The following is a 116,232-nucleotide window of genomic DNA, read 5'->3' as shown; positions in this document are numbered from 1 at the left end:
AGGTCACAATGCAGATACATTTCGTTCCCTCGATCTGGTTCAAATGAGCCCTCGTTATGGTTTATTTGTGCGCACGAGATCCAGTTTGTTCCCTCGATTTCCTCTTTACGTGCGCACAAATTGCCAAAACGTGCCCTCAAAATAGTGATATTGCGCTCTCGATATATAATACATGCGCTCTTCATGAGCTTATAAAGAGTCAGTGCACATATTGGTTATTATGTTTAAATGTGGCGCTGTCCTGGGTGTGTTGCAGCCACCTGATTGTGTTTACATGGCCTGAAGGTTAAGTGGCTAAATATGTTGCAATATTTGGGGGATATGCCTATTCAGTGTAAACAGACAATGGATATTAACATACCAAATCCTTACTAGGCATATCTGCAATACCTAAAAGGTTCCTTTTAAGTAGCATTTTTTCCTAAAATACACAGTTTAACGAAATCGAGGGAACGAATTGTATCTCGTGCGCATGAATGGACTAAAAGGTGCGCATGTTACAGTAAATCGTGGACTCGATATAACTTTTTTTCTCTCCCAATGGCCACTCCTGTGCTCCGTACAATGGGAATTATTCATATTGGATATAACGAGGAAGAACATTCATTTTCAGAAGTGAGATTTGGCCCAACCAGGATATGGGAAGAAAGAAAAAAGAAAAAGAACACTGTGCAAACTTGACAGTTATTTCATGTTTACACATTTAAACTAAAGTGTTGGAAATACACTGGTTAAACATCTAGGCTAAAACCTGGTTAAATAGGGTTGAAAAGTGAAAGTTTAGTAGACATCTACATCATATCTTAGCTGTTGGTTGGATGTCATCTAAACATATATATAGCCGTTGAAATGACGTGGAAACAATGTCCAAGCTGTAGACGTCTACTAAACTTTCACTTTTCAACCCTATCCAGACGGCTATGGACCATTTAGACGTGTTTTAAACGGCTAATCAACCTAAAATTGCTCAGTGGGATAGGTCCCATAGGCTTTCCTAATGATTTCCTAATCACAAGTCACAACTCTGGCTGAGAAAAATCCTAAATATAAACGTGACTGCTTTGATATGTGAGAGTCTGTGAAGAAAGGGAGAAAGTGAAGATGAACAATATAAAGGTAAAGCAAAAATCCACTTAGTTTTAATAGGGGGGTTATTCGGCACTTAACCGCCATGAAAACCAGAATATAAATGACTCATCAAGATCGGATGCAGCAGGGATGAGTTTGTAGTGTTTGGACTTCACCTCCCATTCATTTGAATGAGGCCATGAAAATAGCCTGAAACCTAACATAACACATAATAACATAATTTAAATGCAAATAGCAATGCAAATGCAAATAGCATTTTTATTGATGGAAGAGAACATAGAAGAGAAATACCATTTAGGAGAGATAGTTCCTGTTTAGGAGACCAGACCATTACCGCAGACTGTTATCTAAATATACATAAATGAAAAGTTGCAGGCTCTTCTCTGGATTTGCTGACACTTATGAGCCAGTGTCTCCGCGATATTGCCTTGATGAAAACAATAAAGCTAAAACATGTGTGCGTAATAACTGTCACGACAGTGGAGAGGTGTGTGCGGGGCTTCTCTATATTAAACCTTCACCAGGGGCCTCATTTATAAAACTGTGCGTGGATTCCACACTAAAAGGTTACGTGCGCACAAAAGAGGAAAAGTACGTATGTACAAAAATAATCAGATTTATAAAACCATGTGTACGCACATCTGCACGCAATTTCCCCTTCATAAATCACAATCCAACTTGAAATGTTGCGCACGTACACGAGCCTCATACTCCGCCCCTTAACTCCCACAATTAACCATAGATAGTCAATGAAACACCCTGAATGAATGCTGATGTGTATGTAAATGTACTTGTCATTCCATTCTCTGTGTGAGAAACTGGCAAAGCTGGGAGCCAGACGGAAAAGATACATGTCCCATGTGGCCTCAGTTCGGACGTCACCAACCAGAAAAAGTTTGAGAGGCAAAATGTCACAGCAGCAGTTAATGCTGCCAGCTCCGAGAGTGAGACCCTTTATAAAAATACAAATAAAAAAGAAATTGTCCGATATAAAGGTTGACCCCAAGAAGCGTATTGCTGCACAGCGACAGTTGTGTCAGCGCCACCGGCGGGGCGAGGAGACACCGGAGCTCTCTCCTCTTTAACGTTTCACCTCGATAACGGGGGAAATCATATTTACTCATCCCCAGCTGCATCTGATCTAAGTGAATAGTTTATATTCTGGTTTTCTGGTTTTCATAACCCCCATGTTAAAACAAAGTGGAATATTGCTTTAATCCCTGATGTGGAAAAGTCAGCTGTCAGCATTGTGTCTACAGGGACAACAGTAAAAAGATGAGGTGTTGGATGTTGTTGCCTTGATTGTTGGAGCACAAGTAGCATACAGCCTATTTTCACGGGGTATTTCTCCTCCTGTAGTGCGGGTGGCTGCTGGATGGCGTGGAGAAATATGTTCCCAGGGTCCTGTGTTCCCAGGGTCCCATGTTCCCAGGGTCCTATGTTCCCAGGGTCCTATGTTCCCCAGTTCTAGGGTTAGGGTTAGGTTAGGTTGGTTGTTTGTAGATGTTTACCCAGAGCCCTGACCACAACTGTTTCAAAGAACAGAAGGGGTTAGGGTTAGAGACCTTCAAAATCAAATAAAATGATAACCATTGGTTTTGTTGTGTTTATATAGCTGTTTTGAAGCCTTGTTCCAATAAAAAAAAACTGGATAATATTTATGAAATATTTTAACTTGAAACGGGTCAAATTTGACCCGAACACAATAAGTGGGTTAATATGTGTTAACAGAATATTGAATTGGGGAACAAAGGACCCTCCCACTGAGCAAAAGACGTGATTTCAACATCGCGTCTATGCTTTAGCTCTCATATAGCCCAGGATCATTACGGCTATGTATAGACCTATTTTAGACCAAGCAGTAAATACATTATTACAATGAATAAACATCTGTAAATACCAAAAATATGCACCAGAGAAGTCCTGTAGACTAGCCTACAAGATAATTATCTGAGCACAAGAAGTAATTTCAACATTGCGTCTATGCGTAGCTCTCATATAGTCCAGGATAATTTTGTCTATGTATAGACATCTAATAAACTTTCACTTTTCAACCCCATTTAAACTTAATTTAGCCTAGACGGCTATGGCCATTTAGACGTGTTTTAAACTTCTAATGAACGTGAAATTGCTCAGTGGGCTGGGAACATAAGACCTTGGGAACATAGGACCCTGGGAAATTAGGACCCTGGGAACTTAGGACCCTGGGAACATAGGACCCTGGGAATTTAGGACCCTGAGAATGCTACGTGGCTGTTCCACATCCTGGGTGAACCAGGCATAATGGGTGAGACCGATGCTGACGTAAAAAAACAGACAAAACACAAGCATGGCTGAGATGAACAACAAGGGGTGAGGGTTAGCATTTTCTCCTGCAAGATGTGATTTAACTTTTAATGCTTCACTATCCTTCCTTTTTGATTTTTTGTACTTTATTTTAGCGGCTAACTCCTATGCCTCCTATGTAAACGCCAGCACCCCGGCATTAATAACCAGTGCAGCCAAGCTTATTTTTCGACAAAGAGGTTGAAACAAAGATTATCTTGAAAGGAAGATACTCTCCCTATGTCTTCAATTGTTTATTAAAAAATGGGTGATTAGGAGCACCCCCTACCAACAGTAAGCGCCAACAAGCTGTAAAATGACTGGGCTACATGCCTAAAAATAATACTTTGTCCCTCTACAGCATTTGACCTTTTAATTTTTTCAAGATTCTTGAACGAGCTGAGTGCTAATATTCCCAAATTCCATTATTCACATGACCATTTGTTTCTCAATTTTATGTCTAGATTTTTTTAAACCTAGCTTCTGTAGTGATGTGGCTAAACAGGTTGGCCATGTCAGGTGAATCACTAACCGAGGATAAGAAAATAAAGAAAAAAATGATGGTATATATGAAATGAATTTGACAAATTCACATCTTCTGCAGACATATTCCTCATAGAAATAATAGACCGATAATGGCTTCAAATTGCAATGTTTTGTTTTTTTTCTTTCGTGAAACGCCCCATTGACCCCTAATCATCTTGCGCTTACTGTGCAGCACTCTCTCTGGTCATTCTGAGAGTGGTGAATCTTCTGTCCAGGGAAGATGATCTTTGGTTGAAACATTAGCAAGCATTGATGATAGCAACCACATAATGGAGCCTTGCTTCACCCCGTAGAAGATAATCAGCCTCAATGATACAGATCGGCTGTCATCAACAATAGAGTGAAGTGGTTAACATCAGGAAAGCCACTTGTTGAACCACTGTACCATGTGACTAGCCAACTCTATATGCTTTTGGAAAACCAGGCATGAGCTGTTTAACTACAAAGTGGTGTTGAACCTATGAGATGTACCTCAAAGATGTACCTGAAACAGCATGTTGTCACTGTTCAGTACAAATGTGAGAAATGAGAAATTTTGTCACCAAATGTACTTCCTGGATCCCCTTTACTGAATATTATACATTGATAGCATTTTTTCCTGTTGATATTATGAATTTGCATTTGCCCATCTCCCTGCAGTCAGTGAAATCTTTCTGTGCCATAACTGATAAAACATGCCACTAAACTATGATTAAAGAAACACATCTGTCAAACATACACATCTGTCTTTTTTACATGCCTTGCATACTTTAAGTCCAATGTACCGCTACACTTAAATATTTATGTTAATATATGTGCTTTTGAGTAGTGTCATAGATATGTGCATCACCTTTGTGATTGTGTGTGTGTGTGTGTGTTACAGAACTCTGTAAGCGTAGGCCTGCGTTCTTAAAAGGCATATCAAGTGGTGACAGGCTGCTGCCGGATCCAGGTGTAAATGTGGTAAATTATGAAACGAGGGCTGTTGTCAAGACCACCCTAATCGATTCAATTCCAAGACCATGTCCAATCAAGTTTGAGTCAAGACCAGGTCCAAAGGGGGTTGACACCAAGTCAAGATTGAGACCACAGCAAATCCAGGACCAAGACCAAAATAGGCAATAAACAGTGTACATGTTTCTCCAAATGTAAAAAATAATGATTGATTACTTCATATATATACACTTAATTGAATTAAGTATATGAATCTAATATTAGCATAATATTAGATACTGTAGATGGATCAGATACCATGAGCCTGGTTTGGGTAAGGATGGGGTCAAGTATAGGGCAGCTGGATACAGACTCTGGCTAGGCTGAGGGGCTAGGCAGGGGGACAGGAGGTTAGGAGGCAAGGTGGAGTCTGAAGAGATGGGTTTTCAGTCTGCCACAGAAACTAGGGAGTGACTCTGTAGTCGTGACTAGGGTGGCAAGATCATGTGACCACTGGGTGCAAGGTGAGAATATATAAACCGCTTGGCAGACCCAGTTGCCCATTATTTTGGCTAACATGGATCAAAGAGGAAATCTCAGTGGCTTTGAGAGAAGGCTGATTCTTCGGGCACCGTAGCAACTAATAATGTAATAACTTGTCAACGTGCAATAAAATGTCCATCTAAAATGGGACAAAAATGTAATAAAAACCTGTTTAAATTGCCAGAAAATATTATATCTTCAAACTATATTGTAATAATGGACAATTATTACATTATAAGGGATGTTATATTGACTAGTAATGCAATAACACATCAGTCTTTCAGTATTACTTGAAAATAGTTGGAAGAAATTAACTATCTGACCTGTTTTTTTCTTGCTTTGCTCTATGTGGTATTTGCCTGAGGGAAAAAAGAAGTTCAAAAGAAAAGAAAAACAAATCTGCCACAACTCAAATGTCTAAGCACAACACAGGCCTTCATCCTGTCTTTTTACAGAAGGGCTGTTTGATTTTGAGTGCCAAGACACCGCTTTATATAGAGTTTCATCACACTGATGAAAAAGTCACCCTGTTTGTCTAATTTTAGAATGTCTGCCAATGTGTCTCATGCATAAATCCAGGGTAAGAATGATTTGCTAAGATTTCTAAAAAGGCATGAAACCCTGTTGAAAATTCTTTAGAACTGACAAGTACAACTAAAGGGTGAACATGATGATTATTGATTAATGGATTTTGGGCGTGATACAGGGTACTCCACAATGACATTCTCAGCCAGTCTCAAATCCTGGATAGATGTGCTGAATAGATCATGTAATCCTCCCCAGCAACTCCTGGATGTAGATCTAACAAGGACTTCTACAAGGACCACATCAAAACCCTAAAACCCTCCTGAAGCAATGCAGCATTCACCCATCCACTCTGGAGGGCCAAATTGCTGACCGGTATAGCAAATATTCCATCTGAAACCAACCAGTCGCCCACCTCCAGGAATTACCACAGAAAGGAGAACCAGCACCAGGCCAGAAACCTCAGCAAGCTACAGGGCACCCCATCTCTGGTGAGGAGTACATCGATCTTCATAGGTAAAAAAAAAACAAAAAAAAACAAGTTACAGTAAGCTTAGCAAATGCAGCCTTTAGGGAACACTGTCAGGAACTGAAACATTTTAATTTCAGTAGGAAAGTAAGTACTTAAGTACTTGTCCTTACCTACAGTGGCAGCAGTGTCCAGTGGAATCCAATGGTAAACGGGGGCAATATGCCAGTCTTTGCACTGCACTCATAAAACTCTGAGTGTTGAGCAGTTTGAGACATCTCCGATTAAAAAGTGTTACTGTTTACAAATCCTGTTACTAACACAGGTGAGTTTGGAGCAAACTGGAATTTTACAGGTCCCATATCATGTAAAACAGGATTTCCCTTGCCTCTTTGATTATAGAGGAGTTGGATGTGCTAACGAAACATTGTGAAAGTATCAAAACGCATGGTCGGCAACTAAATCCACACAATCCATATTAGAAAACAGAGCCTCTAAACAAGCCATTTGGACTTCTGTAATTTTGTGGCATCACAAAGGTTCGCTCATTATCATTTTTGTTAGAAATAATAGGCCAAGAAAATGTTATTTTCAAAGCAGTTGTCATTGTTTATTACCAGGGAGTACCTCTCGCTGTCTGCAGCTGCTGGCTCTGTGGTGTCTCATGTTTCACTGTTGAAACAGTTAGCCAATCAGAAAAGAGGGGTTGTTAATATTAATGAGACTTAAAGACACAGCAACAGTAACAGCCTGTTCTTGGCAAGGCTCAGAGAGATGCTGGAAAATGAACATGTAAAAATAGATTGAGAGTGTTTTTGGTACATGACACCACACAAACAGCTTTGAATGGACCTCAATACATAAAATAAAACACTGGAAAGTGTAGAATATGGGACCTTTAAGTTTCACTTTCGTTTTCACCATGGGAGACTGACTGAGCTACTGGTCTGTGCATCTCCAAATAACAGACATGTCGTGATGCGCACATTAATGGTAAATATATAGTGCGTTTATCCAAACCACTTTACAATATGCCTACATTCACCCATTCATTCATACACCGATGGCGGCAAGCTACCAAGCAGGGTGCTGTCGCAACCATCGGAAGCAATTTGGGGTTCAGTATCTTGCCCAAGGACACTTCGACATGCGGACTGGAGGAGCTGGGGAGCGAACCACCAACCTTCTGATTAGTGGACGACCCGCTCTACCTCCTGAACCATAGCCGCACCACTTTAGGCACATAGAGAGCGATTTAGATCAATTTCTATATATTGACCAACTTTGATTGGATTTTGTGGCATTTTTAACTCTGCTGACGGTTAATTCTTATGAATTGGAAGGGTCCCTACATTCCGACTCATTCTTGTTGGGTTGGGGACGTGCTGCATTTTATGCAGCTGGAGAAAATCAAGCATACCCTACGAGGCTCCCTACCCAAGTTCGATCAAATTTGGCAGCCATATCAAACTGTCCAGGTCTCTTGTTCTTTGGTCACACTTCAAGCATTCCCCTGTCTTTTCACAAGAAGCGCATAATACTTGCGGCTTCGACAGCTGTAAAAAAAACACATCCTTAAAAGTTGGTTTGACTCTGCGATTGTTATGAATAATATTTGGCTGCCACTATTTCACGATATCTGTCTCCTTGAAAGGTCAACTGCAAAAATCAACAGTGCAAAAATAACAACAATTGATAATTGGTCACAGATTGTCCACACAAGATCTTATTCAGAACCCTCTTTAACTCTCAGTAACACTAAAATCATTCTAGAAATTGGTCAGTAATTCCAAAGGCTAGATTTAGGTTAGTCTTCGCACTTTAATTTTCTTCACGTTTTGGTCAGTATTCATAGACATATGTCCATATACTTTTGCTCTTGCACACATATGTACTTGTAGGTATGCACACATGTTGTTAGTATGTATATATGCATGTATGTATGTAGGTATGTATGTATACATATGTAAGTATACATTACGTATGTATACATTGCCAAATCCTGACCTACCACCCTTCCTCTTACTCAGGAAATATATTTCCTAATCCACACTGTTGCAAGATGTACTATTGTAAATACACCCAATACAAAATTGATCACAAAAAAATTTGGCAGCCAATGTCAGAATATAAAGATGCCATTCAAATTATCCTGCCACCACCCGACTGAGCTAATAACATTTTCTGTGTAAACCTCTATCTCTCCCCTCTTGATCTAATATTGACCTTGATCCCATCTACCTAATTGACCTTTGTATACTTACACCATAACCTCTTTTTAATCATAATTTACTTAATTTACTTTTTTTGTCTCTCTCCCCATTTCTTTTATTTCTTTATATATTGTCCTCCCTTTTATGTATTTATTTATTATTTGTTCGTCTGTATGTTGTTGTTTTTTGATCTCTTCTCTTTTTGTTGAAACTGTGAAGCCTGAAAAAGCCATAAATAAATCATAAAAAAAATAAATAAATAGCAGTCACTAGATCCAGTTCACTGAGTATTTTGTTTGTACCCGTTTTCCAGTTGCAGTCCTGGGAGTGTATTGGGGAGAGTATTGGGTATTTCCTCTTGTTTTTGTTGTTTCCTCCTCTGCTCCTATGACCACAGCTCACCAGGAGTAGAGACTTTTGGCCTAGCACCCTTGCTGTGCCAGTATTTGTGGTGAGTAGCGGTGGGGATGCCTCCAGGGCCTGTCCACATTGCGGCTGGGAGAGGGTGTCGGTCGGGTCTGTAGCGACCAGATGCCTCCGCGGCTGGGCCATTTGTGGTTGGGTCAAGCCAGGGGAGAGTGTCAGCCAGGTCTGTAGTATGGGTCGCACTCTCAGAGTCCTTTTTGCCACATGTTTTGACAGCAGGAATGCGGGCTGAAGACTCAAACAGTGTGTCAATGAGCTGCTCATCTTGGTTAATTTGTTAAAGTGTGGAAACCTTCTTTCTAGTTCAGCAATTTGCTGTGATAGCCGAAAGCAGCCAGCACAGTCAGAAAAGGAGGATGACTGTCTAACTTCGGCATTTTTCCCACAGTCACTAGAAACAAGACTAGGTCAAAACCTAGTATATGGCTGGACGTGTATGGGTGTGCCATAGTCAGTCAGTCAGTCAGACATTCGCGTTCATAGGGCTGGCCCCGCTGTTGCGGTCCAGCCAAAAATTTAAATAAAAAATAAATAAATAAAAGATAAAAAAAAAAAAGAAAAAGAACAGCAACAGAAAAGATACTTAAAAAATAGTTGGTTAGCAACTATTTTAGTTGATTAGCAGGAAAAACAGGACTGAAAATAGATAAAGCAGGCAGGGAGCAAAGCAGAGAGAGAGACGAGAAACAAGACATCCTTGATCCCAAGGATGTCTGACTTGCCTTCTTCATGTTTCCGTTACTGAGCTTGGCTTTCCATTTCCTGCATTCATAGCAGACTTGTTGCTGCCTCCATACAGCTTGCCGCCACCTTAAGATCCGGTAATGTCTGCAAAGTTCAGTGGAAACTCTATCGGCACTAGGATGAAGGAGACAATTATCATAATTTTTTATGATAAGCTTCATGATAGACTGCTGAGGATCAAGGACTATGGGGTGTATGGCTCCAGGTTCTTCAGTAGCCGTGTTTAACTGATCAGTATTCAACTTAGTGATGGACCAAGCCTCAACCAGCTTTGTCACTTCTTTGTCATAAATTAAAGGACTAATATGTAATATATTTACTGTACTAAATCATAAAATGACCATGATATGTCATCAGAGATTAAGGAAACATGCTAAGTTGAAATACTGGCTTCTCCAACAACAATGCTACAGCCAGCATGTTCTCCTTTGAAATTTCCGTTCCGGAGCGGAACATCTGTTTGTGTTTTGGCCTGTGTAGATATGAAACAAATTGGCATGCAAACACAGCGTACTGCAGCCATGGATCAAGTGAGATGGAGTCTCTAGATTCTACCCAACCTAAAAAGCCTCATCCTCTTTCGAAAAAGCTCCATGACCAGAGCCGTGGTAAAATACGGGTAAATATTGGAGATGCATTTGAAAGATGGAGACTGTGAACATATCTTATCCAACATTCACTATTCTGATGCTACGAGCTGCAGCTAATGGAAAATGCTACCGCTAACAAACTTGACTAAACACAAATCAAGTAACATAATCAGAGTATGGAGTTGTATTAAATGTGGCGATTACAGCCGATCAAGCTGGCAGAAGGCAGGACACATGAACCGGACACAGGACGTCGGAACCAGACACCAAATGCGGACTAAACAACGCGATTACAACCTGCACACACACTGGATATGAGGAACACCATGGTCTGCTGACAAATGTAAGTCACTATGATAGTTTCATTCTCTTCTGTACCCCCACTCTCTGTCGGCAGCTGGCTATGTACCGACAAAGTGAAGCTAATTTGCTAGGCTAGGTTACATACCGTAGCTTAGTAGCTGTACAGGAGCCTGACCGGAGTCTCCGGTCTACTGTGTTGCAGGGGGCCGGAGAACGGGAACTTCAAGCCAAATGATCTACGGGGCTCCTGGGTGTCGCGCTCCCCTCCCTCTATCTCTTAGCTCTTTTAGCCTCGTCTGTTATAGGCTTCTTGTTTTGTTTTGGTGCAGAAGTTCCAGCAGTCAGAGTCCTGTCTTCCATGTTACCACTATCTACCATACTGATTAGCTTCACGCTCTTCAATCTATGAAAATGGAAACTGCATCTGTTTTCTTTCTGTTTTCACCTGGCAACCCGCGTGAGCTTCAAGTCTGGGGAGGAGGGGGCGGGGGAGACAACTCTCTCCAATATTTTGAATTTGGACTGCAGTACCAATTTTAAGTGCTGGGTGTCACTGTTACATATAGGTCCTTTAAGGCTAGATCTGGATTACGCTGGAGTCTCCTTTCAGTTCTGCGCAACAGTGGCATTACTGCTTTCTTGGGGGCCTGGAGTTTGGGAATGGATTATTTTTTGGTGGTTTGGCTATCTAGAATAGCAATGGCTTGGTTGTCCTCTTTGGATTGGCTGACAATTTTTATGTCTCAGGAAGGAAGTACATCAGCTTGCAATAACTTCTCCACATGATAGAACAATTTGGCTTTTAAAGGAAGAGAGGAAATGAACAAGCACTGCAAGTCTGCAGGAGTGCATGGTGGACCTAGGCGTAGATGCTCAATAGCTGTGATCAGATGTGGATTATCTGAATCATTCTAAGAATGAGCGGCTGGACCTTGGAGAAGCTTGGAAGTGGTAAGCCTCGAAGATGACTGAAACGTCGTTGTCGTTGACCCAAGACGGAGCTACTCTTTCTCCCAGGGAAAGATTGCCCTCTCACAGACCTCTCCATCTCCATTGACAACACTACTGTCTTACCCTCTCAGAGTGCCAAGAACCTCGGGGTGATCCTGGACAACCAGCTGTCCTGCTCTGCCTACATTGCAGCGACAACCCGCTCCTGTCCCTCTACAACATCCACAAAATTTGACCGTTCCTTACGAGGGAAGCGGCACAACTCCTGGTCCAGGCACTTGTCATCTCCCACCTGGACTACTGCAACGTTCTTCTGGCTGGGCTACCTGCCTCTGCCATCAGACCTTTACAGCGCATTCAGAATGCTGCAGCCCGTCTGGTGTTCAACCAACCAAAATTCTCTCACGTCACTCCCTCTTCCGGTCGCTTCACTGGCTTCCCATCTCTGCACGCATCAAATTCAAGACACTGGTACTCACCTACAGGGCAGTACATCAGACTGCCCCTCCCTATCTGCAATCTATGGTCAGGTTCCAAACCTCACCTCGTTCCCTCCGCTCCTCCACCCTTGCAGGTCGCCTCACCTCCCCATTGCTACGTGGGTTCAGAAGTCACTCATCCCGGTTGCGACTCTTCTCATCCCTGGCTCCACAATGGTGGAACGAGCTCCCCCCTTCTGTCAGCATGGCCGAATCACTGCCCATCTTTCGGCGGAGACTAAAGACACCCTTCTTGAACTAACCCATCTTCTTACCCTTCTTAAACTTAAAAAAAAAATTCAACGAATGCTACTTATTTCTATTAAAAGTCTTAGCTGATGAAGACTGTGATGCACAGTTGGTTTCACTACTGTTGACAAAATGCACTATTGTACAAAAGCGTCTGCTATATGATGTAATGTAATGTAATATAATAAAGGGTTTGCACAGGATAACTCTGTTCTACAAGAGCCAGCTGATCAGCAGTAAATGTTCCCTTAATAGGGTATTTCTTGTGCGGGTACTGATAAGAGATATGTTTAAATTGACTACTTGCCCTTCAATGGTCACAATATCCTGCCGAATTGTACGCAGCTGAATATTCTCTGCAGCCCCCTGGAGCCCCAGGTACTGGGCAGCAGCTGGAAGGATCATAGTACAGTCTGAGCCATCACCTAGAATTGCGTTTCCATGGAATGTTCTTTGTAACTCACAATAACTTTGGCTACTTTCAGAACTACCTTGGAAGAGTTGACTGGGATGGCATAGAAAACCTGGAACCTGGGGAATCTGTTTTCTTCCAATTTATGTCATGCAAAACTTGCAAGTGTTTACCTTGGCATTGAGGACAAGGTTTGTTGAGTTTACATTGGGAGGCCCAATGAGATTGCCCATATCTCCAGCAGTGATTTTTATCCTGTATCCACTTTACAATTTGTGAAGAATCAAGAGCTCTGAACTCATTAGAGTAAGGCAATGTGTGGTCCTTATAGCAGTAAGCAGCTTAGATTGTTGCTTTTCTCCTCATAAGGGGGGTTAGATGAATGTGTAACAGAATCCACTCCATGAAGTATGGTAGCTATATGCTATGAGACCACTTCGTGAGTTGTAAAACAAGGTCTTGTGTTAGGTGGTTGTGCAGATGGATGTAGTTTTTTTTTTTTTTAAAGATTTTATTTTTGGCATTTTATGCTTTATTTGAGAGATATAGTGAGAGAGAGACAGGAAGGTATGGGAGAAAGAGCGAGGGAAGGACATTCAGCAAAGGACCACGGGTCGGATTCGCACCCGGGTCGCTACGGGAAAGCCTGAGCCAAATGGTACGCGCCCTACTCGGTGAGCCACCAGGGCGCCCCCAGATGGATGTAGTTTATTAACTTGAGCAGCAACAGATTGACATTCAGCTTCATCTTGAAGCCACAGGGAGAAATCCTTAAGGTTGTAAGGAAGTCCAGGATGGTGTTGTCGTGCATGTTGTGTATAACTTGCGATCTGATTAGGAGAGAGCTTGCTTAGGAGTTGCTGGACATGGGAGGCGCAAACTAATTCAGCTGGCCCCTCACCATGCTGAAATGACAAGCATTCTTACTAAGGAGCGGACACGGACAGCAAACTCACTAAAGGCTTTGGCATCCCCAGAGCATATACTGTAGAAAGGAGACTCAAGATGGTGGCAATCTCTTGAGGAACATGCTGGTGTTGTTGGCCATATTTTTGGTCTAAAGTTGCCAGTACTGCAGAGTATGGATGAGGGTCATTTGCATATGCTAATGCAAAATGACGAGCTGAGGGCAGATGAAAGGAGAATATGATACTTGTACTTCTCAGGTTCATCTTCTCCAAGGAGATTATTCAGGGCCATTTTGAGAATAGTGAACTGTTCAATCCTTCAATCCTTCTGTCACTCCGACTGTTTACTCTCAGCCCAGTGTTCTCTATCTCCAGTGTCTGCTTCCCAGGAGGAGTTCCCTGACCTATCCGCTGTGCCTCCAGAGTACCTCGACCTCAAGCCGGTCTTCAGTAAATCCAGAGCCACCTCACTGCCTCCGTACAGACCCTACGACTGCGCCATTGATCTCTTGCCCGCAACATCACCACCCAGAGGGCGCCTCTATTCACTCACAGTCCCTGAAACAGAGGCCATGAACAAGTACATTAATAAATCCCTGGCTGCTGGCATCATCCGCCCATCTTCATCTCCAGCTGGGGCCGGATTCTTCTTTGTCGGAAAGAAAGACAAGACCCTCCGTCCCTGCATCAACTCCGGGGGCTGAACGACATCACGGTTAAGAACCGATATCCGTTACCTCTCATCTCCTCCGGTTTTGAGTTACTCCAGGGGGCCACCATCTTCACCAAGCTGGATCTCCGCAATGCTTATCATCAGGTCCGCGTCCGAGAGGGAGATGAGTGGAAGATGGCATTCAACACTCAGAGTGGTCATTACAAGTACCTCGTTATGTTGTTTGATCTCACCAATGCCCCTGTGGTTTTTCAAGCCCTCAATGACGTTTTTAGGGACATGATTAACCGGTTTGTCTTCGTCTACCTCGATGATATCCTCATCTTCTCCTGGTCGGTTCAGGAACACACTCAGCATGTTCGACAGGTTCTGCAATGCCTCCTGGAGAACCAGCTTTTCGTTAAGGCAGAGAAATGTGAGTTTCATCGCCCTTCTGTTTCCTTTCTGGGGTTCATCATCGCAGCGGACAGTATTCAGATGGGCAGTGCCAAGGTCAAGGCGGTGCTGGAGTGGCTGCAACCCACCAGTCGCAAGGAACTGCAAGGCTTCCTGGGGTTCGCTAACTTTTACCGTTGATTCATTCGCAACTACAGCTTCTCGGCTGCTCCTCTGACTGCTCTCACCTCTACCTCTGTGCCCTTCATCTGGTCATCTCGTCCCGAGCGGCAGACAAGGCTTTCCAGAGCCTGAAACAATGGTTCACTACTGCACCCATCCTGGTCCTTCCTGATCCCTCTCTCCAGTTCGTCATGGAGGTCAACGCATCTGATGTGGGTGTGGGAGCGGTACTCTCTCAGCGGTTCCCCAAGGACAACAAGTTGCATCCCTGTGCTTACTATTCACATCGTCTCACCCCTGCAGAATGCAACTATGACATCGGCAATCGGGAACTCCTGGCGGTGAAGCTGGCACTGGAAGAATGGAGACACTGGCTTGAGGGGGCGGAGCAACCATTCTTGGTGTGGACAGATCACAAAAACCTGGAGTACATCCGTACCACCAAGCACCTCAACTCCCGTCAAGCTAGATGGGCCCTGTTTTTCTCCAGATTCAACATCACTCTGTCCTACTGTCTGGGGTCCAAGATTTGCAAGTCACAGGGATGTCTTCGTTCCAGTGCTGCCTTGGGTATCAGCTTCCCTTGTTTCCGGCTCAGGAGGAGGAGGTCAATATACCTTCAGCCCAGGCATTTGTGCGACGCTGCCACATGACATGGAGGAGGGCCCCACTCAGCTCTGCTCCGCACTGCTGCGAGGAACAAGCACCAAGCAGATCGTCGTCAGACCCCTGCTCATCACTACCACTTGGGGCAGCGAGTCTGGCTCTCCACCCATGATCTACCCTTGAGGGTAGAATCCCGCAAGTTGGCTCGGGCCATTCCCTATCTCCAAGGTCAGTCCCACCGCTGTCTGCCTCCAGCTTCCACAATCCATGAAAAGGATTCATCCTTCATTCCATGTGTCCCGAGTGAAACCAATCCACTCTGAGCACTGGAAGGAGGCCGAGCACTGGAAGGAGGCCATGGCTGTGGATGAAGGCTGGTAGGAGGTTGAAGGCTAGTCTGAGGCTGAAGGCTGGAAGGAGGCCATGGCTGTTGTTAAGGCAGAGTTTGTGCCATTGTCCAGAATAATCCACAGATTAGTGGTTTAGCGAGCTAATTTTGGGTTTAACCCTGGCTTTTCAGTCTCACAAAGGTGGTTCACTTTTAACCGGGGTAAATCACCATGGTAACTTATGCTGCATGGCTAACCTGCTCCAGAGCAGGTTCAGTTCAGGCTATCAGATCAAAATGAATGAAAGGCCCGTCTCCTGACCAATCAGCTCTCTGGAAACAGGGAGTCATCATTCCTACAGGATATGCGATATGGACAAATATACTGTATTCAAATGAATATGACAGGTAATTAAGGAAACTGTTAGGCTAATATTGAATTAACAAACAGTAAGAAGTGCTGTTTGCAGGGTGACGTGTTTACAGACCAGTAGAATCACTTTGCTTTCCATGATTTATTATATCAGAGATATAGCAGGTAGGCTACATCATTGACCATATTATTAATGAATGAAAGTTACTGTTGCATATTAATTGCGCTGAATTTATTTTATTGGATTCCTGACAGTGTTTGGTTCAATGTAGACTATTGCATTCATATTCTATTACCACAGCCCTGAAGAACATGAGGCCGACTTTATGAATAGAAAATCTTTTTACAGCGTCAATGTGTCTACACACTATTTTATCAATGGAAAATATGCACTGTGTCCTAATGATGGGGCAGTTCCTCCAGTAATCCTCTAGTCTTGGTAGCAGAAACAACGTTACTTTTCACGGTCATGTTTTGTAATGCTGACATTTATTCATTATAAGAATTTGAAAACAATGGATTCAAATGGCCTGCTTGGAACTGTCGGAGCTACATGAACCACGTGACAGTCATGTGACCGTCTAGCTTTTTGACCCTCTGTTGATGCAACTCTTTCAATCTCAATGGCCCTGGCCCAGGCCCAATCCCAATGTCAACCCTATGGACTAAGCACTGAGCCCTCATAGACTTTGTCGTCACCTGTGTACACAGCTGTAGTGCGTGAGTGCGAGAAGTTGTGAGGGCTCCAAATGATATATGAGGAATGGGACAGCACTTTGTGGCATCACGTGTTGCCTTGACGACGTCATACGTTGCTATCTCCCGTCAATTAATCAATTTGTAATTGACTCTTTGTTTGCATTTTTGTCTAAACAGCATTATCAAAAAAGGTATATGTTTTGCAATACTGCAAAGTTTATATATTGTACTAATGGATATAGAAAATATTCATTCTACTAGAGGTTAGCCTGCATTACGTCATACAATATGTACAAAAAACAAAACATAAAACAAAAAAGAAACAGTAGGAGGCACCTTGAAGGCAAAGGGTACTTTTAATAAGCTTAATGAGTGCAAATTAAAAGTGCATAAGAAAGCAAAAGAACACAAGCATAGGCTATATTACATGGCGCTAATATTAGCGGCATGTAATATAGCCTATGCTTGTTTTCTTTTGCTTTCTTCTGCACTTTTTATTTAAGCTTTATTAAAAGGTGCCTCCTACTGTTTCTTCTTTGTGTTTTGTAGGCTACATATTTTAATGAAGTAATGCAGGCAAACCTCTAGTGCAGCAGTTCCCAACCTTTTCCGCCTCATGGCCCACTTGAAAATCTGAAAAATGTTCGCAGCCCACATCCGACCATAAACAATACGGAGGCCAAATAATGCATTCTCAGAGCACTTTTTATTTTAACGATAAAAGGAGTTGTCCATCAGCACCACACAGAAATCAGAAACTAAAAGTGAGGGGCTGTCTGCAATAGGCTAATTAACGAATAATTGATTATGAATTAAATAACAGTATCATTCAACAATGGAGAAATGCATTCTCATACATAACAATTTGACATACAATGTCGCAGAACCCAACCAAAACCCAAATATCAAAACAAGCCAAAACAAGTGTATTAAATCGATAGGCCTACAAACGAACACAAAACCAATGTACAGATGCTGTAAATTCAGCAATGCTTGATATCTGGCACAATGGATGACAGTCTCAGTCGAAGATCTGGCTCAACATTCAGTTTATTTCTATATTTAGTTTTTATTGCCACAAGTGCAGAAAATCCAGTCTCACAGAGGTACGTCGTCGGGAAAGGCATCAGAAATCTCACAGCTCTGTTGGACAGATCGGGATACTCAGAAGCAACATGAAGCCAGAAGTTTGTTAGGTACTTCTGTGAGAAGACCAGTTTCAACGTGGCGTCGCAAGAGAGATCCACAAGACTATCTTGCTCTTTTGCACTCAGGGCTGCGAGGGCCTTGTCACTGTGCCTGGCGAATGGGTTTTCTATCCAACTGCACTGCACATCTGGAAGTATTCGCGCAGCTGGGTCTTCAAACCTTGCAGGTGCTCTTTGACATTGGTCACGGTGATGGGAAGCTGAATCTGTTCCTTTGTCAGAAAATCTGACAGATTTTCAAACGAGTCATAGTTTGACTGGTCAACCTGCTTAGCCCACAGCTCCAGTTTTCTTATGGTCGACTTTATTCTGGACATTGAACATGTTCACTGCTGTTCCTTGGAGACTGAGATTAAGTCCATTTAAGTAAATGGACAGCATTTATATTGCGCTTTTATCCAAAGCGCTTTATAAGATGCCTACATTCACCCATTCACACACACATTCATACACCGATGGCGGCAAGCTACCACGCAGGGTGCTGGCGCAACCATCGGGAGCAATTTGGGGTTCAGTATCTTGCCCAAGGATACTTCGACATGCGGACCGGAGGAGCCGGGCATCGAACCACCAACCTTCTGATTAGTGGATGACCCGCTCTACCTCTTGAGCCACAGCCCTTATTTAAGTGGCTGAAAATATCGGCCAGGCAACCCAATTTAGCCAACCACTCAAAATCACTGAAGCAATGTGCGAGTTCAAACTTTGTGTCAAGAAAAAACACCCGCACCTCATCACGTAACTCAAAAAATCGTGTCAGTACCTTCCCCTGGGAGAGCCACTGCACTTCAGTGTGTAACAGAAGCTGGTGATGGTCACTGCCCATCTCTCCACATAACGCTGCAAATAAGCGTGATTGCAGTGGACGGCTCTTGATGAAGTTGACTGCTTTGACCGCCTCATCTAAAACAGTCTTTAGATCTGGGGGCATTTTCTTTGTAGCCAGTGCTTGTCGGTGTATACTGCAGTGGACAGATGCTACTTGTGGAGCCACCGCTTTCACACACCTGACAACTCCACTGTGCTGCCCCAGCATCGCACGGGCTCCATCAGTGCTCACTCCAACACATTTGGACCAATCAATCCCGTTGGAAACTATGAAAGTGTTCAGAATGTCAAAAATGGCCTCAGCAGTTGAACGTGTGGGCAGAGGTCTACAAAATAAAAATTATTCTTTTATCTCGCCATTGTTTTCATACCGTACATAGGCAAGCAGGTTTGACAGATTTGCGATGTCTGTTGATTCATCCAATTGGAGGGCATAAAAATGACCCTCTCGTATGCTTTGTATCAGCTGTTCTGACACATTCTTTGCCATGTCATCAATTCTGCGTTTGACTGTGTTATCCCACAATGAGATGAGGTTGATAGGCTGCATTGCCTTCTCTCCCAACATCACCCCCACTATCTGTTTTGCGGCGGGAAGAATTAAATTCTCTCCGATGGTGTGCGGTTTACCCACCTTGGCTATGAGTTGGGAGACCCGATAGGATGCTTCCACTGCCTTTGTGTTCTCGCTTGCCGATACATGATGATTCGATTACTTTCTTCTTGCTCTGATATTCCCTGAGCTTGTTCTCAATAAATTTAAGTGGCTTGGTCACGTACTGTCCATGCTTTGTCTCGAGGTGACGGAGCAGTTTACATGACTTCAAGGCTTCATTTGACAACGTCTCAGAACACACCACGCACAGCAGTAACTGTTCGGCTTCAGTGCTTGTCCAAAAAAATCCCAGTCCTAAGTATTCAGAACTGTACTTTCTCCGAATTCTTCTTTTTTGTTTGACAGGGGGGAGATCACTTGTTGATTCACCATCTGTCTCTTTCCTTTTAATTCTTCCTGTTGCTAACCAGCAATCCATTTTAATACTCCAGTTTTAGCCATGGATGTAATCTTTTAGCAAGCAATCAGGCTGAGTTACCAAACAAGTATACAGGTGCATGATGATTATGGTCCGGCGGCAACGTAGGTACTAAGATCCTATCATCGGCTTATCACAGTGATAGGCCTAATACGAGAAAAAAAACAGTGAAAGGAGTTTTTAAACATTTTAAATGTTTTTAAAAATCATTTTGTTTTAAAACATTTAAAAACATTATTATTTTTTTTTTTTTTTTTAAATAATTACATTTTTTCACGAAAATCGTAATGTTTTGCAAATAATTTGGCGGCCCACTTGCAATACCTTCCCCTGGCCCCCTGCTGGGCCATGGCCCAAAGGTTGGGAATGGCTGCTCTAGTGGAATGAAGAGTATTTTCTATATCCATTAGTATCGTATATCGTATATATAATTTGCAATGTTGCAAAACATATACCTAGGCCTATTTAAAGCTGCAATAACCAATTTTCCGACCACTAGAGGGTGACAGAAACCGCAACATATTTGTAAATAAAGCACAGCAAAGCTAATGCACTTGTTTCGCAGGAATGCACTGGACTTGACTTAATGGATATGAGCACAGAAGGAGAAGCAGTCAGCAGGTCCCATTTCAAAGCATTTATTCTCTTTTACTTCAGTCAGAATAAGGTGTTGAGTGGTTTCATTTCTACAATTGAAAGAACGTCTCGCTTTGCCAGAACTTGTTACATGTCCCACAATGACAAGTGAAGGGATAGGTAGCAAGTTTACTAGTTTAACAAGTTTACTCACTCGCTTCATTGATTCCACCATCACAAGAATTTTTTTCAGCAATGGGAGGGGGGTGAGGGCCACTTTTAAACAGCGAGCCAAGCTAATTTTTAAAAAATGAAAAGCTACTAAATGACACGAGAGGAGCTTCGTTCCAGAGCGGAATTTGACAACAAGCTTTAGAAAAGAGGTGAAAACAGCAACACAGCTGGCCCGCATGTGTGGATACTGGTTTATATCATTATGTCTCAAGGAAATCTCAACATAGCACACATTCGTTTAAGGACTGGTTATAAGGTCTGATATCGCTTATTGCAGGTTTAACATTGTTCATCAACATTTTTTTTCATTCACAGCTTAATAATGCTGTTTAGACAAAAACACAAGCAAAGAGTAAATTACAAATTGATTAATTGACGGGAGATAGTATGTTTGATGTTGTCAAGGCAACACGTGATGAATAAATGTTTGCACGATTTAATAAAATAGCCTAAACAGACACATAAATAGTGAAACATTTCAATGCAAAAGATAAAAATAAGAAAATATTAAAAATGATCAATTAAAATAAAACAATACATTTATTAAAGTTGTGATTTGTGAACAAAATAATTAAAACGAATGAATTATTTATGTACAGAGAATAAAGTATATATATAATTTATGTCCAATTAATTTTCCCACATGAATATAACTGTACTTATTTAAATACTTGATGCTGGATTATGCTATGTGAGATGCTGGCACACAATGGCACCCATATGATAGAGTGTGCAGCTTCTCCATTTTTTCATCTGACACCTTCCTCAGAAAGTCACCTTGCCTAAAGTTCGTAGGTGTGCTTCTCCAGGACTGCATTGTACAAATATATTTTACCTCCACCTGTTGTTTTGATAGTGTAAACAACAATGCACATTTGCACGTATAAACATGTTCTATCATCTCTATACTTGATAATGTGGACAGGTAACACTCTTGCACATCTGCTTCTAACCTACTCTCAATACATTTTCGTGTAATTGCTTGTTGTATTATCTTCAATACAGTACTCTCTTCTGTCCTGTCTATATCGTTCTCTCTGCTGCTGCAACATCCCAATTTCAGTTTGTGGATCATCATTATCTAATCTAAATCTAATCTAATCAAATTTTTCCATTGGAAAAAATAAACTAGCCATCAACCACATTCTGGGACTCATGATTGATGAAACCTTGACCTCAAAAAATCAACCAAATTTACCTTGTTTACAGTAAAATGACAAAGTCTGTTGGTATTATCGGCAAAATCATTGGTGTGATTCATCAGATTGACTAAGACTTGCCGTCTACACAGTTTCTCATCATTTGTGAAAGCAAATACTTACTCTGGAGTAACAATAAACATGAGTCACACAAAATTGTAATAGAAATGATCAGTACTGATAATTCTGAGACCAGACCTCTTACAACTGATCATTTATCATGACACTCTTATTTTTGTGATTTGGAAGCATTTACTATAGCCTCCCCCAAGGTAAAAGGAATTTAATTCTGTTTCTAGGCCTAGGAGAATAATCTTTTAATTGGGGCAGCAAGATAAGCACTCCCAATCACAGTGATTTATAGACTTGTCTATTTAATAAAGAATAATCCAAAAATCTAGACAGCTAGCAGTCTAGGTGCAATGTTGTCAGTCTTGTGGAACATAAGGAGGTAGGTGTACTGATGGCAGCTCCAACTATCCCATATGTCAGCATTTGGCTGACAGCCCTTAAGAAAAATCACTTTAATACTCCTATAATAGCTTTATAGGGGCAGTGGCATTTTGTAGTAATCTTACTTTATTTAGATTTTTATTTTCTATGGTATCCTTATAATATAATACAGCATCTTATAGTTTATATACAGTATTTATAGTATTTTGCTCTGATATTTTGTATAGCCTATCCTTCTAAAATGTATCACAGGATTACAATAGTTCTTTGTCGTACGGGGCAGGGTAATCGGTGTAGTAGGCTACGTTGACGCCATATGCCTGCAGTCTAATCGACTGGTGTTTTATCTTAGTACCTTTACAGAATAATGTTTAACATTAAGACCAGGCAGCCGGAAGCTGCGATCAGCTGATGGAGGAGGAGCAGCAGGAGAGGAGAGCCATCTTTCCCCGGCAGACTGACTGATAGAGACCGGAGGAGAGGGACTGGGGAGATCATTTGGGGAACCCGGTGTCGGTAAGAGGCTCAGAGACTGTCTACAGGACGACAGGACAACCCGTGTCACCCGGGACGAGAAATAACGTTCGGATTGTTCGGGATTTCCGCAGAGCTGATCAGGAACCTGCCAGCTTTGAGAGGAGGCTCTTTGATAAATAAAGAAGGGGAAATATTTTTGGAGTGGAGATATCACAATACCTGACGTTTATAATTTGGATAAGTAAAAGAGTGCGCATAATTTGAAGACAGTTTACGTAAAGAAGCATGTAGTCCTTCCAGCCTGAAAGGTGTGTAGCATCACAGGTCAATGTAAACAAACAGCAGCCAAAGCCAAGCTAGCGGCTGGAGGTTAGCTCGCTAGCTAACCTAGTAGGTAGAGCAAACATTAGCCAGGAGGACCGAGGCAAGATAACGGCAAACCGAATTGAATAAGCTTGTCGGTGGGTTCAAACAAAATTTTACCCTCGACATCGACGCTGGCAACGGGTGTCAGTTGATGCATTGTTTGTGTTAGCATAGTAACCCGTTATTAGCTTTGTTAGCTTTTCAGCTAACGTTAGCTATTTGCATTAGCATGTTGATACATACCTACCCTAGCATGTAAAAGTAGCAAGCTGAATGTCGAACCAACAAGATAGTAACTTCCGATACCAGGGGATTTATTTTCATGAAATCGCCGAAAATATCTTGCTGTGAAAGAGATTCTTTTATTATTATATTTTAGGCTTTGTAGAACGACATAACAAATTGTCCAGCTGTCTGGAGACGTGTGTAGCCTAGTTGACTGGATGGAAAGAGTAGGGCGTCGGAATGAAGGAAAACAACTTTATGACTTCTTATGAATTTAATTGTATCGATACCTAGCCAGTTATTACCTCTAGCTGTTGCTAAACTATATTGTGTAATTACGTTCCTAAATACGGGGTGGCATTTCAGTTTTGCATTCAACAGACTCTTCAATCTGTTGACACTGACCATACTCAGCTGGTGAGTTTGCCTCGTCTATCCTCAGCGGCAACAGTAGGTATAGTGAAATAGACCAGAGGAACCTCTGTTCAACGTGGAATCGGGCTGTAAAGGGATCCACAACTCAGCTAGGCAGCATGGAGTGGATTCAGTTTCAGACAAGTATATCGCCCTAAATGGCAAGGAGCTCGATTGGAAAGATAAAAGGCCCCATTTAAAACTTAAAGTTAATTAACGACACTTTGTTATTGTGCTATTATTTTCTTTTTTCCTATAGACTAAATAAAGAAAATCGCCGCCTTGTTAGAGTTTCTATTATGTAGGAGGCCCAGCGGTAAGCCTCTCAGCTGTGTTTTGGTTGTTTCTGGCTTCCCCTCCCCCAGTCTGGAGACTTAGATTCTCCCTGTCAGTTGTGGACAGTCTTCGCCCGTTTCCCCTTGATTTTAGTCCGAAGAAAGGCCGTGGCCTTCGTCGCTGTCCTCCGGACTCCGAAGCAGATAGAAGTGGATGTAATGGAACTGATGTTCGCCGAATGGGAGGATGGAGAGAGGTTCTCCTTCGAAGACTCGGACCGGTTTGAGGAAGACTCCCTGTGCTCCTTCATCTCCGAGGCCGAGAGCCTGTGTCAGAACTGGAGGGGATGGAGGAAGCAGTCTGCTGGACCCAACTCTCCTACTGTAAAGATAAAAGGTAGAAGTACCCACAAACCAAACATACATTCTTCGTTCATTTATGGATACAAAAATCCCATTCATTTCCAAAACACATAGGTTTTTTTTTTTTTTTTTTTTGCCTTTTCCACACTTTTACATGGTTTTGTGTTACTTATATAGGGAATAGGAAACAGTCTCTACAACCCAACTGTTGCAGTATGTCATTGATGTAACGTTAGCATGCTTATTTGAGGTGAATAGAACAGCATTACAGCCAGGGGTAGGACATTAGCAGTTTTATCTGTGTAAGTGTGTCTACTACACTAAACTCGTTAACACCTTTTTGGAGTTATTTATGTTAGTGTACAAATCAATTTGGCTGATACAATAGGGAAAAATGCTAGTAAATTTTGGAATTCAACACTGTGATAGATATAACTTGCAGGTTGTATTTTATTCTGTGGCTGATATTAAGACAAACTCAGTGAAGAAAGTCCAGCTCTTGCTTGGTCAGAGCATCACTGAGTATTGCAAAGGGTCCAACAGGACTGAGATATCAGTCAGTTAACTCTTGTGGATCTGAGGAAGGAGAGAGTGTCAAATGTTTTTCACAAGTTGTCATCATACTACACGATGTGTGAGTATTACTTCTTGTCATTTTTATATGGCTTGCAAAATGATGAAAGTCTGAAAGTGGAACCCACCGGCTACTGGTGGATGAAAGTGTTTCCCAGCCTGTGTGTGTGTGTATATTGATACTGCACAACAAGCCCTCCATGATCTCTTTTACTAAACTCATCAACAAGCAGAAATTACTATACAGGAGGAGCAGCAGTAAGTGCTGGTGACGCCCATTTGATTCATTGGTTCAGTGTATAGTTCAGTGTATCCTTGATATGATATCCATTAGTTTATTGGCAGAGGTGAGAGAACAGTTAAGGGTATGCAGAGATTTCCTTGGTTTTGAGAAAGCCATGTGTGCAGATGTGGTGGGTTTTGCACACGGATAGAGATTGAAGACCCAGTAAGAACACCCAGCTTCCTGGAACCCATTCAGGAGCCCAAAGCAAGGAAACAACTGCTGAAACTCATTAAATACATTATGAAAGGAAAAGCTACGACATTTATAGCATACTTCATTTCAGAATTGTATTTAGGTGGTCATCCTAAGAATTTCACACTCCGAGAAAACCTTGGTATTGCATCTCACAAAGCCTTGTTTTCTGTCCAGAAGTTCAAGATGCCTTACAGTCAGCCTCTCTCAAATTGAGGAAAGTGTGTAGTTTCAGTCTGTGTAGTAGTCTTTCTCAGCCTACTGACTATGTGGTTTGTGTTAGGAGCAATGTGTTTGAGATTGGGGGTGTACCAGCAGGCTAACTCACCCAGTCAGCTGAGAGCCCCTCTCTGTGAGGCCTATTGGGCCAGAGCTTGGAAGGGGCAGTTGGAGGTCACAACTCATGTGGGGGCTGCAGTGTGTATGTGTGTTAGCCCACAGTGTTTGGGTTGAAGTCCTGATGGGGGAGGGAGCTTTCGAGTCAGCTGTGAGCTGTAAAGAAGGCTTTGTCTTACACAGGTCACTAGCTAGGCCCCAGTGCTTCAGGGCTGTTGTAAGGCAGCACAACACTATTTTATCCAAGCTTTTCCTGAGTATTAAAAACTCTTTTTTTACTGACCACCTGAAGGAAAACTTGAACCACAAGATAATAAATATTTTAGATAATTCCTTAATGAAGGAGTTCCAGTGGCCTTAGGTTTGCCATCAAATCCTCATCATCAAAATCCACACTGGCAACTTTGCCACCCAATCCCAGTCAGGGAAAACCCTGCGGAAAGCCTTTCTGAAACACCAAAGTCCCCCATTCACTTAAATTGATATCAGGAAATAGTCATGCAAGTATATTTTCAAACAGCACTGTGTCATTCAACGTTGCCAGGTTTGGCCAAGAAAAGATAGGTGGTTGTCATACCCTTGTCTTTATTCCCTTTTTAAAGACTGTGGTGAAAGCACAAACAGGCACAAGGCTACTGCAAGGCATGAGAGGGGGGTGGGGGTGGGTGGGTGGGGTGAGGAAGGGAGTGAGTGAGCCAGTGATCTAGTGAGAGAGTGAGTGATTCTTCACCTTTCCACCAGCTACAAAGGAACAGCTGTTATAGCGGGTCCCCTCTGTGCTGGCTGCTGATTGGTGGGCAGCCCGCCGTCAGTCACCGGGTGACTGCCAGTCAGAGGCTGGCAACATGAACTCTGTTACTACCCAGCCACCCCCCTCTCTTCAGCTTCTAGCGCTTTACTATCTGACAGTCCCTCTCTGTCTGGCACTTTCTTTTTTTCTTTCTTTCTTTCTTTCTTTCTTTCTTTCTTTCTTTCTTTCTTTCTCTTTCTCTGCCAACTGGCTATTGGTATGTCTGGTTCTCCATTGGCTTCTCTCAGTCTGCCTTGGATGGAAAGATGATGCTGTAGCTTCCTTAAAGGATAATTCCAGTTATTTTCAACCTGGGCCTTATTTTCCAAATTTTTGTCATAACAATACATTGTGTTCAGAATCACTTACTTCCTTTACTGTAGAGCTTGACATAGATTCAGTTAGTCGGGAGCGCTGCTGTACAACACACACCACACTCTGTAACAGTTGAACCCAAAAAGCGATTAAAACACTTCCTCTCAACATACTGCAATGGCACCCGCCTACATCCAAATTCTGATTTCCGATTGTCCGTTGCCTGAAACATATGTACTGTATATTGCAGTATTAGATTTGTTATTTTAAGTAGCATGAGCTAGACAAGTGGGGCTGCTAGGGGTGCTAACGGTCCATGGTAGCATAGGGAAAGGGGACATTTGTTGCAAAAAAATTCTAGAAAATATATTTTTTACAAATTTTATATTCAATTTAAAAATAAATCTCATCACTCAAAGGCTATCTTTTGGTATTAGTTATCATACTACCATTTATAATAAGGCAAGGCAGCTTTATTTGTATAGCACATTTCATACACAAGTGCTTTACAGAGTAATAAAAAATACAGTAAAGGTAAAAAATGTACAATTAAAAAGTGCAAAAGAGATCCACAAGATAAGACTTAAAAAGTAAACTAGTACAGTTCAAAACAAGTGAAATGGAAAGATAAAAGAAAAGACAGTGCAAGAGGATTAGAAAAGTGAAAAGTGCATTAAAATCACATTTAAAAGAAAAATAAAAAAGATATAAACAAATAAATATTACAGTAAGAATAATTTTTGTCATGTGCCGCATGCGCCTGATATCAATCAATCATTGTGCAACATTCTGACAACACAGTGGCCTGGTGCATGACTAAGATGGCCTAGGATGTGTCGTTTCAACCTTTGGAGCAGGTGACAGCCAGCCCATATTTTGTATTGCAACTGCATGAAAGCACAGACGTAGCCAGTGCTGCACAGCTGCTCGTTTACATTCAGGTTCTCAACAAGGAGAACTTCGTGGAGGAGATACGGTTTTGCAAAGCACCTGAAGGTCACCGAAAAAGACACTGATCGAGTTCTGCAAGTGGACAGTGATATGATATGCACATGGCATTAACATATCTGAAACCAAAAATTTACAAACTAGGGTAGAGAGAGGGTATATACACACTACAAAACAATACTACAATACTGCACTCTCTCTCTCCCTCCCTCTCTCTCTCTCTCTCTCTCTCTCTCTCTCCCTCTCTCTCTCGCTCTCTCGCTAGTGGTAATTACAAGTAGAATATGTGGGAATTTTTTGTGGTCTCCGTTATCTCCCACCGGGCATCACAAATGTAGGAAATTTCACTCACAGCTATTTAAATACATGTGTACCTGCAGTGTGAATGTTATTGCGCTGAAAGGATGCGTTTTATTCGCTTTTGGGTTCCACTGTTGGAGATTGTGTGTGTGAATCTGTGAATTAAACACTCGCAATAATAATCAGAAAGGGACTTTGAGTCCAATTGTATTATCTTATGTAACACGTTAGGATACATAAAATGGCACACTACACAGTAATATAATATGCATAAATGATGATCTTTTTTTTCCAAAGTTGTAACATTTTGATCTTTTTATTTGATAATTGTTAATTTCTAATATCTTAAATAACGACATCATTGTTGGTGTGCTGGCAAATTGCCATGATGGCCACTAGCAAGGCAGCACATGATGAGGCTCATGAAGTGCTCATCATCTAACCTGATACCCCAAGAATATAGAAAGAAAAAAGAGAGAAAGAGAAATTACTCATTTTCGCATATTTTTCTTACATGTATTTTTTAAAAATGTACTGTCCCAGGGTCAGGATTAAGCAAAACTACACGGGGAAGTACGTCAGCTGGGAATTCTTGTTGAAAACTTCCAAACTGAAGAGAGGAGGTGTCTGTAGTGATGTGATCTAACCTAGGTCCAGGCTTTTGTCTTTCAACAGTTCGTTGTGATGGGAGTTCTGTGAGCTCTGAATGGTGCCAGGCAGACAAAAGACAGCGAGGACCATAAACGACATGAGATGTAGTGAGAGCAGGCAAAGAGTGTGGCTGAAACCGCTACGGCGGTGATGTTGGTGCTGATACAATGGCTGCTATTCAGCCTGGACCCAGGCCCTGTGGCTCTGGATGGCCTTTCCATTAAAAGCAGTTGCTGAGTGCATTGCAGCCTCACGATGTGCACTAGGAGAGAGCCAGCAGGAGGTCTTGGCTTTCTTTTCTAAGGATGTCAACAATTGTGTTTACTTGAGTTGTCTTGGGAAACAAAAGCGAGCAGTGTCATTTTCCAGTGGATGAGTCATATCCTATCTAGACATGATTTGGGAAAAGGCCCACATGCACCTACTCTGACAGGATACTCTAACAAGGCCCTGAGGTCTATTTGCCGTTTTGGCCTATGAAAGCCTTACAAGAGTACAGTATATAACAAAAATGTGAGTATGTTTGCAATTCCAATTCCATTTGATTCCAAGATGGATATATTGATTGTGGTCAGGTTTAGGATAGATCTCCCTGATGAATCCTCTGTCTGACAGAAATAAGTAAATTATGGCTCAATTACTCATATTATTTTGTAAAGACAGGGAAGCGGGGTCCCATATTTCTCAGGTCAACAATGGCTATGTTTACATGGACTGCAATAATCCGACTATTGACCTTATTTTAATATTCTAATAAGACAATATTTCGATTAAAGTGTTTACATGAGTTGCTTGTAGAATATTCCATTCATATTCCCGTTTACATGCTACAGAGCATAGTCCGATTAATGACTGAAGACGCACACCCACATTATGTCCCTACGTCAGAGTTTCCCTCCTGAATTAAACCTGAAACCCTTTATGTCATGTTGCTACCGTCGGGACAAAATGTTGGGACTTCTTTTTACTGGTGGCAGTCATCTTTTCTTCTGTAAACAAGTTGTGCAACACTCGCTGGAAGCTAGAGCATGCGTCGTCAAGCAGTTGGATTGCCATACGTGTTGCAAAATGCTGCAAAAACTCCGATAGGATGTAGGGCTGGGCGATAATTCAATATTATCGTTTATCTTCTCTCTTTCAGTGAAATCGTATCATGATGATATGAAGATATTTGATATCGTGACATACATTTCTGCTGTCTAAATTGATGACAAGCAAATTTTACTTAAAAACTCTCATAAAATGAGGCATGGTAGGAATATTATTTGAAAATTTCAGTTTTGTTTGACACCACACCAGAGGTGTGAATCTTCACTGGCCTCACGATTCGATTACGATTCAGAGGGCTACGATGCGATTATAAAACGATTATCGATGCATCAAAATTTTTGATTTCTATACATGATTTACTTTTTCTCACTGTGTGACAACTTTTAAAACATAGCGTACAGGGTCCAAAATTAACTTTTTGGCTTACCTGCCAAGGTGGCCGGTAGATTTACAGAATTTACTGGCCAGACAGATTTTTTACCAGCCAAAAATAATAAATTGCTTTTTACTATTGCAATTTGCTATTATTACTATTTTGCATGTCATCTTAGTCTCATATGCGAGTCTCAATCAATATTATAGTAGTGTGCAGTAATAATTGTAGTAACATTACCTGTATGCAGAAATATTAATTCAACTATTTCAACACTAAAGTGTAACACATTTGAATTGAAATTCAGTGGTATTCACCTTTAAGTGCAAGAAGGATAATTTATTAAGGAGTGTGAGAATATAACAATTATAGAGGAATTAACAATAACAAGTAAAAGTTAGTAACAGTAATAAGTTCCACTCCCGCAATAAATCTCCACATGGCTGGGTTTGTTTCTGTTTATTTTAATTATGGATTATTACAAATGATCCATAATTTAACAAACAGACAAACAGAGATGCAAACTCTTCACCTTTCAGCGAAATTCGCCGTTTTGAGATCAAAATAGGTCACCTACGAGATTTGTGTAGATCCGAGGGGAAATTTTTTTTGGGGGGAGGGGGGTCGGTCGGGTTGATCGGGCTAGATGCAGAATTGGTTAATTGAGGTTAAACAGACTGAGCACCGAGTTATTTTCTTCACCTCAGAGTTGGTTTAAGTTGTTTAAGTGCTGCAGTGTGTGTTGGTCAGCTGGCTGATCACTGCTCTGCTGTGCTAAGGTTAGTCTCTGAATGACACCGTAGAAAGTTCACAATATTCTTCACGTTCGTCTCGCAAAGGTAATTATTGAGTCATTAAATCAAAAAAATGCTTGCAACCGCTGCCACCTTTTTTGAAGACGAACTACAAAAAACATGGATGTATTGACAAGATAACTCTAGCGTGTGCGCGCTGTAGACTGTCCGGGTGCTGCACTGCCCTCGCAGTTGAGTTCCGCCTTTTTCGTTCCGTCGACATCACGTTATTATCTAACATTTAGAAAATCGATTTTTGACATTTGTGAATCGATTCAGAATCGTCCACGTCCGCATCTTAGAATCAAGAAATTTCCACACCACACCTAACATCACCATTCGGTTCAATGAGATGGACATTCATTTGATTATTTAACGTGATTCTGCATACATGAACCATATTGTGATATATATTGATATCGAGAAAAATCCTTATGATTGTCATGATATTGATTTCAACCATATCGCCCAGCCCTAATAGGATGTCATAGTGTGATTAAGGTGTATAGGCCTACATGTCTACAATGCACTTCAATAATGCGACTAAAATCGGAATACTCCACATGTCTTAATTCGACTATTGCATACTCCGACTATGACCTTATTCAGGTTAAGGTAATCAGAAAATGCTGTTTACATGGCAGTGTCTTATTCAGAGTATTGTCTTAATCGGGTTAATATCGGAGTATTACAGTCCATGTAAACATGCTCAATGCAGAGGACTAGTTGTGGTCACATGTTATAATCTGCTGGGAGTATGCCAGGCTACTGACAAGTACAGCAGCAAGCAGGAGCTATAGTGAGCCTGGGCGCATGCTGGTTTTTTTATTTTCTGTCACAGTTATGTTTTTAGGGATGTTTTGTTGTGAGAGCTGGTGAGGGGTGCTGTGTTTAGGGGCCCGGGGTCCAGGGTCATGTGGGCAGAGGAGGACCCACCACAGGAAACTATGAAGTTGACAGACGTCTGGAGCTCTGAGCAGGCCTTGCTAGATTTACACCATAATATCCGAATAACTGGATTTGTGGCACAAATCAGATTCTTTTTTTCTTTCTTTTGTTTTTTTTTTTATTTTGTAGATCAGAATCTGGAATACATTCTTTTCTCTGTTGAAACAAAAATTACATTTGTGCCAAAAAAGCATTAAAAGCTGATTTTCTTGTGCCATTGGGTTGCAGTGCAGCCTAAATATTACTGGGGCAGAGGGTAAAACTCACTACTCACTGCTAGTACACTGCTCCTCAGGACTTATGTCAGTAATAGCTCTGTCCAGGCTGCAGTCTTTATTGCCTGTTCTAAAAGTGGACTTGCTCTGTGGAAGGTGTCATAGAGGTAATAAAATCTGTGCAATTTGAAGTAATTCTTGCCCTGTCACATTATCTTTACACAGTGCTCCAAATCCTACCTATGATTAGACTTAATCAAATGTTTTTATGGGATTAAACTTGAATTTGAATAATATCATGTCTGTCATTTATTGTTTGAACAATTGCCATCATCATTTTTTCTGTTCAGGTTTTGGTAAGATCTTATTTGAATTGTTGGCGTAGATTGAATTTGCGTTGGAAATAACTAGGCCTACTTCTGTTTTCCATGATAAATGATTTTCGTCCGAATTTGACTTAGCCAACCTTAACCCTGCTTTATTTTTCCTCTGAGCATTATATAATATAAAAAATGTGAGCAAACTTTGTAAATGCCCCTTGTTACCACCACACAAAGCAAATTTTCACCATGAGATAATTTACAAAGTGAGTGGAGCCTGCTTTTTCACTTCAGTCACTTCAGACAAGCACCTTGTTTTAAAGTTAGACGTGTGCTTTGTTTTGTTACTCTGTAATGATGCTGATGACGCTTATTAGTTCTAGCAGTAAATTTAACTTGTACATCACTGACATCTGGCAAAGTGGTGACACTACATACAACATAACAGATGAAAAAGGCAATACATCACAAAACAATAGTGAACAGCAACATACAGCGCAGCACACATCTATAGCTTAACTTATTGGTTCACTCAGCATAAAATAGCGAAATGATGCTAGTCTCCTTGCCTTGATGGGTTTGCCATGGCTTATAACCATGAGAACCACAGCCATTTCTCTGAGGATAGTATTATGTGGGCTGACTGCTTTCCTCCATATATGGTTGACTGCAGCAGAAGTAGTGGCTTGGAAATGAGGCCTGTAAAATGAGAACCACCACTTTTCTTGGTCTCAGTGGCAGACCACTGTGCTCTCAATGAGACTTCTGTCATATTGCTTACGCTGCACTTTGTGCAACATGCTTGATGGTCTCCATAATCACCCACACACATTGATTCATTTGCTGTTCTTCATCTGTCACCATTTTTACAGTATAGTCATGTTACTGTGGCTGTGAACATTGATCACTATTATATTGAGTTATGGTCAGCATTGTAGTCGAGGTCTGTGCGGGACTGTTTTTAGCCAGCAGGGGCTCTATGGATGGTATTGGTGGTCGGACGGTCGCTCGCTCTGTTCATCACTTTATGGGTCAAGTGGGTGACAGTGAGCCACAGGGAGTGCAGATTCTCTATCGGGAGACCCGAGTTCGATTCCCGGCAGGAATGAAAATACAATGTTGTGGGGCTGTTAGACCCAGATGCACTGAAAGCGTCTGACACGCACGTTTTGAAGTACACCTATTGTTTTAAATGGCTGAACGTGCACCAAAGCGTTATGAGGCGCATCAAACTGCCTTGACGCCCTTACTCCGACCTTGTTTCGATTTTGGAGCATCAAATGAGGACCCAGCGACCAAAGCTGTTTTTTCCTGCAGCCGCAGTACCTGTTTGGAGAGTACTCCGGTACAGTAGGTGGCGCAGTCTGCCAGTAAAACCAAAGAAGAAGAAGTGATATGTAGCAGGGAACTGACATCAGTGCTTGATCAACTAGACGGCCACCAAAAAAAAAAACTAACATTAGCCAGCTGACTTGAGGAACAGCCAAAGCATGGACAAGAAGCTCATCAATGAAGTCCAAAAACGACCTGTGATATATGACTGCAAACTACTGACTGTTTACTGTTACTATGGCAACAGGTGACCGCTAACGTTAGCTCCGTTAGCTTAGCTTAAAACTTTATGAACAATACAATTGTAATTCTGCAATGCTAAACGAAAACAATTACCACTGCCAACAGCTATACTACTATAAATCTTAACCGTTGTGTTGTCACATGTCAGATACTAAAAATAAGAAAAATAAAAGCTTAGATCCTTGGTAGTTACGTTAGCATAACCCACCCCACCCTGTTTCATCTATCATGAACGTTTACTTACATCTACTGGTCATAAAACTTAACTTGCTACATAAACCTAACAACAGCAATTAATTAACATAGTATAGAGTTATGATTAGCTAACCCGCTTTATGTGACTTTCATCCACGTGGAAGAAAAAATAAAGGTGAAATGAGATGGCTGGTCCCCAGTGGCTTTACCGGTGTTCTACTGCCAACCAACTGACGAGAGCAGCAGCACGCACCCAACAGTTCCCTCCTGCCTTATGTAACGTAACGTTATAGGCTACTCAAATAGAACTGTATAGAAAATGAATGGGGGCTATCTGTCAAGCATACAAACTTGTGCCTGCCTACATATAAATAGCGACCTTTTCCCAAAATACTACTGGTTCTGTGGTGTTGGCATTTCAAATCTGATGCCTGCAGTGAGCCATAGGAGCATCAATTGACGCGCGTCCAATGAGGCAGGTCAGTTATCGCTTTCAGTGCGTTTGGGCCTTTAGTATTGTTTTTAATTGTGCTCCTGCCTGCTCCCTAGGGCTGGGCGATATGGACCAAAAATCATATCTCGGTATTTTTAGGCTGAATGGCGATACACGATATATATCTCTGTATTTTCTACGAAGTGGGCTAAATGTTCAGTTGTAAGTAGGGCTGGGCGATATGGACAAAATCAAATATCACAATATTTTTGACCAAATACCTCGATATCAATATTGCGACAATATTGTAGGGATGACTATTGGTGCTTTCACAAAATATTTACACAATGAGATTTTTGATAAATAATCATCAGTAATGTGGATATAATGACTAAGTGGGTAAAGGCAAATAATAGAACAGCTAGAACAGTCTGGTAAGTTCAGAAAATGACATCACTTTACTGTAATGCAGCCTTTAAGACCAGGAAAAGACACTTATGCCATATCACGATATTACGATATCCAAAATCTAAGACGATATCTAGTCTCATATCACGGTATCGATATAATATTGATATATTGCCCAGCCCTACTGCTCCCGCAATATTCCATTCTGCTCCCGCCCGCTCCTGCCCTCACTCCTGACCTCAGTCCTCCCAGCTCTCGCCCCCATCCTAAAAGTTCGCCCCACTCCCTCCCGCAGTTTTGTCCTGCGACGTCAAATTGTAGGCTAACCAGAGCAAGCTTGCTAGGCTAGCCTGTTACCCAGCTAGCTGGCTGTGTAGGCTACACACACAATGAATGAGTTGAATGAGTCCTCATTTAATTAGAACAATATGAGGCAACATAGAAAATAACATCAATCACAAAGTGCCTGGCTGGCACCTCTACCTAATTACCCCACCACACTTTGTGCACACCACTGCACGGTTGTTGTTCCTCCCACCCAGGAATTAATGTTAGACCCTCTCTGTTGTCACTGACTACGTTTACATGGACTGCAATAATCCGACTATTGACCATATTCCAAATAAGACAAAATTTTGATTAAGGTGTTTATATGAGTTGCTCATAGAATATTCCATTCATATTCCCATGTACATGCTACAGAGCATAGACCGATTAATGACTGAAGAAGCACACCCACATTACGTCCATACGTCCTACGTACGAGTTTCCCTCCAGAATTTAAAGTTGAGATGAAATGAAAAATGCATTTTTAACCCTTTTAGATCACATCCCTGGTCATATTGTGCACCTATTTAACAATATATGCCAAAAAATATACAAAAAATCTATTTCTTTGTATTCTTATATCAGAATCCAATCATGTTTTCTTCCTGTAAAACAAAATATGCCGTGTGCTTACGTAAGCATGAACCAACCAATTTCCACCAATAATATCATGACATCCACCCATCAATCATTCTTCAACCTGGTGTGTGTGGAGCCAACAGTCCTCTGTAGCTCTGTTTCTCTCTGTAGCTCCATATCGTGCTAAACTCTAAGCCCCGCCCACTGTTTAGCGGTCCAATCAAATGCAAAGGATTTGATTTAAATCCCTCTTGTAACTGTACACCACTCAAATATTCAGTTTCACTGGGAAATACGTCACAGTACAGAAGCTAAAGACGCTCTAACTTCCGTTTCAGTGGGACTTTAACCTGAAACCCTTTCTGTCATGTTACTACCGTGGTATACCCTTATGAGTATTTTCTTGCTAATTTTGCAAAACGCTGTGCTTCGAGTCGTTATTTTTTGGAAGCTAGAGCATGCGTCGTCAAGCAGTTGGATTGCCGTACGTGTCGCAAAATGCTGCGAAACTCTGTAGTTAGAGAGACATCACAGTGCGATTAAGGTGTATACATGTCTACAATGCACTTCAATAATGCGACTAAAATCGGAATACTCCACGTGTTAATTCGACTATTGCTTACTCCGACTATGACCTTATTCGGGTTAAGGTAATAAGAAAATGCTGTGTACATGGCAGTTTCTTAATCAGAGTATTGTCTTAATCGGGTTAATATCGGAATTGCAGTCCATGTAAACGTGCTCACTGTCTCACTTAACAAAACCAGGACGTGCCACAGTAATCATCCTATGTTTACAGGGTACTGGTGTCAGTACATGGCTGCACAAATCCACAATCCTCCTGTTCTTGTTTTTTTAGCAGTTTGTTTTTTGTCTTTTTTTCTAATTGTATAATAAAAATGATGATCAGATTGTCTTCTTAATCCAGTTAGCTGAGGTTGCATGCTGTCTAAACAAGCAGGCTGCATTCTGCATTAGCTTACTGTTGTATAGGTCTAGCTGTACTGCAGTATCTCACAGCTGGTAGTGTTATTCAGCTCAAAACAATACATTTAATCTGTAGTTTTATTTTTTTTTCTTCTTTACACCATGCAAGTGAAGCTGCTCAAACCCCCCACCAAGAATTTTGTTTTTTGAGAGAGGAAAGTGATAATAGTAATAATAGTATATGTAGCAATGGGGGATAGTGATGGGATGGAAAGATGTGATAAGTTAGTAAGTAATAATGGTAAAGATGAATGTTGCTACAGTGTGCTGATGAGTGTGCGTGTGTGTTTGTGTGTGTCCGTGCGAGTGTGCGTGTGTACAGCTGCAGGCATGTAGGTGTGTGTTGAGGATTAGTTCAATGGCAAATTAAGGTGACTGAGTACACACACAGGATATAGTTCAACATACAACATGTGACACGAGAGGAAAAGACCACACACACACACAGACAGCCCCGAAGCAAAGTACGTTTTCCCAGCTGATCTTCCTCTCCCCTGTGTTCCTCCTCAGACGGTCAGGTGATTCCTCTGGTGGAGCTGTCCGCCAAGCAGGTAGCGTTCCACATCCCGTTTGAGGTGGTGGAGAAGGTCTACCCTCCGGTCCCAGAGCAGCTGCAGCTCCGCATCGCCTACTGGAGCTTCCCCGAGAACGAGGAGGACATCAGGTGAGCACACACACCGGGCTGCCACATATGTTGCTTCACTGATATCTGTTTTATATTGGTGCACGTCTGATATGATGGACATGATGCAGTTTGATTACATAGCCTATTTATTGTAGAATTGATCAATACTACATTGGTTGTCTATGGGAAGACCTTAACCTGAACTGATTCTAAAGACATTTTGATCAGATTCCATGCAACTATGCATCAGTATGTTTTGGTATTATTATTATTATTATTGTTATTATTATTATCATTATTATTATCATTATTATCATCCTGGGTTTCAGTGGAGAGTTTTAGTGTCCCATGGTCTAAATGCTAAATGTTACCCACATATTCCACCATCAAGAGGGGCTGATCATGCAGTGCAGTAAATTCAATAATAATCCTCTTGTATTTTTGTTTGTTTTGGGGTTTTTTTTGTAGCTGTTGTTGGCTAATTTATCTAGCGTAGAGTTACTATCTCTGAGAATTCGTTACAACTTTGAATGGTGTTTCTTCAGGTGCCTCATTAAATTAGTAGTATCGTGATTAGCTCTGCTGTTGCCGCCCCTCGAAACCCTTGCAAACATTTACAGTTAACTGTTTGACTGATTTTACTCTCCAGTTTAAAGGACATAGTGCTGCTCAGCTGCTTTCAGCTGCTTGCACACTGCTGCAAGTGGTGGACGACGCTTATGTCAAATACTTTTTACATGTATTTGCGTAAATGGACTGGGGGGGGGGGATTAAATACATGGATCAGAAGTTGATTGAACACCCTGAAGCTGATCAAAGTAATCCAGCGCACACCGGGATTGTTCAAATCGACTTTTTTAGTTTAATTCATATAAAATATTGGGGCGAACAATGCGTTTCGCATTGTTCAGAGCGAACCTGAAGAAGCCACAATGCGAAACGCGTTGTTTGCCCCAATATTTTATATGAATTAAACTAAAAAAGTCGATTTGAACAATCCCGGTGTGCGCTGGATTACTTTGATCTTGAATGTTGTACTGTTCCTGCTCTAGCTGCACCCTGGATGAGTAGCACGGCTGTGCACAAGGGCACCCATAGTTTTTCACCCTGAAGCTGATATTGATACATCACAATTCAACCAGATCGACTCTGATTTCGATGCTGGATTGTGGGAGCTTAGTTACGCTATTTGTCTGACAGTCAGGCCCTCTTTTGACAGAATCTTAAAAATATGAAAAATCTTTCTTTCTTTTTTTATAAATAAATATAGGGAGGCACCGATCGATCGGCCAGCAATCGAAATCGGCGGATATTCGCTCTAAATATGGGATCGGAAACTTTTGATATTTGAGAATAAGGAGAACCGATCAATGACAGCAACCCAAACCAAATCAATTGCATGATATATTTTAGAATAGCCATACGCTAAGTCTTAAAGGAATAATTCACCCAAAAATGAAAATTCAATAATTTTCTGCTCACCCCCATCCCAGCTGAAACACGGGTGAAGTTTGTTAGTCCATATAACATACCCGGAGTTCACCAGCACAACTCCGTAGCAGCCCTCTCCAAAACAACTGAAGGCTGATCCCTCTTAAATTTCCTTTATGATTTGTCAAGGTCTTCTGGTGTAGAGTGGGACAGCTGCTACAGCATTTAATAGCCTAGTTTTTCTGTCTGATAGTCCCTTCTTGTATTCCCCCTGGTCCCTACAGACAAATGGCTTACCAGGCAAAAACTCTGAATAGGAAGATTGTGTTTCACTCACTCATTGTTTTCTCTTTGTGTTCCCCTCACCTCTCTTTCTTCTGTGACTCTCTCTCTCTCTCTCTCTCTCTCTTTTACTATCAATCTGCCGTTCTGTGGTTGCCCCCCTTCTTTGTCTTTCTTCTCCCTCCTCTTGCTGCAGGTTGTATTCCTGCCTGGCCAACGGCAGTCCAGATGAGTTCCAGCGTGGAGAACAGCTGTACCGGATCAGAGCTGTCAAAGATCCTCTGCAGATCGGTGGGTTTACATTAACTGTAGATTATATCCCATCACATGGTACATACATATAACACCACAAACAGCCAGCCACCAACCAACCAGCAACACCCTGCACCACAGTTACACAGGGAGCTGCCCAGTACAACCACTTTTTAACACTATTGGACACAATTATTTCAGTGTTGCGCCAACTAACCAGGAATTGTTTAGAAAATCCTTAAATTCCAATGGGAGCTAGATGATTGGTAAGTGATCTTCCGTAATGGTGACCACTGTAAGAGGCCAGATCCTGGGTTCACGTCAGGGTGGCACTGTGTCTTGGGTCTGGCCATCTAACTGCTACTTTTTGGTTTCTCCTGATCCCAGATGAGTGGATTATAGTGACTGAGGCAGGATATGGAGAGGATTAAAACTGCCTTAATGGTCCTAAAGGAGACACATTCACCAGCTCTATCACTCTGACAAACTCAGATGAAAGCTATCTGATTGCTGAATGTCTCAGGATATCCACCGGGTTAGGGCTAGTTTGAAAGAGTCTTGCATGATGTAAAGATTTAAGATCTTAAAAAATATTAAAATGTCTTATACACAGTAATTAGAGGTCTTCATTTATCACCATGTTATGCAGGTTTAATTAAAGGTCCCATATTCTACACTTTCCAGTGTTTTATTTTATGTCTTGAGGTCCATTGAAAGCTGTTTGTGTGGTGTCATGTACCAAAAACACTCTCAATCCATTTTGACACGTTCATTTTCCAGCATCTCTCTGAGCCTTGCCAAGAACAGGCTGTTTCTGTCGCCATGTCTTTAAGGCTCATTAATATGAACGACCCCTCTGTTCTGATTGGCTAACCCTTTCAAGAGTGAAACGTAAGACACCACAGACCACGACAGCTGCAGACAGCGAGAGGCAGGGAAAACTCTCCAGTAATAAACAATGACAACCGCTTTATATTATTATATATATATGTTATAATACGTATATATAGCCCATGTAGAATATGGTGCGGTTAACTCGTTCTTGTTCCGTCCGAAGTCTTCGCAGTTGAGCCTGTCTATATTTTACATATGGGTAAGTGAACACAGTTATCTAGTTTTACCTTTTTTCCATAAACAACTCAAGTTGTACCATGAGCAACTTAAATGCAACATATAGGATACTATGTGTAGTGTGGTGTAAGCATACCGTTACGAAATAAGGCTTCTCAGTGTTAATTAGTAAGTTCTGCTATGAGCTGAATTTACTGGTATGAGCACAATTTACTGGTACACCTTGAACCGACTTTTATAGGCTAAAAAAAAAATCCTGTCCTACTTCTACTTGATGTAACAGCCATATGAAAACAAAGTAACAATGTAAGTTATTCATGCATTCTAAGGCACCACTGAGGCACTATACAACTGCAGATGAGAGTTACCGTGAGCGAACTCTTCTCATCTCTATCCCTCTCATTTTAGGAGAGAATAGCTTTAGACTTTTACATAGTCTACAAATGACTTTGCTTGTATCTTTTGGCTGTCCTTGCTTGTCAGACTTAAATCCAAAATATCCAAAAAGTGTACCTTGGATCTCGATTTCTGCAGCAGCCACCACTTTCTGCAGCCACAAAAGTACCAGGAAATACTATTATGATGAGTTACTCCTTTCAAAATCCTATTCTGATGCCATGGTCTTGTTATCTAAGATCCAAAACAGTTTGCCTGATTTCCATGCAAAAAACAAAATAGAGCAAAATAGAGGTCCAAGCACTTTGCTCCATTTATGTTTGATGCAGCTGAAATCAAGGAATCTGTCGATAGAAGCATCGATGAAGATATGATGATCTATGAGAAATGGTTCAAGAGTCATGGACTGCAGGAACATGGATGTATTATGCCACTCCCGCCCACTCAGTGAACCGCCCAATCCCATCATATAGTTTATTGACTAGGGCCTGACCGATATGGGATTTTTTTTAATAATGTAAATCAGATATATCCAAGAAATCATCCGTCACATTTGCGTCTTAACGAGTAATTATTAAAGAATTGCACTGAAGGCAGGATTTGTTTTACTTAGAATCAACTTTTATTAATTTAACATTATATAACATCATACATAGTACCAGAGTTTCCACTAGACATTTTTTTTTTCAAAAAAGTCGGTAAGATTTCAGGATTCCGGTAGTAGAATATTTACCGGACATATGTTTTAAATAGGCTAGAGTAAATTTAAATGGCAATAAACAATACAAACCAAATGCAAAGATCCAACAAATGCGTAATTATCACAATTACAACTCATTGTGTATTCAGGTAGCCTATTTTTAAGTGAGAAATTACAAAATGGACCCTGACATAATGGTAGCTGTTTTTGCTGACTATTTTAGAAACAAAGCTTGGCTACTTTCTGCAGCCACGATAGAATGAAGAAGAGTATATTCCCATCGGCTTTGTAACTTATATTTTAATGATAAATAGTTGGCTAAAAATTGTTGTATATATGTGACACCTAAATGTTCAACGAAGAGTGAGAATGCCACATCTTGGCGTCTTGGCTATCATGTAAAAAAAATGTAGCCTTGCTGTGTGTTTACAAATGTGTTGCGGTTTCTGTCACCCTCTAGTGGTCAGAAAAAATCGCTTAGTGTAGCTTTAAGCGCGACCTGCAATTGCAATATTTCTGACAGCATTTGAAGGCAGCATTGGCTAGCTACAGTCGTGACTGTGTGGCGATGTAGAAGTGGGTAAAATGTAGGAGATAACGAAGTAAATTAGAGCTGCAACGATTAATCGATTAATCGATTAGCTGTCAACTATTAAATTAATCGCCAACTATTTTGATAATTGATTAATCGGTTTGAGTAGTTTTTTAAGAAAAATAAGTCAAAATTCTCTGATTCCAGCTTCTTAAATGTGAATATTTTCTGGTTTCTTTCCTCCTCTATGACAGTAAACTGAATATCTTTGGGTTGTGGACAAAACAAGACATTTGAGGACGTCATCTTGGGCTTTGGGAAACACTGATTGATATTTTTCACCATTTCCTGACATTTTATAGACCAAACAACCATTTGATTAATCGAGAAAATAAACGTTAGTTGCAGCCCTAAAGTAAATAGTGGATTTCTGGGCTCGCAGTGCAATCGTTTCACTTCAGAACACTGGGATTATGCTGTTTGGAGTAATCTTATGGTCATTATTGTCCTTTTTGGAGCCATCTTTACACAGAGAATTTGTACTGACACAAAGCTAAAAATGCAAATTCTGTGTGAAGATGACATGCTGGTAAAAAGGGCTAGTTATCCCGGTACTGACCAACTTCTCCACTTAGTAAAAAAGCTGGAGCAGAACCAGGATTTATTCTTAATTGACCTGCCTGGTTAAATAAAGGTTAAATAAATATTCAGTGTAAAGTAGCCTAAAACTGGGCAAACGCATATGTAAATGACAAAACCCAGTGGAGCTGAACCAGCGATCGTGATCATAAACCCAGTGCTCTCTGCACTGCACCAACAGCACACTGGAACACTTTCAGTAGTGTGGGCTGTGTGGTAAAAAATTCTGAAAAATTTAACTGACACTTAAAATAATTACCTTACTGCAACTAAGCAGGTTGAGCAAAGTGGCTTTTGAGAGTTTAGGCAAGTGGGGTATGACTATAAGAATATACTGAAGGATGTGAATTAGGCAGATATCATACTAAGACATGCAGGTCAGGTGAATTGGAGACTCTAAATTGCCCTTAGGTGTGAATGTGAGCGTGAGTGTGTTTGATGTAGTCTAGTATATGAAGTAGTGTATGTATATGATGTGATGATCAAGGGCTATATAAATAAACCTGATTTGACTTATCACCACTAGGGGCTCTGGACTTCAACAGCATTGGATGAATATTAATTAATTAACTAATTTATTAATTAATTAAGAAGATTGACTGAAAGATTGACATGTCAATACATTCCAAAAATAATTTGCCGTGATTCAGCTATTTTTTTTTTTAGCTATCAACACAAAATTTTCATAGTAGTTATGAATATGTGTGAACAACATACAGCTCAAATTTAAGATCAATCGGATATACAGATCAGGATATACACATTTTAAAGTGTTTTACATTTACAAAAGTTACAAAACAGGACATGTACGTTTTTTGGAAGACATTTCACCGCACGGTTAAAAAGTTATAAGCTAGAACACAGATACTTTTATTATAGTGCCCCCTTTAGGCCACTATGTGTAATTTTTTGCACCTGTGGGGCGAAAAACATTACACTTTTAGTGTAAAGAAATAATAATCTTGACAAATATAATTGGGTTCAGCATCTGCTGTGCTTGGACAACTAATAATAAGAATAAACAGAACAAAAACAATAGGTTTCCAGTACTTTGTGCTTGGACCCCTAATAATAATAAACAGAGCAAAAATAGTAGGTTTTTAGCACTTTGCGCTTGAACCCCTAATAAAAATAATTTACAGTATTTAACCTTGATAGTAGCCTTTCTCATACCTATTTCCTTGGTATTTGAGTGATACAGCTTCCTCAGCCCAGAACCACCAAGAGCCAAGCACTATGCACTGCCAGCTTGACATAATCAACCACTTGGATTATTGAAGGTCAGGGTTTTTCCTGGCTCAAAATGAGGCAGAGTTGATCACGTGCACCGTGCCTTCATCTGGCTCAAGCTCCACTGTCTTCAAGCAATGTATTTAGGAATTCTTATAACTCTATGAGTGAAAAAAATGGCAATGATATCAAGGTATTTTTTTATTTACTTGTTTAATTAACTTAATTAATTGATTGATTGATTGATTAATTAAAGGGGTGCTGTTTAACATAAAATTAAATATAACAAAATGTACATGCTTATTTGTGGGAGTTAGGTAGAGTTATTGTGCTGATTACGATACGCTTGTAATGAAATAGGTAAAAAAAAAAAAACTTTCTTCTTTACTAGATAGAGCTTGTAGTGGACAGTGGTCGGAACAATGGAAGAGGGGATGACATGAAGCAGATATGTGACCTTTTGAAATACATGGTGTACATCCTTGCCTGCTGAGCCACAGGACACCCTGATAATGACTAGAAATCTCAGACCACATCCACGAGACCAGTAAAATCCAGATGTGAAAGCTAGAAGTCAAACAAACCTTTAACTGTCAAAAAGAACAGTACATGCAGTGGTTTTAAGACAATGGACTGTGCATACATCTTGCTTCGTAAGACCTCCTTGTTTCTCCCATCACCCAGGGCTTAGATTAAGAGGTTCTGGGTGGTGTTGGTAGGGAAGAGTAATGACACTCTGTCTTTCATTGTTTTCCCTTGAAGCCCAGGGAAAGCCTAGTTTGCAGGATTAGGTTTTCAACTGTATTGGAGTTCACTATGAGGTAATGGAAACCCAGTTCCCCAGTACATGTGGTCGGGAGAGTTAAGTAGGGTAAAGGTGTGTTTGTGTGTTGTACATTGCCAGAAAACTGCTCCGGTGTTCTCAGACTTGCTGTTGGATGTGGACCTGTGAAACTCTTTGGTTTAATACTGCCCTTCCTCTGCCGTTCTTTCTGCCTCTCCTCCTGGCTGCTGTCCAGTAGGTAAAGCTGTTGGCTGGGTGCTTTCTCTCGTCCTTCTCCCTCTCTCACTTCCTCATCCTCTCCCCCCCCCCCCCCCCCCCAACAGACTTTCTTCACTTAACCTCACTGCTATCTTCAGCTTCCTTTCTTTCTCTCTGTCCTTTGTTATTTCCCGCTTGCATACTCTCTCCTCTCTCTCTCTGTCATCTATCTATCTCTCTCTCTCTCTCTCTCTCTCGCTCTCTCTCTCTCTCTCTCTCTGTGTATATGTATTTAAATATATTCCCCCCTCTCTCACACTCTCTACCCCCATTAGTTTCCTTCCCCTCCTCCATATGGATGGAAATCCAACTGCCTTTAATTTTGTGTTTGGCAGCTGAAGATCCATTTTGTATTACAGGCCCAGGTCACTAATGCAGCCTGTCTTCCTTCTAGTATGTCAAACTTTGCATCTTACTCTACCACTGCTAGATAATGACGCTTCACAGGGATTGTTTTCTTCACTAGGCACTTCTCACATAGGGTGGAAAAAATCTGTTTTGGTACTTCGACTTAAAGAAAAATGGCATCTCAGCGTTATATACCATACTTAAACCAGTTCATTCTAGTAACTGTATGCTAGTTCATTAGCTTGCAACTTGTGGTACCCATTGATTTCAATGAGGAATGCTACCAAATGTCTCAAATGTTACCCAGTGAAGAAAAATAATGAAATGAATCCTTCAAGGTAAACACATGTATACTATATACTAGGGCTGGGCGATATGGTTGAAATCAATATCATGATAATCATAAGGATTTTTCTCGATATCAATATATATCACAATATGGTTCATGTATGCAAAATCACGTTAAATAATCAAATTAATGTTCATCTCATTGAAGCGAATGGTAATGTTAGGTGTGATGTTAAACAAAACAAAACATACCTCATTTTAGTAAAAATTTTTAAGTAAAAATTTGATTGTCATCATCAAGTTAGAGAGCAGAAATGTGTGTCACGATATCAAAATATCTTCATATCATCATGATATGATTCTATGGAGCCCCTAAGGGGACATGGGCAAAAAAAAAAAAATCTTTAAATTTCTGGTACGCACGGAAAACTATCTGGTGCGCACCAGAAACTATCCCGTGGGCATGAGAACGTATACTGTGCTCACGAGAAAGTATTGCATGCGCACGGGATAGTTTAGTAAAGATTTTTTTTTCTGAAAGTATTTCACAGGAAACTTTCTCTAACTATCTAAGGCTTTTGCACAGTACTGTGTGCATTTGAATGGTAAATATACAGAGATGCTCCTTGCACATCGTAAAAACTGTAACTGACACAGTGAACGCCACAGATGACAGACAGAAATGACTTACTGTTTGGTGGTTGCAAAGTGGGAACTAAGTGTTGTTACAAACTGACACTGAAGCATCAGCACCTTGTGTCTTTTACCCGGCAACAGCAAAACAGAAGCTAGGTTTACACTAGCAGCTGGATCTGAATGGGCTTTATCGACCAAGCACAGTGTGCATGAGGAGCTCGACTTCCCGTTGAATGTGAAGTGGTCTGGGAGAACCCGTCGGATGTCCCTGCTACACATTTTTGGCAATTAAAGGTTAAATGTGTAATACTGGGTATTTTGAGATTTTGATTGATTTGGTTACTTTTATCTCTGTATTACATCATGGCAAATAGTTATTTTCAGAAACCAAAAGTGAAAGTATTTAATTTTTATGTTTTTTTTGAAGGGTAGTAGGCTAGCAAAATAAGTTAACCGTTTAATACTATCTGTCCCCAATTCTGATTCTGACAAAGTTACAGCTAATGTCCAGGACAAAACACAGGCAGTCAGACCGCAAAATGACAGTAGCTTACTCATCAGGAAGCAGAAGGAGAGAGTCACTTACGATGAACGAAGCTACAGGTAGCTGATGGTCGTGTCAGCTAATCATCAGCAAACCGATGTCATATCCACAAAAAGATAATCACTACATCCACTCGTGTTACGCCTCATACACAATTCATCCGCCAATTTGACATGCCTGAATTCTCAACGCAGTCTCGCCACCCAACGGTTAGTACTGCACAGTGTATCTTGACGGAAGATGACGGACTATGGAGGAGCGCCGGGTGCCTCTGTTTGGGCAAGCTAGCACTACCTAGAGCTAAAGGTAGCGAGGTACCGAGCTATCGATAGTAGCTGTAGCTTGTTCTGAAAAGTAATCTGTTTTATAAAGGCCAAAACTAGCACCAGAAAAAAAGGAGTGACAACATATTTTCATCGAAAATAATAATCACAGTATTTTATATTTTATAATGCAAACGTCGTTTTATACTACAAATGTCTTTAATAAAACGTCAAATAAGAAAATCTGTATTATAAAAGGTTCATTTATCGAAAAACATACATTGTTAACTAGTTACCATGCCAACCATCACTTGCGGTTGAAAAGGACAGATTCTGACGGTCCGCTACCAACATAAAGTTTGAAATTTTTCAAAGTATCCGTCAGTCCGTTGTGAACGGATCCGCTGTCCACAAGGGGGCGTTGCGTTTCTACTCCGTTACAGAGCTCCTCCATTGACTTGAATGATTTCCGGCAGAGCCAACGGAACTAGCGTATGTGTGGTACATGTGTACGAGGTGTTATTTCCCAGTTAGTGACGTTAACAACTTTTTGAAAAAACTAATAAAAAGCTTTACTAGAAGGTGTAGATAACTGATCCCTTTTCCTTTCAACTTAACTTATAGCTAGCCTCACTCCATTGTATTTTTTACCTCTCCCTGTTTATCTTCTCACCACTAAAGCAAAGATACAAAAGTATCCAATAGGTCTAAAGGATGTCCACAGACACACACTTAAGCCAATCCTATGATTTCAGATTGCTGTACGAAAGTGACTAAGTATGTTGTTGAGGAAAACAAATCCGAATTGGATTTGTTTTCAGTGCTGCTGTGTTTTTGTCTTACACTCCTCTGTAGACTAAGTTTTTCGAATGCCACTGGAGAAAATTGAATGTTGATGAATGTTTAAAGCCATTTTTCTCACTTTTTACTTTTTGGTACATGACAGATTAAAAGACTCATAACTTTTGATCCGAGAGAGCTATCTCAGTCATTCAAAAAGTTATACACGGGAGAGTTTCTAGTTTTCGGAAATATCAGAAAATAAGGGTGTGAAGGGTTTTTGCAGGCCGCCACTCAAATATTCCCTTTATGCTACACATAATTCATAACCATGAACAGTGTGAAATGATGTTCAGAACCAAGACATATTCCTCCCACATGCGATGCACTTGGTAAATCAAGGAGAGTCTTACTCTGACATAAAGAGGTTCCCACCGTAGCCCTGATGTAAAATTCCATGACTTTCCATAACTAAGTTGGAGCGCCTCCATGACCCGAAATGTTCCTCCTTCCTGGTTTGTTGTTTTTCTAAAAGGGTTAACAGTTGTGTTTCCATTCCAGTTGGTCTGAAGACCACCATCTAATGCAATGAATGTGTGAAACAAGTTGGAAAATACATTCTACTATATTCCTGTAATGACCCATTTGTGAAATGTCTTAAAGGATAAGGCTGAACAAGTCTCGTCCATGTAGCCGATGCCCAATGCAGCCATGTCCCAGCAGCCATAGAACTCCATTGTATTAAAAAAATGGTTAAAAACACGTCACAGAGCCATGCCGTTGCTCTGGGCAGCATATTTCATCTTCACGATGCACCAGGCCAGCCGACTTTTTCCTCAAACAACTTAATAAGCCGGCTGTAAACACGTTTGCGATCTCAGGAAAGTAGTTCTGTAGCACCGAAAATATTCCCCGGCGTAATGAAGAATTTGTTCCCATTTGATTTGGTAACAACTACAACAGCCTGACTTTTCATGGTAACAGTTAGCGATTTTTAAAATGTAAACAATGTCTTTGTGAGCTGTCTTTCAAGGTTTTTAGCTTACAATTGGAGCTAATGACTTCCGGGTTGACGGCTAAAAACGGTACGTGGGGGGCGCCCTGGTGGCTCACCGAGTAGGGTGCGTACCATTTGGCTCAGGCCTTCCCGCAGCGACCCGGGTTCGAATCCGACCCGTGGTCCTTTGCTGCATGTCCTCCCCCCGCTCTCTCTCCCATACCTTCCTGTCTCTCTCTCACTAGATCTCTCAAATAAAGCATAAAATGAAAAAAAAAAAAAAAAACGGTACGTGGGAAGTCAGAGAGTAACGGGAGTAGAGCAAACGCATTGTTGATTTTGTTATTTTCATAGGATTTGTTGATGGTAAGCAATGCATTAAAAAACACCAGCCTTATCCTTTAAGTACACCTCTCAAAATTCCATCAGGTTTAAGAAATTTCATGACCAGTGGGAACCCTGAGAAGGAAACCAAAATAGCTGCTAACAACAAACTTTTTTTTTCCTTTCTCCTTTCTTCTTCTTCTGTCTTTGTCTTTCTGTCCTTGTTTCTGTTCTCCTCTCTCTCTCTGTACTAGGATTCCATCTCAGTGCTACGGTAGTGTCCAGTCAGTCCGGTCAGTCCAAGGGAGCGTACAATGTGGCGGTCATGTTCGACCGCTGCCGCATCACTTCCTGCAGCTGCACCTGCGGCGCCGGGGCCAAATGGTGCGCCCATGTGGTGGCGCTCTGCCTCTTCAGGATCCACAATGTGAGTCTTGTCAGCGTGTGTGATGCATACACTATTACCTGGGGATGGGAATCACTTCTCACCTTACATTCAGACAAAATTTCACCTTGTACTTGCATTTTTGTTTGATGGCTCGCCTTGAAAAATAGGAAAATGACATTTATCTGAGGATATACAAGCAGGTGTGATCCCATTTGTTTCTGGCTCTGTAATTAAATCACATTAGATCATAGAGGTCAGGGAAATCACACGCTGCTCAAAACGAGCTTGGCGTCCACTTTGGAAAGAAATGTACAGGCACCTGGATAGAGTCGTGCCTGAAGCTGATTGGCTTTCGCAGTGCAAAACACCACAGCACCAAAGATGGAGACAAGTAAATAAATAATATAAAATAAAAAATAGGGCTGAACGATTTCGAAAGAATATCTAATTGCGATTATTTTGACTGATATTGCAATTGCGATATGATTTGCGATATCAGAGGGAATGATCATTTTTACATCATTATTCTCATTTTCATTGAAAAACATATTAAAATGATTATGTTGTGATTTTTGCCGGGATCTGTACCAAACAAAGATGTTTTCTTAAGTCTGTAGAATATGATGTGTAGGCCAGGACATCTCTGCTGCACCACAATATTTAATTTAAAATGGTATTTTGACACACATTTCGCCTTTAACAAATATTGCGCCTCCTGCGGCTTGAAAATTGCAGTAGGCCATATTGCGATTTCGATAAAATTTCGATTAATTGTTCAGCCCTACTCTGTAATTAAATCACATTAGATCATAGAGGTCAGGGAAATCACACGCTGCTCAAAACGAGCTTGGCGTCCACTTTGGAAAGAAATGTACAGGCACCTGGATAGAGTCGTGCCTGAAGCTGATTGGCTTTCGCAGTGCAAAACACCACAGCACCAAAGATGGAGACAAGTAAATAAATAATATAAAATAAAAAATCAGGATCATGAGGATTACTACTTTAATAATGGTGGTAGAGTCATGCATGGCAACACAGTCATGGGCGAACAGAGTAGTGTATGTGGTGTTTATAGTTTGTGTGTGTGTGTGTGTGTGTGTGTGAGGTTCTGATTATGCCTTTGGGTGGAGTGCTGGGTCTGCTGTCTCCTGATACCACAGTGCATGTGTTGGTAAGTGTTTGTGTGTGAGGAGTCTCAAGTTTTGATCAACAGCTTGCTGGCCTTTCTGCTTCACTACATAGTTCAAGGCCAATGCTCAAACCCAGAACATAGCCAGCATGTGGTCTGCTGTTGGAGACCCCTGGACTTCACTTTTTATTATTTCAGTGACTGCTACTGTTATGAAACTGTTTGCTCCACGATGACATTGTTATTGATGGTGGTACTAAAACGATGATTGTTCATGTGACACCTACCGCGGGGGTTGAGCTCATTACCGTCATCACCGATTTTTTTTTTTTTGACGTTTTATTGTATACTTTATTATATGAAATATTACAGGCACATTGCCAAAAGCACTTGAGTAGCAAAACCGCAAAAAAGGACTTACCAATTAAATGATAAACAGTAACAAACTATAAAAAACATGACAGGATTGTTCATCTGAATTTACTGAATGGAATTATCGGAATGTGCCTTTAGTAGCCCTACGCACTCATCTCCTATTTCCTATAGCCTGTCTTACAGTATATATTGTATACTTTAATTTTTATTTTATTTCACCTTTATTTAACCAGGCAGGTCATTAAGAACAAATTCTTATTTACAATGGCGACCTGGCAGTCAATAAAAGGAAATAAACAGCATGAATAACATTTGTTTAATGTCAAATATTTATACACATAATGAATAATTGGGAACGTGATTACGTAGCACCTGTCTCTCTCTCCCCTCCTCTATTCCTCCGACTGACAGTCAACACTCACAGGATTTCTCTGAAGCGGTTCTTTGACATGGTTTGTCTGAAAAAGCTCTGTTTATGTCGACTAGCTGTCGATATTCATGTTTGGATGTTCCATGGAAATACAGAAGCACAATACTACTGCGCAATGAATGCTTTCAGGTCATCCACGGACAGACTATCGCACGCTTCATGTCTCTGTGCGCCTCGCACATCGCACTGTTGTTCTAAAGGTATGTCAGTAATCATATGTGTGAAATTACTTTACACGTTTTGATGGCACTGACTTGCTGGATGGGAAAAAGGAGGAGAGGGAGAGACTTTCACATCCGTCTATCTGCACGCTGTAGCCCGTTGTACTCACGCAAGTTGCGGGTGTGTTGCAGGGAGAAAATTGCAAAAATGTATTTATAATCCTCGTTTTTTATAATTCTGAAAACGCGGGCCTTTAAAGCCCAACTATTTGGAAAAAATCGCGGAAGGATGAGACTATAGCATTTCCAGTGTTTGAGAAATGAAAATTTTAAATCTCAACGCCAGCCGGTGTAAAAAATACAATATTGTTCTTGAATAGCTGCGCAAGCGGTGCTTTAGGGACAGATGTGGAATGGACATACCTATAGTGTTTATTTACAGTACAGACCTACATCAGAGAGGCTATAACAAATAGGCTACAGCACGATTTTCTTGCTCATTACTTATTCATAACTAGGAGTCCTAGGCTAGACGAGGCGCTCTAGTCGCCATCCTTCCCCTCCGTCTCCTGAGGGTCATGTGAGCGCTGCTCCTCTCTGTACCTCACACTACTTTATTAACACTTGTTCTCAGTCTTTATCATTTCACGGGAAAATAAAAAAATATTATATTGATAAATATATCAATAGCCTACTTATTATACAAAATATAATATTGATAAACAATATAAAATGTTGCAGTGTATGGGGTTGGCGGTAAACCGCCAAACTGCAGGGGGCGCTACTTTTTCACTGCGGTAAGAAAATGTCAATACCGTCACAGCCCTACGGGGTGGTGATCCAGCAAATCACTCTTAGTTTTCCAACATGCCTCTAGTAGAGTAGATTTCTGGAGGACACACGCACACACACACACACACACACACACACACCCACCCCCTCTGCTCTTGAGGTCATATACACCCTGTTAGCTGCTGTGTGACTGGTGGACACACTCACAATATGCACTCTCACCGTTTTCTCTCTCATACATGCACACACTTTTCACAAGCATGTCTCAGAGGACTTTACAGAGAAAGAGTCTAGCTAGATCTAGCTGATCAACAATCAACCACAGAACAGAATGATGTAAGACAAACCAAAGGAAGCCCGCAGTCTTGACTGTGGATGAGCCTGCAGTAGGTTGAGCCATCCAGAACTTCAGAGCTGTGTTTTGCATAAATGATTTGAATTTATTAAGTTTGCCCCTTGTCTATTGACAGGCATGCACATGCACCCGAGCAGTTGAAAAAATAGTAGTTGTAGTAGCAGCAGTCGTATTAGTATATGGACTAAAAGTAATAGTAGTAGTAGTAGTGGTAGTAGTAGTAGTAGTGGTAGTGGTATGTTCAGATTAGAGACTACAAAGCAACAGGAAGTCATTCATTTTCAGTGCAAGTCACACAGCTACAAATGCCAGCATGGAAAATGTAGCAGTGTGTCTGGCATGCACAGCTACTACTTGAAGTTCAACTGGCCTCAACTGTTTTCCACCCTCTGATGATGAGGTAAAGCACAAACTAATCAGAGTAGAAGGAAGGTAGGGTAAGCCAGTATATTTACTTTATTATTATGTACTTGATTAATTATTTAAATGAACAAGAATGATTATTTGCCAAATACAATAAAAACAAGACAAAAACAAAGCTGTGACAGCATAACATTATTGGTTGCACCCAACATGATGACAATGCACCACCCGGGCAACACTTGTCTTTTCCGTTGGTGACAGTGTGGCTTGGTACACCAGACCGTTTTGTCAACATAGCATAACAGTTACAGTAGTAGTAATAGAAGCAGTTGTCATTCTAGTTGTACTATTACCATTAGTAGCGGTTGTAGTGATAGTGCTGGTAGTAGTAGTTAAGCATGCTCTGGCGTTTCATGGTGTGTGGGGAAACTACGAGCAAACTCAGGCCAGAAGTTTGTTTAAAAATGTAAGTTAATTTGCAACAATTTTCAGTGTTGTGTATGTAATATAAGTACATTAGTAATATGAGTGGTGGAGTGGAGTTCAGATCAATCAAGGCTCAAATCAATGAGGTACACACCTGTTTGGAGAAGCAACTAAGTCCCAAAATGAAAAGTTCGGAGCAGCTTATCAGCAAGAATCAAAATGGACTGAAAGAGGAATTGGAGAAAAAATTCAAGAAAGGATTGATTTGGACGTGAGTATGCTTTCATCCAGAATAGATTAGAAATAAAACTGAATGACTGAACGTCCAAGCCCGATGTTTCAATTATTATTGTGGGACTTCCGTTTGCTGAGGGGGAAGATGTAAATATTATTGTGGGACTTCCGTTTGCTGATGGGAAAGATGTAAAGGAGAGAGTGAGATCACTTCTGTCTGAAGTTGGAGGACGGTACTGAGAGGCCGGCAGCCAGATGTCATTAAAGTGGTAAAAAATAAATAAATAAAAATAAAAAATAAATTGAGGGACAATGAAAGACTCAGTAATATTTACATCCATTCTGCAAGGTTGCATACTGAGAGGCTTACTAACCTAAACTTCAGAATTTTCCTCAGAGAGCTCCCTTTGCAACGGAGTATCTTCTCACTGGTAGTGGATTACTGGTAAAACGTGACCAGTAGGTGAAGTCACTAGGCTTGTCATGACCACAGGAGAGAGTTCAATGAAAACTGATGGGTATTGGCCCAACCCACAAATCCTGACAAGTGCATTTTAGCACATTGGAATATAAACGGATGGACAACGTGGAACTGTGAACTTAGAAAAGAGGTGAGCACCCATATCAATGTTTGATGTCATAATAATAATGAAAAATGCCATAAAATTTGCCATTTTAACTATAAAAGCTGCATGTATTACACTGTGCAGAATACATACAGAACAGAGACTAAAGTGGACATCATTTGACGATTAAATACAAAGTAATTGGTTTAAAACAGTATATGTACCTATTTTAAAATCTTGCACTTTTATTTTGAAGGCTACACGGCCAAACCAGAAGTCTTGTTTCTGCTAATTCGAGCTAGTCTTACCTATCAAGGACCAGGGTGTGTGCAAACGTGACATATTTTCAAATGAACAGTTAGAGTGGATCTATCAATGTGTCAACTTTCATGCAAATCTGGCAATCGGTTCTGTAAGATAATAATAAGAAAACTAACAATTACATTAGGTGCCTACGCACCTTCTATGCTTGGTCCCTAATAATAACAACACTAACAATTATAATATAACAATATATATATACAGTGTGTGTGTATATAAGTATCAGTACAATAACAATATTTATGCTGCCCCTATACGGCTTGAACCCGTAATTAGGTGCATTTCCAGTGAATAAATACACTTCCTAAATGTCAAATAACATCCGCAAGAAAAATGGAAAGAGTCTTTCAAGAATTGATTAGTATTGATTAGTATTGGGGAGGCTGTTACTGTTCTGTAGTATCAGCTAATGTTGGTCATATTCAATGCATTCATCTGAAGATGAAAACAAATAAATGCAATTGGTAATATTCTAATGTACCAACTAATGGTCATACAACCACAATGGAGACATACATTTTAGACAGCATTTCAGAAAGTCCAAATCCACTTTTGAACTGTTGTAGTTGAACCATATGTCTCATGGTTTGCCGATCACGCCAGGCCTACATCATTATTTATTCAACAAATGCTTTTCCATCGCTTTTTATTTGATAATTTCTTTATCAAAAACAAAAACTCTACTTTAAGATTGAGAACATTTGATCGAATTTTGCTGCTTTCAATTCAGCTGTTCTAATTCAACACCTAGTTATAGTTCGCATAAAAACAATGGTTGTAAACCCAACTAGTGAAAGAATATACTGGTATTATCACAGGTTTTGTCTTCAGAGTGTCTTGTGGATGTAGCCAGGGAGGAGAGACTGTATGATATGAAGGGGCCTCTCCTTCTGCTGCTGATATAATCCTATTAAAAAGCATCAGATGTTCTCTGAGGAGGGTATTAGACAGTAAGCATGCAGGCCTCTCCAGGTCCTCTGTCACTAGTAACCCATGTTATTAGTTCTCTCTCACCCTATCGAACTCTATCATCATCATCCACTTCCTTCTCTCCTCTCCTTCACTGTCTGGTTTCATGTGTAGAGATGGGAATCATGAGGGTTTCCATATCTGTTTTCAACAGATAACCGATTCTCTCTCAGTCTCTCTCTCGTCTCCTTTTCTCTGTCTATCTTTCTGCCTTTCTCTCTCTCCCTCCACCCCTCCCCATGCTCTTCTCTTTCTCCATTTGTGTCTGTCTTCCCCTTGGCCCATCCCCTCTTATCATTCTGTTATCAGTGGTGTTGGGGTGTCTGCTTGGAACATAACTCCATGCTCCTCCCTTTCTAAAAGGGTTCCTAACAAGGTGCCAAAACCACGGGTGAATTTTGAAGCCAATACAGAAGTGGCAGCAGTAGCAGTTCTTCTAGTGTCTGCTAGAGGTCAGCTCTAAAAAGACTCCAAAGTCGGACCAACTCCATGCAACCCAACTTCTCCCTCAAAATATAGTCAATATACATTTTTTTGACCAGAGGCTATGGTCTCAGTAGCTAATTTCACTTCTTCTAATGTGCGTCCATATGGCAGTTTTCAAAATAATTGTGTTATTAACGGGATATCATGGATATTAAATGGGGTTGCTTTCAGATACCCCTTTTCCACCAACATGGATTGGGTTCCGTTCCGGTTCGGGCACCTAATTTTGAACCGTTCGGAGCATTTCGACCAAAAATCAGTTGGTTCGGAACCCGAAAAGTTGGTTCCCAGCTGGAACCAAAAAACAGCAGATTTTCAAGTGCGAACCGTGACGACATCAGTGGCCGTGTCATATTCCACAGGTTGGAAAGTAATTGCACGTAATAGTCGTCTATGTCTTCTTATCATTAATAGTTGGTCCATGCTTGTTTTTTGGAAAACAAAAAAACAAATATCTGTAATAACAGAACAAAAGCTTGCAGGTAATCAATGCGATCCGCCATCTTGCTACTACTGTTTACTTCCGGTGTGCATTGTGCAACGCCCTCCGTTGACAACGCATCCTTGATTTCAATGGTTCCGCTCAAAACTGGTGGAAACACTGGCTGGTTCGCTAGATAGCACCAAGGTTCCAAGAATCCTGAACAGAACCGGTTCAAGAACCAGAGCTAATTTGGTGGAAAAGGAGCACTAGTGATTGACAGGTCGCCTGTCCAGTGAGCGACAGGTCGCAGATTATGGACCAATAGTTGGCGGTGCTGTAGACAACCTGAATTTCACCCTCGGCCTTGCTTTGGCTGCTCTGGCTCCAAAAAAAGTCAACATGGCGGCGACCGTAAACCCAATCTCCAGGCTTCAAAATTGGCCCTTCAGAAGCCAATTGGGGCCAACTGACCCGAGCACCTCTTTTAGAAAATGAGTGGAGATGTTGTCGAGGGAGCAGGTTGAGGATTTCATGTGAGAAATTGTATATTCTAAATCTAGGAGCGTGATGGGTTGGAAATGGCTTAGTGTGGCAGAGTTTACAGTTGTGACAGAGAGATCGCGAGCAGCAGCCAGGGGGGACTGGAGTCTGATATCCTCAACCTTTTTAGTAAAATAATTTATGGGAGAGACCTTAGTCTCATGGTTGGTATTTTGACATGAGATCTTTTAAAATGTCCAGTGATATTTGGAGATTATTTGCCTTCCACGTCCATTCGTCTCTTCTGCGTTGTCTCTTAGTGGACTGTGTATGTTCATTATGCCAGGGCAGAGCTTTGGGCTTTATCTTTCTATCCTTAAGAGGGGCAACCAAATCAAGTGGAGGCTCAGCTGTACTACAGTTAGTAGCAGCTTCAACAGTTTTAACAGCAGAGGAAGACTTGAAGGTGCGAGACTGCACTGTGGTGGAAGCCTTAGGTCGCTTTAAAAATGATAGCATTGTGGTCAGAGTCATGGACATCAACTGTTAAAACATCAATCATGGCTGTAATTGTTTGGGTTCAATTTGAGTTATGTTATTTTTAATGTTATAAAGTTATTTTTTTAAATAACTAAAAATATCTGATTTCCACAATTATTTATGAATAATCAAAGTAAGTACTTCAGTTTTGTAAACTGTTATTATGGGGAGTTGTCAGTTTCAAACAGACTATTGCTTTACTCACAATATTGGAGGTAGTTGTATTGTATTGTGCGTAGGTAAATGTAGCCAAATGTGACTAATTGAGTGCAACCATTTTAACCACTTAAGTAAAAGAAACTACAGGCAACCAACAAAATAATGGAAACACGTTTCTGTTGTACTACATAGTTAGTTGTATCTGCACATGTGCTTATTGTGTGAATCATGGTGTTTTAAAATAAACTGTCGGTGAGCATCATTACACACAGAAAACATGGTGACTGGGCTTTCAGTATATCAAGAAACGTGAATTCAGCATAAAAAAGAGTCATCATCTGACCTTGGGCGGCATATTTGGGGTGCCGTATATTCACGACTTGCGACTCTACACCTCCCAGACAAGAACATCGGTTTCTTCTTGAGAGAAGCCGGTCTGGACTATCCTCTCCATTACGAAACCATCAGTACACCAGGGCTTGAACCGCTAATAATTAACTGCGAGTGAGCCAAGTGAGCTTGTGCCACTGCCTGTTTCTGCGCCAATTACTTGGATGGAAAGTTATGAGATTTGTTCCACCAGATAACTGAATTTAAATTCTGTATTCTGAATTTGTATGGAATGATTGAATTTATGGAAGCTGAAACTGATTATAGAAATCAAACTCATACTGATGCACTTATACGTTTTTGCACTGTTAAAACAATATTGCGTTGAATAGTTAGTTGTCTTTAAGATATTAAATTGATATTGGACTCTTGATTTGTTGTTGATATTCTACATTTAGACTTGAGACATGACATTAATGACATGGACCTGACTTGGACTTGACTTGGTAATCTACATTTAGACTTGGGACTTGACTTGAGACTTGTGCCTCAAGACTTGAGACTGACTTGGGAAAGTTGACTTGGTCAAAATAATGAAATCATGACATCTAATGGCAGTTAGATGGCAGTTCTAGTTGGCTTTTCATTATTTGACGTATGTATTTGTTACTTGATGGTTGGCTTTTCATTATTTGTTGTGGTCTTTTGTTATTTGAAATGTTTATCATTATCATTTATCATCCCTATTAGTGGTATTATCTGTCGGTACTGATTGCAATGTGTCTGTGTACAGGCGTCAGCAGTGTGTCTGAGGGCTCCAGTCTCTGAGTCTTTGTCCAGGCTGCAGAGGGACCAGCTCCAGAAGTTTGCCCAGTACCTCATCAGCGAGCTGCCTCAGCAGGTAAGACCTTAACACAGGAGGATTCATTCTTTACTTCAAGTCATAGTAGTGTTTGTATGGTCAAGGTGATTTTGAGTATGTGATTTGGAGTATGGCCACTCATAATTGAAATATATACATTTGTAGTCGGTGCTCTAAGGCAGTCGTTTTCAATCTTTTTGGGGCTGAGGCACACCAAAGGTCAAACCCTAACCCTACATATAAGTGTGTCATAATTCCGTAGAATAGAACACTTATTATTATGATATTGTATTCAGAGATATTACACACACACACACACACACACACATACTTCTATGAGGGGTCAATAAGAAGGATTGGCCAAATCAAATCTTGTGAATTCTGAAATAATTGTAAGATATATATTGGCGATTGTAGGAGGGATTTAAAGTTGGTTTATTGTGTTGGTGACCTGCTATGAATATCACCAAAAGCCACCATAGATCTTACCACTGGTGTGATCTCGAATATCCCCAAGGGGATTAATAAAGTGATATCTTACCTTATCTAATTTTGGCAGTAAGCTGAGTCAAATTTATATTGCTCTCTTGTCCTTTCACAGCAGCAGCAAACAGACGATACATATATATATGAATATAATAGTGCTAAAAAAAATAAGAAAATATACTTTTGTAAGTTCTGTAAAGAAACCTCTTGACCATTTTTCAGAGAATTTTTTTTTTTTTACAAATATGTGTCTGGTTTTTGTAAATGTTTACAGGACACAAGTAAGAAATTATTTGTGGATGGAGAGGTATATTTCTGTTTCTGTTTTTTTTTTGCATTCAACAATTCTAATACATATTTGTGGATTGTAGCATTTATTTCTATTTTTCCATTTGTATTTCTATTCATTTTATTACATATATTTGTGATTTTTGAAACAGAAACCCATCCACAGAATACTTTTAGCGGAGAAAAATGATACTAATCCTAACAAATACATGGCGTCACTCCTTTTAGAGTCCACTTCGCTGCTTACAGCAGTCAAAACTTTAACATTTTAGCACTTCCTGAACCTGAAAAATGTGTGTCCATCGGAACCCAATCCATACACCACTAAAGCCCATAAGCAAACAAATGACAGGATTGTACAACAGTTTTTTAAACTTGAAACCGATTCCAACTCAAGTGAGTGAAAAATTCAGTGACTTGACACAAACCTACTGTGTCCCAGGTCAGGCTTAAATGTCAAGCTGGAGACCTAATCCTATTAGATGTGTGAAGAAGAACAGATGATGGTAGATAACCTCAATATAGGATGGAGCGCTTTGAATATCTGTAATATCAGCCGACCAAGACCAATCATAGTCACTAGTTATAGTCGCTATGACAACTAGGACTGCTGAGTCAGAATAACAGCCACATTAACAATGGCCTGAATGTTATCCTTAGCACTTAACGGCAATTTGTTGCACTTACCAGCAATTTCTAAGCTGCTACAGCAAGATAATACGCTTACAAAACCACCAGATAAAGTTTGGAGTAAAGGGAGTTTTTTTTTTTCTTCATCTTTTTATGGTTTCTACCACAGTCATTTTGTAAGGTTTTTGGATGTTGTCCATTTGACCTGTATTTCTTTGTAGCAGTGACATAGGGAGATCATAGTATCAGCAGGGTTTGGTTACTTTAAAAATCTATTCCAATACAGTTACTAGTTACCTCATCAAAATTGTAATCAGTAACGTAATCTAGGGCTGGGCGATATGGTTGAAATCAATATCATGATAATCATAAGGACTTTTCTCGATATCAATATATATCATGATATGGTTCATGTATGCAAAATCACGTTAAATAATCAAATTGATGTTCATCTCATTGAACCGAATGGTAATGTTAGGTGTGATGTCAAACAAAACAGAAATATTCAAATAATATTCCCACCATACCTCATTTTATGGGAGTTTTTAAGTAAAATTTAGACAGCAGAAATGTGTGTCACAATATTAAAATATCTTCATATCATCATGATATGATTCCACTGAAAGATGATAAACGATAATATTGAATTATTGCCCAGCCCTAACGTAATGTAAGGGATTACCCAAACTCAGTAACGTATTCTGATTACTTTAAGTATATTTCCGATTACTTTGCCATATCTGAGGTATGAAAGTGCTGTACGGATGAGGAAAAAGTGAAAATTACAATAATCAGGAAATTAATTTTTTCCCTCTCCTGCAGCAGCTAAATTCAGACAGTCAAGTCACTTGGCCAATCACATAAGCAAATAAAAGGGAGGCAGGAGCAAAGCGATCAGGGATCAACTGATTTTTTTTTCTAGACAGGTTGGAACATGAGTGACTTAACTCTTTGGGAAGCGGATTAAACAATTTTGCAGGAACACATGAAATTAATATAAAATTGGTGATTGGACCCCATGTTTACCCCCATGTTAAAAGTATTCCCAGAAGTAATCGTCTATTTTTTCACAAGCACTTGTAATCAGAATACAATATTTGTTTTAGGTAATGTAATGGAATACATTTAAGTTTTTATTGTATTTACCCAACCCTGTGTATCAGTATTTTGTGGCTGCAGTATTCCAGGCAGAGCAATGCTCTATAGCCCAGTATAATATTACTCATCTGCTGTTAACGCTGTAATCAGAGACATACATTCAAACAGGTTGGAACATGTAGCAGGAGAAATGGCTATGAGAGCATGGCCAAGTAACCTCCTGTTACCTTTACATTTTTCTCTAGATTTTTGTTTTTCATGTCTTTATTTGTTCAAAAAGGTTGACTTTTTTAATTGGCCATGAGAGCACAGCCAAGTTCCATTTTTTTTTAAATTGTCTTGTATCTTGTTTCTTTTCTTCATAAGGTCATATATGGTGAAATATATGATGAGGAGGTGTGGTGAAGCAGAACAAAAAGACAATGGACACTTTTGTCTTGTGGATCCAGTGTCTTATGAAACATGACATGAGTAGAAACAATGTCTGCCGTTATTGGGGACATGAGACAGAATGTATAGAAACAGACAATATGTTTAACAATGTGGCATGTTATATAACACAACACACATAAGACGTTATAACTTGGTTTCCCACACTATTGAACCAGATTGGAGTTCATGCATTTCCAAATTGGTGGTGTTGTCCTCTCTGAGCACATTGCAGTTTTTTAGGAAGAGGAGCAGAATACCATCACATGCAGGTAAATTCATTTGGGGTTAGCGATGGGCAGAGAAGGTCACTGGTTTGAATCCCTGGATCACCAGGGAGGATCTGGGCATGACCCACACTCTCCGGTCCTACAACTACTGCAGGGCACTAACCTTCAACTGCTGCCTCAATGATTTTGCAGCAAATAGGTGGGACATATAACTATCCTAATACTGACTGACTATGACTATGTGCTGCATTAGCCAACTTGTTTCCAGTCATACAACAATAGACTTCTGGCAACTGGTTGCTCTGCTTGCTTGGTGGGCGAATGCACAGTTGGTTTTAATTTGGGGATTTTGAGAAAGTGTCTCCTGACATGACATCCTCGCACAATGTGGAAACTTGATGGATCTTGTGTTTCTCCAGATCCTGCCTACAGCCCAGCGGCTGCTGGACGAGCTGCTGTCCTCTCAGTCTACTGCCATCAACACCGTGTGTGGAGCTCCAGGTACTTTCACCACAGTGGTCAAAACATATCACGTTATAGTACAGTCTGATACAGCGTGGTGACAGTAGAGTTAGTGTAGGGTGGCACAGCGGCTCAGAGGGATGTGTAGAGTAATAAATGACTAATTACTCTGTAATGTGCTGCGTGCTTTAAATTCCTAAATATTCCTTAAAATAAATCTTCATCAGGCTGTCTGCCACTCCCAACTGTCCACACACCCATATTCTCTCTCTCTTGCGCTCTCTCTCTCTCTCTCTCTCTCTCTCTCTCTCTCTCTCTCTCTCTCTCCCAATTCAATTCAAAGTGCATGAAACACCGGAGTACATGTTGCCAAAGCAAATGTATACATTGCAGAAAACAAAATATAGAATGATAAATTATTCTGTTACATATTGTTTATATAAATAGGAAAACATTCATTGGAATAATAATAAAATGTAAACTCTCTCTCTCTCGCTCTCTCGCTCTCTCACACACACACGTTATGTCTTTTATGGTGGTTTTCAGCAATCGGTTGGAGAAAAGTCCTTTCAGATAAAGTGGAAAATAAATGGCAATGTGTAATTACTAGGCCTTATTATGCAGGACAGATAATCTTGGATGACTCACTTAGAAAAAGGACAGAGTATCAGTTTTATATCCTTTACATCTGTGTGTGTGTGTGTGTGTGTGTGTGTGTGTGTAGACCCCACAGCAGGTCCTTCAGCCTCTGACCAGAGTACCTGGTACCTGGATGAGTCTACCCTCAGCGACAACATAAAAAAGACCCTGCATAAGTTTTGTGGGCCTTCACCTGTCGTCTTCAGGTAACGTACAAGGAAGTGGAAAGAGTTCTAGTTCAGTGATTGATTATTATTGAATAATAGACTGAAAGTCTGAAACTGAAAAAGTCTTAAAATCCATGATCCAAATATAAGGCCTTAAAAAGTATTAAATGTCCTAAATCCAGTTATTTTAAAGTTATTTTTTTAAAATTGATCCCCTTTATTGAAACAATGACTGTTCAGAAGTGAAACAACAATTGTATCTCATAAGGAGAAGCTTCTCAAACCTGTTGTCAGACCGTCTTTTCCTTCTGGGGCTGAGCACCAAACTTCCTAAACTGAACAGCTGCTCCACAGGCGCTAGATGGAAGTATTGTGCTTCATGTAGGCTAAATGTTTTTGATGTCTGAGAACTGGTTCAGGGTCTCAATCCCATCATCCTGACCTCAAGTAATCCATCACTTCTTTTTCTGTTTTCGAATTGCTGTGTTGCGTATCAAATGCTTTGATAAATTGGATGTGTTTTTCGCTGTGGAAAGCGTTTTGCTGCCACACAAAGTTCCTTAACTGAGATAAAGTCAAAGTAATGGGAAAACTTCCAGCTGCTTAAAGTTACTGAATTTAAAATTGTAATCCCTTACACTACTATACTGAAAAATGTAATCGCGTTACTGAGTAACGCGTTACCGCTCAACACTGATTACTACATACCTACCTAGCTATATACACCTATATACACCGGCCACTTTATTAGGTACACCTCCTCCAAACAGCCAATCATGTGGCAGCAACTCGATATATAAAGCAGCATACCGGGTGGAGAGGTTTAGTGTTTTGGTCTGACTTTTGGTTCAGCATCTCAGAATCAGCTGAACCTCCTAGATTTTCACACTACAGTCTGTAGAGTTTACAGAGAAACGGCTTGTTAATGAGAGAGGTCAGAGGTCAACAGACAGACTGGTTCAAGCTAACACAGAACAGTCAGTACAACAGGAGTGCAGAAGAGCATCTGAACACAGAGGTCAAGTGTGTTTATTTGTCATATACAGCATACACAGGGTTAACAGTGCAATGAAATCCTCAGTATAAAAAGAATGGTAACATATATTCACAAAGATAAATAGAGACTTAAAATAAAAAAAGAATAAATTAAAATAGAAAAACACAAATTATGATGAAGGAAATAATAAAAAACAAGAACATAATGGTGTGATGTGAAGTGACATAGTGTGACAGAAAGTGTCATAGTGTTGTAAAAAGATGACACAACAAAAAACAGGTTGTTGTTCCTTATGATAATGAACCACAGCAACAAATGACCAGCTGGTACCAGACAGACGTACCTAATAAAGTGGCCGGTGAGTGTATATATATTGCAAGATACCAACCGGTCAGGTAAATTAAGGAGTGTTAGGCTGCGTTCACACATTTTGTTTTTTTTTGTGTGGAAAAAGCGCTGCCTGGAACGCTTTTTGTGAGAAAGAAAAAGCAATTCACAATAACGTCATCTGAAGTTAGCTGAGTAGCTGGCTAGCTTACTATCCAGCTGGGTAGCAGTACAGTGTTGAGCAACAAGCAGTGGTTTACCAAATACAATTTCACATTTGGCAGACGCTTTTATCCAAAGCGACTTACACATGAGATTTGCATACAACACAAGCAAGTTTCTAGATAGGAGAGAACAACGAGAGTAAGTGCTATAGAGCTAAGTTCTGGTCCAACAGGACAAAGGTGCTACGAGACAGTGCAACAAGCTAAGTTCTGGTCCAATAGGACATAGGTGCTACGAGGGAGTGCTACAAGGCTAATATTCCCAATATATGTATAATCCCATACTGCCTTTATGATCAGTGTCATGGTAACGGAAATTCACTTGTTACAACAACCAATTTCTCCACCCGCACTTTTACTTTCTCCATCTGTGTTCTTGTTATGGGAAACGGTCAGCCTCTCCTTCACCGTGATTGGTTGGCTGAGAAAAAAGCGTTTCATGTCACCCGGCACTTTTCTGGAAAGCTGAAAATCTGTCAACTTTTGAAAGAGCTCTGCTCTGCCAGAAAAAACGGCGGGCGCAGTGCTTTTTCAGGAGCAGATGCCTTTCTTGTGCCTTTGCGGCCGCTTTCCATTGCTTTTAATAAAACAAAAAAGGCGCTGGCAGTTGGGGGAAAAACCCTGTGTGTGAACGCCGCCTTAATCAGTGAAATCAGCAGCTGTAGTGTTTAGTTGAAATGAAAACCTGCCAACCCTGGGATCTCAATGGCACATGGTTGAAAACCACCGGTGTAGTGTATGTTCTTTAGTGTATATTGTAGGCAGTACATGTGATCAGTGCATATAGCGACTAACAGCAGAAGTGTGTACGTGTGTGTGTTTTCCACCCATAGTGATGTAAATTCCATGTACCTGTCATCCACGGAGCCGCCGGCCGCCGCCGAATGGGCGTGTCTGCTGCGGCCGCTGAGGGGCCGGGAGCCTGAGGGCATCTGGAACCTTCTGTCCATCGTCAGGGAGATGTTCAAGAGACGAGACAGCAACGCTGCCCCACTGCTAGAGATCCTCACCGAGCAGTGCCTCACCTACGAACAGGTATGCCACCAATATCGCAGGAGCTTAAGCTGCTGGAAATACATTCAAGCTGCTACAAAGATTTAAAAGGAGGGTATGAGCAACTTAGAGAACTCTAGACCTGAGACAGCATTTCACCAGGGATGGTGTGGAGGGTAAACCCACCTAAACCACACATTTGCTACCTTTTTATTTACTGGAATTTCACTTCATTTTTTTTTTTTTTTACCATCTTTGTATTTGCTGGAATAGAGTTTACCATCTTTTACTCGTTGGAATAGTTTACCACAATTTATTTGCTGGAATAGAGTTTACAGTTGGGCAAGATGAAGGGGTGGAGCAGAACTAGGAGTTGTGGTTCTTGGCAACGGTAACCTCTCTGGAGGGGAAGGAGCCTGAGCTGGTGCGTGAGGTTAAGAGGTATCAACTCGATATAGTTGGGCTCACCTCTACGCGTAGCATTGACACTGAAACCAAACTCCTTGATTGTGGGTGGTCTCTCTCCTACTCAAGAGTTGTACAGCATGAGAGGTGCCAAGAGAGTTCCTTCTTGAAGAACGTGAGTAGGTTGCTAGAGAATGCTCCGCCTCCTGACTCCATAGTCCTACTGGGAGACTTAAAGGAACACTTCGCCATTTTTTTTTAAACCTTATCTCCATATATTGGTCCTCACTAATACACGCTATGGGACGGCACGATGTTTGTCTACTCACTCTGTGTCTCAGAGAGGGGCTGTGGGAAGTCCCAAAACTACAAGTTTCCACGAGTTGGAAATCCCCGCCAATGACGTCATCGGCTGGTGAGTTTTGGAACTTGTGTGCGGATTTCAGGAACGGTGGCCTTGGGTTGGCAGACAGTGGTGGTGGTCCCCATTTTCAAAAAAAGGGGACTGGAGGGTGTGTTCCAAGTATGGTGGAATAATGCTGCTCGGCCTCCCTGGGGAAGCCTATGCCAAGGTGCTGGAAAGGAGACTGGACGGTGACAGATTCAGGAGGAACACGATGGATTCCGCCCTGGTCATATAACATTGGACTAGCTTGTTACCCTCTTGCAGATTATCGTAGGTTCATAGGAATTTGCTGGTCCTGTCTGCATGTGTTTTGTGGATTTGGAGGAGGCTCGCGGCTGTCTTCCCCGAGGGGCTGCGAGTCATTTGGTCCTAAGTCAAGCATGTTCAATGTGGGCATCGGACTAATAACTCTTACATTAAAGCTGGGGCTGGCAATTTTTTTTAGAACAATTTTGGTAATGTTTGGTGAAATTCTCTTTACATCCTGACAGCTGTAAATAAATCAAATGCTCTGAGAAAAAAAAAATCTGGTCTCTGTGGCTGTCCCAGGCCCCGTAATCAACCACTCCAAAATCTCAGGTCGAGGGAGGGAACAGACTGGGTAGAGGGGGATTTTTTTTGTTGTATTGAATACAGTATATGACTTCAACTTGACTAATGTCCTAATGAGCCATTTTCTGAACTTGTCAGAACTTTTTGGCTTGGTAAGTGGACTTTAAACTGGTACACACACACACACACACACACACGGACTTCAGTTGTCTAACTTGGTGTTTGTTGGTTGTGTTTGTTCAGATCATCGGCTGGTGGTACAGCGTTCGTACGTCAGCGTCCCACAGCAGCGCTAGCGGCCACACCGGGCGGAGCAACGGCCAATCGGAGGTGGCGGCTCATGCCTGTGCCAGCATGTGCGATGAGATGGTGGTCCTGTGGAGACTGGCGGTGCTGGATCCCACCATGAGTCCTCAAAGGTCAGACCAGTAATACCCGGCTGTACGCTGCTCATGGAATTCCTCAACTATCAGGGAATTTGGAGGGGAAAGTCATGAAATTCGATAAATTCTCTGGGGAAGTCAGGAAATATCAGGGAATTTTACAAATGGGTCACTCTACATGTATATAGCAGGATGTATTTCCCGACTTGTTTCACACATTGATTGCGTCAGATGGTTTTCAGTATCCTGATAAATATTATTCTGCCGAAACGCCAATGAAAAACACTTTAGAAACTTTTTTTTTCTGTCATTGTATTGTTCTCATAAGGAGACCGTGTGAGACCTTAGCATTTTGTTAGTTTTTCCGATTCTTCAGTAAAGATGATACAGGAAAAAAATGTCCTACTAAATCACACTAGTTCACTACTAAGACACTCTACAATGATGCACATAAAATGTAATAGGAAATTTCATGGAAAAAGATCAGATTGATCAATCATATAACCAGATCTTGCCAGTGTTAATATAAGCAGCAAGGAGGATATTTAATTTGATACAAATATTTTCATCACATGAAAAAGAGGCAGGGGAGTGGGGTCAGTGCAATGATTTCTCCTCAGCAGTAATGTGATGAAAGTGAATTTTCTAAGACTGAGATCCAGGGTGGGGTGGTCTGTACTGTATTTTTGTCTTGCTTCAATGTGGTGTGGTTTTATGGCTCTTTATCTGTTTAATGCAGTTGTAACACTGTAAGCAGGCTGTCCTTGGTTTGTGTTTTCACACTTAGGCAGGTTAAGATCAATGAAGCTGGCAGACTAATGTAGTTAACACTGAGGGGAGAAGAGTTTATTACAGAGAGTCTGACTCATGCTGCTGCACACACACACGTGCACATGCACTGAAATTGACACACTATACACACATAAACAGAAAGAAAAGAGGTTGTAATATGATGCAGTGAGGTTCGGGTAGCAGTGTGTGCTCAGTTCTCCAATATAGGAGCAGTTGATTCAAATGTAAATGTGCATCATTAACTATCCACATTCAGACTTGCAGATAGAGGTTACATGGCCAGAATAGAACCACATCAAATGAACTTAAGTGCCAGATCTTGTTGAACTCACTGCTCTTATGTCTTTAAAGAGTAATTTAAAAACCAAACCCAAATCTGTGTAAAGCCTGACCTCTAAAGGTAAAAAGCATGTCACCTTCGATAGAGTACGACAGGTGGTGACATCACCTGGCACCAAAGATCGACCAATAACAGATGGTAATTTCAGTGGCATGCTTTTTACCATTAAATGTCAGGCTTTTACACAGATTTGGGTTTGGTGTTTAGTTACTCTTTAAGATAGGAGTAAATATTAAATAATGACTCAAGAGTTAAAAGTGAGGACTGTTGTGCCTCTCTCTCAGGCGTCTGGAACTGGCAGCCCAGCTGAAGCAATGGCACCTTAAGGTTATCGAGATTGTCAAGCGGGGTCAGCACCGTAAGTCCCTGGACAAGCTTTTCCAGGGGTTCAAGCCCGCTGTGGAGTCCTGCTACTTCAACTGGGAGGTGGCCTACCCGCTGCCCGGCATCACCTACTGCAGCGCTGATAAGAAGAGCGCCACCTTCTGCTGGGCCAGGGCAGTGCAGCAGCAGAGGGGAGCCAAAGCCTCTTTAGGAGGAGGCGGTGACCCTCCTGAACCAGGGGGAGTAGGAGTGGGGAGAGCTGAAAGTGGAGGTGGTATAGATTATAAAGGAAGAGGTAGTGGTCACTCACCGCAACAGGAGGTGGCGGTGCGACCCAAGGAGACCATTGTGAGCAAGAGGAAGGGTCTGACGGCGGGCGGAGGTGGGGGGGTACTGGTTCGTCTGGGAGGGAGTGTCTCTCTGTCCTTGGAGGACGGAGGAGGGAAGTGCATGTACAAAGGGCCCGGCCCCTCTTCAGGAAGTAAGACTAAATTGACACAGGGAGGTGGTAAGGGGGCATCTATAGGTGGTTCAGGGGGAGGTGGAGGAGGGTTGGGAAGTGGTAAGCATGCCAGTGCCAAGCGGCGAACCAGCAGTGAGGACAGCTCCCTGGAGCCGGATCTGGCTGAACTCAGCCTGGATGATGGCTCCAGTCTGGCGCTGGGCGCTGAGGCCAGCAACACTTTTGACTTCATGCCCCCACCGCCAGAGATGCTGCCCTCCCCTAGCCCACTGCTCCGAGACTCACGCAAGTACAGCGGTGGCGGAGGGAGCACGTCAAAGATGTTCGAGACGAAGCGGGTCTCCCATGCCTCAGCTGCCATCCCTGCTTCCGAGCCCCCGCCACCTTGCTTCCCTTCCAAAGAGACGGTGCTGGTTGTTATGGACATGCCCAGTGCCGCAGAGAAGGAAGCAGAGCTGGAGGTGGAGATTGAACAGAATGGAGATGAGGAGGTAGGTCCTGCTGGCAACGCTCGGCCCTCTGCCTCTACAGCCGCTGCTGGATTAGCCACACCTCTGACCTCTGGCAAGCCACCACAGGGTGCCAGAGAGGCAGCGTCTGGGGCAGCAACAGGAAGCGGGGCGGCAGCTTTGGCTGGTCAAGCTAAGCAAGGCCCAGAAGCAGCAGCCGGGGCTGCAGGAGTAGAGCCTCTCGGGGAGGACGACTACCAGGCCTACTACCTTAGTGCTGCCTCAGAGGAGGGTGCAGACAGACAACCGGCTGACAACCACCATGAGGAGGAACCAGACATTTTTGCAGGGATCAAACCTCTGGAGCAGGAGGGACGCATGGAGGTAAGGAAGGAAGCTTTTTAAAAGTGCTTTGGTGCTTTGCAGTGTTAAGTGGAAGAGATGTAAAGACTCAAAAACAGATGTCTTAAGGAGTCAAAACAAGGCTGTTGAAATGCATTCAGTTGCCCCATAAGGGGAAAAAATAAAATGTTCATGTTATTTTTGGGATTTCAATGTTAAACATTTTCCTTTTGGTGGTCAGAAAACAACAACCTTGTAAATGTAAGTGGTAGGAAACATTCCTCAGAAATGCTTAATGAGATGCTAATAAATTGTAAAAAAAGAGAGCTTTGAAATTGAAAAATAGAGTAGTAAAGGAGCGTGGATGAGGGTGCAGAATGTGTGAGTTTTCATACCAGTGGTGCAGAAGATGTTGTTGCCACTGGAGTATAGACTATCTTGCTCATCTTGCGTCCACTAGTGCTGTGTCTTGTGTGTTATAAATGACAGTGTTTTATGCTCTGAGATTGGACTGAAACCCCTCTCCACACTCAACAGATGTGAAATGCCTAAATGCAATTCTTACTTACCTGAATACTGTTTCTGTGTGTGTGTGTGTGTGTGTGTAGGTGCTGTTTGCATGTGCAGAGGCCCTTCATGCACATGGCTACAGCAATGAGGCATGCCGGCTGGCGGTGGAGTTGGCCGGGGACCTGCTGGCCAACCCCCCAGACCTCAAAGTGGAGCAACCACAGACCAAGGTAGATACTGTAGGAGGTCACATCAGCCGTGAACACATTCCTCTGTCTGATGTCTTCTTTCTTCTCCTTCTATTGTACTGTCTCCTTCTATCTCATTCATCCAAACTCCTCAGGTTGATCAGGCTCAGGGCTGGGTACTGACCGAATCACGTCGGTACTAGTCCACCAATTTAGAAGGGGTGTCTGCATACTTTTAACCATGTAGTGTATGAATATTAAGCAGCTAGGTAAGGCAAGCTGGTCATTATTGCAAAAGAAGCCCCGATGGTGAAGCAGAGACCACATAGTCAACTGATACTGATTTAAAATTGTTTTATTTGAACCTAAGGTGTAGGGAAAAATAAGCTTCACCCTTGTGGGTCAAAATGAATGAGCAAAGGTTCAAGAGTCTTCCATGGATTCTTTATTCAGACATGCATGGTTCAGTTCAGTGTTACAGATAAGCCTATAACAAAGAAGTGACAAAGAAGTGAAACTCAATACACTCGCTTTTATACACTAGAGTAAACAAAAACATAAATCTCGGCATAAAGCCAAACCCACAGTTCAGATTTCTTGGCTCAAAGACAAACCCACCTAATATGGGACACACGGAAACACACGTATGAATAGCATAAACTATTATTCACCTATAAGAACACTCAAAATCATTTCATAACCATATATAGCACACGTGCATGCATACATGCACTGATTACCTCACCATGGTATGTAGAGAAAAAAAGACATTCTGAGAACAAAGAACAAAAGAACATATAAGATCATATAAAAAAAAAAACAGTATTCATTTTATTTCTTCCAAAGGTTATTCAGAAATAACAGAATGAGTATTCAACAAAGCCATGTAATAATGAGTAGGGCCACTCTTTACCTTTAGAACAGCTTCAATTTGTCTTCTCCTGCTGTCATACTGCATTCCTGAACTGTGTAGTGGGATATTGGACCTTTCTTCAAGAAGGAAAGCCTCTAAATTATTTTAATACAGGCTTTAAATAGGCACCAGACTGTTGCTTGTAAATTATGGTTGTGGCTGATAAATTTGTTATTTCTACATGCCACTTTTGTAGATCAGCAACCTGCATGAAATCAAATCTTTCCTTTTCTAAAAACCTGGCTGATGAGAAATGAATTTTGCAGGTGAAAGTGTAAATTCACTTGTCAAATGTAGAGTTTTGTTTCCTGTTCTTGATTGTTGTTGATGATTGTCCTGTGTTGTTGTGTTCAGGGTAAGAAGAGCAAGGTGTCGACCAGCCGTCAGACCCAGGTAGCCACCAACACACTGTCTAAAGCTGCCTTCCTCCTCACCGTCCTCAGCGAACGACTGGAGCTCCACAACCTGGCCTTCAGCACTGGCATGTTCTCCCTGGAACTCCAGAGACCACCGGCATCCACCAAGGCCCTCGAGGTTACACACACACACACACACACACACACACACACACACACACACTCTGTAGCATAGTCTTTGTGTGACTTTTAGAGGTCATAATTTTTTCATTTTCATTTCAAGTTTACAAGTTTAAGTAATTTTTTAGTATTTAAGTTCCTGGGGCCTCCTTTATAAAACATTGCGTCTGCACAAAGCCGTAAAAAAAAGTAAAAACGGTCTTTACACTCTTACACCAGGCCAACTCCACATCAAATTATAAAGCCCTCTTGTAATAATATGTCATGTCAGAAGCCCATCTACAACTAAATAGTGTCTTTGTTGCTTTAGTTTGAAAGCCTATCGTCTGTCCAAACAGCATCTACATTTCTTCATAGGCTCATATGGTGTGAATTAGCATCAATTTGTCCCAACCAATTGCCACAAATTCAAGGTATTTAGCAACAGACATCCTCTTCAGCCTCCTCTTCACCACTGGTCGCACCACTGTCTGATACCCCAAGTCATAGAAAATTTGATTAAAAACTTGTCTAGTCTGTTATTTTATTTGACTTTTTTGTGTCAAATCAGAAATTTCCAAAAACAAAAGGCACATTTAGGATACCTGGATCAGCCGCAGCAGTCTCATCTTCCTCTAATGGAAATTTCTATTTTCTGCCTGAAAATGAATGAGAATGGAATGACAAGCACATTTACATACATATCAGTATTCATTAAGGGTGTTTCATTAACCATCTATAGTTAATTGTGGGAGTTAAGGGGGCGGGGTATGAGTCTCATGCACTTGCGTACCATTTCAAGATTATTGGGATTTATAAAGGGGGAATTGCATGCCGGTGTGCCTACACAGTTTTATAAATCTGATTATTTTTGTCCGTATGAGTCTTTTGTGCACACATAACCTTTTAGTGTGGAATCTACTCATTTATAGTTTCACGACTTTTCATTATCAATGTTCAATCAGAAATAGCTTTTGCCAGCTTTGTTTCTTTATTAGGGGTTCATTAGGGGTCCAAGCACGTAGTGCTTGGCAAAAAGTTAATGTCTCATAAAATTGGCTGCATATATTTTTATGAAACTTTGAACACGTTCCAGGATGATGTCCAAGTAGATCCATGAAATTTGGTCATTGATGAAACTTCATAGATATTAAAGTCACAACTTCAAAACTCCATTAAAAATCAGCTGTATGTCTTAGAGAGCTGAAATGTTCAGGACATGTCGGCTGAAGTGAGATAAATCATCGTACACTTGTACCTACCCCTGATTCTGACGTCACCCCCCTCTGTGTATAACAAAAACTGACTGTGATCCCACAGCGTTGTCCTCCTAAACCGTACGTTACAGGAAAAATTATGATTTTTGAAATCATCATACCTTTATTAATAAACAATAATTGTAATGATATCTTGAAAACTGAGAGTATGGTAGATGGAAATGTGCAGCTGAAAATAGTTTGATAAATTGACAATGTAAATAGATATGTTCAACATAGTTTGATCAAAACTAAAGACTTCAGCAAACTAAAGATAAATGATTTCTGGACTGTCAAGATGATGTCTGTAAAGCCATGTGTAAATTAATTAATGGTGGGCACTAATACAGTTATAATATTCTTTCTGAGGCTTTCAATATGGGTTGGACTATCACCTATGTGGTCAAGCTCAGGTCTTTGGATCACAAGGTTGTGAGTTCAAGTCCCTGATGAACTGTGACCATTTTGAAGTTTCATGAAAAGTAAATCAACACTAAATCACACAGTGCAGAGAACTCAAAGCAGGTGTTTGACATCATCTCAATGGCAAAATACCTGAATGGCATCAATCTCTGTGAGTATATACAGTGCTATGTGAGCATATTAATGTGTACATACTGAGTCTGTGTGTTGGTCCATCAGGTGAAGCTGGCCTACCAGGAGTCGGAGGTGGTGGCTCTGCTGAAGAAGATTCCTTTGGGCCTGGTGGAGATGACGGCCATCAGAGAGCGAGCCGAGCAGCTCCGAGACGGCAACTTCTGCGACTACCGACCGGTCTTGCCTCTCATGTTGGCCAGCTTCATCTTTGACGTGTTGTGTACCCCAGGTAAGCACCAAAAGGAGATGGTTGGAGCTGCTTTTGTAAGTGTTGAAAGGTGACATTGTAACCCATTCACATTTCGAAACTCTAAAAGTACCTGCAAAACTGATTTGTGGTGAGCTCCACCAGCGCTAATCCCAGTTGTACATCAGTCTGTACAGTAGATGAAACAAGTTGTAGATTGTCAGTGTTTCCTGTGGTATCAGTTGGTAGTTGTGGTGCTGCGCCTGGTGCCTTTCATTCATCTTAGACCACTGAGCCACCAGGATGCCACAGGCACACACACCCCCAGTGGCACAGTTTGCATGCTTCGTCTGAGCACCTGGTTCTTCTTGGTTTATATTTACCCCCTTGTTTATATCGTTCATGCGTGCAAAATTTCCATCAGCACCTTGAAGGCAGCATAATGCTCATCTGCTAGGTTGTTAGGTCGACTCGGTCACTAATTTTTGCACAACGCAATCAGTCTTTTGTTGTCAGCCCTGCATATGTAAGGCAGAATGTACCAAAGTAAAGTTGGCCAGGGAAATAAAATGAGATCTACAGCAGAGTCTACAGCAGGACTACCAAACGGCCTGGGATAGGGTTGGGCCGGTGTAAAAAATGTAAAACCAATTTGATATACAGTATAGCTGAATACCAGCTCACAGCAGTAATACTGACTTTCACCACTAGGTGGTGGACACAAGCTGCTCCTGAGCAACAGTGGATTGTTTTCAAGGAATAGACGAACTCAGTAGCCATTATAGTTGTGCAGGGCACAGACAGAGAAAGTTTTTCATGCTCTGAGAAAACTTGAAACTCTGAACATATTATATTTATCAGGCTTTCATGTTGTGTATTACCAGTACACAACAATTAAATATATTTATTAGCTGGGTCCAGATCATCTTACAGTGTTTCCCACGGGGGGGGTGTGTGTCTTATTTTCAATATATCATGGGCTGTCATGGGTTATGGATTAATTACCTTGTCCTTACCCACAGTGACGCCTAAACAGCACTGCATGCGTAACATTTGCGTATCATGGGTAACTATGGGTAAGTGAACACAGTTGTCTAGTTTTGCTTCTTTTCCCATAAACAACTCAAGCTGTACTGTGAGGAACATGAAATTATTCTCCTGTTGATTTACTGACTGTCAGTCAGTAAGGGTCTTGTCAACAGCTTGAAGTGCAACAACCAATTTGTAGGATTTACCCGTACAACAGCATGGGCTGGAGAGGTAAGGATAGAAATTCATCTGAGATATTTTGGCTGATCTTTGACCCACCTTGATATTTTACGTACAACAAACCCACTGCTACTTTGTCAATTCTACATTTCCTCTGGCCGACAGTGTCTCCACATAGCGCAGTGGTTTTCTATTCTGGTCCGTGCTGCTTTTCTGTCACGAGGCAGTTGAAAGCAGGTGTGAAATAGTCCCTCATTAGATGGCTAGAATGAAAATCAGTAGGGTTCCGGGTCCCGACGACCAGGATCATCACAAGGATTATACTGACGTAGAGAAAAGAACAGACTGTGGAAGACAACTCCAGTTGGAAATGCATTGACTAGGGGAAAGGTTGCCTCACTGATCTCACTGCCTCAGTATCAGATAGTTGAGGAATTCAACAACATACGCGACTAACAGATGGTTGCTGTTTCCAAATTAAATTCAACTTTTGTCGGAGTTAAGGTTATTGAAATGAATGTATTAAGCTGAAATATACATAGAACATTAAACTATTTTATTATTTCAGTTTCTGGTAAGCATGTACTGTAGTTCACAGTCATCAGTCAATGGGCGGTTGCATTTGAAGCAGCTTTCTCTCGGTGAGACAGCAGCCAGGCAACAAGCCCCGCAGCTCAGTTGGGGGAAAGTCTCTTTGCATCAATATTCAATCGATACGTTTTGTCTCCGTGCGTCAATATTTCTGCCTCTTAATACCTAAACCAAGAAAAATCCGAATGGGACCTCCAGGTATTGACATTTATCCCTCCCACTTTTCTCCATATTGTTTGTGCAGTCGTGTCTCCCACGGGTTCACGTCCGCCGAGCCGCAACCGCAACAACGAGATGCCCGGCGACGAGGAGCTCGGCTTTGAAGCTGCTGTCGCTGCACTCGGTAACAATATTAATGAGAATATGTGTCTGTCAATTAGTGGTGGAGCTGCTGTTTTTTCCCCTCACCTTTTCCTCTTTAACCCCCTTTTTCCCATATCCCTTTCTGTCTCTGCCCTATTTTCTGCTTCTTCCTCGTTTCCTTTCTGCTTTGGCTTCTCACAACCTGTCCCCTCTCTCTCCTCTTCTCTCCCTTCATCCTTGTTTCTTTGCTATCCTTTCTCTTATCTATACTTCCCCCTTCCTTTCTCTTTCATTCCGCTACTCTTTCCTGTGACCTTCCTCTGTCACTCCTCCTGCTGTCTTTCTTTTTACTTTCCTCCCTCTCTCGATCCTATCTATGTCTATCCTGTCCCTCACCATTTCCATCCACATCCCTCTATCTTGTCTCCGTCCCCGATGTGTCTGTAGGTATGAAGACAACGGTGAGCGAGGCAGAGCATCCTCTGCTATGTGAAGGAACCAGGAGGGAGAAGGGCGACCTAGCTCTGGCTCTAATGATCACATATAAGGACGACCAGAGCAAGCTCAAGAAGGTAACTGGGCTTACACCAACTATGTATGGGGCTGTCAATGGCCGATGGAAAAATCACTTCTAATGTGTTCATCCGGACAAAGACACCAGGAAGGGAGGGGGGACAGGAAGCAAGGTTTATGGCAAATGTGGTCTTGAAGGGGAACACCGGCCATTTAAAAATGTTTATTATTTTTCAGAAAGCCATAGAAAACAAGCAAAGAGACGCTGCCACCTGTTTCTGCTTGCGGGTTCATTGAGAACATGCAGTAAGTGTGGTTCTGCTCGATGAATCTGCAAACATGAGCAGGTGGCAGTGTCTCTTCTATTAATGTTTAATTACCTTATGAATCATATTACAATTTTTTTTAAATGACCACGTGGTGACAGTCTTTCGTCCTCATCCAAGCCATCATACTGTCAGGGTCTAGAGTGTCTGGATTTGCTCCTCCAAATCTATTTGTACGACAGCCGGCACCATCGCTTCCCCTGTAAATGTGTGATTTTTGTAAGGTTATGTGTGCCAAGCAGTTGCAAGTGAAGAGGCAGGTAGCAAGTTTACTAGTTTACTTGCTCGCTTAATCGATTCCGCCATTACGAGAACATTTTCAGAAACGGGAGGGGTGAGGGCCGCTTTTAAACAGTGAGGGAGGTGCTAGTTTACGCCTACTGGAGGGCCCAAGAGGAGCTTGAATTTGACAACATGCTTTAGAAAAGAGGTGAAAACAGCAACATGGCCCATGTGTATGGATATTGGTTAATATCATTATGTCTCAATGAAATCTCCACATAGCACATATTAGGTTCAGAATTGGTTGTAAGGTCTGACATCACTTACTGCAGCTTTAAAACAATCCACTTTAGGGTTCACTTGGAAGCACTTTGCAACCACCTCTCTCAAGCCCCTTTCACACATAGATTTTCCCCTATTTACACTTTTAGCTACTCTCCGTCAAATTTCCATGTAGAATGCGTTTAAACATGACATAACAGTCCTGGATAGGTGAAGCGAAGCTGGAAGTCGTGTTTCAGGTATGTGACGTCACTCGTTTTAGAAAAAACGGCAGATGAGGAGCTCCTTTGTCTCTGAGTCCTCCAATTTCCAGACATTTTTGAAAACACGAAATTCACTTACCTCTACGGTTTTCTACTTTTCTGCTGCCCCGATCCAAACAAATGCGTGCTGTGAACAAGTTACCGAATGAAATATGCCTCCACAGAGTCTCTTGTGAGTGTGCTTGACCCAGGAATCTTACCTGTAACTTCTCACCCGTAGTTGGCTCTCTTCTGCCCCTTTGTCTCATACTCTCTCTCCCCCTCTGTCTCGCTCTGTCCCTGTCTCCCTCTCCCTCTCCCTCTCCCTCTCCCTCTCCCTCTCCCTCTCCCTCTTCCCATCCTTAGATCCTGGATAAGTTGTTGGACAGGGAGAGTCAGACCCACAAGCCTCAGACTCTCAGCTCCTTCTACTCTAGTAAGCCGGCGGCCGGCAGCCAGCGCAGCCCGTCCAAACACGCCACCACCGCCAGCCACGGCGGGGTGGGCGGGGCCACCGGGGGGGTCTCCAAACACCCGCCCCCTTCTTCTTCCTCCGCGACCGCCGTGGCCTCGTCTTCCTCCAGCTCTTCGTCTGCGGTGGCGCTGGCCGGCGGAGGGGCGGGACAGCAGGCCGGGCTAAACCCGGTGCAGAACAACACCACAGCAGGGGAGGGCGCCACTGAGCCTAGAGAGCAGGGTGAGGAACTCCCTCCTCTCACAGTAGCATGTCTCACCATACAACAGGGTATCCACAGGTCCTTAAAAAGTCAGAGAAAGTCTTAAAATAGCCTTAAAAAATATTCTTAAATCCAGTTAATTAGACATCTTATGTTTTTGCACCATGCAATGTCAGGTTTCTTTGCGCTGCATGTCCACTCATAGATTAATTCAGAACATCCTATCTGCTTTACTTAACACACATTTTGGTTTTAGAATTGGTCTTAAATCCAAATTCATGTACCATTTTAAAAAAGGTCTTAAACTTGGCTTCCTGAAACCTGCAGATACCCTGTACCACCATGCCATGAGAAATCTAAACAGATGGCCACTGCCCCTGTCACTGTCCTGATCTAAACCTCCCATCTCTCTTCCTTTTGTGGTGTCAGACGGGCAGCCGTTAGCATGTGACCAGCAGAACGAAACGGCTCCCTTCAAGGCCGAGGCTACGGTGCCCAGCCGCCTGGCGCTGGGGGGGCGGGGCGGGTACAGCGGGCGCTGCTGGGGCTCACCTGTCCGCCAGAAGAAAAAACACACCGGTAAACACTTTGGCAGACATAAAAAATGTCTTCTATATTGGTCAAGGGTTTGGAAAAAAAACGCAGAATTCACTCTACCACCACCTCCACCTCTTCAGAAAACCAACTTGGCTCCCAAATTATTAGAAACGGCGGTATTTCTTGGCCTGGGGCATATTGGTTCTCTGACTGGATACATATTAGGCAGCAAAAGGTTTAACACAGAATAGATGCTGTAGGGCCAAATACAACTACTTAAATAAGGATTGTGGTTCAATGGCCTGGCAGTGCAAGTAGGGCTCATTAAGGCAGTGTCAGTTTCTGTACTGTCATCTCTCTGTAACCATCTCACTCTGCTTTATCCCTGATCTAGATCAAATTCAGATAAGTATAAGGGCAAGAAGAATACAAAATGCAATATGCACTTCATATGGATGCTCTTCCTAAAAAAAGTCTGTCTTGCACTGTTTTAGCTCCTTCATCAAATAGGAACATTATAAACCCCTGTTCATTCAACTGCAACTATAATGTGTTCAGTATTGGAACATCATCAGAAACTATAGTCCAAACAACTTCAAAAAAAATAGGAGAAAACTCAGGTCAACACACATCAAACCGGTACAATATGTGACGCGAATGTTCGGTTTGGACAGGCATGGCGAGTATCGACAGCAGCGCTCCGGAGACGACCTCGGACAGCTCCCCCACCCTCAGCCGGCGGCCGGTCCGGGGCGGCTGGGCGGCGGCGTCCTGGGGGCGGGGCCAGGACAGCGACAGCATCAGCAGCTCCTCCTCGGACTCGCTGGGCTCCTCCTCGTCCAGCGGCTCTCGACGGGCAGGAGGCGGGGCCAGGGCCAAGAGCACCGACACCAGCAGGTAAAAGCACACTTCCTCTTGATTAGATTATTGTGATGAGTAGAAATACACTTCCACATGGTTAGGTAACTGGGATGAGTAAACACACGCTTCCTCTTGGTAGAGTTACTGGGATGAGTGAAAACAAACTTCCTTTTGGTTTGGTTATCGGGACGACCAACAAAAATCATATTGAAGAAAGAATAGCCTATAGATACAGAGAGAGAGAAAGTAAGAGACAGAGAGAGTGAGCGACAGAGAGAGCGAGCGAGATACAGAGAGAGAGAGCAAGAGAGAGAGTGAGCGACAGAGAGAGCAAGCGAGATACAGAGAGAGATAGAGCGAGCAACAGAGAGAGAGTGAGCGAGATACAGAGAGAGAGAGAGTGAGCGACAGAGAGCGAGCGAGATACAGAGAGAGAGAGAGTGAGCGACAGAGAGAGCGAGCGAGATACAGAGAGAGAGAGTGAGAGACAGAGAGAGTGAGCGACAGAGAGAGAGCGAGATACAGAGAGAGAGAGAGAGTGAGCGATAGAGAGAGAGAGCGAGGGAGATACAGAGAAAGAGCGAGAGAGAGAGCCCGCAGAGCAATTAGGGGCTGAGTGAATCAATGCTCTACACAGTTCTACAATTAAATAGTGGAAAATAAATATATTGTGGCGGTCAGTGCTGATATTGTGGCGGGCCGCAACATTGTTTTGCACTTTTTCTAGCAAACTTTAGGCATTCATTTTTATATGATATATGAAAGAAGTACAGTAAGTCAGTCACACATTCTCAGCCTAGATGACTAAACATAGATCAAGGTCTGCTTACTTCTCATTGGTGTTTTTACAGCCAGGAGAAATATCCTTCAGCAAAATCCATTACAGTATCATGAAACTGTCTGAGAAAATTATGACTAAAACATTGACTAAAATTAGACTAAAATTAAGACTGACTAAAATTAGACTAAAAATAAAACTGACTAAAATTAAAACTGAGTTCCACTGACTAAATCTTGACTAAAACAAAACAAAAAAAAAGACTAAAATGTGACTTTAAACCAACTACAATTTTCAGTAAGCGACTAAGACTAAAACTAAATTTTAAATTCTTGTCAAAATGAACACTGCTTTGTTCTGAATGCAATGCAGATGAATCATAATCAACATGTTGTAAATTCCCCTTGGTCCAGGTACAAAGGGCGTCGTCCCGAGTGCCACGCGCCCCACGTGCCGAACCAGCCATCAGAAGCGGCGGCCCATTTCTACTTTGAGCTGGCCAAGACGGTGCTGATCAAGGCCGGAGGGAACTCCTCCACCTCCATTTTCACCCAGCCTTCAGCCAGCGGGGGCCACCAGGGCCCCCACCGCAACCTGCACCTCTGTGCCTTCGAGATTGGCCTGTACGCTCTGGGCCTCCACAACTTTGTCTCGCCCAACTGGCTGTCCAGGACCTACTCCTCCCATGTGTCCTGGATCACTGGTGAGTGAAAGCGAGAGAGAGAAAGACAGAGGTGAAGAGAGAGAGAGAGAGAGAGATGGTTGAGAGATAGAACTCCTGACTGATTATGTCCAACCAAATCCATTATGGCCTGGTATGGGAGGGGAGAGAAATAAAAATAACAATGACAGACTGGAGTTTCAAAAAGCACATCTCAAAATTCCCAAGGACATAGGATAAGGGAGTACAATGAGCCTGTGTATGTGTATGGGTATGTGTATGTGTATGTGCTCACATCTTGCCAAAGAGGGAAATGTCCCTAATTACATCATTGGGGAACCATTACACTGAAAACCTCAGTGAATATGCCCAGCTGATTGTATCCCACTGTCTGTTCCCAGGTCACCAAATATTTCAGAGATCTGAACCCTGTTTCAGGGTTTTGGGGTGTAATACTCCTGCTCATCTCTGTTAGAGCTTCCTGTTTTCTGTTTTGTCTCCCATTAATCTCTGCTTTTTGTGTGTAGTCCTGATCACATCTCTGTATTAACACCATGCTCATTGCTCACTTTAACCTCCACCATCTCTATCTTTGTTTCTTCCCCTTTCTTCTCCCCCACCTGCCCACCCATTTTTCTTTCCTCCCCATATGTCTTTTTGCCCTCTTTCCAGGCCAGGCCATGGAGATTGGCAGCGCTGCCCTCAACATCCTGGTGGAGTGTTGGGACGGTCACCTCACCCCTCCAGAGGTGGCGTCCCTGGCGGACCGGGCGTCGCGGGCGAGGGACCCCAACATGGTTCGGGCGGCAGCAGAGCTGGCCCTGAGCTGCCTACCCCATGCCCACGCCCTTAACCCCAACGAGATCCAGAGAGCCCTGGTGCAGTGCAAAGAACAGGTAGGAGTGGTTTCAAACTGGATATTTAGTTCTGAATCATTTATAAAACTGTTGTTAAATGCTGCTCAATGTGTGTTTCTTCAGTGTTTCTGTCAGGAGCGATTTTGAATGTTTAGCTTTAGGTCCAGGTCCCTGATCAGGTTATCTGCGGGTCCTGAAAAAAAACGAACTCTTAAATTACCTAAATTTAAGGCATTAAAATACAGTCATAAGAAGTCTATACTTTTTTGCCATATGATGCAGGTTTACTTTTAAATTTTAAGTTTCAACTCTAAAAGTTAGACGGTGGCATTGACAGATTCTTTACATTCAGTGACCTTTAGGCTGTGGCCACACTGATCCGTCGGTATTGTGTATGTGATCTTGTCAAAAAATATTTTTTTGAGATATAATTCTGAAATTTGACATGCTTCATCTATACCATGCCTGCTTAATTGTGTAATATTTTCATGAAGATTGGGCATTTATTAAGGGGGATCTTGCAGTGGATGTGTACAGTACCATTTACAGTCAGACATTTTCCTGCGCTAGCTTATTTCCTCCAGGCTTATTTTTTGATGAAATTTCAATCCTTACAGAAAAATTATTTGCCTACGTATCGAGATGCTATACAGTTATTTTGGTGAAATTTGAACAAACAATGTAAAAATTGAAAGAGTTAAATAGCTTTACAGTTTATGCAAAAGTCTGAGTGATGAACTTCATAATTTCTACTAGGTAGCAGTAATAGCAGTAGTAGTGTACAAAAGATTCCACTTACTTGTTGGAAATCATGTCCTTAAACATTAATTTCCTGGTGTCCTTTTCTCTTATATTTTTCATTTATGGTCTTAGAACTATGTTCAATCAGAAATAGACTGGTCCCACTGAGCAATTTTACGTTCATTAGAAGTTTAAAACACGTTTAAATGGCCATAGCCGTCTAGGCTAAATTAAGTTTAAATGGGGTTGAAAAGTGAAAGTTTATTAGATGTCTATACATAGACAAAATTATCCTAGGTTATATGAGAGCTACGCATAGACGCAATGTTGAAATTACTTCTTGTGCTCAGATAAGTATCTTGTAGGCTAGTCTACAGGACTTCTCTGGTGCATATTTTTGGTTTTTACAGATGTTTATTCATTGTAATAATGTATTTACTGCTTGGTCTAAAATAGGTCTATACATAGCCGTAATGATCCTGGGCTATATGAGAGCTAAAGCATAGACGCGACATTGAAATCACGTCTTTTGCTCAGTGGGGTATTACCAGCTTTTTGTTTATTTATTTTGGTTGTCAAATCGGCCTTAAATTGAGTTCCAGGATTATGAAAAAGTCTTTAGCTTTCTGAAACCTGCAGATACCCTGCTGGTATATGAACAAATAATGAGGACAATACATTATTCATTATAGTGAATGAATTTACCCTCTGTTGTCTTCTCTTCTCACACAATCCATTCCCATCAATTCCTTTTCTCTCTCTCTCTCTCTCTCTCTCTCTCTCTCTCTCTCTCTCTCTCTCATGCCCTCTCCTCCAGGACAATGTGATGCTGGAGAAGGCCTGCATGGCGGTAGAGGAAGCAGCCAAGGGTGGAGGTGTTTATCCTGAGGTGCTGTTTGAGGTGGCTCACCAGTGGTACTGGCTGTATGAACAGTCAGTGGGTGGGGGTTCGGGCCAGCAGCGGGAGGCATCTGGGCGCTGCGGGGCCAACGGGGGTTCGGGCAGGAGGCCCCCGGAGCCCGGCTGTGGCGTCCTTGACAGCGTGGCCAACATGGAGTCTCCTGGGGTCGCCACTGTTACAGCCTCAGTTACAGCAGCGGCGGTTGTGCCTGTCATCTCTGTGGGCTCCACCATCTACCAGTCCCATGCCCTGCCCGGTCAGGCCATGGCTCACCCTCACGGGCAGGGCCTGCACCCCTACACGACCATCCAGGCCCACTTACCCACAGTCTGCACCCCCCAGTACCTGGGACACCCTTTGCAGCACGTCCCTCGACCCACGGTCTTCCCTGTGTCCGGGGCCGCCTACCCACAGGTCAGAATGCTTTTTGTGAGTTTGAATAATGTTCACTCATTTTGTGATATTTCGCTTTTATGTAATGATGAAAACATCAAGATGGAAGAGGAGTGATAGCTCAGGTGAGAATGGGGTTGGAGAGGTGTGTCAGTCAAAAGGGTTTTTCTGCAATAATTTTTTGGGCCTCATCAGTCCTAGTCATGTGCAATAATTCCTGTTTCTTTGTGTTTACGCTGGTTTGCGTCACAAATCTCCCATCAATCACAGCTGGCAGCATGAAGGTCCAATGGAGAATTAGAGTCAGCTCAGTTAACCTGAACAGACTGTTGTTTTTGGCTTTGTTAGCTAGCTAACTAGCCAGCAAACTAATTTGGCAAGGCAAATTATGTTTATGTTAACATGTGACTACTAGCCAAGGTTATTATAGTTTTGCAGTTTTCATTAGTTTTTATTTTTATTTCATTTTGACTTTTTGTTTTCAATTTCGGTTTAGTTTTAATTAGTTTTTAAAGCAGGTTTGCTAGTTCAGTTTAGTTTTTATTTTTTGAAAATGCTTGGTTTTAGTTTAGTTTTTATTAGTTTCAGTGTTAGTTTTAGTCTTTTTTTGTAATATGGGGTATTTGTCAGGGGCGAGATTCAAAAACTCAAAATACTAGGCGCATGTATGAAATAAATTGACAAAGACAAAAACTAAAGACATTATCTCTATAGTTTTAGTTTATTTTAGTTTTGTAAACACACAATACAGTTTCAGTTAGTTATCGTTTTTTTGTAAAGCCTCGTTTTTATTTTTATTTCAGTTAACGAAAATGTTTTTTCACACCTAGTTTTCGTTATTTCGTTAGTTTTCGTTAACGATAATAACCTTGCTACTAGCCACTACTAACACTAGCTTCTATTAGATACGTTAGCTCATGTGCACATCAGATGTGTTAACAAAGCAGTGGTGGTTAGCAGATTAGATGCTACAGTTAGCTAGCTAACAAGCTAGTGTTATAGTTGCCCAAGATTGAGTTACCTACAATATGGCCCCCAGAAGGTGTATTACCCGAAAGCCTTCTTTTTGTCTGGGGCTTTATGTTGGGGAAACTCTTGTGGAGAGGACACAAACAGTGAGGACAGCAGAGGTAGGAATTTGAGTGTTAAGACAACTGAGAGATGAATGATGGAGGAGTTTGTGGGAAAGAAAAGAGACACAAAATGGGCTGGAAGAGCAAGGAAAAGTGAGGAGAAGTAACAGAAAGCTTTGAGAGAAAGACATGAGGAATAGGAAGCAGGTACAGATTCTATATAGGCAGCTACCTAGGTGTGCATTATCAACTGTTGCTGTAGATCAGTGGTTCTCAACGTGGGGTCCGGGGACCACCAGGGGTCCTTGAGGGCATTCCAGGGGGTCCCCAGCAAATTGATGAATTGTTAAACTTCATTATTTTGTCATTTTAGAATGACTATTTTGATCATAGTTTCACTGTTATCTCTCTACCTACAGTACAGGTAGTCATGGAATTCTGGACAAAATCATATTTGACAATAAAAAATATTCTCAGATTTGGGTCCGAGAGACAAAATCTCATCAAATGGGGGTCCGTGGCCCTAATGTGGACTAAATTAGGGGTCCTTGATATGAAAAAGGTTGAGAACCACTGCTGTAGATGAAGTTACTGCAGTCCAGGAATAATCAGGATAGCCATATCATTCACCCAATGTATTGTCAAGAAGAATAGATCCACTCTACTATATTGTTATGTTCCGGTATATAGTTCAGCCTAGAGAGAGAGAAGGATGCAAGAAAAATGGAACAGATTATAGTGTTAGTGTGATAAGATCCAACATGGATCTTCCTCACTTTCAGCTGCAGCCAGTGGAATACAAAGCTGGAGAAGAAGTGCAGGGCTCAGTAGGCCTTCATGTTAGCTGGTGGACTGATACTGCCACTGCTCGCTATAAGACATACACGCTGCCTTGCTAAAACTGGATAAGGAAGCACTCCAAGAAACTGTCCCAAAAGAACAGCTAAGGATCAGTGTTGTGTTTAGTAAGGCAGCTTGCTAACACAACACTGATCCTTAGCTGTTCTTTCGGGATAGTTTCTTGGAGTGCTTCCTTATCCAGTTTTTAAAATTCAGGGAAGATTATGAAAAACCCTCTCACTCAGAATCAGAAAAAGATGGAGTAGAGAGAAGAGAGAACAACCCTCTCAGACTGTATTCATTCTCCGGGTTTGATTCCCGGAGGAAGACGGTGGAAATATCAGAGACGACAGTAGAATATTTCTCTCAGATGCAGTTCCAGCCTTCTGGAACATGATCTCAACATCATTTAGCAAATGGTTTCCCCTTTCTCTCGATTAATTACTTCTAAATGTTTAAAACCACTGGCATTGATCATTATTTGCAAAAGCGAAATCATTTGGCATGGCTGAGGGAATGTCTGCGGCTGGAATGTGAAGTCGACATTGAAACTACACTTTCAAGGACTTTGAAAACTAGGCTAACTACCTGAATAGCTGCCAGGCAAATCAGTATGCATAACCTGACGCGTTTGACTTCAGAAAATCCAATTTTCAAAACGCCAAACTCAGTCTAGCCTGTGTGCCTGTCAAAAAGTCGAGGAGGAAATGTCAGGGGGAACATTGATTGACAGCGGCTTGATTGCTGGCAGAGAGGCCCACACAGTTAGGCACAGTTTTTATAGCAGCATCCTTAGAGATATATAGGCAAATCTTCATTTTTATATTCACCCCTTTTGCCATTTTGGAATAAATCATTCATGTCATCCACACAAACACTCTTAACACTCTTGCTTGGCTGGGGTTTGGTAATGCAGGTCACTCATACTAATTGGAGTACGTCTGTGTGTGTGTGTGTGTGTCTGCCTTCTCAGGGAATGCACCCGGCCTTCATTGGTGCCCAGTACCCGTTCTCGGTGGCCACTGGCCCCCATCCGCCCATGGCAGCCACTGCTGTTACCTTCCCTGGCGTCCCTGTGCCGTCCATGACTCAGATAGCCGTCCACCCCTACCACACAGAGACCGGCCTGCCCCTCAGCACCACTGTAGCAGGTCAGGACAACAGGCTCTCTGCATGGAATTTAGTTTGAAAGAGAAAACCTTACCCCCAAAACACCCTTCAACTGATTAGATTGTAGAGACTGCCCGCTAATGGTTAAAACACATGCTATTGCAATATGCTTTTGGCTGATCAGGTATCAAAAATATGCAACGGTACCAAGATAGTGATTCAGGTGAGTCAGTTTTTCTCATGTTTTTTTTTGGGGGGGGGGGTTCAAGGTTATTATAGTTTTGCATTTTTCATTAGTTTTTATTTTTATTTCGTTTTGACTTTTTGTTTTCAATCTCAGTTTAGTTTTAATTCGTTTTAAAGCGGGTTTTTTTTTTTTTGATCAGGGTCTTTTTATTGTAATTTTTCAGATTATATCACAGGTCCAAACAGGTCCAACAGAAAAAGAAAAGGAAACTTAATAGTTTTTAAAGCGGGTTTGCTAGTTTAGTTTTTATTTTTTTTGAAAATGCTTAGTTTTAGTTTCGTTTTTATTAGTTTCAGTGTTAGTTTTAGTCTTTTTTTGTAATTTGTCAGGGGCGAGATTCAAAAATTCAAAATACTAGGCTTATGTATGAAATAAATTGACAAAGACAAAAACTAAAGACATTTTCTCTATAATTTTAGTTTATTTTAGTTAGTTTTGTAAACACACAATACAGTTTCAGTTACCGTTTTTTTGTAAAGCCTCATTTTTATTTTTATTTCAGTTAACGAAAATGTTTTTTCACACCTAGTGTTCGTTATTTCGTTGGCGTTAACGATAATAACCTTGGAGTGGTTACTCTATATCAAAAGCTTACCAGATTATGTCAAATTAAACTGGAATCGGTTGCTATTCATCTCAGGTTTGTCGTCTTTTTAGTTTTTCCATTCATGCAGTTGTGAGGTTGAGCAGTGATTAGAGGCCAGCTTCCCTGCCCTCTCCCTCAATGCAAACTGACCCAAAATCAGCATCTAAATATAGCTTCACTTCATTCCGTTTGGAAAAGAAATGCCCTTCTAGTCAGTCTCCCATTCATAGTCAGTGAAGAATAAACTCGTAAATGTTAGACTACTCATACATGCGAACTACTGGTACATGCTAACTGAGTGGTATTCTGTGACTGTCGTCTTTGTTTGCAGTGGGTGGTGTCCATACAGGCTCCACCATCCAGGCCATACAGGGAGCCGCTCTGCCCACCCTCTCCTCCCAGCCCGCCTCATTGGTCAGCACTCCTTTCCCAGCTGAGGATGAGCAACACAGCCAGCCAATCAGCCAACAGGGCCTGCACTACCTGCATTCTGCCTACAGAGTTGGTGAGGATCACGGGTTGCATTTGTTTAAGAGTACCTTCCCAGTCAGGCTGAAATAGTTTAGATAGACTAGAACTTTTCACATTCTTTGAATCGATACCTGATTTATGGAAATTTAAGGAAATGTACATAGACTTTGAATGTTTCTTTAGATACATTACATCACTGAATTGCGGTGTGCTTGCTGTTAGATTATTGCTTTCTTTTTTTGTTGTTTGCTTTTTTGCCGCCAATTCAAAGCCTCAGCGTAAAAGGAGCGCAAACTCTGGCTGGAAAACCTTACATCATGGGAAATAAAAATTGCAAAATTAAGTACTGAAATATCCTTGAAACTATATAAAATTGAAAAATCAAAAAAAGAAAAAGAAAAAACTAGCATGGAATCATATAATCACTTTATTTGGTGCTGTGCACGGTGTGGTTCAAAGCAGCAGTTAGCTCGGTGCTCTTTTGTGAGCAGCGTGTTTCCGAGAAGAGGAAAAGCGTCTTGAATGAAATTGAGAAAGTTAAGAGAAAGAAATGACTCTTAGAGATGGATGTAGCTGTAAAAATAATATGAGAAGGACTGCCAAGGAGAAACAGAGTGACGGATTGAGAGTTGAGAAGGTGAAGGAATCCAAGTAAGGTAGGACAATACAATGAAATCTAATGTTAATGAGTAGGTTATCGTTCACAGCTATATAGCAAAATGTCCGCGCTCATGTATATATATATTTATGCCAGTCTTTTATTTGCACAGCAGCAGCAACAGTAACGTATGCGTTTCAGCCCTCGGCCTTCCTCTGTGTTTCATATTCACTTTACTCATAAAAATGAAATTATGTTATCATTCTACATCCCGTTAATGATATGCCTGCTGAAATGTTAAGCCACCGTTTGCCGTTGATATTTAGCGCTGACGTGCTTAACTTTTGGTCATGGACTTTTTAGTGGTTGGTAATGGATAAGTCGTGAAAAGTCCTGGAATTAGAAAATGACTTCAGCGTATGAACCCTGGCTCTCAGTAAGCATCTCGTTTCTCCCGTGTGTGCAGGCATGCTGGCGCTGGAGATGCTGGGAAGAAGGGCCCACAACGACCACCCCAACAACTTCTCCCGCAGCCCGCCCTACACCGAGGACGTCAAATGGCTGCTAGGACTGGCCGCAAGGCTAGGTGAGCCTAGGGAGAGATGAATGGACACATTAACGGATGGGTGGATGATGTGACTGATTGGGATTTATCGACCGGTGGACTGGGTTATAGACCATTTTTAGAATTAATTTCAAACATACAACAATACTCGGTAACACTTTATAATAATAATAATAATTATATATTGTATCATAGCTTTTTACCCTTTTTACTGTCTCTTATCAGCTATGATACAATATATAATTTATAAACAAATGATTTTATATTACACAAACGAATGATAAAATAACATAAATTATAGCATTACTAATAATTAGTAAACATTATTAATGATCATTTCATTGTTTGTTCACAGTAAAATAACTATTAACTAAAGTTTAATTAACTATCAATTTACCATTTATTAATGATGGTTATTATAAAGTGTTACCCAATACTCTACTGCATTACATCACAGACTAACACATGATTATGGATAGGGCTGCAACTAACGATTATTTTCATTGTCGATTAATCTGTCGATTATTTTCTCGATTAATCGATTAGTTGTTTGGTCTATAAAATGTCAGAAAATGGTGAAAAATGTGGATCAGTGTTTCCCAAAGCCCAAGATGACGTCCTCAAATGTCTTGTTTTGTCCACAACCCAAAGATATTCACTTTACTGTCATAGAGGAGGAAAGAAACCAGAAAATATTCACATTTAAGAAGCTGGAATCAGAGAATTTTGCCTTATTTTTCTTAAAAAATTACTCAAACCGATTAATCGATTATAAAAATAGTTGCCGATTACTTTAATAGTTGACAACTAATCGATTAATCGTTGCAGCTCTAATTATGGACAAACACAGATGTTTTTGTGCCTGCTCTTTGATATATCTTATTTGATCCATCTTTTAATGTCTGAAAAGCATGATGAGAAATGTAGATATGAAATATTGATAGGCCTTCATCGCAGTTTCAGACTTTAGATGTCAGGAGTCTTGGGCTGAATGCTAAATTATTTGCTCCAGTGTAGATTCCGTTTTTTTTTTTTTCCATGTTGGCGTTTGTCTCACAGATATTTTGTGCAGAAAAACACTTGCCTCATATTTGCAATATTTGTATTTTCCACCAGAGGTGCCAATCTTGTTCATTTCATTGATTCATTTCATTGATAATAATTCAAACCTTGCGAGGTCTTTGGATCTTGCAGGCTGTGAGAGCCAAAGTTGCTCTATGATTGTGTCTCTTCACGAAATTTTGCCTACAACCTAAAGTGAAATCTAAATCGGCCAGAAAATAGACCTTTAACATCAAAATACACTCTCTCTGCTTTTCCTCGTCTGTCTTCCCTCTCTTCCCCCCTCGCTTCTTTTACCCTCATTTCCTCCGTTCCCCTTTTCCTTATCCAATCCTTACTTTTCTCTCCCAACAACTGTCATCTTTCATTATCCTCTTCCTGCTCATCCTCCCATTGCTCTTCGGGTCCTCTCCTCTCCTCTCCTCTCCTCTCCTCTCCTCTCCTCTCCCCTATCAGGAGTGAACTTTGTCTACCAGTTCTGTGTGGGAGCAGCGAAGGGCGTCCTCAGTCCATTTGTCCTGCAGGAGATCATCATGGACGCCCTGCAGAGGCTGAACCCCGCCCACATCCACGCCCACCTCCGGACACCCGCTTTCCACCAACTGGTTCAGCGCTGCCAGCAGGCCTACTTGCAGGTAAACCCTCAGTCAAACTCATGTATATCCAGTTGGAGACAGCTGAGATAACAAACCTTAGTCAATGGTAGCTAGTGATCTGCTAAGAGTCAGACAATTATGGTATGCTGTGTTTTACATGGGCGCAGTAACAACAGCAATAAAAAGCTTAGTTTTTACAACATCCCAGGTGGTAGGAGCAACCGAGGAGTTTAGTCACCACAGGAGAGATTTGTGGCGAGGTGTTGTGCCACCGTTTGTTTCTTTTTAAAAATGTTTTTCTCCTGGCGGTGCGTCTTCACCTTTGCCTGGGTCCAGACCTTTGAATCCGCCCGCTCCACCAGTTGACTTACCTTGCGAGGCAGCTGGATTCGCGAGATCACGGATCACGCGAGAATCCATCTTGCCAGGCTTCCAAGTTATGCGTTTGTGGCCGAACCACAATCACCTGCCAAGTATTTTTTTTGAAAGCGCCTGCCCTTTTCCAAACAGTTTCCAATGACGACTTCCCAGATGGTTCTGTGTAACGAACCATCTGGCGCATCAGGTTACCAGTTGACTGATTCTGGTCTGGCATCGTGACATGAAACAGCGGTTTCTCGGTTGAAAAGTGATTGGACCAATGAACTAACAATTAGCCAATCAGCACCACAGGCGGGACTAACGGCGTTGTCAAGCTGTTGTCAAGCTGTGCACCAGAACCAAGGAGGAGTAATAACAACAATGGCGACCGCTATAGACAAGATAGACGCTGCTATCCAGGCTGTTCTAAATCGATTAAAAGTACCAATTACTTTGAAATCCGAACAGCACTCTGCTTTGAAGGCATTTATTCAAAGGGGAGATGTGTTTTTTTTCGCATCAGTATTGACTTAAAATGACGTTAGATTCAGGCGGATACGTTGGTCTCTAGTGATTGGTTAGGGAAAATCGAATCCCCCTCCCCAATGGAAATCGGTTAGAGTGGAGGCACTGTCAGACTGAAGATGGAAACGGAGTGTAACGAGTTGCAGTTCTGTCTGATATCAGGCAATTTCAGGCAATTTCACACCGGAGAAATAACAAAGTCATTCCAATTTCTGTGGATTGTTTTCCTAGTGCTGGAACAGTATAACAGCATTTAAGAAACCTTTCACAAGATCACAAAGAATGAAAGTTGCCTATTGAAAGAAACCTACCGTAGTTTAATGAACGGAGATCACGCTCGTTTGTGATCCATCTCAAACCAAAAGCGATATTATTGAATTATTATTCAATATTATTGTTTATCGTCTTTCAGTGGAATCATATTGTGATGATATGAAGATATTTTGATATTGTGACATTTCTGCTGTCTAAATTGATGATTACAAGCAAATTTTACTCAAATACTCCCATAAAATGAGGTATGCTAGGAATATTATTTAATTATTTCTGTTTTGTTTGACATCACACCTAACATTACCATTCGATTCAATGAGATGAACATTAATTTGATTATTTAACATGATTTACATACATGAACCATATCATGATATATATTGATATAGAGAAAAATCCTTATGATTATCATGATATTGATTTCAACCATATCGCCCAGCCCTAGAGTCCATTGATTCTACAAGGCAGTTGTCTGTTGGCTGGACATTAGTCTATTTTGTAATTTATTAAGCACATTTTGCCCACAATAATTTCCTTTTGCAGTGGCAACACAACACCACACACCAGAGAAACACATTTTTCGAGGATGTTCACCTGTCTTGACTCTAGCTTAACTGATCATGCTGGGATCCTCCAATTAAAGTGTTTTCTTTCCTTCATGGCTCCTCTGCAATGAATTCACCAAATTAGGCATAACTACTGAGCAAATCTTCATTCAACAGTCTCAGCTGCAGTGCTGCCAACGTGATTTTTACCGTCATGCATACCAACAATATGGCAGTGCTTTGGTACGTCCAGGGTTTGTGCATACTATGGATATGCATAATATAAATAGAGAAAAATTAGCCTACCTGCAGGTAAACCCTCAGACAAACACATCTATATATATATATATATGTATACATGAAGAAAACTTTTACTTTTGAGACACTGGGCTTAAAGGAATAGTTCACCCAAAAATGAAAATTCAGTCATTATCTACTCACCCCCATGCCAGTAGAAAATGGGAAAATCCTTTAAGTACTAGGGTTTGTCTGTCAACAAAAACTGATAGCTATCAACGATGGTGGAGACATTGTGATGTAATAGTATATTGTATACTAGGGCTGGACGATAATTCAATATTATCGTTTATCATCTTTCAGTGGAATCATATCGTGATGATATGAAGATATTTTGATATCATGACACACATTTCTGCTGTCTAAATTGATGATGACAAGCAAATTTTACTTAAAAACTCTCATAAAATGAGGTATGGTAGGAATATTACTGGAATATTTCTGTTTTGACATCACACCTAACATTACCATTCCGTTTCAATGAGATGAACATCAATTTGATTATTTAATGTGATTTTGCATACATGAACCATATCGTGATATATATATTGATATCGAAAAATCCTTATGATTATCATGATATTGATTTCAACCATATCGCCCAGCCCTATTGTATACCATAGCAAAAATAGCTGTGCACGTCTTTAACCAGCTTTTATAGGCTAAAAAAAAAACAAACCCTGTCCCACTTCTGCTTGATATAACAACCATATGAAAACAAAGTAACAAGGTAACTGTTTCACACATTCTGAGATAAGATAAGATCGCACTTTATTGATCCCCTTGGAGAAATTCAGGTGCCACAGCAGCAATTGGCGGAACAGTGCCAAGGAAATTAAGTATAGGAGGGTAATAAAAGAAAAGAGGTCATAAAATATCACACATCAACAAATATCTTTTTAGCCCTCTAACCACTAATTAAACATGACTAGTGCTACAGGTTTCATTCAGATATCACAAAGATTGGTGCACAGTGTTGTCAGATCTCCATGATTACATGTATTGTGAATGGAAATATCTGCCTGTAAATCACACTGTACACATTTACTGCTAGGAAATGGGTTAATCAAAGTCCAATCTTAATAAAAAATAAATTACTTAATGGAGGAATGATTGTAGATGTACCACCTCAAAAAACTCATCTCAAAAACCAAATTTTTGACAGAATTTTGAATCCTCAGGTCATATCATTGTAGTCAGTGGAGAATAGAGCATATTTACACATTATACGCATGTCAGATTTCATAATTTTATCTCAAAAACGTAATTTTTTGACAGCTTTTCTATATGCATGCTGCGCTTTGTCCTATCAGGTTCAAAATTGCTCAACCAATTCATCTTTTTTTCTTTTATTTTTTATTTTTCTATTACCAGATTTCTTGATTTGTGTTTAAAAAAAAAGGGAATGATTTATTGGGAAAATTAAATCACAGAAAGGATTTGGCAAAAGTGCTTGGCCCCCGGAAATACTGCTTGCAGCTTTAATTATAGTTTGCGATTTTTCATTCGTTTTTATTTTTATATAGTTGTGAATTTTTGTTAGTTTTCAGTGTGGGTTTGGTAGTTTTAGTTTAGATTTTATTATTAGTAGTAGTAGTATTATATTATTTTTACAAATATGTTTACAAATGTTTAATTTTAGATAAGCTTTTATTTCGTTTTTATTCTAGTTTTAGTATCTTTGGTAGGAATGGTATTATTGATGGTATAATGATATAAGGTATTTGGTACATGTTTCCAACAGGTATTGTTCAATACAAGCAATAAATCATAATTCAATTAAAATGTATTTACATTAAGTTTTCAGTACATCAACTAAAGTTGGGACCAACAGCAATCTGAATTCAGATCATTTAGCTCCAAATAATGCCAAACAGGATTCTGCACACACACACACACACACACACACACACACACACACACTCTGACTCTCTCCCTCTCTCTCTCTTACCTTAAGTCTGTCCTGATGTCTCCATTTAAACTACACAAGTGCTCATTCATACATCTTTGTTAGTGTATCTCGCTGCAATTTGTGTGTGTATATCAGTATGTGTTACTAATGTAATACTACGAGACTTGAGACCTTAATCACCAACTGTCTGTCCATGTCCTCCTAGGCGACCTGTTGACCCATATGTCCTCCCCCCCCCTCCTCTCTCCGTAGTACATCCACCACCGTCTGATCCACCTGACGCCCGCCGACTACGACGACTTCGTCAACATCATCCGCAGCGCCCGCGGGGCTTTCTGCCTGACGCCGGTGGGCATGATGCAGTTCAACGACGTGCTGCAGAACCTGAAGCGAGGCAAGCAGACCAAGGAGCTGTGGCAGCGCATCTCCCTGGAGATGGCCACCTTCTCCCCCTGACCGGCCCGGGGGACGGGGCGCGGAGACGGCCGCGAGAGCGCCCGAGCCGCGCCCGACGTCCGCCCGGCCTCCGGCGTCACCGCCGCGCCGAGCCGGCCGCGTTCCGACCCGCTCTGGTCCCGTCAGGCTCACGGGGACGTCCGTCGCCGACCCCGGGGTCCTTCCTAGTTCTTAACGCGGACTTAACAAACACAGCACACAGGCAGCACAATCAGCTCCCCGTATTCCCCCGATCCCCCCCAAAAGACTTCCTTTTTAAATGTCATCGGTGTGTTTGTCCACCCGGAGCGCGGAGGAGAAAGCAGATCAGCTTCCTCCTACTCTCCGCTCCTTGACTGACTCTCACTTCCCTTATTCCCTCATTTTATCATGGTTCATGTTTGTGTAACCCTGTGTAATTAAAGTGTATTCCTTCCTTCCTTCATCCACTTGTCTCTTCCATTTCCCCTGAAGACATTGCGACGGGGATATCTCTCTAACGGTCGTCATTTTATTTCAGGTGTTTTGTAGTTTTGTTTAGTTGGCTCTTTGTTTTTAATGTTATCACTGAGTGAGTCAGTTTAATACTGCAACATTCCTGTCCGGGGTGGTAGGGGCTTCGAGGCCTCGTTCACCAAAAACTTGTCACTACGGATCTGAATTTTAGCAGTGTTTAAAAAGAAAAAAAAAAAGAAAAAAAAAAAAGGAAAAAAACAAAAACAAAGTTTGCTGAAATCAATTAAAAAAAAAAAAAAAAAAAAAACCCATACATTTAAAAAAAATGATGATAACCTAAGTACGGGTGAGGATTTTTCAGTGTTTTTTTTTTTGTTTTTTTTTATATATATATTTTGTATAGAATATGACATGTATGCAGGAAGGAGGAATGGGAAGAGAATCAGAGATTATTAAAGCTGTTGAGTGTTGTGTGGGTTCCTTTTTTCCATTTCAGCCCGACTGAGGCACGAGGCCAGAGGGTGAACACAGCGGATCAGGCTGGACCAAACTCAGAGGCCGGCTTTCCACTGCGGGGCCAAGCCGGGGCTGGCCAGGGCTTCCGCAGCATTACTGTCACTGACTTTCCAAATATAGCATTTCTATTATTCTTTTGTATCGAGATGACTTGTCAGCCGGACTAGTTCCAAATCACTGACTTGTAAAAATGCCTAGTTTGGCTGTAGACATGGTTCGGCCCTGGAAAGCCCCGCTTTGCCAAGCTGTGTGATGCAGGTTCATCTGAACACCAGTCCAAACATACAGTCAGACCTGTTAGAAAAAACCCACATTACTATTGATGAGTGGACCTGATATTTGTGTAATAGGGTTCCCTTCAGTGTGGGACCCTGGTGCTGTTACTCTAAAAGAGATGTTGACGTTCCATCGGTGTCCAGGTGGCTGCTGTGGGTCAAAACCGGCATCTTCGACTTTGCTCTGGACCTCACGGGTGAAGAGTGACTTAGTAGAAAATGTACTGTGATATTTTTGTATTCCTCAAAAGTGTAGCTTGATTGAAAACAAAGTTTTATATATATATATACGTACATACATATATATAAAACTGTGCTGGTTGCAAAAGGTTGTAATTTAGAGTGAAAAGAATAAAAAAAGAACAGATAAAAGCAATACTAAAAATGTAGAGTTTACTTAATAAAGATAATTCAAAACACTAACTCACTGTGACTTCTGTGTGGGGTTGGGGGGGGGCGGGCCAAGAGAGAAGACCGTTTAGCCACAGAGCTCGATGAAGCATATAGCGCAGTGGTTCTCAACGTGGGGTCCGGGGACCACCAGGGGTCCTTGAGGGGGTTCCAAGGGGTCGACAGCAACTTGATGAATTGTTAAACTTCACCATTATTTCATTTATAAGAAGTGAACACAATTAGAGAATGTAGAAGAATGACTAGTTTGATCATAGTTTCATTGTTATCTCTCTACCTGCAATGCAGATAGTCATGGGATTCTGGACAAAATCATATCTAACATTAGAAATATTCTCAGATCTTGGTCCAAGAGATAAAATATCATCAAATGGGGGGCCTGTGGCTCTAATGTGGACCAGATTAGAGGTCCTGACACGATCCGTATGGTCTCAAGAATGGCCACAAGAGGGAGCGCGAGGGTCATTTATACAGTTTAGAAGTCCATCAAAGAGTCCAAGACAAAACATTAATATTTCACAGCATAAATCATGCTCGCTTTCCACTAATAAATTACCAACCAACTTTAACAAACATTTTTCACAAAGAAGTAGAGTAGATTACGTGTCTGTGTCCAAATCAAATACCAGTGTGTTAAAATGCCATCCTTCCATAACTGCTTTACTGACGGTAATATGGATAGGAGCATCAACTTATTGCAAATATGTGCAAATAACATGCCAACGGAATGAAACTACAGTCAAATATAAACCAGTAACAGAACATTGTAAAAGAAAAATCAGTTCAACATTATGAATCATGTTCCAACAATGAGGTTTTAAACTACAAAGTCCACCTGGGCTCAAGGGTCCCGTCCGGTCTATCAATAATGTGGGGAAAGTGAACAAAATATGGAAACGTCAGCTATGCACCGTGGCACTGACATACCATCATAAATGTTAATGATTTTTTTTAGAATCTACTCCGAATAACAGACAATAGCCTGTCTCCCTCTGCACTCTGACAGGTGAAAGCAGGCTTTATGGGAATTATTTTAGGGTTGAAAATGTAAAAACCCTGCCCGGTGGATTTGGTTGAGTCCAGAGTTCCAGCAGAACCAAGATGGCGGACTGAGCAGCAATACGCTGAACTTCACTTTTTACTCTAAATGTTGAAGGTTTCCTCCCTCTCTCACTCGGGTCGGATTGCTATCCTCTGAGAACGAATACTGGTAAGTCAGGAATTATTTACAGATTTTATATTTTGTTACGGTATCTTAAACTTGAAGCCCGTTATATATGTGCAGCCCTGTGTGGAGCGAATGTAGCCTCAGCAGCTAGCTGTTCTTCAGTACCAACTGGACTGGGGTTGTTTTACTGTGGAGGTCTTTGACCGCCTGGACAGTTGAAATACAAATCTGCCAGCACTGTAGGTGGAACTGGACATAAAGAAAAGACGATTCAAATGACGTGTTGCATGTGCAGGCTAGAGTATCAATCTGTCCAGATAAATAGCTGGCGCTAGCTATGCTAGCAGCCATCTAGATGCATAACTAGCTGTTAGCTGTTAGCACGCTAAAAGGCTCCAGACATACTGATGCTTCATATGGCGGACTGCTGGCTGCAGATGGAAAAGTTTTCCCGTTTTTATCCACAAGCTGTCTTTTCTATCCTCTATTCTCCACGGGATGACAGTTAGATAATGTGACATTTATTAAAATTATTATTAGTATACCGTATTTCCATCAATATCTTGTTTAATCTGAGGCATTGTTTTGAAATGTGCTGTAAGCTTGTGACCTGCCTGGTTTAGCTGTCGGCTAACAGGTTGGATGTTTTGGCCAGCTGCTGCCCGCTAGGGTCAGAGTTATGCTAGTAGTACTAGCTAGTAGTACTAGCATTGTTGACCTAGAACAGAATGGCTTTTCTATCTATTGAGTCTGAAAGTGCTTTAGTGCTATCTGGCCATAGTTGCCGAACTTCACTGTTACTGCTGTTTGAAGAAGCCAGTTATTATATGGAGCCAGTCCGTCATTCACAGTGTGCCTGAATTTTGTTGTGACCAGAGAGAAAATGTGCCTTTTCAGAAATGGTTACTTGTTGAAGCTTGACAACAGAATTTTCTGGAACAGTCCAGGTTGCTCCATCATAGCCGAATTCCCTACACAAGGAGCCACATCATCTTTGATTGTTGTTAAGGAAATCAAGTTGCAGATCCCTTGGTTGTTGGGCTGCATCTAGGACAGTCATGATAACATGAATCAGCACCACTCACTGCTGAATGTGGAGGGAGTAGGAACAGTTTCACTGCACACTTATTGAAGTCATTTCAAATAAATCACAGTTTGGGTTTTTTCCCTGGTACATTCAAAATAATGAACATGTACAGCGTTGCTGCTCAGTTTCCTCCTAGATTTCAAATGAAGAATAAGGCCCTGAAGTGCCACATTTAGAATGAGGTGGTTATAATAAGCTGATTTTCCTTTGTCACATTCCCCTCTCTGAAGACTGACTTGTTCCTTTCTATTCTTGAGTGGAAGACCCAATTAGTGCTGAGCTGTAGGCCCAAGCCCACTTCTGTCCTCGGAGCATATTACTGATGTCTGAGATAACCACTTTATAATTAAGAGGAAGGCCTTGGGGAAACCTTGCCCTTTGGAAAGTGGAACTACTTGACGTGGTTCCGCTTTAAATACTGGGAAGCTTGATGAATTTTAGACCAACAAGCAAATGTGAATCCAGATATTTTATAATATCTGGATTCACATTTTCTAATTAGGTTGTTCTCACAATAGTGCCGCATTTTTGCTGATGGTTGTTGTCGTCATCATCATCATCATCATCATCATCATCATCATTATCATGAAGCCATTAGTCAAAAGGATGGCAAAGTCTTACATGCATACACACACCCTTTGTGAACCCTGTCGGCTTCACAAAGACGCACTTTGTTAGACTACAGAAAGACACAGCTATGAAAATACAATACAAAATTTGAATGTATTGTATTTGTAGGTTTTTAAAAACTGAAATGGTTGGTCGCCGTAAGAGCTAGACCACCATGTCTACGTCATTTCTGTGGCAACCACCTGTCAAAGTGTGGAGGTAAATATAGCTCTAAATATTTTCTTGAATGATTTTGAAAAAATCTGCCTAGGGAAAGAGGGTCTATGAAAAGTAATGGAGACGGCTAGGGCTGGGCGATATGGTTGAAATCAATATCATGATAATCATATGGATTTTTCTCTATCAATATATATCACGATATGGTTCATGTATGCAAAATCACGTTAAATAATCAAATTAATGTTCATCTCATTGAACAGAATGGTAATGTTAGGTGTGATGTCAAACAAAACAGAAATATTCAAGTAATATTCCTACCATTCCTACCTCATTTTATGAGAGTTTTTAAGTAAAATTTGCTTGCTTGTCATCATCAATTTAGACAGCAGAAATTTGTGTCATGATATCAAAATATCTTCATATCATCACGATATGATTCCACTGAAAGATGATAAACGATAATATTGAATTATCGCCCAGCCCTAGAGACAGCATTGCACATTATTTTGAAAGCCGAGCTATTCCAATTCTAAAATTCATAACAGCCATCATTTGGTATGTTGGGCTTTCTGGTGTTAATGTCCTCACCAATTGAGAAAACATCCATAAATGTTTTTTGCAACATTTTTTTTTTCTTTTCTGTGTATCGTTAGGGTTTTATGGATTCCTAGTGCCATTTTCGATTCTTCTTACGGATCAAATTTTTTATCGATTCCTGTTGAATAAATTTTCAGCGGTAAAAGACTACGTACCGCTTTAGTGGCGTTAACTTTGTTTTATTACTTAACACAGACATTGCTGTGTACAGTTACTTTTGTCTCAGAATTACTTTTCAGAACAGCTAAGGCATATTTGGCATAATGCCTTACTTGAGAGAACAAAATACAACAAGTGAAAAAACTCAAGTAATTGGAGGTCAGCATCATTTGCCGCTGACTGTATTTACCACTTTATTGTGTCATTCACACGCGCTCTATCTGTAATTTCCCCAAGGGGATCAATAAAGTTCTATCTTATCTTATCTTAATTACAATATTTCTGACAGCTCTTGCAGGCAGCATCTGTTTGCTACTGTAGGCTTGGCGCGGTGCAGAAGTACAGCAAATCCAGGAGATAATGAGGTAAATATTGGATTTTTGGACCCACAGTGCAACCGTTTGGCTTCCGAACACTTGGACTATGCTGCACAAGCTGTATGGAGGAATTTTATGGCCTTTTTATTTGTCATTTTTGGAACTCCAAAGAAATGGTATCCAGCAACTCCTGTTGTTTTGAGGATGGCACGGAGCTGCTCAGCTGCACTAGCTAACTGGCTGTGTGTTATATATGGACTTAAAACCTCACAGGTGTGTCGCCCTGGTTGACATGAGGGTGAGTACGGTACGTACAGTACGTGACCCGCCAGCATCAAATTACGTCATTGTTTGCGTTTGACAGCACACCGAAAGGGTCAAAAAGGTTGTTGTGCAGCTTACTTGTTGCACACCTACCCTTGATGCACCAATACCATTTTTTGAGAACCGATCCGAGTACTTTTCTAATAGTCATTTATGCCATCTCGTAGGCTATTGGCCTCTAATAATAATTACAGGAACAAGTGTGCCAATTCTTGTTATTAATTTGACCATATTATACAAGCCATTGTATTTCGATAAGTCAAAAATAACAATGAAAGGCCTAAATTATTAAAAGTAGAAATAAAAAAGCGTAGCGTATGGTAGGCTCGAGGATAGCCTTTCATTAATTATAATATAACGTTCGATATTGGCTATCCAATTGTATTGCCCATTTTGATCGCTCAGTTTCACGTGATCAAAATGGCCGATACAATTGGATCGTTCTAAACATGAAACAAAACTGTTGTCTGTTGTCTGGGTAGCTCTGGTCGCTTATTGATTCCGGTGAAGTTGGTAATTTGGAACCCGGACTAAATTGGAATCGGTTCTCGATACCCAGCCTTAGTTTCAGGTGAAAAGCAGTATATACACACTTGTACTCTATATACGTATATATTCAGTGTATGGTAAGGGTTATGGTTGGGTAACGAAACCCGGTACCACTATGGCACCGGTCCCTGTACAACCGGTACCTACTGGACCGAATTGCAACGCAGATTTCGGTCCCCCATTTTGGTGCCATGCCTGAGCTGCCGACTGAAATATCCGCCCTCTGGTGCCCCGAAACCGCCGCACGCGCCTTCACTAACGTTAGCGTGTTTGGAGCGCACCGTTTGAAATCTACTATATTCCTCTGGTATGACGCGCCCGCCGCTTTCCTCTCCCGTGCGACTCGCCTTCCAACTTTTGGTCAAAAGCCAAACAGCAGCGGCGCTCATCAATGTCACATTTTGGTCGCTTAGCCAATCAGATAAAAGAAGAGGCAGGTTGTTTTCATTACCGATAACGTCCGGTCATACAAAGTGTCCGTTATTTGTTATTATGTAACATGTGAAAAGTATATGAAAATAGGGCTGGTCGATGGTAGGGCTGGGCGATATGGACCAAAAATCATATCTCGGTATTTTTAGGCTGAATGGCGATACACGATATATATCTCGGTATTTTCTACGAAGTGGGCTAAATGTTCAGTTGTAAGTCAAAGCCACATGTGAGATGTCACAAGCACTTTCATTAAAACAAGACTGTGATCAAAATAAAATGCAAAGACAGGGTTTCCTTCCCTGTTTTAGAACAGTCTGGTAAGTTCAGAAAATTACATCACTTTATTGTAATGCAGCCTTTAAAACCAGGAAAAGACAACACTTATGCCATATCACGATATTACGATATCCAAAATCTAAGACGATATCTAGTCTCATATCACGATATCGATATAATATTGATATATCGCCCAGCCCTAGTCGATGGAAAGCATTGCTTGGTTGGTTAAGTAAGCAGCTCCACACAGCGGAGAGAAAGCCTTGGAACAAAGTTAGGTTGCGCAACCAACGCATCAGTCAATCATTTTGCAGAAACAGAGAAACCTCAAACCAATCATGTGTCCACCAAAGACCTGTGAAAAAAACAAACCGACACAAAACGGGTACCTCACCTGTTTTTAGCGTCGTGAGCGGTGGACCTGTTCTCAAATTGAACTATTTCAACTTTGTCTGAAGCGCACCATTCATCCATCCTTCAGAGTTCTACCAACCAATGAGGATGAAGTAGGGCTGGGCAATATATCAATATTATATCGGTATCGTGATATGAGACTAGATATCGTTTTAGATTTTGGATATCGTAATATCATGATATGGCATAAGTGTCTTTTCCTGGTTTTAAAGGCTGCATTACAGTAAAGTGATGTCATTTTCTGAACTTACCAGACTGTTCTAGCTGTTCTATTATTTGCCTTTACCACTTAGTCATTATATCCACATTACTGATGATTATTTATCAAAAATCTCATTGTGTGAATATTTTGTGAAAGCACCAATAGTCATCTCTACAATACTGTCGCAATATCGATATCGAGGTATTTGGTCAAAAATATCATGATATTTGATTTTGTCCATATCACCCAGCCCTACTTACAACTGAACATTTAGCCCACTTCGTAGAAAATACCGAGATATATATCATGTATCGCCATTCAGCCTAAAAATACCGAGATATGATTTTTGGTCCATATCGCCCAGCCCTAGGATGAAGCAGGGGCCCCTCCTTCATCCAGGTAAAGTTGAAAAGAGTGGTGTAAAGGAAGGCAAAGAAAGAGGGAGGGAGGTTCAAGCGTCGGCTCAGTAGGAATCTTTATAAATCATGTGAGTTGGCAGATTTTAGATTTCAGGCATTCAATATCTTAATGATTATGTAAATGCTGTATTTTACACAAAGGATATATGCTGACCGGAAATGACATTTTTATTTTTATTTTAGCCTACTACCTTACATTTGTTTTTTGGCAGGCACTTAACAGTAGATCTAATTTTCATGTTCTCTTCTGATTGAAAATAAAAAAAGCCTCCAAATAGGACATTGGTATCTTCATTTTTAAGCCTGACAATAATTACTTAGTTTATATCGTGATATATATCGATATTGACTGATAAAAAAAATATATTGTGATAAAGATTTTTGCCATATCGCCCAGCCCTATATGAAAAGTAATTAAAGACAAATAGGTTTTGTTCATAAAGACAACTTTTAATAACTAGAACGTCACAATAAATAGCAGATGTTGATGTCAGGAGAGGTGTCATATTTTGCCAGAGAAAGCAGACATGGTTATATTTCTGCAAAAGAACTGAGAAGAGTAGAATAATTTGTACGAGAGTAGAAGTCTAGAAGTTTGCACTTGGTATTTCTTTTGCTGTCACTTATTAGTCTTAAATTAGTATTTATTTATTAATATGTTCAATTTATTTTCCTTTGCAATAAAAATAACGTTCTTTAATTTTGTTTTTTGTGCTTTATATTAAAGAAGGTATCGGTTCAGGCACCGGTACCATTTTAAAAGTATCGTTTTAGCACCGGTATCGGAAAAAATCCAAATATCCATCCCTAGTTAGGGTTAATCTGGAGTTACGGTTAGAAATGGGGCCAGGTTGGGTTAGATTAAGTTGTATAGACATACAGCAAATAGGCAGGTTACCCTTTGTTGAACATCTACTGCTACTGTCACTTGATAGTTGAGCATCCACATTGAACTATCCAAATAAGCTTCTGTCGACCCTCAATAATTTGAAACATTCTGCTCTTTAGGCTATATTTCTTTTGTTGCTCAGATGCAGGATTTCACATGGGTCTCAACACTGAATCAGACTTTGTTCCTCCCTTAGAAAAATGAGATAGAACTTTGGGCCAGGACAACGCAGAGAGAGGAAAGTTTGTCAGCTGAGATCGACTCTGAAGATCAGGGTTTTGAGAATTTGCGTCTTTTTGGCTAAAGGGTTAATATTGGAGTAAAGCAGCAGAAATGTCTTCCCTGCTGTAGTGTGTGTGTTGTCTTTGCTTCAGAGGTACGTGGAGCAGCTGGTTGGCTCTCTGACACCAGTTGGCATCAAGTGTAACTGACCCAGAGGAAGCAGGTCAGCAATGCAGCTTGGCTTCAGATGACATTGGATTATAGCAACAGTAAAGGAAGTTGCTGTGAATCTGGCTTTTAATGACAGTAGGCAGACTAAAAATACAATGGCTGTGTGTGTGAGAAAGAGAGAGAGAATCCCAGGTAAGGATGCACTGATATGGTTTTTTGAAGCTGCTATACCATATTGGCAGATACGATACTGATATAATATGCATTATTGTAAGAATCTTACTACAAATGCAGGTGCAGAAAAGGTCAAGCCTTTCAGAGATGCCTATATTGAGTAGGCTTGGGCCGATATTCAATATTATCGAATATTGCAACCTTTTGGGAATATCAACGTATTTCCTGTGATATCGAATACCCCAACCCCCCCCAACAAACAGCCCAAAAAACCCCCACAACAAATAAAAAAACATTCCCCCCCAAAATAATATCGGACCAATACTGATATTGCTTTTTAAAGCTGATATCGGGCGATACCAATAGTCTGCTGATATATCGGTGCATCCCTAATCCCAGGCCTCCTCCCTATCAGAGCAGAGGGATTCACTTCAAGAGAACCGATTCACTTCTCAAACGCGGCTACCGGACCTCAGATGAACCCACTTATTTGGGATTAGAGGAAGAGAAGGAGGGTGGGACGGAGGAGGAAGATGAAGTGAGGCGATTGACTCCACCTCCCCACCCCCTCCACGGCAGGATTGATACGTGCTTACTAGAGCTGCAACGATTAATCGACTATCAACTATTAATCAACTATTAAATTAATCGCCAACTATTTTGATAATCGATTAATCTGTTTGAGCAATTTTTTAAGAAAAATAAGTAAAAATTCTCTGATTCCAGCTTTTTAAATGTGAATATTTTCTGGTTTCTTTACTCTTCTATGACAGTAAACTGAATATCTTTGGGTTGTGGACAAAACAAGACATTTGAGGACGTCATCTTGGGCTTTGGGAAACACTGACAGACATTTTTCACCATTTTCTGACATTTTATAGACCAAACAACTAATCGATTAATCGAGAAAATAATCGACAGATTAATCGACAATGAAAATAATCGTTAGTTGCAGCCCTAGTGCTTTCCTGAACAGCCCCGCTGTGCCTGAACAGATTCAGGGTCAACAGGTTGAAGTAATGATGCTGCGTTGGTTTCATACCGGGAGAGGGGGAGAGATGCATAGATGGAGAGAGATGTGGAAACACAGAGAGAGAGAGAGAGAGAGAGAGCACTAGTGGGGAATGTAAGCAGAGTAATTGGGAGGACCATAGGCCTGATGGGCTTCAATTAGTCCATTGTGATGGTTCAGTGTGGAATTCCTCCTCATGTCTTTGGTGTGTTCTCCCACGCCTGCCTGTTGATGAATTATGGCTGAAGGCTTTTTTTTTTTTTTTTAAAGAAATAACTCTGCAGTGCTAGCTCTGAGCTGAGTTCCCGACAGCTTATTTGTACATGTTGGTCATTGTTTGTGAGTGAGTGGGGGGGGGGGGGAGCAGTCTCAGGGCGTTCATGAGAAATGTGTACCTGGAGGGCGAAGAGGGAAGGTGTGTACAGACACATGTTAAGACATGACTGGTAGGCTGTAATGAATAGCTCCTGCAGGAAGGTTCCCCTACCCCCGCCCTCCAGTATGAATGTCCTGGTTGCCCTCGGTGTTTTACTTACAGGGGCTTGGTTTAAGCAGACTTTACAGACACACACAGGGCTGTGGAAAATGTTTTCATTTTGTCCAAAATTCCATGAAATTCGATTCTATCATTCAAAAACATTTTCCCATTCGTCCAGAACAATTCACTGTAAATACAATTACAAAACGTTTCATTGCTTATTGTTTCGTGGTACAGAAGCTACAGGATACATTTAGGCTACATCACAAATATGTTTTGAAGTGTCATGATGACAAGGATAATACTGCTGAAGAATTTTGTATGATGCGTCTTTCACTTAATTTGTAATTACTTATGAGGATTGATTCAGGCACGTTGCCATTTAATACCATTTTATTATTATTTATTCCTCCAGGGGACATTTTATAGTAACTTATCAATATTTGAGCAAGGGGAGTTGGGAAACGTGCTGATAACTGTCTATGTGAGTCGGTGGTATTGTTAAACATGACTTCTCTTCTGGTTCATTTTCATTTTCTTTTTCTTCCCCCTGTATTGGCTGTCACACTCAACTCTCAGGGTGTTTCACACTATATAGTCCTTTTAAAATCCAAACTAGATTTGGCAGCATTGTTACATTTATTGGTCAGGTTTGTTTCACACTGACTATAATATCAAGTGGACCTATTGGACTGATATCTTGGTGGGAGTACAACACTCAGAGGGTGTTTTCACGTTTATAATGCTACACCTTGCCATTAAATGACCGTGTAATGTTCCGGAGGACTTTTAATTTGTCTTCAATGAAATTGTCTTTGTCAAACAGCGCCGGGTTCCTCTGGACTTCTGTAATCAGTTCCTCAGCGAGCAACGCCATCACTGCAGTGAACTAACAAATTCCCTCACCCCTTCCTTTTGTAGAAATGTATTTTGATTGGTTGAAAATGTTTTATCGTCACTACATCCCAAAAATTGCTCTGAGATGAAACCAAGAATATAGTTGTCGTTTTGAATGTTTTTATAGGCTAGTTATAGCTGTAGTGTGAACACAGACATTCCATTTACTAATAACGATTGAAATCTTTTTATAGTTACAGGCCTGGAATTAAGTCATTTTTAGGGCAAGGCCACTTTGGCCTTTGATAAATACTAATTTATTGGGGCATCGCGGCCAAAATGTAGGGCACCAATGCCAAAACCAATGGTTATCAAAATCCTTTTTTCAGTCCTTTTTCCTCAACAAAATAAATATCCTAATAGAAAAATGAAGTGCTGCAGTGTGATACAGCACATATGTAAGATGGCTCAGACTGCAAAGTTAGTTACATGTCCAGTAACACACCATTTTCTGTAGCTACAAATTACAGATGACCCCTAAACGCCTCACATGCAGACTATCCATAGACGCTACAATTTACCGATGTTCCCTAAACGCCTCATATGCAGGCTACTGCTACTGATAGTGTTTTTGCTGCTCAATCTCAACCCGGTTAATTTTGCTATATTCTTCATTACAGCGGCTAATTAACTGCTGTACATTTAAACTTACACTAGCTCTGCTCAAGCACTCATAGCTTTCTCCATCTTTTAGCGACTTTCTCGCTAATCCCACAGTTGTTTACATGCTTTTCAGATCTGCTAGTTAACGTTACTTAGCTTAGCAGTTAGCGATAGCTTAGCAGTTAGCGATGGCTTCTCTCTCTCCCTCTCAGTTTAATTAATGGTACGTTCCATTTGAACTGGGAAGTCGGAATTTCTGAGTTCCCAGTCGGAAATTTCAACTGGAACACCCCCTGAAGTCAGATTTCCGACTCGGAAAGTCGGAAGAACCTCACCAACCCTGACCTCAAAATCCAAGATGGCTGCTCCGCACCTCAAGCTGTAGTAATATACTGTTTATTAGCACTTCTGTCTTATTTGTGTCTCATTAAATCAGTCGTACACACAGTACTGTCCAACTTCTATCTGTGGACATTAGGGGTGGGAATCACAGAGTAACTCACGATACGATACTATCACGATATGTTGCCTACGATAACGATGGTATCACGATACAGCGATTCTGCGATACTCGATATATTGCAAGACAATTCATCCACGATACATCACGATATCTGTGTAACTGAAGAAGAAAAAATACCCCTAAAAAGGCAAAAAGCAGGAACTGTGGTGCCTCTCTGATTTGCTTTCCCCCGCTGTCCGCCATTTTCCCCTCTGTGAGTTATTCGTCTTCTTCACCGCAAGTTAGTTAACTTCCGTTCACTTTACCCTCATTCATTTGATAAGCGCCACCGCGAGGAGTCATTAAGTAGTGACACTGGTAAGTCAAAATGGTAACAGGCTTAATGCGGGGGAGTCCGTTTAGAGCGCCCGCATGTTTTAATAAAAATATCGATATTTGGCACCAGTGTATCGATAACGTATCGCAAGAGGAAGTATGACGATATATTCCAGTATCGATATTTTGTCCCACCCCTAGTGGACATGTTTCTACGGTGTTTGTATGCGCAAAATACCGTGTAATGCATTGTTATCAACTGGTATTGCTAACAATGGCTAACCTGGCTAGAGCAAACCCCACTTCCCCCACCCCGTGAAATAAAAAAAACGAATCGGGTTTTCCGACTTGTTGTACTGGAATGCGTTCAACTCGGGTGCGACGTCATTCCGAGCTCCGACTTCCGAGGTAAATGGAACGTAGCATAATAATGAGCTGTTAATGTTTACGTTAACGTTACACATATATTTGCGGGAGTGGGAGAAAAAAGTGAGTTTGTTTATTTGCTGCGTCGCATGTAATTTTAAATGAGGAAATCTGCAACTTTCTTTTAAGGCCAATTCAAAACAGGGCATGCCAAACTGGCCGTGTGGATAGTTCATTTTAGAAGGGGCATTACGGCCACACTCCGGGGCATCCACGGCACTGGCCGTTTGGCCATGGTATAATTCCTGCCCTGTAGTTACAGTTATCTATCCCGGTCATGCTGAGTGAAGGCATGGCTTTCTTTTTATCATAACCTTTTCCACAACATAGAGTATATCTAGTAGTAGATCTAGGCTTAAAAAATAAAACAAACGAAATGAACATTAAATGAACATGGCAAGCGAGCGTGACCGCATATAGTCTACATGCACGCCGCTATTAAAATACAGCAAGCAAAAATAAAATTGTCCACATTTCATTCTGTGCATAACTAGAACGTTCAAGAACCCATGGGTGTATGCATTTGCTGATGCTACTTTCAGGCATCAGTGGGCCGTAGAAGGCAACGTGTGCTGCCTGTGATTCTGTGCTCTTGAATGCAGCCTCACGTTTGCACGAGACTGTGCCTGTGCAAACCTCTCACTAGAGCGAATCGCTGTTTATGTTTGTGTGGAGGCTGCATTAGCCAACAGAGAGGAGACAACATCCCAGCTTTTTATCCACCAAATAGTACCATGAATCAGCAGTGTGGGAGCATTTTGGATTCCTACAAAATGACCGGCCGGGGTTTGTTGAAGAAGACTGATATTCAATTTGCAAAACTGCCGATGAAACGCGGCTGCCAACGGCTCAAACACATCTACCTTGCTAAGACTCTTCCAGATCACCATCCATCCTTGCATGATCAAGACAAGGTAATAAAAGTAAATTGAAACGCGTTTAACTTGGCGGCAAGTTGCTCACTGAAACGTAAAGCTGGTAGGGGATTAAATATAAATCAACGAAGTCGCGGTGTGAGTTGGACTTTCAGTGCAATGTAAGAAACGGGAGTATTGTAGCGCCCATCATTACTTTTATATACTTCACATTTTATAAAAGCTCACCAACATGGCTGTAATCTAGTCCAAACAAAGTAGAAGTATTCCAGCTATTTCAGCTCGTTTGGTGCGATTATTTACTGTACTTTCAGTTTGCATCTGTATCAGGCTAGGTGTAAAAAGCTAGTCTAATCCATCTTTTTTTTTGTCTTCAAAAGGCAGTTACTGTTTTATTATCTCATTTTCAAATGGCAACTATCGTGAATTCTAAAAGGAAACTAGGCTACATACTTTTTCCACTGTATTTAAATGTGGTTATAGTATGCTTTGCCAGAACCTTCTCCCGCTGAAGGTTACATGTCCCGCAATGACAAATGAAGAGGTAGGTAGCAAGTTTACTAGTATAGCAAGTTTACTTGCTCACTTCATCGATTCCACCATTACAAGATTTTTTTTCAGGAATGGGAGAGGTGAGGGACACTTTTAAACAGCGAGGGAGCTAGTTTTAAAAAAATGAAAAGCTACTGAATGGACTGGGAGACGCTTTGTTCCGGAGCGGAATTTGACGAGCTTTAGCAAAGAGGGGAAAACAGCAACACAGCTGGCCTGCGTGTGTGGATATTGGTTTATATCATTATGTCTCAAAGAAATCTCCACATAGCACACATTAGTTTCAGGATAGGTTATAAGATCTGATATCGCTTATTGCAGGTTTAAGAACAGACTAGCCGAGTGCTTTGTTATTTTCTGACTTGGGGTATCAGACAGTGGGTGCAGCTGGTGATGAAGAGGAGGCTGGAGTGGATGGCTGTGCGCCCGGAACCAATGTCTCCAATACGCCACGAAACCATAATGCATCATTATTTTATAACCTTGTGACATCCAGTCCAATTGCCTAATGCCTTGAATTTGTTGCAATTTTTGGGCAGCAAATTGGGGCTCTGCTAAAAGACTGTAATACACTTAATTGAGACAAATTCACACCATATGCCTGAAATGTGGATGTTCTTTGGACAATTGATAGGCAACAAAGACACTATTTAGTTGTAGACGTTTTAATGACACAGAATATTACTATTAGAGGGCTTTCTAAGTTTATGTGGAGTAGGCCTGGAAATGAACTGAGTGTTATGATAATTTTACTTATTTCACTATACTTTGCCATTGAAGTCGCGATTTCCCATTGTCTGTAAAATGTGCGTACGCATGTTTTTATGAATCCGAAAATCTGGGTGCAGAGTGGCGCAGCACTTTTCAGGCCGGGTTTGTGCACAAGCAGTGTTTTCTAAATGAGGCCCAGGTGTCCTTTGACTACAAGGAGTGCCTGAAGCAGGTTTATAAAATGAAAAATAGGAGGCTGAAATGTTCTGCCTCTGGTTGTGAACTGTGTAAATGAAGTGTTCAACTACCCTGTAACTGGGCCACTTTTTGCTGGTTGTGAACTGTGAAAACAATTATTTTATATTTATGTTCAACTGCCCTATAACGGGGTCCCTTTTGTGAACTGTGTACATGAAAACAGTGGATTTTATAATGTTATATTTAAATTTATGGTAAACAGAGCCCCTTTATTTTATTAAACAGTAACTAAACCCCGAACCCAAATCTGTGGTGAAGCCTGACACCTAATGGTGAAAAGTAGAGTTCAGAACTGGCCATCTGCTATTGGCGGGTCTTTGTGCCAGGTGATGTCACCTTCTATAGAGTACAACAGGTGGTGTTAGAGTTGAAACAGTGCATGGTTTGAACAGTCCTCCCATAGACTTACATTGTAAAAACAGGTACTAAAAGGTTGAATAGTTCAGTATAAAAGATATAAAAAAGTTGAATACATGTAATAATGTCCTAAACAAGCTGAACAGTTTGACGTTTGAATGAAGTTTCGAGCTGAAAGTATGAAAGAGTAGTTAGAGTTCAAAAAGTGCTGCGTTTAAAAATAATTTAAAAAAGTTTAATAGATATCAAAAAGTTGAAAACAAGCACACATGTCCTAAACAAGCTGAACATTTTAGAGTTTGAATGGAGTTTCTAGCTTAAAGTATGAAAGACTAGTTAGGTGCCAAAAAACGTACGGGAGAATAATAATAGAGCGAGAATATTATAAGTGTGATTGCTGACTCAGCAATCACAACTAGAAAAGGCTCTGCTGACATTGTCTGTAGAGAAAGGAGAGAAAGGAGTTGAGTGTCCACAGATATTTCCTGTGTGTCTAGTAGTAGGCCTAGTAGTAGTAGTAGTCAAAAATGGCATTTAATCATGAATATATCAAAAACCTTAATGATGGATCTCTTAGAAAAGTAATGGCATACTTCCCCTCAATGTGCCACACACTTTGATGTATGATATGTCTATGTAGTGTGCCATTTACAGTCCCAAGTTATGACCATTTAAAATGTAAAAGGTTGCTGTAGCGCCCCCAATTGGCAAAATGACACCAAATTGTATATGTTGGCTCAGTGGTGATACATGCACATTTGTAGCAAATTTAGTTGAGATAGCATTATGTGTTCATGGTTTATGCCATTTTTTTTATAAAATAGGCGCCGCCCAGAACATTTGACCAAACTTTGCCAAGCCAATTATATCAAAATGGTATGGAATATCAAAAAACCGCTTGGCACATTTGTGCAGGACAGACTAGATATGTTGTGTATCAAATGTGGTGAAGATTGGACAAAATTTGTAGTAGGAGTAGCAAAAAAAAACGTTTTTTGAAAAAATACAAAATGGCAGAAAATCTAGAAATGACCCAAGGAATCCAGGGAAAAGAGAATTTTGATTTTACAAACCTACGGTTCAGAAGTTATGGACCAAAACGTAAAGAGGGCTGTTATAGCGCCACCATGAGGTCAATTGGTGTAATTTTTTAGACCTGAGTAGAAGGGGAGACTTTGAACCTATCTGGAAAGTTTGGGAACTGTAGCTCTTATAGTTTCTGAGCTGCAGCTACTTTTATGCAAAGTCCCTTGTGTGATTGCTGGCTCAGCAATCACACAATAAGTATGCAAGATAATAATGGTGTGCTGCACACTAATAATACCAGTAATAACAATAGGCTACCGGCCCTATAGGCCCGGTTGCCTAATAATGATAAAATAAACAAAATGGAAAACAAAACAGTGAATGTTTATATACAAAAATAACTTACAGTGTGAGTGCGGGCCTTCTCTTCATATGTGACTACACTAGCGGTGTGTTTCATTAGTCCTTTCTACCGGCCCTCGTGACTTCCCCTCCTCCATCTTAAGTGTCGTTCCATTACTCTGATAACTCAAGTGAACTTTATGAGATCGACCCTTCAAAGGCTGAGGGAGCGAGTCAACAACGATGTAGACTTCACAAGTGCATATTTCCCAGGATGCATTGTGATCGTACGTCAATTCCGGTGCACGAACAGGTGATAAATATAAACGCAAGTAAACAAACAATATTTAGAGGATTTAGACATATTTATGAAATGAACTCATCTGCAATATTTGATTACTCATTGTTCTGTGTAATTTTTATTACTTATTCTTATTAATTATTAGGCCTGCTTAAGGGCAAGTGCATTCCATTTAAAATATTCAGCTCCCCCTCGGACCCCGCCCCCCTGCTCTGCAAGTGGCCACTCGCGTTACGTATGGTGCTACGTATTACCAAGTGCCGAGGGGAAGTGAGGGAGGGCTGGTTAAAAGACTAATGAAACGCAGGTTGAGTCAATACACCACCAAGAAGATAGAAGAAAAGGAAGTGTGCATGGTTTGCTCCCAGTTATACTATAGCAAAAACATGCCAGCATGGCAAACAGTTCAAACCCTATAACACTCACTTGAAAAAAACCCAGTCACATCCACCTCATACACTTCATTCAATAACAAGGCACCCTGGCTGTCCTACGGTACTGTAATGAAGCTCCTTCTTTGCAATGTTACAACCGATCCTCCTTCAAAAATCAATAAAGATAAAAAGGTAAAAGGGACAAATATGAATATATTGTCCTTAATGTTGATTGAAGTGGTGCTTTTGTGCTGGTGCTACTAAAAGGTAGCACCAGTGCCACTGGTGGAAAACGTTAGTGTGAAGCCCTGGAATGAGAAATTAGGTTCTGGGTTAAAAAAAACAGTCATGTATCACTATTGAGGTAAATGTGACAATATATTATATGGATTTGAGGTCTTATTGCCCAGCTCTGCAATAAACCCAAGGAAAGGAATGAATCACAAGATGATGAATCGCATCTTCCTCTACTTTGGCTCCCCCCCCACTATCATCATCACCATCATCTTCACCACCAGCAAAGGGCTTGCTGGCCCAAAGGCATTGTCATTGCATAACTGTACTGTCACCTCATGGTCAAGGCAGGCAGGAATGTATGAGTCAAGTGTTTCTGCGGAGCGGTGTGCTGCCTTCATCCAGGGCCACAGCGTGGGCTGTCACAGCCTCAGCCAACTTCACTTCTCTGCTGCTCTCCTTTTACTGTCTAGTTAGGAGGCTAGGCTCAGCTGGACTGGTACAATCTAGGCCTTGACTTCTCTCTCTCTGCTGCCACTAAGGGACAGACATGTGTAGGCGATCCTGTTGTGTTTTTTTTTTCTTTCCCAAGGATGGAGCTGTAGATTTGATGGTGATGAATTGTGTTTTTCTGCCCAG

General features: G+C 41.2%; 1 protein-coding gene across 3 annotated transcripts; it reads left to right on the top strand.

Annotated features, from left to right (window-relative positions):
• Positions 1-22,918: 22,918 nt before the first annotated feature.
• zswim8 (zinc finger, SWIM-type containing 8) lies at positions 22,919-96,679 on the top strand. 3 transcript variants are annotated; one of them, XM_071518255.1, is made up of 27 exons: positions 22,919-24,607; positions 37,679-37,832; positions 39,703-39,797; positions 49,803-49,975; positions 59,270-59,377; positions 62,919-63,000; positions 63,686-63,806; positions 66,149-66,350; positions 67,915-68,090; positions 69,471-70,503; positions 70,543-70,806; positions 71,373-71,504; positions 72,730-72,909; positions 74,789-74,972; positions 76,975-77,073; positions 77,481-77,605; positions 78,985-79,315; positions 79,725-79,874; positions 80,507-80,729; positions 81,885-82,174; positions 82,805-83,028; positions 84,548-85,045; positions 87,911-88,088; positions 89,212-89,385; positions 90,416-90,535; positions 92,033-92,211; positions 96,337-96,679. In XM_071518255.1, the coding sequence occupies exons 1-27, from the start codon at positions 24,430-24,432 to the stop codon at positions 96,538-96,540; spliced, it is 5,877 nt and encodes a 1,958-aa protein (XP_071374356.1). In that variant the 5' UTR covers positions 22,919-24,429; the 3' UTR covers positions 96,541-96,679. The 3 variants fall into 3 exon arrangements, with proteins under 3 accessions (XP_071374356.1, XP_071374355.1, XP_071374354.1); XM_071518254.1 differs by having other exon boundaries at positions 69,471-70,806; positions 78,985-79,313; positions 79,717-79,874; XM_071518253.1 differs by having other exon boundaries at positions 69,471-70,806.
• Positions 96,680-116,232: the final 19,553 nt, after the last annotated feature.

The sequence above is a fragment of the Centroberyx affinis genome, unplaced genomic scaffold (assembly GCF_046629955.1).
Source record: "Centroberyx affinis isolate AG114_WGS23_722 - 3 ecotype Tasmania unplaced genomic scaffold, CSIRO-AGI_Caff_v1 ptg000561l_1, whole genome shotgun sequence".
In the NCBI taxonomy this organism is placed as follows: Eukaryota; Metazoa; Chordata; class Actinopteri; order Beryciformes; family Berycidae; genus Centroberyx; species Centroberyx affinis.
This window is presented reverse-complemented; position numbering and strand designations above follow the sequence as displayed.

What these genes read in the sequence shown, in the direction of transcription:
- zswim8 (XM_071518254.1), top strand. Translation starts at nt 24,430, where the DNA reads ATGGAACTGATGTTCGCCGAATGGGAGGATGGAGAGAGGTTCTCCTTC. An exon ending in TCAGCGAGCTGCCTCAGCAG is followed by an intron (nt 59,378 to 62,918) that starts GTAAGACCTTAA and finishes GTGTTTCTCCAG; the next exon opens with ATCCTGCCTACAGCCCAGCG. An exon ending in AGTGCCTCACCTACGAACAG is followed by an intron (nt 66,351 to 67,914) that starts GTATGCCACCAA and finishes GTGTTTGTTCAG; the next exon opens with ATCATCGGCTGGTGGTACAG.